Source organism: Thunnus maccoyii, chromosome 17 (genome assembly GCF_910596095.1).
Source record: "Thunnus maccoyii chromosome 17, fThuMac1.1, whole genome shotgun sequence".
NCBI classification, from domain to species: domain Eukaryota; kingdom Metazoa; phylum Chordata; class Actinopteri; order Scombriformes; family Scombridae; genus Thunnus; species Thunnus maccoyii.
Genome location: NC_056549.1, coordinates 6850996 through 6985062, shown reverse-complemented (window position 1 = coordinate 6985062; position 134067 = coordinate 6850996). Strand labels below are relative to the sequence as shown.

Genomic DNA, 134067 nt, shown 5'->3' with positions numbered 1-134067 from the left:
CACAAATACCCACTGAGCTGCTGCGTAGAGAAGACCCACGTACAGTCAGCGGCCAGGAAATTGCAGTCAATCAGAGCGTAGCTTTGGTGTTGATCCTAATGAGTATAGGACTGTCACGTTGGCAGCTTCTCCTGGCGGACTTCCACTTCTGTCAGCACCCAGTAAAGCAGACAGGAAGTTAGTCTCAGAGGCGGTGGTTAAGGAGTATTGGGAATAAGCACAAAACTGTTCCTCAGACTGTGGTTTATTGCCTGATGTCTCATTGGTTTAAAGCTTGATTGTCTTGATTAAAGGACGAGTTCACAGTTTTTCAAGTCAGATGCCCAAGTGAACATTGAAACATCATGTATTTCTTGTTGTAATCATTCCTCCTGTTCATACTGACCATTCGAAGATCCCTTCATAATGCACTTCCACCTACCTTTCTGTACTTCCACCACAGCTCAACAGGGAAACACTGTCCAAGGAAACACAAAGAGGGGATTGATGCTAAAAAGACTGTAAGGCCACGTTCAGACCAAATCTGGCAATTTGTGAAAAACAGTAGCCCTCCCATTTATTTTAATCGGGGCTGTGCCTTTATGTTGCAGGGGTGGGGACCACATAGGGCTCAGCAAAAAATCGCACTGTTGTTTCAAGACATACTTGAAAAATTGTGAACTATCCTTTAAGTGTTTTCAGATCCACATACAGCCTTAAATTACACTGACCAAACTCAAGGCTGTAAAATGTCTTGGATACAGTTTAGAAGAACTTTTAACATCTCCAGTTACACTTTAGAGATCTTTTAAGTGTTTGCATTGTCATACTTAATTTAGTTGGGTTGCAGATATTTCTTACAGCCGACGTTTTGAAATGCAAGTCTACAGTAGCGGCTTACAAGAATTGTCTAGTGTTGGGGAGGATTTTGCAGTCAGAAATGTTATTTAAATGCTTTTGCAATGTGAAGCTGCTGGAAATGACTCATGAAACCAAACAACTTTTGGGGGAGGAAGTTGCTTAATAAACTTAGCACAAAAAGTAAGGAAATTTGTGTTTGGTAGATTATTTCTTTGTTGTAACAATGCTTCTTGGCAATAAATCTTATACTGTTGGAAAGACTGTTTATTTCCCTTTTAAATGGTGCCACATTTGTAAGGAGCATGCATTTGTGAGATGCGCAGCAGAGCTGAGTATGTGGGTTGCACCCATGAAAAATATGCCAAATCTTCTCTGCCAATGCCAAACAGCTTATTCTGCCATTGACTCTTGTTTGGTGTTTGGTGGATTGGATGATTGAAGTTTGAGGAAACTTGCAATTCAACAATTTATTCATTTAACAAACAGGAGCCTCAGTAGTGTGTGGAAGAACCATAGACAGCCACAACGGCCTGGCACCTCCTCCTCATGCTGGTCACCAGCCTGACTGACTGACTTGCGACAAATGCTGGTTAAAGAATGGGATGCCATCTCACAGCAGTGTGTGACCAGGCTGGTGACTCAGCATGAGGAGGAGGTGCCAGCCTGTTGTGGCTCTGTATGGTTCTTCCACACGCTACGGAGGCTCCTGTTTGTTAAATGAATAAATTGTTAAATTGCCAATATGTCTTGTTCCTTCAAACTTCAATCATCCAATCCACTAAACACCAAACAAGAGTCGATGGCAGAATAAGCTGTTTGGCATTGGCAGAGAAGATTTGGCATATTTTTCATGGGCACAACCCACATACTCAGCTCTGCTGCTCATCCCATGAATGCATGCTCCTTACAAATGTGGCACCATTGAAAAGGAAAATAAACAGGCTTTCCAACGGTATAAGATTTATTGCCAAGAAGCATTGTTACAACAAAGAAATAATTTGCCAAACACAAATTTCCTTACTTTTCATGCTTAGTGTAGATATATGCTAGTAATATAAATTTGTCGCAAGAATAGTAAGATACCCCATTTTAATTAGCAGGGACATAACGATCAAACTTTTACTTTCTCAATACCTCAACTTCAACAATCTGCTGATACTGAGTACCAATCTGATACCAGTGGTCTCTTTTCCCCCCCAAATATAAAATCTGTATTCCTCACTGTGTCTAAGTAAAGGTGTATGGGTAACATGAGGTCAGGGATTGCTGTGGCTTTAAAACCAGACTTAGAGCCTCACTGTGACTGAATGAACTATTCCTACTGATATTTATGACATTCACAAAGAAACTCTCTTCACTGTCAATTGGTCACGTCGTAAGGTCGTCCACCGATCGAAGGGTCGGTGGTTCAATCCCCAGCTCCTCTTGTCTATAAAAACAGAGCTGAAAGAGAGTGAATATTGGACCTACACTCACCAGGTGGACAGAAATACAACTCCAAATGAATGATAATGTTGCTCCATAACTACTAGATGTGGACATTGGACGTGGAGGTTCAACATACAAGCTTAAAGGTTGATGATCTGTCAGTGTTGTGTTCACTGCTTGTTTCTGCTGAAAACTAGTGGACAAAAAATTAGTTATTGCTGAGCTAAAAGGTTCCTGAAAAGGTTCCTGCAGTGAAAAGGGGCTGTTAGTTATGCGATTAAATTTGTGTCATATTAAGTAAACGAAGTATCCCAAGAATCAAACGAAACAAATTTAATTCTAAGGGAATAAAATTAAATTGAACCCAAAAAATTAAATTGACCTCAATGGCAAAACTTACAATAAAACTAAGCCACAATTTTTCAGTTTCAGTTCTGACACACATTTCTCATGTGGGTGTTACAGGGCTGCAAAGTGCAACAAGTTGAAACTGAAAAATTCAGCAGCGAAATCAAATGTTTTACTCTTGTATACTTTTATTGTAAGTTTTTCCTTCAAGGTCATTTTCCAACTTATTTTCATTCACTTTCAATTAATTGATTGATTCTTGGGAGATTTTGTTCAACTATTATGGCACAAATATAATCCCTTCATTAGCTGGGATATTGGAAGAAAAAATACGATTCATCATCAGTTAGGTTTCAGATTCTCCAGCTCTGTCTATGGGACTTGCCAGCTATGATTAACTGTCCTCAAAAAAGTAACTGCAGAGATCTTGGAAAGCGGCCAAAGCAAAATGGCTGCAAAGTGGCAACAAACACGAGCAGTCAGTCTGCATACTCACAAAGGCTGTATGAAGCTAAAAGCACTATTAAATACTTTGGATAGCCTTTGTTTAATTCATTCAATGTTTAAAACATTTCCAGCCACTTTGAGTCTCTTGACTCACTGAAGAAGCCTCTTAGTATTCTGGCAGCGTCTGCAGCCACTGAGCAGGGCAACGCCGGCTCTTCTGATGAGCGTCTGAACGATGAAATCTGGGCTAAATCTCCAGCCTCCTCCACAGGTCATCCCCCCTGGACCGCAGCAGAGTGGAACGCAGCTGTGAGAGAAAAAAGAAACAGATTTCTGAAGTTCACATTGGGCTTTTTCTTTGCTTAATCTTCACCTCTGACCTGTGAGTCCATGGGAGTTCTGAGCAGTCGTCCTCTGGGGAGGCCACAGTTGATCGGTTTTAGCTTCAAAATCACTCTGCAGAGGTACACACATACTGTATCGATGCTCAATATTCTCTCCTGTGAAGTCCATTTAAATGATTTATGAAATTGTATTTGGTTGAGACAGGTCAGATCTTTATTATGTCTCATCTGGTGGTCCATGTAGCGACTAGATATGGGGCTATAGCACCACAGGATCGAACAGGATTTACAGTATTTCTCCATAGGAGATGTGGTGATTTGTGATTACCTGCTGGTCAATGATTATAATCCTGTCCCGCTCTGTATGTGGCTCATTTTTCACCCCCACCCCAGTAATAATTACAGCTGCAGTGACTGACTGTATTTCAGTGAACTCGTTGCTCCTGCTGTCATTTAAATCTAAAGTCACTGTCCTGGCTTCATACAAATCCACGCATTGGAGAAGCTGGAAGAAGATAATATTCAACAGTTTTTGCTTGGTATATGCTTGACTGTACAGTTTATGTGAACAACACAGCTTGTAACTTTGACTTTCTATCAAATAACCAGATATTTTCTGATACAGTTGCTTATCGTTTGTACTAATAATTCAACCAGGAGAGATTTATGTCCATCCAAGCCTAGAAGTGCTCCAACTGTGCCGTGATGGTGGAAGTATTCATATATTTTGATGAAACCAATCAGTTAAACAAACTCCAAACATGCCTTAAGGACATAGAGACCTGGATGACCTGCAACTTTCTACTACTGAAGTTATCATGCTTGGCCCCAAACACCTTATAAACACATTATCTAATGATATAGCTACTCGGGATGGCATTACCTAGGCCTCCAGCTCCACCGTAAGGAATCTGGGAGTTGTCTTTGATCAGGATATGTCATTTCACTCCCACATAAATCAAATTTCAAGGACTACCTTTTTTCACTTACGTAATATCGCAAAAATCAGGCACATCCTGTTACAAATAGATGCAGAAAAACTAGTCCACGCATTTGTTACTTCTAGGCTGGATTATTGCAACTCATGATTATCAGGCTGCCCTAACAAGACTCTAAAGACTCTCCAGCTTGTCCAGAATGCAGCTGCATGTGTACTGACTAAAACTAGAAAAAGAGATCACGTTTCTCCCATTTTAGCTTCGCTACATTGGCTTCCTTTACAATCTATAATTTAAAATCCTTCTCTTAACTTACAAAACCCTTAATGGTCAGGCACCATCATATCTTAAAGAGCTCATAGTACCGTATTATCCCACTAGAACGCTGCGCTCCCAGAATGCAGGCTTACTGGTGGCTCCTACAGTCTTTAAATGGGAGGCAGAGCCTTCAGTTATCAGGCTCCTCTCCTGTGGAACCATCTACCAGATTCGGTCTGGGGGGCAGACACCCTCTCTATGTTTAAGAGTAGGCTTAAAACTTTCCTTTTTGATAAAGCATATAGTTAGGGCCAACCAGGCTCACCTTGGATCAGCCCTTAGTTATGCTGCTATAGGCCTAGACTGCAAAGTCAAAGCTCAAACGATGGAAAACATGATGGAAATATGACATTCCTGTTTGTTTCATGTATTCATTTGAGGAACATTACAGTCTCCTCCATCGCTCCACACAGATCTGATGTTTTCATCTCTTCAGTGACATATAAGTCACATCCTTCATGGACATCATCATTTACTTCCTCCAAACTTGGTCACATGTTGTTCTTATTGATACACCAACTTTTCCGCTTCATCCAAGCGTAAAAGTACTTTCAGGTGGATGAAAACGCACCTTCATGCTTCTGCAGTCAGCTCTGGAACTGAGGCTCACAGAATCAGTGACATCTTTAAAATCCCCTCTCAAAAATTAAAAAAAAATCTCTTTATTTAATTGATAACACTCTGTTTTATTTCCAACATGTCTTATCTGTTTCATTACTGTTATCTTATATTTGGGGTATTTTATTCCATTTAATTTTGTTTTATTTTAATTGTCTGCTTTTGGTGCCTAATTGTTGAATATTTTAATCCTGGTTCAACCATGTAAAGCACTTTGTAACTTCATTTTGAAAAGAGCTGTATAAATTTGTATTATTTTAATGAGAAAATGAAAGAGACTTTTAATGCAGGAACCCTGAACACCTGAGATAACTCCACTCTTTCACATCTATATTAACCAGGACAAACAAGTCCAAAGTGAGCCAGTTTGAAAAATAAACTATCGTGCACTGATGTATTTAAAATACTTATGTTACTAATTGTGACACTTTATTATGAATACATCATCACATCATCAAGTCTAATTATGTCCATTAAGCTGGTTTAAATATCAGGTTGACCACAAAGTTCAAATAAAAACACAAGATGATAAAACAGGATAAAGATAAAGAAGTGGATCCAGAACTTTATCTGTATCTCTAGGATGCAAACACACAAACTTTGGTGTTTTTATGAGAAGGTTTGGTTTGCAAACAACGAGGCAAACTTTAGTTTTAATTGAATTCTACATTTGTTTCCAGCTTGCTGTAACTGAACATATTGCGTGTGACAGTCGATGACTCCACGGGTGTCTCTGTGTGTTTGGCTCCTAATTACACCTCGAACCCAGCAGTCAGACGGCTTACAGCACACTGTACAATACGCTTATGAATCATTGTTGAGTTAGCGAGGGGTAACCACAGCACTAATTAGTATTAGCTATTAGCATAGCTTCATCCTCCTCTGGTTTTTTTTGTTGTTGTTGTTTTTTACCCCTCTGTATGTTGAAGAAAAGTTTTCAGAGAATGCTCATGTCTTGTGAAAAAACAGCAGCATATGTTTTAAATATTTTCTAAAAAAAAGAATGAATACCCATCTAATTTTTGGAGTTTGTATTTTGATCATCAACTGAGCTTTTCCTGAAGCCTCGTCTGTCTGTGTGATTGGATGTCCTGAGGGCTTCTGTAGAGGTGGTGACACAGATTAAAAGTTTGAATAGTGGCACAGGCAGACCAAGAAATCTGGCGTCTCAGTTGCTTCTGTCTCTTCATGTAATCCCAGACTGACTGACTGAAGAGGGTTGTAATTATTAGTATTTAGTATCACATCCCCACAAGCATCAGCTCTCTACAGTATCTAAACACTCCAATAAGAGACGGACTCATCAAAACAGGTTGTGACTGAATAAATACTGGACCAAAGATGTTCTGAACACTCTGACACTGAAAAGAGATCTTTTTTTTTAAAATTAGGACAAAGTAATTTTGTTTTGGGCCTGTCATGGGCACAGAGAGGTTGCTAGGCAACCGGATAAACACATTGTCTGTTAGGAGACGATGTGTGTCACGCTTACAACTCCGCAGCATCAGACAAAGTGTCCCTGGCCATCCAGATGGATACAGAGGATAAAGATGCTGTGTGTTTTTCTATTTTTTTTTATCTGATCTCAGAGCTGTTATTTAAATGTTAGTGTAATATGGTAGAATATAGTCACATGACCTGTTCACACTGGATTAAAATCACCTGCTGAACTTTTGACGACTGTGCAGCACTTTCACACTTCGCGAGTGCTGTTTTTGACAACAACCACCACCAACGAGTCAATAGATGAGTCATTTTACCCAAAATGCCATTTAATTTGCACTCAGACTGCAATTTAAGCTTTCATCAATAGTCTCCACCGCAGTCTCCGTGATTCTAAACTCAGAAAAAGGAAAGAAAGAAGAATCCTAGCATGGAGGAAAAAAATAAAATACTAAACTATCAAGATGCTGATTCAGTTGGGTTTAATGTCATCAGATCACTGTTTCAGGGAATTATAGACATGTCAGAGTCAAATGAATAAGAATTAGCCGCACAGATGACCTCTGCAGTTATAATAAATCACAGGAGAACTACAACTACTTTCTCAATTAACCAATCAGTGAGCATAAAAGTCCCATCAGATGGGAATTGTTCACCAAACTTAGTAGAGGACTGTTACTTCTTTTCATGACTTCCAAGACTTTGCTCATATTAGTTCTTGGTTTTGACTGTGTTTACCTTCATCTTTTATTTATTATTAATACTTAATTTTTCTCTCTCTCTTAACGTCGTTTCTGCAGAGTTTGTTTACACATTCATCTGCTGAAGGAGGAAAGTTTCTCTGCACTCACCTTAAATCTCAGTTTAACACATGTAGCTACGAGCAGGATTTGTGAGATCACAATTATTTTGGAGCCAAAAGTGGTCCAGTGTGCTACTAAACAATGAGAAGTAGATTCAACTTTATTGGCACTGAACAAGTGCAAGTACTTAACAACGAGATGCAATTTGCATCTAACCAGAAGTGCAATTTAGGCATAAAGTGCAGTTTCACAGTAAAGAAGAAGAGTGCAGATTGAAGTAGTAGCTGTAAGCCTGTACAATATATGTATGAGTGTGATATATGTGATTTTTTTAACTACCACCAATGAAGAGTCTTATGTAATCACTTCCTTTTATAAAAAGCATACTGCAACAAACAACTATACTTCAGTGCTAATGTTGTAATTTATTTTCTGAATATGAGAACCACGCGCTCTATAAAAAAAAAGAAAATTCTGTACTTGAGTTTCATTTATAAGCCTTTATTAAATAAACTTTCACCACAACATTAGTACCAAATAAAATCAGTGAATAATGCCACTAAAATAAATTCATTAACATGAAAATATAGTTTCATTTCCAAAGTGCCCGTTTTTATGTTTGAGGTAGATTATGTCAATCTCTGCTGTCTGAACAACATCAGCATCAGTTCTTCTGACTAACTGAATACAACATACAACATATCCCGTCTGCATACACATAGATGCAGACGGGGGGTGGAGGGCGTGTGAGCAGGCTTTATTCCTTCTGTAGTCTACAATCAGTTCTTTGGTCTTGTTGATTGATTTTATAATGTTTAAGTGAAAACATTTATTTCCAACACAGTACAAAGATGTAAAATGACAAAGAAACATGAAAAAGCACCAGACATTCAACATAAAATCCAACCAATACAATTACAAAATCCCAAAACACATCACCTTAAATTTAAGAAAAAAGAAATAACAGAACAAGGACAGCTAAAGTAATAACGTCATTGCAGATTTCATTATAAATCTATGAGACTGTTCCATAAATAAGCCCTAACGTGACTTCTATAAGCCCGTCTCATCTTCAAAACCTAGATGTGTAGCGGGAGGCTGTTCACAACATGGCAGCAGTGTGAAAAAAGGAACTTCGGGCTAAATTATTCACTCGAGTCACTTGAACGCACACTGGTCCTGGTATTATAGTTATGCTGAGTATGATGCAGCTTCTGTTGTACTCTGAGCTGTACTGGCAGCGGTCCAACTCTTCTGAATTCATCACTACCAACATGAGTTTGAGGGGAAGCGTTTAATAAATACTGAATGATATCATTTTGCAACACTTGCAGTTTGTTCCTAAATTTAGCTGTCAAACCACTGTAGAACATGCAAAATGACACTTTATCAGTGATGAGAAGTTTTTGTTGAAGACTTCAACAGCGGTGTCGTCTAAGTTCTCTGTGCGTGAACCGAAGTCGCTTTCTAACAGCAGCAGCATAAATTAATATGGTGGAAACTGTTTTTTTTGACATCACTTTGTACACATTCAGTCTTCTCACTGACAAATTTGCTCCCCAGTGAGTCCTCGCAGTATCGGATCCCGACTGCCTGCAGTCCTTTGCCTTTATTGTTGTTTTGTCTCTGCACCAGTCCCACCAACACAAATCCCTCCACGTTCCTTGTACTCTGTAATTAAAGTGTTTCCGATTCAGAAGCTGCACTTCACCCATCCATCTCCGATAATTCTTTTCGAAGCCTATTTTAAGTGCAGGGTTATTAATCATGTCAGAGTTGAAGTACCTCTGGGTCTCTGGCATGCTGGGACATATTTCCTTTCATAATGAGACGACTGCTGTTCATATCGAGTCATCTCAAAACCACTTCGCACAAAGTTAACCATCTGGCTTTTGTTATCTTGACTGAAGGAAGATCAAATGAAAGTTTTTGCTGTGGCTCTTTTTTTATTTACGGAGAAAATTTGCAAATCAAAACCAATCTGGTGTTCAGGGAATGTTTACTTTTTCATCTCTGGCATCATTCTGTCATCTCTACAATTCTTTTTACTGTTGCTCCTTTTCTTGGAGAGAAATGATTTCTTATCCTCCTCCTCCTCCTTCTTCTCTTCCTGCTGTAACTTTCTGCTGTCATTTGCAGCCAACCTTCAAGGTTAGAAAAGTAGGCGTGCGAGCAGCAAATCAACTTGTTCGAAACTTCCAGACTATCTGGGACAAAATATGGGCGGGGAAATGAGTGAGTAATGTTCTCTCCTCCTCCTCCTCGTTCAAGTGTTCATCCAGGACATTTTCTCAACGTCTGTGTCGACTCTTAATTTCTCTCCCGAAACAGTTTCTCATTCCAGCCACACAAGCATCTCGCCGTAGGACAGACACCTTGACACTTGGAGAATGTGACTCTGAAGGCCACAATGTGCTTGAAATTAACTTATAGTTTAGTTTTTTTTTAGTTTTATTTATTTGCATGAATAACAAGATAAAAAACAATAATTAATAATTATTTTAAGGAGAAGGTAATACTGTAAAAGTTCTACTTTTAATGCTTTGATTTGTTACCTTGTGACACTTGTGGTAGGTTCTGTCTAATAACTATGAATGGCAATTAAAAACTATTACTTAATCTATTATTTCCTTTTTATTTATAGTGGCAAATACATGATAATATTACTTTATTATTACCACTTTATTATCAGAGTATTACCACAATATTACCTAGTTATTACGGAGCTGGAATGTAACGTGCTACCAAAAAAGGATTGTGCAGGTGAGATATAAAACCACCACCAAAAGGGCCAATAAAGGCATCTCAGCAAAAAAAGCCTAATAACATCTAAAACTGTAAAACTGTAAATCCATTTCTATCAGTAAGAGAAAGACAAAAATGAAATTGAAGGAAGTAACACAAGTGAATTTATAAACAAATGACAAAACTTGCTGCTTTTGCTGCTACTAATGTTTGTTTTCATTATGGAATAATCTCTGGGTTACTTTTTTTTAAAGAATTGATTAATAATTTATGCTGAAAATACTGGAAAAGTCATCTTCAGACATCAGACCAACAGTCCATAACTCACACAGTAATATAACCCAAAAATATTCTGTTTAGTTATATGAAACAGAGAAAATCAGCAAACTCTCACATTTGAGAAGCTGGAACCTGAGAACAGCCAATTTGCTTCAAGACAGAAATGAGAAGATTTGAATCACTTTCATGTCTGTATGTTAAATCAGCCGTAATCCTTACTTTTCATAATGACCTGTCAGTGTGTAATATGTTGGTTGTGGCTCATAGTGATGAATCTACAGAGAATTATCAGCAACTCTGTGGCTCCCCTGGGCTTTACGGAGCTTTATAGCGAGTTTCAGTTCGTTGTTTAGCTGTCTGGGTTCAGCTTTACTGTTTTGGTTCACTCTCAGCACTCTCATAGTGTTGTTTTCAGCTTCAGTGGAGCATTTAGCAGCTAAATAGCCAGATATTTCCCTCAGGAGTTGGTAGAGATAGTTCCCACTGCTTCCGGTCTTTATGCTAAGCTATGCTAAGCTAGGCTAACCATGTGCTGACTTCAGCTCCGTCCTTAACATAGAAACTTTATTTTCTGTTGACTTAAGATTAATCTGGCAATTGTTCAACAGGTATAGTACAGCACAGTTCAAAACTACTGTTACAAAGTGTTTTGCACACAACAAACAGTAAAAAATAGAAATACAAGAATAAAATCAAGAAGCAGACTTCAGTAAAAAATGTTCAAAGTGCTTTACCAGAACATAATATAAATGTCTGAGAAGTGCAGTGAATAAAACATAAAAAGATATCAAGCATAAAAACATGAAAATTAATCATAGGCTAACCGATAAAAATGAGTTTTAAGAAGAGATTTAAAGGAAGACAGTTGAGTAAGTCGAGTAAGTCAAAAGGCTCATTTGAGAATTAAAAATCATTTCTAATATACGTGACTGGATTTGCAGAAAACTCTCATCTTTTATCTCAAATAATGTTGCTTAAAGCATAATAACTTGTACGTGTTTCTGTAATGAGTTTTACTTTAATGCCGACATGATTGGAGTAACTAACTAACCGTCGGAAAACTGAAGAATGAAAACATGAAGACGTTTTCTGCTGAAAATCAAAAGAATTTAATAGTCTGCCGAAGTAACAGAAAGTACAACCTCAAAACGGGCCGAGAGGAGCAGAAAAGTTTGTTCTGTTGTCAGTTTGATCTCTGTCTCAGTTTATTACTATTTTTGTTTCTGCACTTTGTGTCCTATCAGAGCTCCCGTTGAGTCCTTCTGATTTATGCATCAAAAGCTTCTGTTATTTGCATTTTTATACGAATGACTTCTTCTAAAATGAGATAACAACTGCTTACGCTGGCAAATATATTGCTGGCATAAAAGTGAAACTTAATTTTTTTAACACTGTGCTTCTTTGTGTCTTTTGAGCACTATTACACACTGATGCTTCAGTATTAATAATCTAATGATGTCATATATCAGTCAGAGGGACAAAACCACTACTTTTACTGCAATACATCAAGCTCATAATACTTATTCTATATGTACTTTTACTTAAGTAGGATTTTTCATGCAGGACTTTTACTTGTAATGGAGTATTTTTACATCGATGTATTGGTACTTTTGCTTAAGTAAAAGATCTGAATACTTCTTTCACCACAGCTTTTGAAGTGTATTGATTGGTACACCTGTGGATGAAAAGTGCAAACCACCTGCACTTTTTATCATTTCTGACATCTTGTTTTGGAGTAAAACCCCTCCTGCTTTTTCCTCTCACCTCTCTGTTAGCTTTTCCTTCGATGAGGCCTCTCAATGACGTGTTCTTCTTCTGTTTTTGGAGGATTTCAGATGTGGATGTGATGACAGATTTAACTGAATCTGAGGTTTTGACACTCGGCAGTTCTGCCCTTCAGACAGATTGCGCCTCATCATCAGACCTCTTCCTCAGTGTGTTCACTGTGGGAGACTCATCGCTGGCAGAGGATTCACGACATGCACTGATGGCGGAGAAGGGATCATGACGCAAATCACAATGCGTAGGCGGTGGTGTGGCGGCGGGTAGAGAGTAGGGATGTGCAGAGGGCCCAGTATGTGTACTTGTATCTGTATTTGTTAAGGCAGCAAAATTATTTGTATTTGTATTCGATTAAAAGTGGAAAGAGGCTTAAAAATCCTGTATTTGTTTTTATTATGCTTTTAATTCTTAGAAAATTAAAGTGTCAGTAGCTCCAGGAGTGATGTCCAAATTAGGAAATGTGCGTCATGTAGCAGGTGGATGTGACTCCCTTCGTTGAGACCTGCTGATAGACGTAACAGTGGAGCAGAGGAGAGACACTGAGATAGAGATGTAACCGACCTGCATGCTGGTATATGACTTTTTTTTTTTCCTTCCTGAAAACAAATAATTTTAAAAATATTTGTGTGAAACAAATATTCGTAAGAAACCCACTATTTGTGCTTTGCCGAATAATGTATTTGTATTAAACAGTGAAAAACGTCAATCACTGTTTCCCAAAGGCCAAGAACCCAAAGATATTCCGTTTATTATCATAGAGGACTAAATAAACCAAAAAAATATTCACATTTAACAAGCTGGAACATGAGATTTTTAACATTTATTCTTAGAAATGACTCAAAATGATGAATCAATTATCAAAATAGATGATTCATTTTCTGTTGATTGATTTGCCGTCGCTGCTCTAATCTCATTAGTATCATCAGCCTCATTTAAAGCAGCAGCAGGCAGCTGTTTTTCATCAAACGAGATCTGATCAGGGTATCTGTGGGTCTTGGAAAGTCTTAAGAAGCAATTAATTCAGATTCTTTAAAAAAAAAAAATATTATAAAAAAATATTTTCTCCTGCCGGCTGTAGAGAGCATCAGTAGTTCCAAAATGTTTTGGATGTGTGTGTATCATTGTGTCTACAGTGGATTGTGCTGCAGGAAGCTGTTTAATCCTTTTTTTTGTGGAGTTTCAGTCAACTCCACCAAACTCAACTTCAGAAAACCAACAGTAAAATAACAGGAAGGAAGAACCTTTACAGAACGTAGATGTGCTCCAGTTTACTTATAGAAAGTCACATTAAAGTCATGGAAGTCAGCTCCTGTTCCCGCCCTGCTGAAGCATCCCTCATGAAGACACTGGTTTCCTCAGCAGCTCCTGGGAACGCCGCTGTCTGGGGGTGACCCTGACCTCTGACTCCCCCCGGCAGGAAGATGAGCGTTGTCCTCAGAGATCAGAGGAGCTGCATGGACGTAAATCGAGCGGAGGCCGGGCCGTTATCAGCAGGGTTCAGTGTAACCGGGCATGTCAGCTGCTTTCAGCTGCCGCCTGATCGCCTCATTAACATCAAGATCGATTAAAGGTCGAGGTGCTGAAGAGAAGTTTTCATTGATTAGTGAAGAGCAGAATGGAAGCTTCAAACTCAGACAGGCAGGCTTTTCATCCGAATGTTCAAAGACGAGGGATTTGAATCACAAAGTCAGCTCTCCTAGTCGTCACCAGCTCCTGTCAGAGCGCTCATGAGCAAGGCAGTGACCTTTGATTAGTCAATGGAAAACTAATCGGACAAATTTCTCTCGTTTTTCCATTTTATGTCATTGCCACTTGAAAATATGATTATTTTACAGTTGGTCAGACAAAATTAAGACTGCAAGTAGTGATTATTTTTATCATCAATTAATAAGCAATAGTAAAAGTAATAAATTACCACATTTGAGAAGGAAAAAGAACTGAGCATGTGCAGGAACTGTGTGGTCTGAACATTTCCACAACCAGGTACAGAGCTCTTAATTTTCTAACTTCATAACTAACAAAGTTGAAAAAATGTGGAAAAATATCAACTGTTTACAATAGGAAGTACATTCTTGCACATGCTCAGTGGCCTTACACAGAACTACTCTGCAGAGACTGAAAATGTGATTGCTGTTATTAGTCTTTGGAGCCGTTTCAAAAAACAAACTAACATCACGAAAATCATAATGAAGGAACATGTCACCCAGTGCACCAGTGTGGCTGATTGATGTATTTCTAATAGTTATTGGACAACAAAGGAGGTCTATGGCACAGAGGAATAAAATATATCAGACTTTGGATATACACACACAATACTTAGTTCATTGTTGGTTTGTATCCAAACATAAGATTATATAGAAAATAACCATTTTTTACTCCATACAAACAAAAAGTTGAAACACGTTCACAAAGATACTTCATCATTTTCACTATAAGATGAACTTTACAAATTGCAGCTTCAACAGAGAGAAGATGATGGATAAATCCATCAGGGAGCTCTGTCACCGTGTTGAGTATTAATGCAGGACAAACAGGATGAATGCATGTTTTATTGTACGCTGATACATTGTCACTCTCCAGATACACTCAGCCGCTCTCTGGAGAGCTGTTGTTATCCATCAGCTGAAATAAGAAAGAAAGGCTGAGAAAAGACTGCGTCACTCTGCTGTTAATCCATTTCTTTTATTCCCCCGGATCATCTGTCAAAATAACAAAACATTCCTTGTGACAACACACCAGCTCTGCCATTTCATTTTTCATATCAAACATAGAGTGAAATCTTACATACAGAGCAGGGGAAATGTGGCTTGTATTATTCTGCTCTGACGTGTTGTGTAGTGTGATAGATGCTGACACAGAGCAGGAAAGTGTGAATCCTCCATTTATTCATTTCATGTACTCTACTGCCCTCTATTGTCACAGAGACTCATGTTTTAATAGAATCTGGTGGGAAATAAACAGAAGCCAACAGCAAACTGCTGCTCAGTCTTCCCCGAGGCTGGTGAACTGCTTTGTCCACCAGCTGCTGTGGCAGATGTGGTGAGAGGAGCTGTGGTTAAATATTTAACAAAGATAAATATGATGGTTGACCTGTTGAGACAGTTTCAATATTTTACAATTGCTTTGGCTGAATTTTTACATAAAGCTGTAAAATTAATTTTGGCCTCAAAATGCCAAAGGAGAAATTCTCATTGTCCAGCTGTAATTAAACTGCTTTTTTTTCCTCTGCTACAGTAACATCTGCTCTGTAAATCACTTGTCCTGTGTTCTCCTTCTAGAAAAAATCAGAAACAAAAAGGGAGATATTTCTATTTTAAATTCTTTGGTTTCATGATGGCACCCCCTAGTTTTACAGTAAATCAGTGCAATACTGAGTCCCTATATCCATACAGAAAATCAAATCTTGAATAAAGAGATAATGTGTCATTCTATCATCGGCAGAGCAGACGGTCACACTGAGCCTGATTGCATCCTGCTACAAAAGAGCCACAGACTCTGAACAACCACTAGCATTAGCTTTCCTGCTAAAGTCTCCTTTTTATCTAACTTACAAACATGAACACACAGCTTGTCTTGTGTCTTAGCTTGTTGAACGAGCCGTCAAACAAACATTCACCAGGGAAAAGTGCACCGCTAATGTCAGTTAGCAGCTAGATAGCTAATTATCAGCTCAGCTGCAGCACATTAAACAGTATGTTAACATACCTGCAAATGTCACTTCGGAACCAGTAGATGCTGGTTTTGACGTTGCTCTTCAGATTGTTTTTGACTGTAAAGAAGGACGATTAAATGTCATTTCAGTCGGACCAGTTTAAACTCTAACAATGCAAAACATTTTATAAACTGATCATATGTTTTATATGTAAAATCGTAATATTAAAATGTTATTACAGCTGACATAAATGTAATTGAGTAAAAAGTACAACATTTCTCATAGAAGTAGAAGTATAAAGTAACATAAAATGGAAAAAAGTAATTGTAAAATATATGTACCTCAACTTTGTACTTAAGTACAATACTTGAGTAAATGTTCTTAGTTAGATTAATAAGATTACAGAAATGTCTGGAGAAAAAGTATAACTTGATATAACAGAAAAAAAAAATCTTCTTCTTTCCTCCCCTAGTAACCATCCTGCGACCCTTTTAGAGGCCCTAATCCCCAGGCTGGGAACCACTACTGTAATGGATCGGCAGTGGGCCATTTGTCACTTATTAGAATACATATTTATTGGGTCCAATGTGCTTAAATGTCTCAGTGCAAACTTCATTTCCTCAAACAAAACGCTGGTTGAGTAAATAAGTATTTGTACTTGTAACTCATGAAGAACATTACATTACCAAGCAGTGGTGGCTGGAATTCATTAACAGTTTAACTGCAGAAATAAAATGTTAAGATTATATTTATTAAAGTTTGACCTCAGAACATTTTGTTTTTGCTTCTTGGTGGTTGTTGGTGTTGATAAGCTTATCTGGGACATAATGTACTGACATTTTTTTCTATTTAATACTTATATAAACATCAACTGTATGTATGTTTCTTTATGTGTATATTTGCTTATCATTTTTGATACTGTAAGTTATTTTTAATATGGTGACATTTACAAATTTAGAATTAATCTCGCTTTCTTTATTTGATGTTTAATATTCTGTTATTTTCATAGATGTAGATTTATATTATGGATTCCTTTTCCTATTTGAATTATTTCTCATTTGCATTAGTCTTAAATTATCTGGACCGTTGACATTTGTACCATCTAATTATGAGCTTGTCAGTCATGTGTAAAGCACTTTGTGTTGATTGATTTCCTGCAGTCTGCTGCCCTCTAGTGAGACCAGACTCTCTGCAAAACTGCCTCACATGATTCATATTTTAACATGAAGGAGCAGGGCAGGAAATGACCACAAACCAGCAGCTAAATACAACTAAATCCTCCCTGAGGCTGATGTGTGTATCTGGTCTGCAGGCTTTAGTTTTTCCTCACTTGGAAATCAATTCAACATCAGTTCTTTTCATACTGTTATAAAATAATATCACTAAAGTTTAACACAGTTCAATTCCAACATATACTGTATGTGTGGTAAATATGCCATCAGTGTATTACTCAAAGACATTTCATCAAGTTTATTAATAATAAAAATAACATTATTTGTATAGTGTCTTTCATACATATACAATTTAAAGTGTTTCAAACTGGATTAAAAGTGTGAAGCTGAAAACAAGAATGAAAATAAATAAAAAATTAAATGTTTGACAACAAAACCATAAAACACATATAACAGCAAAACAAACAGGAAAAAATGTATAAATTGCAAAATATAAAAACTAAAGAGTTGATGAGGCACAATTACAACAAATTAGACTGGTTAGTACCAGTGGTGGCTGGTGACTCTAAAAATGTGGACAGGAGGAAAACCAACATGGAATCTTACAACAAACCGCATCAAACTATATTATTGTCCCCCACCAGATGAAATCGGAGGGGGGGGGGGGCAATTTTATATGCCAATAAAACAATTTGCTTTCAAAAACAAAAACCCCTGAGTGGTGAAAAGGCTGCTTCTTTAAATACATTTAGCATATAAATATTGTTTCTAAACAAAGAAGTGCTCATTTTAGCCATGGAGTGGTTCTGAATGTGTCATTTTACCAACAAAGTGAAATTCAAATTTATAGTATTGTTCTATTATGACAACAGATTTATGTTCTCATCAGAAGTAGACAACATATCACATGATTTACATGTGTTTCCTGTGTATTTTCTTAGCATACAGAAATATATGAAGTACCACAAAGCTTATAATCTGATACAGGTACAGATCAGTGCTGAATACTAGAAAGACTGAACACTAAAAACATTCACAGATCTAAAAGTGAAGGTTAAGTAACATTTGTGAATATCATCTACTGTATATCGTCCATTTCTGCAACATTTTGCTGTATTGAGATGAAAAGGAGTGTTGATGTCTTTGATAAGTTTCATGCTTTACTAAAAGCACACGCAGCCTCGTCCTTCACAGCAGTGATAGAGAAGCATTGATTTTAGAGATAAATCAAATTATATTCTATAACTAATGATCCACTAGAGCAGAGGTTCCTTAAAGGGTGTCTATTTTACCATTGAGTAATCTGAAAAACAGACATTTTATGGATATAGCACAAATGTATTGTTTCTTGTACAAAACTATGAGTACATGACATTCAAAAGTTATTCAGAACACAAATTATTAACAATAAAATAACAAACCCTGGGTTAGGTTAGGTTGTAGTTGGGATTAGAAGGGTTAGGTTTTATTTGGGATTAGGGGGGTTAGTTTTAGTTGTGATAAAAGAGGTTAGGTTTTATTTGGGATTAGGGGGTTAAATTTTAGTTTGGATTAGGGAGGCTAGGTTTTAGTTTGAATTAAGGAGTCAATTTTAGTTGGGATTAGAGGGGTTAGGTCTTAGTTTTGATTAGTGGGGTTAGGTTTTAGTATGAATTAGGGAGTTAGTTTTAGTTGGGATTATTTTAGCTTGGATTAGGTGGTTTGGGTTTTAGCTTGGATTAGGGATGTTAGGTTATAGTTGGGATTAGTAGGGTTATCTTTTAGTTTGAATTAGGGGCGTTGGGTTTTAGTTGGGATTAGTAGGGTTGGCGTTTAGTTTGAATTAGGGGGGTTGGGTTTAAATTGGGATTAGGGGGGTTAGGTTTTAGTAATGTGGGGGGAAACTGGAGAACCACACAACAGGCGGAGGAGCCACCGTGCTGACCTGGACGTTTCTGGACATTTTGACTGGTGAAACACAAGCGGAGCTGTATTCCAGTTACATGTGGCTCACTGACACATCTAACTGGAACACAGTCGCTGCTGTTATATGTCAAAAAAAAGGTCTGTTAGCTGCATTCATCCTGATCGCCCTAATCTCTGGTTGGGATTAGAGGGGTTAGGTTTTAGTCGGGAAGGAAGCAGGGTCTTCTGGATTCTCTGACCGTCACCACCCTCCACCTCACCTGACGTTTTCCAATTCTGGTTCTATAAATTATTCTTTCCTTTTCTAAAATGCTGTTTACATCTGACTTCCAGTTTTTAAATGAAGGTGGAGTATGTTTTAACCAGTTCCTCGTTATCTGTGTGATAGCCGCATTAGCTGCAATTCCGGTATAGACCTGAATATAATCCAGAGTCCAGATGTTCCTAAAATAATACATAATGCTTCAAGTCGCTGTTTAATTTGGAATATTTACATTACAGAGGTTGGTTGCCAGGACGTTTTTAGCGATGGGCAGAAAAATAAACTGGTGAATGATTTGCGTTATTTTCGCCACATCTTCTAAAGAATCTTTTGTTTTTTCCATTAGTACTCCCTCCAATACCTACAATTTGATGGCTTTAGAGATTTTGAGGTTTTCAATTTAACCAACAAGTTTTGTATGTATGAGCCGTTACGCACAGGTGACAGCTGTTTAACAGTCATTTTAAACCTCTTTTCAGCAGCTGAGATCATTTACATATAAGTGTGAGAAATTACAAACATATTTTTATATATTTTTTTATCATAAATTCCTCCCGCAGTAGGCGGCAGCACCCTCCGTTGTCTTGTTTAAAACAGGTCGGATGACATGAAAAATGTGTTATTTCTAATATTAAGTGCAATAGACAAGTAAAAACACATTAATAATACTCTTAAATATTTTACCAAAACGAAAAGGAGCTTTATTAATGACTAAAAGCAGCATTTAGTAGACACAGAAGTGATTTGTGTATCAGCGTATTTTCACGGATTCAGGGGGAGAATTGTCGATTTACTGTAGAGGAGAGAAAACTATAGAGCTACTCATGTGTGTGTTTAGATAAACTAATTATTTTATCAAATCCAGTAAAGCATTTTTCAATATTGGGGAGTCACCAAGTCAAGTCTCCTCAGCTTTTTACCTTCTAGACTCAAGTCAAGTCTCAGGTTTCCAGCTGAAGATCAGCTTTCTGTTATGATCCAGAAGAAAGAAGCGAGCAAAAAATGACCTACAGTCAGTAATAAGTAATCAGATCCACATTTATTGTATTTTCAAAACGGACTTAAGTTACTTGTTTGATGTGATGACGAAAATAAACCTCGATTGATCCTCTGTGTGTGAAACGTGGCGCACATAAATGCTTTTTGATCCATTTCAGCAAAGGAAGGCTGAAATAAAACACACTTATGGAGAAATAAGAAAAGATCCTATCAGATCCCCTGTGTCCACAAGATAAATTACATTTGTATAAACATGTAGATATTTTTTCTTTGCATGTTCTGTCATTCAAACCCCAAAACACACGCTGGCATGCGCGGCGCATGCGCACAGGTGGAGCGCAGACTTTGACAATTTGAGAACAGAGAATTTGATGACGTGGCCATTAGTCCAATGACATCACCTCTCTCTCTCTCCTGCGCGCTTTGATTGGCTTTGATGTTTGTTCTAGAGGATGCGCGCTTTGATCTCTGCTTTCATCTTAACTTAAAAAGGCACATCTAAGCCACAGAAACTTGGGTATTCAGGTGAAATCCGGTATAAAGTCACGTTTAGGCCTTCACAAGTGATTCTGAGACCACACTCGACGCATACAGTGAGGATCTTAACATTCCAGAGACCCTACAAACCGAAAGTTTCACACAAGTTTATTGAGCATCGTACAAAACACCAGAAAGAAGATGTCTGTGTCCACAATAAGCCCCTTTGGATCCCAGAACACGTTCATGGTAACGTCACAGGCTCTTCTTCCTGTAGTCAACAAATTTTTTGATCAGATATCGCCAGCGGAGTGGATCCTGTTGGCCGCAGGCATTAAACACCCGGCCACAGAGGCCACTCTTGTCAACATGCTTGTTGAAATTGTCCAAGCACTGTCAGCGGCAGTGCTGAGAGTTGTGGTGCCCATTTTTCAGGAGCACCTTTCAAACACCACGTCTCCAGTTGAACTGGAGACATACAATACTCACCTGGGAGACTCCCTCTCCCAGTGTTTCTCAACCGCTCTTGACGTCCCACAAGTGAGAAGTCAGAGCATCCTGGAACTCTCGACACTAATTGAAAAAGAAGTGTCTGAGAGGATCAGGTCTGTTTTATCCACCGCCGCCAACAGTACCTGCTGGCCATCAGAGCCGGCCGTGTACGTGCCACCCACCATGTCCAACAGCAGGAACCTTCATCGCATGGTGAGTCACGCTTTCACTTGTCTTAAAGGACTCTTACATAGGATGTGTTTGCGCCCAAAAGACATTGAGGTGGAGAGATGTCAATCCATTCAGAGTATCAACTCTGACATCAGCGTCCCCTCAGTGACCAAAGCAGTGAGTGACATCCTACAAAAATGGTCCAGTGATACAGTGAGCCACACAGAAGAGGCTGAAACTTCTCTCGTGCCACTCAGTGACTCTCTGGAGGCTCATGATGCAGCGTCTGAGATCGTCACAATGATCAGTGAAGACCTGCAGCATCCTGTCTTCGGAGATATTATTTGTTGCAGTGAGAGAAGCTCATCCAGACCTCGTTATAATATCAGACTCGCCCTCGATAAGGTGAGGGACTTTTTTGCCGGACAGGCCATACCACCAGAAGACGCCATACAAGTCCTGCATAAACACACCTTTTTTAAGATTGCCAGAAATCAGTTCCAGACCACAATGGAAGAACTGAAGAGTGCGTTTCAGTGCAATGACACAGACTTTGTCATAAGTCTGAAACAGGATTCAAGCAGGTCTCTGCTGAGAATCATGGAGGAAGTCGAGGAGGTGACCTTGCCTGGGGCTATTCCAGAGCCTCCCAGGCCTGAGTCTAGACCCGCCAGCAGGACTACAATGACCAGCTTCGGAGATCTGTCATCTCCTCCGTTAGACTTTGACACCATCAAGAATGATCTCGACGACTTGTTTGATAAATCAGACCTGCAAGGTGCAACATGTACCAGCAACAAACTAGAAAATGTCGCGCTGGCTGAAGAGATCAGGAAGTTTTCAAGAGAACTGACGGATAAAATGTACCATCACCTTATGAATGGCCAGATGTATCAGATCCCCATCCTGCCAATGGGAAGAAGTCTCTCTGACTCTGTCATCTCAGAGCGCACGTTCAAAATAGGCACCACTCGCCCCAACTTTTCTCCTGAAGTCCTGTATGCAATGACAGAGGACGCAGTAGGAAAGTTCTGTCAGCTGATGCTCCACTGGCTGGAGAAAGAGCCGTCAGTGAGAAGAAGTTACGATGAGAAAGTGTGCGGTGCGTTTGCTGAGATTGATGACCTGATAACAAGATCACTGACCCCAACAGAAGAAGACAACATCAGGCCAGACTCCCCTGAAGCCCCGACTTCACAAGAAGTGATCTTCGTCGGGCCAGAGTCCCCTGAAACCCCGACTTCACAAGAAGTGATCTTCGTCGGGCCAGAGTCCCCTGAAACCCCGACTTCACAAGAAGTGATCTTCGTCGGGCCAGAGTCCCCTGAAACCCCGACTTCACAAGAAGTGATCTTCGTCGGGCCAGAGTCCCCTGAAACCCCGACTTCACTAGAAGTGATCTTCGTCGGGCCAGAGTCCCCTGAAACCCCGACTTCACAAGAAGTGATCGTCGTTGAGCCAGAGTCCCCTGAAGCCAGCAAGACGCTGACTACAACACCCTCTACAACATATAAGGAATTAACTCCAAGTGACATTAGACAGCCAGACTTCTGCTTCAGCAATGACATCTGTGACCGCTTGAATGTCCGGCTACATGTAGATAGCCGGACTTTGGCCTCAAAAAAAGTACCTGAGCGAGAGCCAACATCCGATTTAGTCTGGGAAGAAACAAAGGGCTTTCGCCCAGGAACTTTGGCGTCTTCCTCCACTCTGGCGCCACTTTCCATTAAGTCCAGTAAAGGTCAATCATCATCAGGAAGAGACAAGCTGACAGCCTCGACAGTGGACAACTTTGTCTGTGCCCTGGTCATAAGGTTGATTGGGCGAATCCCTTGGAAAGTCAAGAAAGACATGAAAATTGATAGTATGAACGCCATCATCAACCGTGTCTCAGAAAGAGCACAAGCAGAGGGCATCACGATGCTTCCTTCTCTCTCAAAAGCCAAGGACGTCAAGAAGGTCAATAAAGCGGTTATAAAAGATCTTCTTCATCAGTATAAGACTCCAATACAGTTGTTGAAGGCGGCACTAGCAAAAGATGATCCAACTTTCACCAGTTCTGTTGTGAAATATCTAAACATCCATGTGAAAGCTTTGGTTGACCCTCCTCCGAAGAACTCCAAGGTGGCCACCTTCTTCAAAGCTGTGGGCAAAGCGTTAGCCAAGCCCTTCAGGCTGTGCTTTATGGACACCAGCGACGACTAAAACAAAATCCTAGCTAAAACAAAATCTAACTCCCCTAATCCCGACTAAAACCTAAAACCCCTAATCCCAACTAAAACCTACCTCCTCTAATCCCAGTTAAAACCTAACCCCTCTAATCCCAACCAAAGATTAGGGGGATCAGGATGAATGCAGCTAACAGACCTTTCTCACAGCGGGCATTTTGACATATAACAGCAGCGACCATGTTCCAGTTAGATGTGTCAGTGAGCCACATGTAACTGGAATACAGCTCCGCTTGTGTTTCACTTGTCAAAATGTCCGCTGTGAGAAATGTCAAGGGCTGCACATTGGCTCCTCCACCTGTTGCATGGGTTTTCCCCAGGTCTAATCCTAACTAAAACAAAACCTAACCCCAATAATCCCAACTAAAACCTAAACCTCCTAATCCAAACCAAAACCTAACCCTTCTAATCCCAACCAAAGATTAGGGGGATCAGGATGAATGCAGCTAACAGACCTTTCTCACAGCGGGCATTTTGACATATAACAGCAGCGACCATGTTCCAGTTAGATGTGTCAGTGAGCCACATGTAAAACCTAAACCCCCCAATCCAAACCAAAACCTAATCCCTTAATCCCAGTTTAAATCTAACCGCTCTCATCCTAACTAAAACTGAAACCTGGGTCTAATCTTAACCAAATCAAAATCCCAAGTAAAAAAAAAACCTAACCCCAATAATCCCAACCAAAGATTAGGGGAATCAGGATGAATGCAGCTAACAGACCTTTCTCACAGCGGGCAAAACCTAAACCTTCTAATCCCAACAAACATCTAACCCTTCTAATCCCAACTAAAACCAAAACCTCCAATCCAAAAATAAAACAAAACCTCAAAAACAAAAATAAAAAATCAAATCAAATGTTTGTTTAAATTGTTTATATTTGCTGTCAGACATGGACAAAATTATAAAAATTGAATTGAAAGGTAGATTCTGCAAAAAAAACAAAAAATGTTAGGGCATGTTTGCATAGTGTGTGTGTGTGAACAAATTTCATGTTATTCAATGATATTCTCTTGTGCACTGGTTCCCAACCTGAGGGTCCCGACTCCCACTAGGTGTCACCAAAGCTTCACAGGGGGTCCTGAGGCCCTCATGATTCTAAACGGTGTAATAAAATGTTTCTTTTTAAAACATGTATCTAAGCATTTAAGAGCTGATCACTAGATCACTAGATATGATAGGTTAATCCTGAATGGAGACTTGAACATTCATATCAGCAAAAAGAATGACTCAAAAACTGTGGAGCTTGTAAATCTACTGGACAGTTTTGAACTCACCCAACATGTAAATGAAGCCACTCATCACCATGATAACACTCTAGATTAAGTATTAACAAAAGGGTTAAATACTGATAATGTCTCTGTATTTGAACTACCTATTTCACTGTAATATATACAAAGAAGCCATGACTGCCTATGGCAAGAAAGGATTACTTTTCCAAGATTATTACAGAGAATGCTGGGAACTCTAGAATATTATTCTCCATTATTACACAGCTTTGTTTAATACTCGATTCTGATTGGTCAATTACGGCATTCTACAGTCTGTTATTTCTGAATAGCAGAGCGCTGCTATGAGTAACAGACTGTTGCTAAGGACACAGTTCTGTTAATAGTCTCTGGAGGACCACATCCAGTCATATCAATCTGCAGAAAGAAGTCCGGTAAAATAACCAACTACGGCTCATTTGCGACACCTTGTGGCAAAAAAACGTTAGAGATAATATCCGTGACAGCAGCCTGGTGAGCGCCTCTCTTAGTTGCACATCGCTGCACGCCAACTTAAGTAATAAGCGGTAGTGATAATAGTAATATTGTTGTATTTTATTTATTGATACAATGTACAGTGTTAAACATAAATGTTACCATTTGATGTACTGCACCAGAGTTAGTTTATAACCAATTTTCATCTACGGTCCCGTCGGCAGGTCACAATTAAAACATATAACAGCACAATAACAAACAGTACAAACCAAAGGTACACACAATAGTACATCACATGCAGAAACGTCATAATCTTAAGAAGGCTACATAGCTTTCATAGATATTTACATTGCTATGCACGCAGTTCCAACTGTAGAATCTAACGGCCTATTTTTTTAGCGGAAGCAATAAAATCATTTTTAAATCAATGAAATCATTTTTAAATCGATATTTTGTGTGAGATTATTGATTTCTTTAGTAAACAGCCATGTAATAAGCGGGATTATGTACAGCGAGCGGGTCATTATTGTGAAAAGAACCCCTTTACGGTGATGCAGGACCCCGGCGCAAAGCACAATAAAGACCATAATAATTATATTATTATGTAATATATTATTATATAATATATATAATGAATGTCACTATACATTATCCCTTACCTATTGACCAGCTACTCAACACCATCCCCCCGGAGTCCAGAGTCCAGATGTTCCTAAAATAATACATAATGGTTCAAGTCGCTGTTTAATTTGGAATATTTACATTACAGAGGTTGGTTGCCAGGACGTTTTAGCGATGGGCAGAAAAATAAACAGGTGAATGATTTGCGTTATTTTCGCCACATCTTGTGTCATAAAGAATCTTTTGTTTTTTCCATTAGTACTCCCTCCAATACCTAGAATTTGATGGCTTTAGAGATTTTGAGGTTTTCAATTTAACCAACAAGTTTTGTATGTATGAGCCGTTACGCACAGGTGACAGCTGTTTAACAGTCATTTTAAACCTCTTTTCAGCAGCTGAGATCATTTACATATAAGCGTGAGAAATTACAAACATATTTTTATATATTTTTTTATCATAAATTCTTCCCGCAATAGGCGGCAGCACCCTCCGTTGTCTTGTTTAAAACAGGTCGGATGACATGAAAAATGTGTTATTTCTAATATTAAGTGCAATAGACAAGTAAAAACACATTAATAATACTCTTAAATATTTTACCAAAACGAAAAGGAGCTTTATTAATGACTAAAAGCAGCATTTAGTAGACACAGAAGTGATTTGTGTATCAGCGTATTTTCACGGATTCAGGAGGAAAATTGTCGATTTACTGTAGAGGAGAGAAAACTATAGAGCTACTCATGTGTGTGTTTAGATAAACTAATTATTTTATAAAATCCAGTAAAGCATTTTTCAATATTCGGGAGTCACCAAGTCAAGTCTCCTCAGCTTTTTACCTTCTAGACTCAAGTCAAGTCTCAGGTTTCCAGCTGAAGATCAGCTCTCTGTTATGATCCAGAAGAAAGAAGCGAGCAAAAAAATGACCTACAGTCAGTAATAAGTAATCAGATCCACATTTATTGTATTTTCAAAACGGACTTACTTGTTTGATGTGATGACGAAAATAAACCTCGATTGATCCTCTGGGTGTGAAACGTGGCGCACATAAATGCTTTTTGATCCATTTCAGCAAAGGAAGGCTGAAATAAAACACACTTATGGAGAAATAAGAAAAGATCCTATCAGATCCCCTGTGTCCACAAGATAAATTACATTTGTATAAACATGTAGATATTTTTTCTTTGCATGTTCTGTCATTCAAACCCCAAAACACACGCTGGCATGCGCGGCGCATGCGCACAGGTGGAGCGCAGACTTTGACAATTTGAGAACAGAGAATTTGATGACGTGGCCATTAGTCCAATGACATCACCTCTCTCTCTCTCCTGCGCGCTTTGATTGGCTTTGATGTTTGTTCTAGAGGATGCGCGCTTTGATCTCTGCTTTCATCTTAACTTAAAAAGGCACATCTAAGCCACAGAAACTTGGGTATTCAGGTGAAATCCGGTATAAAGTCACGTTTAGGCCTTCACAAGTGATTCTGAGACCACACCCGACGCATACAGTGAGGATCTTAACATTCCAGAGACCCTACAAACCGAAAGCTTCACACAAGTTTATTGAGCATCGTACAAAACACCAGAAAGAAGATGTCTGTGTCCACAATAAGCCCCTTTGGATCCCAGAACACGTTCATGGTAACGTCACAGGCTCTTCTTCCTGTAGTCAACAAATTTTTTGATCAGATATCGCCAGCGGAGTGGATCCTGTTGGCCGCAGGCATTAAACACCCGGCCACTGAGGCCACTCTTGTCAACATGCTTGTTGAAATTGTCCAAGCACTGTCAGCGACAGTGCTGAGAGTTGTGGTGCCCGTTTTTCAGGAGCACCTTTCAAACACCACGTCTCCAGTTGAACTGGAGACATACAATACTCACCTGGGAGACTCCCTCTCCCAGTGTTTCTCAACCGCTCTTGACGTCCCACAAGTGAGAAGTCAGAGCATCCTGGAACTCTCGACACTAATTGAAAAAGAAGTGTCTGAGAGGATCAGGTCTGTTTTATCCACCGCCGCCAACAGCACCTGCTGGCCATCAGAGCCGGCCGTGTACGTGCCCCCCACCATGTCCAACAGCAGGAACCTTCATCGCATGGTGAGTCACGCTTTCACTTGTCTTAAAGGACTCTTACATAGGATGTGTTTGCGCCCAAAAGACATTGAGGTGGAGAGATGTCAATCCATTCAGAGTATCAACTCTGACATCAGTGTCCCCTCAGTGACCAAAGCAGTGAGTGACATCCTACAAAAATGGTCCAGTGATACAGTGAGCCACACAGAAGAGGCTGAAACTTCTCTCGTGCCACTCAGTGACTCTCTGGAGGCTCATGATGCAGCGTCTGAGATCGTCACAATGATCAGTGAAGACCTGCAGCATCCTGTCTTCGGAGATATTATTTGTTGCAGTGAGAGAAGCTCATCCAGACCTCGTTATAATATCAGACTCGCCCTCGATAAGGTGAGGGACTTTTTTGCCGGACAGGCCATACCGCCAGAAGACGCTATACAAGTCCTGCATAAACACACCTTTTTTAAGATTGCCAGAAATCAGTTCCAGACCATAATGGAAGAACTGAAGAGTGCGTTTCAGTGCAATGACACAGACTTTGTCATAAGTCTGAAACAGGATTCAAGCAGGTCTCTGCTGAGAATCATGGAGGAAGCCGAGGAGGTGACCTTGCCTGGGGCTATTCCAGAGCCTCCCAGGCCTGAGTCTAGACCCGCCAGCAGGACTACAATGACCAGCTTCGGAGATCTGTCATCTCCTCCGTTAGACTTTGACACCATCAAGAACGAAGTTGAGGACTTGTTTAATAAATCAGACCTGCAAGGTGCAACATGTACCAGCAACAAACTGGAAAACGCCGCGCTCGCTGAAGAGATCAGGAAGTTTTCAAGAGAACTGACGGATAAAATGTACCATCACCTTATGATAGGCCAGATGTATCAGATCCCCATCCTGCCAATGGGAAGAAGTCTCTCTGACTCTGTCATCTCAGAGCGCAGGTTCAAAGTAGGCACCACTCGCCCCAACTTTTCTCCTGAAGTCCTGTATGCAATGACAGAGGACGCAGTAGCAAAGTTCTGTCAGCTGATGCTCCACTGGCTGGAGAAAGAGCCGTCAGTGAGAAGAAGTTACGATGAGAAAGTGTGCGGTGCGTTTGCTGAGATCGATGACCTGATAACAAGATCACTGACCCCAACAGAAGAAGACAACATCAGGCCAGACTCCCCTGAAGCCCCGACTTCACAAGAAGTGATCTTCTTCGGGCCAGAGTCCCCTGAAACCCCGACTTCACAAGAAGTGATCTTCGTCGGGCCAGAGTCCCCTGAAACCCCGACTTCACAAGAAGTGATCTTCGTCGGGCCAGAGTCCCCTGAAACCCCGACTTCACTAGAAGTGATCTTCGTCGGGCCAGAGTCCCCTGAAACCCCGACTTCACAAGAAGTGATTGTCGTTGAGCCAGAGTCCCCTGAAGCCAGCAAGACGCTGACTACAACACCCTCTACAACATATAAGGAATTAACTCCAAGTGACATTAGACAGCCAGACTTCTGCTTCAGCAATGACATCTGTGACCGCTTGAATGTCCGGCTACATGTAGATAGCCGGACTTTGGCCTCAAAAAAAGTACCTGAGCGAGAGCCAACATCCGATTTAGTCTGGGAAGAAACAAAGGGCTTTCGCCCAGGAACTTTGGCGTCTTCCTCCACTCTGGCGCCACTTTCCATTAAGTCCAGTAAAGGTCAATCATCATCAGGAAGAGACAAGCTGACAGCCTCGACAGTGGACAACTTTGTCTGTGCCCTGGTCATAAGGTTGATTGGGCGAATCCCTTGGAAAGTCAAGAAAGACATGAAAATTGATAGTATGAACGCCATCATCAACCGTGTCTCAGAAAGAGCACAAGCAGAGGGCATCACGATGCTTCCTTCTCTCTCAAAAGCCAAGGACGTCAAGAAGGTCAATAAAGCGGTTATAAAAGATCTTCTTCATCAGTATAAGACTCCAATACAGTTGTTGAAGGCGGCACTAGCAAAAGATGATCCAACTTTCACCAGTTCTGTTGTGAAATATCTAAACATCCATGTGAAAGCTTTGGTTGACCCTCCTCCGAAGAACTCCAAGGTGGCCACCTTCTTCAAAGCTGTGGGCAAAGCGTTAGCCAAGCCCTTCAGGCTGTGCTTTATGGACACCAGCGACGACTAAAACAAAATCCTAGCTAAAACAAAATCTAACTCCCCTAATCCCGACTAAAACCTAAAACCCCTAATCCCAACTAAAACCTACCTCCTCTAATCCCAGTTAAAACCTAACCCCTCTAATCCCAACCAAAGATTAGGGGGATCAGGATGAATGCAGCTAACAGACCTTTCTCACAGCGGGCATTTTGACATATAACAGCAGCGACCATGTTCCAGTTAGATGTGTCAGTGAGCCACATGTAACTGGAATACAGCTCCGCTTGTGTTTCACTTGTCAAAATGTCCGCTGTGAGAAATGTCAAGGGCTGCACATTGGCTCCTCCACCTGCTGCATGGGTTTTCCCTAGGTCTAATCCTAACTAAAACAAAACCTAACCCCAATAATCCCAACTAAAACCTAAACCTCCTAATCCAAACCAAAACCTAACCCTTCTAATCCCAACCAAAGATTTGGGGGATCAGGATGAATGCAGCTAACAGACCTTTCTCACAGCGGGCATTTTGACCATATAACAGCAGCGACCATGTTCCAGTTAGATGTGTCAGTGAGCCACATGTAACTGGAATACAGCTCCGCTTGTGTTTCACTTGTCAAAATGTCTGCTGTGAGAAATGTCAAGGGCTGCACATTGGCTCCTCCACCTGTTGCATGGGTTTTCCCCAGGTCTAATCCTAACTAAAACAAAACCTAACCCCAATAATCCCAACTAAAACCTAAACCTCCTAATCCAAACCAAAACCTAACCCTTCTAATCCCAACCAAAGATTAGGGGGATCAGGATGAATGCAGCTAACACACCTTTCTCACAGCGGGCATTTTGACATATAACAGCAGCGACCATGTTCCAGTTAGATGTGTCAGTGAGCCACATGTAACTGGAATACAGCTCCGCTTGTGTTTCACTTGTCAAAATGTCCGCTGTGAGAAATGTCAAGGGCCGCACATTGGCTCCTCCACCTGTTGCATGGGTTTTCCCCAGGTCTAATCCTAACTAAAACAAAACCTAACCCCAATAATCCCAACTAAAACCTAAACCTCCTAATCCAAACCAAAACCTAACCCTTCTAATCCCAACCAAAGATTAGGGGGATCAGGATGAATGCAGCTAACAGACCTTTCTCACAGCGGGCATTTTGACATATAACAGCAGCGACCATGTTCCAGTTAGATGTGTCAGTGAGCCACATGTAAAACCTAAACCCCCTAATCCAAACCAAAACCTAATCCCTTAATCCCAGTTTAAATCTAACCGCTCTCATCCTAACTAAAACTGAAACCTGGGTCTAATCTTAACCAAAACAAAATCCCAAGTAAAAAAAAAACCTAACCCCAATAATCCCAACCAAAGATTAGGGGGATCAGGATGAATGCAGCTAACAGACCTTTCTCACAGCGGGGAAAACCTAAACCTTCTAATCCCAACAAACATCTAACCCTTCTAATCCCAACTAAAACCAAAACCTCCAATCCAAAAATAAAACAAAACCTCAAAAACAAAAATAAAAAATCAAATCAAATGTTTGTTTAAATTGTTTATATTTGCTGTCAGACATGGACAAAATTATAAAAATTGAATTGAAAGGTAGATTCTGCAAAAAAAAAAAAATGTTAGGGCATGTTTGCATAGTGTGTGTGTGTGTGAACAAATTTCATGTTATTCAATGATATTCTCTTGTGCACTGGTTCCCAACCTGAGGGTCCCGACTCCCACTAGGTGTCACCAAAGCTTCACAGGGGGTCCTGAGGCCCTCATGATTCTAAACGGTGTAATAAAATGTTTCTTTTTAAAACATATATCTAAGCATTTAAGAGCTGATCACTAGATCACTAGATATGATAGGTTAATCCTGAATGGAGACTTGAACATTCATATCAGCAAAAAGAATAACTCAAAAACTGTGGAGCTTGTAAATCTACTGGACAGTTTTGAACTCACCCAACATGTAAATGAAGTCACTCATCACCATGATAACACTCTAGATTAAGTATTAACAAAAGGGTTAAATACTGATAATGTCTCTGTATTTGAACTACCTATTTCACTGTAATATATACAAAGAGGCCATGACTGCCTATGGCAAGAAAGGATTACTTTTCCAAGATTATTACAGAGAATGCTGGGAACTCTAGAATATTATTCTCCATTATTACACAGCTTTGTTTAATACTCGATTCTGATTGGTCAATTACGGCATTCTACAGTCTGTTATTTCTGAATAGCAGAGCGCTGCTATGAGTAACAGACTGTTGCTAAGGACACAGTTCTGTTAATAGTCTCTGGAGGACCACATCCAGTCATATCAATCTGCAGAAAGAAGTCCGGTAAAATAACCAACTACGGCTCATTTGCGACACCTTGTGGCAAAAAAACGTTAGAGATAATATCCGTGACAGCAGCCTGGTGAGCGCCTCTCTTAGTTGCACATCGCTGCACGCCAACTTAAGTAATAAGCGGTAGTGATAATAGTAATATTGTTGTATTTTATTTATTGATACAATGTACAGTGTTAAACATAAATGTTACCATTTGATGTACTGCACCAGAGTTAGTTTATAACCAATTTTCATCTACGGTCCCGTCGGCAGGTCACAATTAAAACATATAACAGCACAATAACAAACAGTACAAACCAAAGGTACACACAATAGTACATCACATGCAGAAACGTCATAATCTTAAGAAGGCTACATAGCTTTCATAGATATTTACATTGCTATGCACGCAGTTCCAACTGTAGAATCTAACGGACTATTTTTTTAGCGGAAGCAATAAAATCATTTTTAAATCAATGAAATCATTTTTAAATCGATATTTTGTGTGAGATTATTGATTTCTTTAGTAAACAGCCATGTAATAAGCGGGATTATGTACAGCGAGCGGGTCATTATTGTGAAAAGAACCCCTTTACGGTGATGCAGGACCCCGGCGCAAAGCACAATAAAGACCATAATAATTATATTATTATGTAATATATTATTATATAATATATATAATGAATGTCACTATACATTATCCCTTACCTATTGACCAGCTACTCAACACCATCCCCCCGGAGTCCAGAGTCCAGATGTTCCTAAAATAATACATAATGGTTCAAGTCGCTGTTTAATTTGGAATATTTACATTACAGAGGTTGGTTGCCAGGACGTTTTAGCGATGGGCAGAAAAATAAACAGGTGAATGATTTGCGTTATTTTCGCCACATCTTGTGTCATAAAGAATCTTTTGTTTTTTCCATTAGTACTCCCTCCAATACCTAGAATTTGATGGCTTTAGAGATTTTGAGGTTTTCAATTTAACCAACAAGTTTTGTATGTATGAGCCGTTACGCACAGGTGACAGCTGTTTAACAGTCATTTTAAACCTCTTTTCAGCAGCTGAGATCATTTACATATAAGCGTGAGAAATTACAAACATATTTTTATATATTTTTTTATCATAAATTCTTCCCGCAATAGGCGGCAGCACCCTCCGTTGTCTTGTTTAAAACAGGTCGGATGGCATGAAAGAATGTGTTATTTCTAATATTAAGTGCAATAGACAAGTAAAAACACATTAATAATACTCTTAAATATTTTACCAAAACGAAAAGGAGCTTTATTAATGACTAAAAGCAGCATTTAGTAGACACAGAAGTGATTTGTGTATCAGCGTATTTTCACGGATTCAGGGGGAGAATTGTCGATTTACTGTAGAGGAGAGAAAACTATAGAGCTACTCATGTATGTGTTTAGATAAACTAATTATTTTATAAAATCCAGTAAAGCATTTTTCAATAGGAGTCACCAAGTCAAGTCTCCTCAGCTTTTTACCTTCTAGACTCAAGTCAAGTCTCAGGTTTCCAGATGAAGATCAGCTTTCTGTTATGATCCAGAAGAAAGAAGCGAGCAAAAAAAATGACCTACAGTCAGTAATAAGTAATCAGATCCACATTTATTGTATTTTCAAAACGGACTTAAGTTACCTGTTTGATGTGATGACGAAAATAAACCTCGATTGATCCTCTGTGTGTGAAACGTGGCGCACATAAATGCTTTTTGATCCATTTCAGCAAAGGAAGGCTGAAATAAAACACACTTATGGAGAAATAAGAAAAGATCCTATCAGATCCCCTGTGTCCACAAGATAAATTACATTTGTATAAACATGTAGATATTTTTTCTTTGCATGTTCTGTCATTCAAACCCCAAAACACACGCTGGCATGCGCGGCGCATGCGCACAGGTGGAGCGCAGACTGACAATTTGAGAACAGAGAATTTGATGACGTGGCCATTTGTCCAATGACATCACCTCTCTCTCTCTTCTGCGCGCTTTGATTGGCTTTGATGTTTGTTCTAGAAGATGCGCGCTTTGATCTCTGCTTTCATCTTAACTTAAAAAGGCACATCTAAGCCACAGAAACTTGGGTATTCAGGTGAAATCCGGTATAAAGTCACTTTTAGGCCTTGACAAGTGATTCTGAGACCACACCCGACGCATACAGTGAGGATCTTAACATTCCAGAGACCCTACAAACCGAAAGTTTCACACAAGTTTATTGAGCATCGTACAAAACACCAGAAAGAAGATGTCTGTGTCCACAATAAGCCCCTTTGGATCCCAGAACACGTTCATGGTAACGTCACAGGCTCTTCTTCCTGTAGTCAACAAATTTTTTGATCAGATATCGCCAGCGGAGTGGATCCTGTTGGCCGCAGGCATTAAACACCCGGCCACTGAGGCCACTCTTGTCAACATGCTTGTTGAAATTGTCCAAGCACTGTCAGCGACAGTGCTGAGAGTTGTGGTGCCCGTTTTTCAGGAGCACCTTTCAAACACCACGTCTCCAGTTGAACTGGAGACATACAATACTCACCTGGGAGACTCCCTCTCCCAGTGTTTCTCAACCGCTCTTGACGTCCCACAAGTGAGAAGTCAGAGCATCCTGGAACTCTCGACACTAATTGAAAAAGAAGTGTCTGAGAGGATCAGGTCTGTTTTATCCACCGCCGCCAACAGCACCTGCTGGCCATCAGAGCCGGCTGTGTACGTGCCCCCCACCATGTCCAACAGCAGGAACCTTCATCGCATGGTGAGTCACGCTTTCACTTGTCTTAAAGGACTCTTACATAGGATGTGTTTGCGCCCAAAAGACATTGAGGTGGAGAGATGTCAATCCATTCAGAGTATCAACTCTGACATCAGCGTCCCCTCAGTGACCAAAGCAGTGAGTGACATCCTAGAAAAATGGTCCAGTGATACAGTGAGCCACACAGAAGAGGCTGAAACTTCTCTCGTGCCACTCAGTGACTCTCTGGAGGCTCATGATGCAGCGTCTGAGATCGTCACAATGATCAGTGAAGACCTGCAGCATCCTGTCTTCGGAGATATTATTTGTTGCAGTGAGAGAAGCTCATCCAGACCTCGTTATAATATCAGACTTGCCCTCGATAAGGTGAGGGACTTTTTTGCCGGACAGGCCATACCACCAGAAGACGCCATACAAGTCCTGCATAAACACACCTTTTTTAAGATTGCCAGAAATCAGTTCCAGACCACAATGGAAGAACTGAAGAGTGCGTTTCAGTGCAATGACACAGACTTTGTCATAAGTCTGAAACAGGATTCAAGCAGGTCTCTGCTGAGAATCATGGAGGAAGCCGAGGAGGTGACCTTGCCTGGGGCTATTCCAGAGCCTCCCAGGCCTGAGTCTAGACCCGCCAGCAGGACTACAATGACCAGCTTCGGAGATCTGTCATCTCCTCCGTTAGACTTTGACACCATCAAGAATGATCTCGACGACTTGTTTGATAAATCAGACCTGCAAGGTGCAACATGTACCAGCAACAAACTAGAAAATGTCGCGCTGGCTGAAGAGATCAGGAAGTTTTCAAGAGAACTGACGGATAAAATGTACCATCACCTTATGAATGGCCAGATGTATCAGATCCCCATCCTGCCAATGGGAAGAAGTCTCTCTGACTCTGTCATCTCAGAGCGCAGGTTCAAAATAGGCACCACTCGCCCCAACTTTTCTCCTGAAGTCCTGTATGCAATGACAGAGGACGCAGTAGGAAAGTTCTGTCAGCTGATGCTCCACTGGCTGGAGAAAGAGCCGTCAGTGAGAAGAAGTTACGATGAGAAAGTGTGCGGTGCGTTTGCTGAGATCGATGACCTGATAACAAGATCACTGACCCCAACAGAAGAAGACAACATCAGGCCAGACTCCCCTGAAGCCCCGACTTCACAAGAAGTGATCTTCGTCGGGCCAGAGTCCCCTGAAACCCCGACTTCACAAGAAGTGATCTTCGTCGGGCCAGAGTCCCCTGAAACCCCGACTTCACAAGAAGTGATCTTCGTCGGGCCAGAGTCCCCTGAAACCCCGACTTCACAAGAAGTGATCTTCGTCGGGCCAGAGTCCCCTGAAACCCCGACTTCACTAGAAGTGATCTTCGTCGGGCCAGAGTCCCCTGAAACCCCGACTTCACAAGAAGTGATCGTCGTTGAGCCAGAGTCCCCTGAAGCCAGCAAGACGCTGACTACAACACCCTCTACAACATATAAGGAATTAACTCCAAGTGACATTAGACAGCCAGACTTCTGCTTCAGCAATGACATCTGTGACCGCTTGAATGTCCGGCTACATGTAGATAGCCGGACTTTGGCCTCAAAAAATGTACCTGAGCGAAAGCCAACATCCGATTTAGTCTGGGAAGAAACAAAGGGCTTTCGCCCAGGAACTTTGGCGTCTTCCTCCACTCTGGCGCCACTTTCCATTAAGTCCAGTAAAGGTCAATCATCATCAGGAAGAGACAAGCTGACAGCCTCGACAGTGGACAACTTTGTCTGTGCCCTGGTCATAAGGTTGATTGGGCGAATCCCTTGGAAAGTCAAGAAAGACATGAGAATTGATAGTATGAACGCCATCATCAACCGTGTCTCAGAAAGAGCACAAGCAGAGGGCATCATGATGCTTCCTTCTCTCTCAAAAGCCAAGGACGTCAAGAAGGTCAATAAAGCGGTTATAAAAGATCTTCTTCATCAGTATAAGACTCCAAAACAGTTGTTGAAGGCGGCACTAGCAAAAGATGATCCAACTTTCACCAGTTCTGTTGTGAAATATCTAAACATCCATGTGAAAGCTTTGGTTGACCCTCCTCCGAAGAACTCCAAGGTGGCCACCTTCTTCAAAGCTGTGGGCAAAGCGTTAGCCAAGCCCTTCAGGCTGTGCTTTATGGACACCAGCGACGACTAAAACAAAATCCTAGCTAAAACAAAATCTAACTCCCCTAATCCCGACTAAAACCTAAAACCCCTAATCCCAACTAAAACCTAACCTCTCTAATCCCAACTAAAACCTACCTCCTCTAATCCCAGTTAAAACCTAACCCCTCTAATCCCAACCAAAGATTAGGGGATCAGGATGAATGCAGCTAACAGACCTTTCTCACAGCGGGCATTTTGACATATAACAGCAGCGACCATGTTCCAGTTAGATGTGTCAGTGAGCCACATGTAACTGGAATACAGCTCCGCTTGTGTTTCACTTGTCAAAATGTCCGCTGTGAGAAATGTCAAGGGCTGCACATTGGCTCCTCCACCTGTTGCATGGGTTTTCCCCAGGTCTAATCCCAACTAAAACAAAACCTAACCCCAATAATCCCAACTAAAACCTAAACCTCCTAATCCAAACCAAAACCTAACCCTTCTAATCCCAACCAAAGATTAGGGGGATCAGGATGAATGCAGCTAACAGACCTTTCTCACAGCGGGCATTTTGACATATAACAGCAGCGACCATGTTCCAGTTAGATGTGTCAGTGAGCCACATGTAAAACCTAAACCCCCTAATCCAAACCAAAACCTAATCCCTTAATCCCAGTTTAAATCTAACCGCTCTCATCCTAACTAAAACTGAAACCTGGGTCTAATCTTAACCAAATCAAAATCCCAAGTAAAAAAAAAACCTAACCCCAATAATCCCAACCAAAGATTAGGGGGATCAGGATGAATGCAGCTAACAGACCTTTCTCACAGCGGGGAAAACCTAAACCTTCTAATCCCAACAAACATCTAACCCTTCTAATCCCAACTAAAACCAAAACCTCCAATCCAAAAATAAAACAAAACCTCAAAAACAAAAATAAAAAATCAAATCAAATGTTTGTTTAAATTGTTTATATTTGCTGTCAGACATGGACAAAATTATAAAAATTGAATTGAAAGGTAGATTCTGCAAAAAAAAAAAAATGTTAGGGCATGTTTGCATAGTGTGTGTGTGTGTGAACAAATTTCATGTTATTCAATGATATTCTCTTGTGCACTGGTTCCCAACCTGAGGGTCCCGACTCCCACTAGGTGTCACCAAAGCTTCACAGGGGGTCCTGAGGCCCTCATGATTCTAAACGGTGTAATAAAATGTTTCTTTTTAAAACATGTATCTAAGCATTTAAGAGCTGATCACTAGATCACTAGATATGATAGGTTAATCCTGAATGGAGACTTGAACATTCATATCAGCAAAAAGAATGACTCAAAAACTGTGGAGCTTGTAAATCTACTGGACAGTTTTGAACTCACCCAACATGTAAATGAAGCCACTCATCACCATGATAACACTCTAGATTAAGTATTAACAAAAGGGTTAAATACTGATAATGTCTCTGTATTTGAACTACCTATTTCACTGTAATGTATACAAAGAAGCCATGACTGCCTATGGCAAGAAAGGATTACTTTTCCAAGATTATTACAGAGAATGCTGGGAACTCTAGAATATTATTCTCCATTATTACACAGCTTTGTTTAATACTCGATTCTGATTGGTCAATTACGGCATTCTACAGTCTGTTATTTCTGAACAGCAGAGCGCTGCTATGAGTAACAGAACCGTTGCTAAGGACACAGTTCTGTTAATAGTCTCTGGAGGACCACATCCAGTCATATCAATCTGCAGAAAGAAGTCTGGTAATTTAACCAACTACAGCTCATTCGCGACACCTTGTGGCAAAAAAACGTTAGAGATAATATCTGTGACAGCAGCCTGGTGAGCCTTAGTTGCACATCACTGCACGCTAACTTAAGTAATAAGCGGTAGTGATAATAGTAATATTGTTGTATTTTATTTATTGATACAATGTACAGTGTTAAACATAAATGTTACCATTTGATGTACTGCACCAGAGTTAGTTTATAACCAATTTTCATCTACGGTCCCGTCGGCAGGTCACAATTAAAACATATAACAGCACAATAACAAACAGTACAAACCAAAGGTACACACAATAGTACATCACATGCAGAAACGTCATAATCTTAAGAAGGCTACATAGCTTTCATAGATATTTACATTGCTATGCACGCAGTTCCAACTGTAGAATCTAATGGACTATTTTTTTAGCTGAAGCAATAAAATCATTTTTAAATCAATTAAATCATTTTTAAATCAATATTTTGTGTGAGATTATTGATTTCTTTAGTAAACAGCCATGTAATAAGCGGGATTATGTACAGCGAGCGGGTCATTATTGTGAAAAGAACCTCTTTAGGGTGATGCAGGACACTGGCACGAAGCACAATAATGACCATATAATAATAATGAATGTCACTATGCATTATCCCTTACCTATTGACCAGCTACTCACAACACCAACAAAATAACATCAATTAGAGCCAGTATTGCTACTGATGTAAACACAGATGACCTTAGCAAATCCTGTAAAAATGATGTCACCATGGGAAAATTCACCTGTATTACTGCAAGACTGTCACTGAGTGTAACTCCTCTAACTCATGTATTGACCCTGTATCTACATTATTGTTTAAGTGTGTGTTCGACAGTGGTTCAAGTCATGTCTTGAACATTATAAACGCATCTCCTCAAACGGGCATCTTTCCAGATGCCTTCAAAACAGCTGTTGTTAACAATATCCTGGAGGATTTTCAGTCTGTTAGAACATACCACGGCACTGAAACTGCTCTTACTAAAATAATCAGTGACCTCAGACTAAACTCGGATGAAAGTAGGGTCTCAGTTCTTATCCTCTTAGACCTAAGTGCAGCGTTTGATACGACTGACCATGATATCCTAATCAATCGTCTGGAAAAGTGGGTTGGTCTTTCTGACCGTGCGTTAAACTGGTTCAAAACATACATCAAAGGGAAAAAGTTTTATGTCAGTCTTGGAGATCATGTGTCTGAGAAACATGACAACTGCATTGGGGTCCCATAAGGTAGCTGCCTTGGTCCATTATTATACTCATTATACATACTGCCACTTGGTTACATCATCAGAGAGCACAATGTATGTTTCCATAGTTACGCAGATGACACACAACTGTATATATCTACTGAACCAAATGATGCTGCAGCTATGAACTCCATTACTACCTGTCTTCTGGTAGTAAATAAATGGATGAGCAGTAATTTCTTAAAGTTAAATGAGGACAAAACTGAAATCCTACTAGTCGGCCCCAAAACCAAAAGAGAAATGCTCACTGGATTAAATCTGAGGTTACAGGTCTAGGTGTTATTTTAGACTCAGATCTAAGCGTCAGGTCCCACATTAGCAAGGTGATGAAAACATTAGTCCAATTTTAGCTGCTCTGCACTGGCTTCCTGTAATATTTAGAATTGACTTTAAGCCCATAATGGGCTAGGACTAAGCTACATTGCTAACTCCTTTGTTCACTATTCACCCTCAAGAACACTGCGACTTGCTGGTTTATTGGAGATTCCCAGCAACAGCCGAAAGAAAATCGGGGATGCAGCCTGTTAAAAAAATGTATTCGTAATAACCTTTAAAACAATAGAGACCGGAGCCGAAGTATCAAAGTTTAACAGAATTTATTTTCTTGTACAAGAAGGAGCGTTTCACAGTGCAACATTCAAGATGAGGTTACAAAGAAAAGGCTCCCAGTGGAGCGCTTACAACAAGGTTTTATACAATATGAGTGGGCGTTTCAGTTCTTCCTCTAATCTATTAAGTATAGACTTTATAGATAACGTCATGTCAGTTCTCCTGTCCAGGAGCCATATAGCCCGACTGTCCCCAGGATGACATGTCTCACCCTTTCTTCAACGAATTTTAATTTCTACATCTTCCTCTTTTACAAATATAATACTGAACTTCCTTTAACCTTAGCTGATAAATCTGCTGATGTTGCAGAGTTGCAGTACAAAACAGGAACAATTCATCATGATCTAGATAAAATAGTAACACTCGTACGCAGTGCAATCATAATTTTTATAACACAGCCTTTGTCAGTATACCCAAAACTGTTGAACACACACTAGATATCAGGGTAGCCAGCTTACTAAATATTTTTTCATATCTCTTCACCTTAACCTTTAACTAGCTTTTGTCTCAGTCTGCTTTACAGTTATGCATGTCTTTTATGTCTTTCTTGATGTGAAGCACTTGGTGCATGTAATTTCTTTTGTTGTAAAGCACTTTGAGTTGCAATTTGTTGTATGAAAGGTGCTATACAAATAAAGTTATTTTCTTCTGACCAATTCAGACACTTCAAGAGGAGAGGGAGCAACTCAAAGGAATGTGACTTCTCTCAAATTTACTTAAGAAAAGGGAGTGACAGGGAAATAGTTCACCCTGTCTGTGAGGTGAGTCAGTTCGCATTGTCTGTATCTGAAAAGAGAAACCAAGTCATTAATTCCAACTGTCAATTTTCTTCCTGTGGCTGGTGGAGAAAGGCACAGCGTTGTTCAGAGAACAAACAAAACCATTCAAGTCTTCATGATGACTACTAAAAGGCTGTAAGATATTGCTGAAACAAAATATTGGAAAGGGTTTAAAGTGAAAATTTTGCAGGTATGTTACATATGAATATTTTGTTACTGAAATCTCTCTACTAAAGGAAGGACTCTCTGTCCGTATGTCTGTATGTATGTCCTTGGCGAATCAATGCAGTGTCGAATTTGGTGCAATTCGGACATGCGATATGTTTAATATTAATATACTTTAAATAAGCCAACGATAAACAGAGCTTCAGGAATCTCCATGACTCCAGCATGTCAGGGACAGACCAGAGACACAAGTCAGAGAAAAGTGCTCCAAAAAGAGAAAAGTAGACGGCGAAAACAGAGCTTTTAATCAACAAAGCAAATGCACAGTATATATTCTCATGTATAAGTGCAAAATCACCTCACCAGTTTAAGACAGATTCCTCTGGCTTCCTCAGATTGTTGCTACAGAGACACTGATTCATACCATCAGCCGCCTTTCCATCCTCTTCATCAGTGTCTTAAAAAAGGGGGAACTAATCAGTCTCTGGTGTTTGTTGCGTCAGCCGGATTGTGTTGAACACCAGCAGCAGAGCGCCCACTCTGCACCCAAGGAGGGCAGAGATCAAAGCAGCCACAAGTGTCAGACTGTGGTACAACATCTGTATTCTTCTGGTAAGTAGGACACAGCTTCACTGCCAGACAAGCTGAACAACCGAGTGCAACGCCGTCAATACCTTCAACGAGAGGCCCTGTAAATGTGCAACGTTATCCTCATTTGTGCGATTCATCAGGTCGAGACCACAGATTATATAAAGATGGATGTAGCGAGGTGTGACATCCCCCACTGGTTTCCTTGGAGCCGGCTTGAGGCCAACACTGTAAAGCGATTTTGATAAAAGCATTACATAAATGCGGCCATTTACCATATTTATTTATTTGTTTAATTGTCTGGTTGCGTCCTTAAAAACAAGATGCATCTTAAGGTGCTTATCCTCAAATGAACCCCCTTTTTGGTTGAAAATTTTCTCTTCACCAGACAACCCTGCTTTTGGTTCCTCTCAACAAAACGTAGTTAAAAATGTACACAATAACTGAGCCCATGATCAAACCATATGCTGTATATAATGATGGGTGTAGCGAGGTATGACATCACCCGTTGGTTTCATCAGAGCCGGTTTGAAGCCCAGAGTTGCAGCTTATGGTCGGCACCATCTTTTCCATTTGGAGCCAGGACCAACACGCCTGGAAACACGCCCCGCTACCTCGGACCCAAGCTAATGCTAGCTAGGAAACACCGAGCAGTGCATACTTGGCCTACATTAGCTACTTTAGCTAAATTGTGCCAACAGGGCAGGTATTCTAATCAAGTAACATTAAACTTTGTGAAATATTGTGTGACAACATCCTGTGAGGGTCAAAGCAAGCTTTGATTTAGTGTGTGGGTACTCCTTGCATTGCACTTAAATTGATTTTGTACAACTATTCTGATTTATTCTAAATTGAGAAAATAAACAGTAGATTAATCAACAAATATAAATAGATACAGTCTTAGTTTCCTGCTTTGAGTTCATTAAACCAAGATGGACTGTCAGAAGTTATATTGGTCTAATATCTCTGTCAGTTTCCTGACAATAGAGCTGTTATCTAGACCTCCAGCAACCATAATCTCAAGAACATGTTGATTCTAAACAAAGAAACAGTCGACCAAATGTAGTCCACAAAGAAAGACAATAAAACCTCTGTAGAGTTAAAATGCCTATTTCTGTTATGGTCTTCGGCAGGATGGAGGGTACAGGTGAGGGTGACAGTTAGCGTGTGTCCAACTATGTTAGGGGAGTGAAATGGTAAATCTGTGGAGTGGAAAATGTTACTGTTGAAATATAAGAATATCTTTAGCATTCCTGTGCTGCAGTTCCATGTTTTCATTGAGCTACATTATATATCATGATACAATATATCTTTGATAAGCTGATATCAGCCTGTCCAATTTACAGGTTTGTACCTCAATTTTTTGCCTTTGTGCCCTCACCTCAGTTTGTGATTTTCATGCACCAGTACTACTCTGCACATACAACACCTATCACATGTCTGTCTGCTCTCTGTTCTGTTTTCTGCAGTTTCCCTGTCTGATAAAAGTTGTACCTGATCCAAACTAGGGCTCTACAGTAAAGACTGAAGGTTGGTGTGTCAGTCTGTAAACACTGTAAAAGCTCTCTGAGATAAACTTGAGATTTCAGGCTACATAAATAAACTTGACTTGTTATTGCACCAAACCTTACAGGTGTTATCATTGCGGTTTTACTCTGAAGCATGTGTTTTCGGCAAGGGGAGGGGGGGCTGGGTATCTGAGTCTGAAAGTCTGCGAAGTGTGTGGGAGTGTGTAACCTGATCGGGAAGTCTCCGGCAGCGTCGGTCATTTAAATGTCATGCAGATACAGCAGAAAGCAAAATACTGGTCAAACTGTGAGCTCTAGTCAGTAGTTGGTGCTCACACAACATCATGACTTTATGAATCTTACATCAGCTTGACACCACTTTACAATTTACGTTATCAATTTGATACTGAAATGCCGTATAGAAAATATGAGGTTTTGCTAGTATGTATTACTTCTGCAGGTAAATCAAACCCCACTCCTGAAACATCACCAACTCAAATGTAACATGACACCTTTTGTCCACTTTTCAGAAACAAGTAGTGAACACAACACTGACATATCATGAGCTTTTAAGTTAATATGTTGACCTTGAGTCGTGGTCCTGTTCACCTGGTGAATGTAAGTCCAATATTTACTCTCTTTTAGCTCTGTTTTTGCTCTCCATCAACTCCTGAGGGAAATATCTGGCTCTTTAGCTGCTAAATGCTCCACTATGTTCACCAGCTAGTCTACAGCTAACTGTGTCTGTTTGCCGTTTGGCGCTGAGCAGGTAGTGTACAGTAGGTTTTTAGAGCTTTTTCTTGAAAACAGCTGCCTGCTGCAGCCGAAAACGATGCTATGAGAGCGCTGAGAGTGAAGCAGAACAGTAAAGGTGCAGCCAGACAGCTAAACAATGAACTGAAACTCACTATAAAGCTCGAGAGTAGCTGCAGAGTTGCTGATAATTCTCTGTAGGTTCATCACTACGAGCCACAATCAACACATTACACACTGTCAGCTCATACAGTGGAGTTAATATTGATTACAGTCACTTTAAAGGTGTGGTTAAAAGTGACAGCCAGGATTTAGTACAACAATATGTCAGGGTGAACGCCTTATTTCATTGGAAATTATGTGATCATTGGAAAAAAGTAAATCTGTGCCAGATTTTCCCCCTCTTTTTCAACTTAGGTGAACTGTGCTGACCTGAGCTGAACTGAGCTATCATAGCTTATAAACTGTGTTACTAATTAATTTCCTCTCCTCAGTGATTGCAGGAGGTGTTACCATTTTTTTTTTAAATTATCACATTATTTTCTGCCTGTTTTTCAGTGCTTTGTGCAGCATCCCAATTGTGTGATTGATAGCAGAAAGTAGTGAACCTGTCATGGAATTTACACACTCAAATGAAATGGTGGAGGGTAAATATAGTACGCTGTGTAGTAAATAGGATTTGTAGATTTTGGGCACAGTCAGTAGGACTGTTTTATAGTTAGTTTCAGGAGTTGGAAAGCTTGGATTGCATACCTGGAATCCATAATAGTCAAAATGTTAGACTTTAAATGTGATGCAACGCTTTGGCTTCCTCTAAAGCACTTTTAATGTGAAAAGCATCCTGTGAATGTTAAAGGATGACGTTTTTGGGGAGTGGGGTAAAAGGTGTGACAGTGAAAGTGATATTATATTTTCCCAGAATACTTTGTGTAAACTTCAAGAGAACTTGCTTGGACTTGTTCCCTCCCATTGTTTGTTTTGGGAGTGGGAGAGAAGCAACATCTGGACTTTATGTTACGCCATCTAGATATTTTGATCTGCTGTGAATTAGAATGTTTTTACTTTCCTGCCAATTGACTTGCTTACATAGTTTGATATGAATAGATGTGCCCGACGGCAGAGCTGAGGGATGATAAAGATCAGGCAAGAAATAAAGGATCGTTCTGGTGTTTTTAGTTTTTGGCCTAGTGTTTACTAATTGTGTTTAATACAATGTGTGTAGGCTTCAGGTTTCCTTTCATTTTCAAGTTGAAAGCAGTCACAGTTTGGTTACTAAAGGTCTGTCTTCAATGAGGTGATGAGTAAAGTTGTAGCTCAGTAGTCAGTGCAGTCTTCTGTGATCTGAGAGACTCCAGTTCAAGACCCGCTGTAGGGACCGTCTTTGTAAGGTAGTTTATGCATGAACACTTATTGTAACACTTTAATTAAAAGTGTAATAAAAACAAAACAAAAAAAAACAGGATTTTTAAGCCTCTTTCCACTTTTATTCAAATACAAATACAAATAATTGTGCTGCCTCAACAAATACAGATACAGATAGAAATACTGGGCTCTCTGCACATCCCTAATACACAGATCAAATTGTTACGATAAACTGTAGATACAGGGTTAGAAATCCTGCAAAGCACATGATATATATGTAGTAGGCGGTCTATGTGTGTTTATTGATGATTGATGGACACAGTGTATGTACAGAATACAGTCTGCTTATATTTTGACAATAAGTGGATGTGATGTGCAAGCTTTTACACAAGGTGTATATTAAAGTGTAATATAGGGCTGCAACTATTGTCTGTAAAAAAGTTAAAGGTGATGTCTGTACATGTTTTGTTTTTTTAACTAACAGTCCAAAACCCAAAAATACATTTGGCATTTGGATTAAAAATGACTAAAATGTTTATTTGATTATCAAAAATCGAATCCAAATCCTCTATTGAATCTCTTATCGAATCTTCTTGTGTTACCTTTCAACATCAGCTGCAGAGAGCAAATTTCATCCCTCTTTCATTTTTTCCTCCTCCTCCTCTCTCTCTGTCTCTCTCTCTCTCTCTGTCTCTCTCTCTCTCTGTTTAAGATCCATTTGCTTTTTGCTTAATGGCATGGAAGTAAAAGAGAAGCATACACACTCTTCTCTGGTCTGAATACATGTAGGTTTTTAGAGCAGTGCTGTAAGGAATGTAAATTATGCATGACTGCATCTAATTAACAACAGGACAATTACATCTTTATTGGGACAAAAATATCACATTGTAAACAGATTCTGAGCCAAAATTGTGTGTTTTGCAGTTAGACATTTTTTTTTACTGTGTTGCCTTGTTATTCATTTTACTTCATATACATGGTTCTGTAAGGAAATGTTACAGAAAAGCTCTTTGATGCTTAGTGAGTAAAAATATGCATGATGTGGTAACAGCATACAGTAAAAAACAATTAACATCTTCAATCTTTCACATCTTTTATTCCTCTCTCTGTTTAGGTACTGCTTCCCTGCAGACTTCACTGTAGATTATCTCAGTTTTACTGGGAGTATTTTGTTTTGAAGGCACATAAACAAAGCGTCAAAGCTTTGGATCAGGAAACAAACGTCCTCCATCTCCAGATTGTCAGATTTGTGGTGTAAGGAGCTTTTCTGTTATTCTGTTTTTAACCATGTCTTTTTGTGTTGTTTTTATGTTTCTTTTAAATCTTGTCTCATTGTCTCTTTATGTCCTATGTTAAAGCACTTGGAATTCCTTTTTTCCTGAAAAGTGCTTTAGCCTACAAATATACTCGCCTCGCCTGAGGGAGATGCTTCAAAATCCTCCAGATACGCACAGCCTCCATCCAATGAGTGTCTGGTTGACAAGTGTGCGAATAAGTCAAAGGTAGGGGGAGACATCAGAGAAGAAAAGGCGTAGCTATAACAACGAAAATCCTCCCTGAAGCCTTCCTCCTCCTCCTCCTCCTTTTTTCCCAGCGGTGCCTCTTGACGCTCTCTGTCTCTGTCAGTCTGCCCGTTATGTAGTGTAAGCGGAGTGTAATTTAATCCTTAAGAAGACTGACAGAGAGCAGAAGGAGCAGAGAAAAGGAAAACAAGAAAGATTCCTGTGGGTCATGTAAGAAAAACAAGCACCTCCACCAGCCACTGTCCCCCGGTTTCGTCCTCCAGTGTTTTTGCGCGCAGCGGAGAGATGGGAGCGGTGCGCCCGGAGCGGAGCGCTCTGCCGCGGCTGTGCCTCCCCCTCCTCCTGCTGCTGCCGCTGGGCTTCCCCGTCTCCACCGCCTGGGACCTGGTTCTCCTCCACACCAACGACGTGCACGCCCGGGTGGAGGAGACCAGTAAGAACTCTGGGACGTGCGGCAAAAGCGGCGAATGTTTCGCCGGAGTTGCCCGGAGAGCCACGATGGTCAAGAGGATCCGCAACGCCGAGAAGAACGTGCTTCTGCTGGACGCCGGAGACCAGTTCCAGGGGACCGTCTGGTTCAACTTCTACAAGGGCGCCGAGGCTGCGCATTTTATGAACAAACTGCATTATGATGCCATGGTAGGAATGATTTATGATCTCATCTGAAACTAGAAGACAGTAGAAACATTTCTATCTGTCTGATGATCTGCATTGGAGAAGTATGTCAGGACATTCAGTCACTGGTGTGTAATACTGCAATTAAAGTGATGTGCATTATTAAACAGATAGATGAGCAGATACTTTGCATACACCGGTGATTAAATGTAATTAAGTATAGGGCTGTAACTAACGATTATTTTCATTATCGATTTATCTGACGATTATTTTCTCAATTGATTAGTTCCACCAGAAAATGGTAAAAAAAAAAAAAAAAAAAAAAAGTCAATCACTGTATCTCAAAGCCCAAAGTGACGTCTTTAAATGTCTTGTTTTGTACCGACCATCAGTCTATAACCCATAGAGGACTAAAGAAACCAGAAAATATTCACATTTGAGAATCTGGAATCAGAGACTTTGGACATTTTATCTTAAAAAATGACTCAAAATGGTTAATCGATTATCAAAATAGCTTGTAATTAACTTTCTATTGATTGACTAATTGATTAATCACTGCAGCTCCAAGTGCATTTACTCAAGTATTGTACTCGAGTACAATTTTGAGGTACTTGTACTTTACTTGAGTATTTCCATTTTCTGCTACTTGATACTTCTACTCTACAAGTTGGAGGAAATTATTGTTCTTTTCACTCCACTATATTTATCTGCCAACTTTTGTTCCTCTGCAGATTCAGATTATTAATAAAGAATAGAAACAACTGATAAGGTTTGATGTATCAATTAAGCTTGTAATTAGAACTAGCTTCACTTTTACCAGCTGCAGCATTAAGTGATGCTCACACGTGAGTAATTATAATTCAGCAATATGTATGATTCTGCTTCATAAGTATTTTTGGTACTTCAAGTATAATTTGATGCAAATACTTACGTACTTTTACTTATTTTGAATGCAGGACTTTTGCTTGTAACAGAGTATTTCTACTTTTACTTAAGTGAGTACAGTACTGCTTCCACAACTGATTTCCAATGGGAAATTACATTATTGATCTTCTCCATAACATGATGGAAATGGTATGATGAGTTTATAATGACTTTATTACTCTAAAACATGTTTTATTTCCAGTGGTGGAAGAAGTGTCCAGATCCCTTACTTACACTATTAAATCCATAAAGATATAAAAGAAAGGTTTGTGTTGATGAGGAATCAGACTCTAACTGAGAGGAAGGAAAGGAAAGGTGATTTATTGGTTTCAGTCTAAAGGCCTCAGTTAGTTTCAATTAGCTTAATAGCAGCAACTCAAAGAGAGAAACGTTTTAATGGATCAGCTGTCTGCTCTCTGTGCCTTCCAATCTTTGCACCAGAACTAGATAAATTAGTTCAGTCACATTTTATATTCTGATAGAGAACAAACTGTTTCCTGCTGATGTGTTTTACCCTGAAATGGGATGTTTTAATAAATGACCTCTGTACAGTGGCTGAGAGAGCTCAACGCACTGCAACTTTAACGCTTTGACATCACATTTAGAAAAAGTGGACAAAGAAAATCAGCCGAAAATGACAGTATGAGAGCATTAAGAGTGTACCAAAACAGTAAAGTTGCAGCCGGACAGCTAAACAATGAGCTGAAACTCACTACAAAGCTCCATAAAGCCGAGGGGAGCTGCAGAGTCGCTGATAATTCTCTGTAGGAATAACAGCTAAGAAGATGTGGTACATTTGCTATCTCATTAGGTTTAAGAGAAATATAAAGTTGTGTATCATCAGCATATACATGAACATTTCTAGTCCATATCTAAAAAATTACCTCACCATCATTGATGAATGGTCATCCTCAGCAAATCACACACACAGGCTTGTTCATCAGCTTTAACGCCCCCTAGAAACATCTGTTATGACTATGCTTTTTTATTTTCCTGTGTTTTCTGCATTTGCAACACATTTTTATGTGGCGTCAAATCCGTAAATGTGTTTCATAATTTGTTCTTCTTGCAGTTTCTTTTCTAAAGGCAACATATGTATTGTCAAAGTGGTGAAGATGTTTTCTTCATCTACTTGTATTTCCTCCTTTTTCATGTATTTTGAATGCATGTTGTGGTGATTTGAGCATTTCTTTGGTGAGTTGGTGATGTCTAGATTAAAAGTGGGCCAAATTTGATTTACAGGTGAAAGTTTTTGCAAAATCTGTTAGATTTAATCATTGTGTCATCAGCAACTATACTGTATTTTGAAGTGAAGTTAAACTGAGTTAAACTGCTCTTCTTTCTTCTTAAAAATGTTAAATTATTAATGTTTTAATGTGTATTTAGACCTGCAAATCACCAAATTAATGCTGACTGAGTAGTGTCTGCCTTTATTAGCTACACACGGAACCTTCGCAAAATTTCACTTGTTATTGGGTGTTATTGGTGGTGTTGCACCAGTATCTGCTGGTGCATCAGAGTATCATGTTTTGGGATTGGATTTACTGACTGAAAGAGCGGTTTCTGTCCCAATCAGGAACAAAGAGTTATTCTGTTGTGTTGTTTTTTTTCTGGTTGATTTTCAGAGCGTCAGCGGTTGACAGATGTTGGGGTCCCATCAACAAACTTTTTGTTCTCCTCTGCTCTACTTTTCATGCTTGAAAGAACTGCTGTCTGTTGGATCTCAGCGTCCATCTTCTTTCCAGAAACATTTTGGTAGTCGGACTGAATTAACATTCTTGTTCTTTAATGAGCTGTGGTACAGTTCTGTGGAAGAGGACAAAAGTCTGTGTGTGCAGATCAACAACCTGAACTAAAGGAGGAAATACTCAAAGATTTAAGTACGACTACCATGCTTATTGTTTGTGTGCCTTGCAGAACTAAAGTGATCCAATGGTGGCAGGTGATTATTTACCTGGGTGGGGCTACAGGCACTCAGGGCTTCTGCTTTCACAATAGCATTGTTGTCCTGTTTATTGCACCAAATTTTGACTCCAATTATAGAGGACTCTTACAATTATACTCAACAATTTAATCAAAAAAGCAAAGACAGTCCATCCAACAGCTGGTCTACTTAACTGGCTCTTCTCTCACCAATCGGAAAGATCCTCTAGAAAAAAAAAAAAGTGTATTTACCTTTAATACTGAATGTACATTCTTTTTTTTTTCAAAAACATAAAAAAAACTGTCTTGATTTGGTTATCATATTCTGCCTTTCTACTTAATGCTTGAAGGCTGACTGCTTCTGTGATTGTCACAGAAGCAATGCAAATATGTGTATATAAAAAGTGCCAACAGCCTACAGTGAAGCCTATCGTCTTGCTACTTACTGACCGTCATATTGTCACCATCTGCTGGACTGGACCAATGATACCGGATGTAAACAGGAAGAAGTTGAGGAAAGTCAGAGCTCAAACTAACACCTCTCCCTCATCTGGTGACACAAATATAAGACTGTCATACAGTATTTATTCCACTGAGTGGAATAAAGTGGCTAGAAGTCTCTCTGCTTCTCTAACAATAATCAACAATTAATTGTTGATAGCGTGAGAAATACAATGACAGACAGCTTCCCTGTGTGGGCTCTTGATTGGCTACTCAATCCCTTATGAATCCCATTGTTTTATTGGTTTTTACATCCAATAAAACAACCATATAAATTACTAAATAGATTAATTTGTGTGATCAGTTTAATACGGTAGAGTTTAATTTGTAGTATATCAAATGCTGTGAAAGTAAAAACTAGTTTATATGATCAAATATTTAATAATAATTTATGAAGTTTGCTGGCTCTGAGGTAAACTTTGTGGCTGGTGGGGTGTCACACATCCGCCCTCTATTGGCCGGTCGCCACTGAAATAATCCAGATTAGTCCAGTGTGTAAGATTTAGGGAGATCGATTGGCAGAAATGGTATATAATATTCATAAGTATATTTTAATTATTGTATAATCCCATGAAACTAAGAATCAATGTGTTTTCATTACCTTAGAATGAGCCCTTTATATCTGCATAGGAAGCAGGTCCCCCTCCACAGAGCCCGCCATGTTGCACCACCATGTTTCTACAGTAGCCCAGAATGGACAAACTAAACACTGACTCTAGAGAGGGCCTTTCACCTTTTTCGAAGCCACCGTAGGTTCTCCTACATGCTTGGGAGGGGGAAAGGTATTCAGTTGGTTGCAATCTGCAACCTCACTGCTAGATGCCACCCTAACCTGACACACTGGTCTTTTAAAAACCGGTCTGTCTAACCAGCAGACCAACCTGCTGTCAAGATATGTTGCTCCACTGCCTTATACCTCTACCCATTTTATAAATACAAATGAAACAATTTGAGTTGGGAAAATCACTTTGGTTGAACCGCTCATGACTCACATTCATCCTGTTCTTACTAGCAATTTAAAGATCCCTTCTTTAAGCTCTTTCAATGTAATGGTGGATGAGGGATCAAATCTACATCCCTCGATTTCTGCAAAAATGTATTTAAAACTTTATTTGAAGCTTTTCAGAGGCTTCAGTCATGTGCTGATAAAAACAGTAGATCAAATTACTTTTCATATTTCCAAACAAAATTCAAACTTCCCTCTTTAACACTTCATCGTTAACTATCAGAAACATCTAGAGGAACCAATCAATCCAAGTTCTTTATTTGACTTCTCTTTGTGCTTTTCAGGTTTTTGGGAATCACGAGTTTGACAACGGACTGGACGGACTCATGAAACCGTTCCTGCAGCAGATCCAGTGTCCGATTGTCAGTGCTAACATCAAAACAGACAAAGCTCTGGCCCCGACATTTGGCAAATATTATCAACCATATAAGATACTTAATGTTAGCAGTGAGAGGGTGGGCGTGGTAGGATACACATCACGGGAAACGCCTGCTCTGTCCAAGCCAGGTGAGGAGAAGTGGTTCGTTTTCTGTCACACATCATTTACAAGTTCATTTTCACTGTAAACATTACAGCGTATGAGATTATATATAATCTCTCTCTGTCAGTCTACATCAGTATAGTATACACTGTTTCTTCTCCACCTGTTAGGATGAGTTAAAAGGAATTTTTGGTATGTTGCAACAAAAAAACGTCTTCCAAAAGAAAATGTAGAAACTTCTTATCATCTTGCCAAAGGGGCTTATAGTAGTCAGGTCAAATAAAATCAAAACTGAGAATCTCCTGAGATGCCTGAGAATTTCAGGATGCTCTGTGGTTCATAAGAGATATGAAACATGAACAACATAACAAGGGTTCGACCATTAAAAGTCATAAAAGTTATAAGGAAAATCTTAAAATGAATTCTAAAACTCACCATGCAAAGATGCCAGAACAGGGGAGATGTGATCTGTTTTTCTGGAGTTTGTTAACATGCTATCTGCAGCATTTTGAACAAAGTGAGGGCATGCAGTTGACTCATGGCTTAGGCCGGACTAGAGAGAATAAGAGCCATTAAAGTGAGAGGATGTAACTTTATGGGCTGCTCTCTCAACATCTGCAACTACTTAAAATGATTTAATTGTAGCTTTTGTGTCAACTGAAGGAAGCATGATTGCACCATCCTCGGCTGTAAAATGATAGGTTTGAGTCTAATATAACCCCTGGAGTGCAAGAAAACTTCTGATGATTTACAACTGAGGTTGTTTCTGTCCCCCTGCTGAATCTAGGTCCAATATTCACACTCGTTTAGCTCTGTTTTTGCTCTCTACCAACTCCTGAGGGAAATATCTGGTTCTTTAGTTGCTAAATGTTCCACTATGTTCACCAGCTCGTCTACAGCTAACTGTGTCTGTTTGTCATTTGATTCTGATCAAGTAGCGTACAATGGGTTTTTAGAGCTTCTTCTCTGAAAACAGCTATAGATCAAAGAACTCCCGCACACTGTCTTCTGTGCTTGCAATTAGAGGAGATTTATTGGGAACAACATTTCAGTACACAGACATTCATAAGGTTATGTCCCATTAATAACGTGTACTAAAGTAAAATGGTGAGGTACTTGTACTTGAAGATTTGACACAATGGATTATATAAGAAGCTTTTAAAATGCAACACGTTGTTAAAGATGAAACCAGTGGTTTCCAACCTTTTTGGATTTTGACGTCTTACAAAAAGCAGTGTGTAGTCGGGGTCACATTTCACATGTCTATGAGTTGTTAACAGCTCCACCAAATAGTGATTTTTCCCTCTAAACTTCTCACATGCTTTCATTTCAATAAATGTTCAAATGATGCAATATTTCACCAAAAATCAAAGATTAGAGAAAAAGTCCAAAAACTGAAAACAGATTTGTGTATCAGAACTTTGTTTTTTCTTCTTTCCTCTCCCATTAATCATCTCATGACCCCTCAGATTTATGTGGTGACCCTTTGGAGGGGCCTGACCCCTAGATTGGGAACCACTGGACTAAACTAGTAAACTGTATATAAAGTAGTTGAAACTAGCTCCACCTCCAGCAGCTACAACAGTAACATGCTGCTCCAACACTGATGTTTCAGTATCAATAATCTAATGATATCATATATAATAATATATCAGTCAGAGGGACCAAACCACTACTTTTACTGCAATACTTAAACTACATCAAGCTACTAATACTCATATACTTTTACTTAAGTAGGATTTTTCATGCAGGACTTTTACTTGTAATGGAGTACTTTTACATTGCTGTATTGGTATTATTACTTAAGTAAAGGATTCTTCCACCACTGCTAGTTGTTGATGGGGGTGCTACCAGGTTTGACAGATATTTATACAAGTCTGTCCCTGTTGCTCTGCAGGACCACACCTGCAGTTCGAGGATGAGGTGAAAGCACTGCAGCTGGAGGTGGACAAACTGCAGACGCTGGGAGTCAATAAGATCATCGCTCTGGGTCACTCCGGCTTCACCGTCGACAAGGAGATCGCCAAGAAGGTGCGTGGTGTTGACGTCGTGATCGGCGGACACACCAACACTTTCCTCTATACAGGTGAGGAGGTGAATACAGCTGTCAATGCTACATCTGTCATATCTTGATTTGTAGCTCTAATGCATGTTTAAACTTTCCCTGTGCCCTTTAGGTTTAATTCAAGAGTAAGATGGAGCTCTGCTTAATCACAAACATGTAAACCTTTTAAGTTATTGTTTATTTTTATACCTTTTTGTTTATTGCAGTTCAAAACGAATGAATTTGCAGCAGCTGCTCTGAAAGGTTGTGCTGTTTGTGTTATATGGTGATAAATTGTGGTGATATCTAAACATTTTCAGCAGCAAAAACAGTTACTATTTAAAGAAATAATAACAAAATATCTAATGAGTTACAAGGATGATAAAATTGAGTTTGAGGATTTCTGGATCTAAGGAATGACAGGTGCAGTGAGCTACCCAGGAAGTTATGTAACCTTAGTGCTTTCCAACCTGCCATGTAGCACTGCCAGCAGCTGCCATTTTGTTTAGTTTAGAAAAGATCAGTTGGAGAAGTTTGGTTGGAGCCTGTGGCCACGAGACAATGTCCAGACTATGCCAGCTAAATTCGTAAACGCATCTTCTTCTCTCCATTTTGGCCGTACGTCCAGACAAAAATGGCGTTTTCAACCCCTGAAAACGGAGCTTTTCCAAAACGACCCCCAGAGTGTGTAAATGTGAAAACGCAGGCTTGGGGTTGTAACTTAGCTTTTTAGAAATGCTGTCATATCACTGACATAACAGATGGTGGCTGTTATTTGTTTTTCATTTGAAAGAAAGAGGATAAAAACACGACAATAACAACATAGCTGGTTTAGTGTTAAACGTAGCTATCTACCACCTGTCTCTCACTGAAACTGTCATAATCTATTCGCATTAAACTAAATGTCAAGAACCCGCAGTGGAAACAATACAGTATACTGTTTTTCATCTGCGCTGGTTTTCTGTGGCTGACTTGCTCGTCTGTCCTCCGCACATGCCCAGTAGGTGGAGAATGACTCGTTTTGACATTTTAATGTGGACGGAGGTATTTGAAGAAACAACCTGAAACTCCTGCTGTGGATACGTTTTTGCTTGAAAACTGCGTTACCAGCTTGATGCCCTGAAGGTATCTCCAGAATCCTCAAAGATTCTTTTAGCTGTCTGGATGAAGAAATATTTAATCTTCTGCAGAAGAAAGATAGTTGCGTAATCCAAACAAGGATGGTAGCCAGTTTGGATCATTTATCAGCTGCTCAGCTGCATTGGGTCCAGACTGCCGTCATGCTCTGTAGGACAGAAAATTATTGTCATGAATTGGAAATCCTCCTCTGCACCTCTGGCATCACTGTGATTCACTGAAATGAGCAAAACAAAATTGGTGACTTAGGATAAGCTCTCTTCCAGGTCACTCATTAGGGTGGATTGCTTTCTCAAGAAGTGGGGGAACTACTGTATCATGCATTAATTTTTGGACAGAATTCAGGTTTTTGGCTTTTCATGAGGTTGTGAAATTAACAAACACATTTACCCTCATTACATCAGGCATGTTTACATAAGTGTAACAGCAGTGTTGTTAATGGATGACTGTATTTCTGTGTAAAGATACAGTTAAATGCCCTTTACTTGAGTTCATGTTGCCTTGCTACCTTAAGTATTGTTTTGATGAGCCCTCTCTGTTCACTCTGTGATTGTGTTTTGTTTCTGTGCTTAATCAAAAAACCATAAAACTATAAATCTCAAAAAAAAAAACAAGTTGGTAGCCAGTAATTTACTTATAACAAGAACCAAAAATTTAAAACATTTTATTATCAGTTATGTTTGTCTACATTGATGTTACTTTCTATTATTCTATATTTTCATACTTAATAGAGCGTTAATATTTTTTTATGCTATACAAAAAGAGCGAGTACATATGTCTTCTCACTAGCTGAAGTGATTATATTAATGTTAATATTGGATTTTATTTAAATGCCAGCAATATTGGCTTTGCAGCCATTTTGTCAGCAGTTTGTTTGTTTGACTTGTGTAGTTCTGTTAGCCAAGCAGAGGATATCATAGCTGTCGGAAAGTCTCAATATCACTGACTTCTGACTTGACTGTACTTACAGTCTGAACAATATGACATAAATGCATCAAAAGTGCAGCTGAGGCTAAAGACTGACTCATATTGAGTCAAGTCTGACAAGCTAGGGCTGAGCCTGATCAGCTGAGTCTGAGATGTCCTGAAAACTCTTATAGGGGAGTATATTATGCTTTTTCTGGTATTCTGTTTTTATATACTGTTGATGTTGGATGTTAAACAGGGGCAAAGTTCTAAAACTTGAGGTGAATGTATGTAAAAATGTTTCCGGCAAGTCAAAAGCCAGGGCTTCAACCTGCCCCGATGCTTCGTTTTCAATGTTTTTTTCTACCTTGCTGACGAGCTGACTTAGACTTGTCGCACATGCCCATAAACGGCTGTCTGTTCCATAGCCTTGGTTGCTAAGGTTGTTGCTAATGTTTTTCCATGTGTCGTTTGCGTTGTCCACTCTCATATTTGGATTGTATTTCAGCTCGAGCATGTCTGGATGTATTTGAGAAGTCTCCATTTCAAGTAAAGAATGAGAAAAAGTAGTGAAATCCTACTATACTGTAGTTTTTTTCATGGTTTGTTGACGTAGCCTCTGGAGCCGGAGGAAGCGTCCTGAAGCTGACCAATCAGAACAGAGTGGGCTCAGCGGGAGGGAGGGCCTTAAAGAGACAGGAGCTAAAACTGCCTGTGTCAGACAGAGGCTGAACTGAGGGGCTGCATAAAGGACTGTAAATCATGCAAAGATATTAAAGTAAAGCCCAAGAATATAAATATAGGCCTGGATATTTGATAGATGTACAAATAGCAATAGCAATCCATCCAGTTATTCTGTTTTTTATAAACATTGCAGCCTGATGGGGGCGCTACTCTGGCTGTAGATTTTGAGTCTTGTTAGTAAGCCATTAACTTGCTTGACTTCATCTTCACATGTGTTTCTAAAATGTTACTCTTCTCCTTCTTCCATTTATTCTCCTGCAGCAGCGTCTAAGACTGTCCGTCTCTGTGAGCTGTGTTGTAGCTCCAGCATGAGAGGAAACTTTGAGTTGTCATACTGGTGGTTTACTGAAGGGTAAACATGCTGTCGACATGGAGTATGGCCTCCATAAATATCTCCGTACTGTCATGTATAAACAGCAGTGAACAGTCATTGGCTAGGCTGAGGAAGTGAGTTGTTGGTCTGGAAAAAAAAAAAAATTTCTGAGGCAAAGATCAGGCAGTGTGTAACAAGCGACACTTAGTCTATCTGGCCAGCGCTTAGTCATTATTTGGACGTTAGTGAGTAAGAATGTCTTGAAGCTGACAATAATGCATCCAAGACTTCTTGTGAAGTCCACATTTGTGTTGTGTGACTCAGTTAAACCCACTGACAGAGGAAAAAAAAAACATTAATGTGACTGACAGGTTTGTTTAAAAGCTTATATCTATGTTTACTATGTGCTGCCATGTTTGCCAGTAATTAGAGTTAGAAAAGCAAAATTAGGGCAGAGCAACCAAAATAACAGACCAACAGTTTGTCTACACAGAAAGCATTTCAGCAGCTTTTTTCAGTCAATTATTTAAAGGGCGTCTGAAAGAGCAGATTTATTTCTATGTAAATCAATACCTAGGTGCTTTACGAAGCACATAACTGCAGCATGAAGTATATTTTTTACACTTCAAGACTATTTTTTTCCATTTTACACACAGAACTACAGTGATTGTGTGTTGAGCTCTGAGCGCTGCCGCAAATAGCTGATGATCCACAGATGGTGTGAACTATTCTTTTCACGTGACACAGATTTTTCTCTCCTCCCGGCTGCACTCAGAGTTTGGTCAGTTTAACCTTTGATGGTGTTGTCAGTGAGCATTCAATGGGCAACCAGTGAGATAACAGCTGTGTAGGATGTAACCTGAGAGCGACCCATGAAATGGTTGATTAATGCATACAGATTAATTCCAGGGAACAAATTCATCGTATGTGTGCATATATTATGATTTTCGGCGCCCTTTTAATTAATATCAGGGTATAAATTGGCTTTTTGTAAGCAAGAGTGATCAAATATTTTACCTGATAGCGGCCAGACTCCACAACCTTCATCAGAGCTGCTTCACATAACAATACTCTGAACTGAAACGCTTAGGTCATCAGTAGCAAAGCAATCAACAACAATTATGATAACCCTTTTAGTCACATGAGTTAAAATGCTGAACTTTCTCTGGTACCAGCTTTTTAAATTTGTGTTTGAAGATGTTATCGCAACCCTTTCCTTGTTAACGATTTTTCCTGTCCACACTTTTTTGTTTCAGGACCTCATCCTTCTAATGAAGTCCCTGCAGGTCCTTATCCATTCATGGTGACCTCAGAGGATGGGCGGAAGGTTCCTGTTGTGCAGGCCTATGCCTTTGGAAAATATCTGGGTCGTCTGGACGTAACATTCGATGAAGCTGGAAAAGTACTGCGTGCTGAAGGCAACCCCATCCTGCTGAACAGCAGCATCCCGCAGGGTAAAAATCTCCAAGTCCCAGTGTAATGTTTGTTAGGTTTTTGACCTGTTCTTGTTGGACTGTTCATCTGTCTTTTTCCTCTATTGTTGCAAGGAGAAAAGTTTTTCTGAAAGTCTCTTGCACTGTGACGAGCAGAGCAGCAGTTTTACGATTAGACTCTGACACAGACAGTCAACATTTCTCAAAGAGCTTCCGTACAAAGTCAAGAGGTTGTGATACGTAGCACAACAAGCTAGCCAAGCTGTAAACAGAACTATGTTCCAAAACATGCTCATTGGTGTCTGTCTTACACAGAACTACTCTCTGGAGACTGAAAATGTGAACACTGTTAGTAGTCTCTGGGGCCGTTTCTAAACAACATGTCCCCAGTGCAGGTATGTGGTTCACTGACGTATTTTTAATAGTTTTTGAACAACAACGGAGGTCTAAAGCACAGAGGTTGATGAGGTTGATTTTAGTCTTTTTATGGGATTTCTTCACAATGAGAATTACAGAAATTCTGGCCAAGACCACACAGACTTACACAAACACTACAAGCGAATGTTTAGTTTAGTTAATAAAAGCAGCATGTCAGCAGAGTGTAAAAATACGTCTCAAATATGTTTACCACAGCAGAAGTATAAAAAGAGGTAGCACTGATGACCACAATATGTCCAGTCAGACAGAGCGCTTTTTGCAAGTTGCAAAACACCAAGCGCACCACACACTGCACGTACAAATGCAAGGCAACCACTGAATCACCTGTCTTTAGCCGAACTGTTGGTATTGGTGTGAAGCAAACGCACTCCACGCCTGTTGTTTTATGTTCAGATCACGGTTACTACGGTTGGTAAAGACACATAGTTCCAGGTATCTAGCAACAGCCACCACTAGTTTGTCCTCCATGACTGTTATCTCCACTTGTTGTTGTCACCCCTCAATTTATCCGATTGGACGATGGCAAAAAATGTTAATGTCGTCGGGCGCTTTTCCACTCTGAGTTGAAGTCTTTTAATTCGAGGCATTCCTGCAAATACGTGAGGGGCATAGAGTGGAAAAATGCGAGGTGCTCAGCAACGCAAAAGCAGCAAGTAAAAAGCTTCACTCTCATTGAAAACAATTAACAATCAGGGCCTTAAAGATCTGGTATTGTGGCCTGTTTTGACTCATTTTTATAAATACTGAGTCTATTTTAAACACATGTGACATTTTATTCAGCAAAAGTTGTTTAGATTTCTCTCAATCCATCTCTCCTTGCAGCCCATATGGGTTAAAAGCAGGTAGACAAGGCAGAACGTTTAAAGCAGACTGAGTGAATTATTACCTCAACTCTGCCTAAAACTGAATAATGTCCCATCCAGATCCAGATATTCTTGCTGAAGTGGAGGAATGGAAAAAAAAAATGGGAGACTACTCAGCTCAGGTGGTGGGAAAGACTCTGGTCTTTCTGAATGGGAGCACTGAGGAGTGTCGCTTTCGTGAATGCAACCTGGGAAACCTCATCTGTGATGCCATGGTAAGTCTTTAAAAGAGTACTCCACAGATTTAGCATTGCACTCCTATAACACTGTCGGACGCATGATGGACAGTTATTAAAAAAAACATCAAAACTGAATCAGCAGAATCGGGGATATCGTCTTTTTTTATTCCACACATTCTTCCTTGTCAAAACCTGGCGCCTACATTACCCACAAGGCAACTAATGCGACTAATCGTTGCAGCTCTAATTAATCCACACAAATACAGAAGAAAAATGTAAGAAATACAGCTATAATACAGTCTATTTACATTTAAAGTGACTTTATCACCTGTTTTTTGTGCCTTTTTCATTGAAAGTATGTGTATGTATGCCTGTAAAAAACTGGTGATATTCACAATAATTCAGTTTTAAAATTCCAAAAAATATTGTGTGACTGTGTGAAAGTCCCACATCAGAGCTTTCAGCTTGTTTTCTCACCTTGTCTCTACATGATATAATAATAAAGTTATATTACTATAAATAATAAATGCTCATCGATGACTAGACACTTCAGAGGGTTTTAAACCATCAAACTCACTCAAGGTGGTAAATATCTTGAAGCAAATAATGATTCAAATAGTGTACAATGAATACTTCATCAGTAGCAGGTAGTACATTGAATATCGACATAGAATAAAAACATGTACGTCTCCATTCTTCAGCTTGACAACACCATTGGATTCAAAGACGGGCTCCAGTGGAACCACGTCAGTGCCTGCATCTTCAACGGAGGAGGCGTCCGTTCATCTATTGATGAACATACCAGGAACGGTGTGTCACAGATTTCATTGGAAGTAAAATGAAGCCAGGGTTTTATTGTGTTTTACAATCAGGGCCTGAAAATGCCAGGAAAAACATGACATCATTTTGGTTGGAAAAAGTAAATTACTGTTGATTCTCTAAACGTTTCCACAATGTGACACTACACTCAGAGATCTATCAACATAGTTTTCTGCTAAACTAAAACACCACCAAGCACAAAAAAACCCCCCTAGTTTTATTGTAAGAAAACTTAATAAAAACAGTGTTGATTTGTCGTCTGTAGGTTCGATCACCATGGAGGACCTTATCGCCGTTTTACCCTTCGGAGGAACGTTCGACCTGGTGGTGCTGAAGGGCTCCACGCTGCGGAAAGCTTTCGAACACTCAGTGAGACGATACGGCCAAAGCACCGGAGAGTTCCTACAAGTGTCCGGTATCAGTGTTTTTACATTTCCATCTGTTGATATTATCTTTCGGATATTAGGACGCTTAAAACACTTATACTTTCTGTATCAATTACATTTCTTCATCCATGTGTGGATGATGTAAAAATACCTGACAAATTTAAAAGAAAAGAAATCAGTATATGCCTGGTGCTTGTTTTGATTTGTGTGTTATTTTTCTGCAGCAACAGCGCTACCTACATTGTTTGTTTTTTTTCATTGGGCATGAATTTTACGCAATATCAGGATGGGCGTGTGTGGAAAATTTAAAATGCCCAAATAAAAACAAATCAAACAATGAAATAAAGGCGGGGCAAGTTTATTTGTATAGCACATTTCAACAACAAGGCAATTCAAAGCGCTTTACATAGAGCATAAAAGGCATCAAAACAGAATATAAAAGCAAGTAAAAAGACATATAAAAACAATTAAAAAGTGTTAAATTTGGAAATAAAAAGAAGCCAAAAGGGAATAAGACAGATAAAACAAGAGAATAAAAGTAACAGTGCAGTGTAAAATATTAACCCTTAATGTGGTTTAATAAAAGGCAAACAGAAAAGTCTTCAGCTGAACTGAGAGTTGCAGCAGACCTGCAGTTTTCTGGGAGTTTGTTCCAGATATGTGGAACATAAAAACTGAAAGCTGCTTCACCATGTTTAGTTTTTAGTCTGGAGACAGAAAGCAGACCTGATCCAGATGACCTGAGAGACGGTTCATACCGTAGCAGCAGATCAGAAATGTATTTTGGTCCTAAACTATTCAGTGCTTTATAAACCAACAGCAGTATTTTAAAATAAATTATTTGACAGACAGTAAAGATCTGAGAACTGGAGTGATATGATCCACTTTCTTGGTCTTGGTGAGGATTCGAGCAGCAGCGTTATCAATCAGCTGCAGCTGTCTGATCGATTTTTTAGGGAGAGCTGTGAAGACAGCGGTACAGTTGTCGAGTCTACTGAAGATAAATGCAGTTTTTCCAAATCCTGCTGAGACATAAGTCCATTAATTCTTGATATATTCTTCAGGGCATAGTAGGCTGACTTTGTAATTGTCTTAATGTGGCTGTTGAAATTCAGGTCTGAGTCCGTGACTACACCAAGATTTCTGGCTTGATTTGTAGTTTTTAACATTATCGATTGAAGCTGAGTGCTGACTTTTAACCGTTCTTCCTTGGCTCCAAAAACAATTACTCTAGTTTTGTCTTTGTTTAAAGTGAAATACTATTTTTTTTATAAATGCGTTTACTGTCATAAGAGTGAAAAACATGTTAAATTACAATTATTTAGCTTTTTTTGTTTAATAACTACATTATTTTTTTTCATTGTGACATGAATTTTACATGAAAAAAAGGTAGCATCTGCACACTTACTCCAATTGAATTGCATGTATTAGGAGCTTCTTCTTTTTCGAGATTGGAGACACATGGTCCATGCCAAAATGAAAAAAATCCATCTCACAATGAAAAACAAATCATTTACTTGTAAAAGACAAAAAGCTAAATACAATTGTCCTCATGACATATATTCTTCATTTAATTATGACACAGTAAATGCAAGTTAATAACCATGACACCAGACCACAGAGCAGGTTGGCTTTAAAGGCAATTGAGTGATTGTTTGGTGTATAAAGTATTACAAAATGTTGAATTTTTTTTTTATCATCATCATTGTCATTTCTCGTTATTCCCTGAAGCCCAAGTTAACATATTCAGATGACTTATTTTATCTGATCAACAGTCAAAAACCCAAAGATGTTGAGTTTACTATATTGGAAAACTTAAAAAAAAACAGCAAATATTCACATTTGAGAAGCTGCTATCAGAGAATCTCAGGTATTTTTACTTAAAAAAATGTACTTAAACTATTGATCAGTTATCATAATTGTTGCCAATTAATTTGCTGTCAATTAATCACCCAATCATCTCAGCTCCAAAGTGCTACCATGTATAGTCGGGATTAAATTTTTGCCCTGGGGCCCCAATAATCCGGCAATGATGAGAACAATATGTTTTAAGAACTTGTCCTAAAATAAATAGTAAAAAAATTGGAAAATTTTATTTAAAATTTTTGATTTAATCTGGTCAAAGAATTGAACAAGACTGACCCCACGTTTGGTGCCAACTTTTGGTAACTGACAGTTAACAAACACATCTCAGTTGGCATCCGAAGATCAGTCGGTACAGACAAATGGACCACAGACATAAATATACCTACCGACAGATATTAATCGGCAAAGCATATACAGTAACACATTTTCCAAAACCCATCTAATATAAAGTCCCTCATAGAACCCACATTACTACCCACAAACTTTACTACATGGGCTTTAGCCAAAGTAACACATGTTCATATTGTCCAACCTCAACAAATGGCTATGACCACACACCCAAAACTTCTGGCTTGGTGATGTGTCTACATTATAGACACCCAAACAACTCAAACCATCCATATTAATATCACTAACCATTGCCAAAAAGACCATATTACTGAACTGGAAAGACAGAACCAAGGTATCCATAAACCCACCGACTCAATCTACTAACAGACCATTCAAATCTAGAAAAACTTACCACATCTTTGAAAAACATTAAGTCCTATGAAAACCCTTTCTGCAGTACCTTCAACACTGATTCCTCTTTCCACATATGGCCCCCCAATATAAGTGTAAGTTTTACTATTCTTCTCTCTTTTCTTTATAATACACCTACAAGAAAATACAATGTGCAGTTTGTCCCATCAACCCGGTTTCTCTGGTTTTGTCTGTCTTGTCCCATCATGTCTGGTCTGTTTTGTTGTGTCTTGTTTGCCATCCTTTATATGTTACTACCTATATACAAAGAATGCTGTGGGTTTGTTTTTACGTTACTGTGTTACTGTTGCTCTGTTGAACTGTACCTCCTATTGTGTAATTCTGTATTCAAAAATACCAAGAAAACAAAAAAAGTATTGAGGTTTGATCCTCAGCCATGTGTCAGGATGAGTCAGACTGATGATCTTTTCCGTGTCCTCCAACAGGGTTTCAGGTAGAGTTTGACCTGTCCAAACCTCCGGACCATCGTGTAAAGACTCTCAACATCCTCTGCACAAATTGCCGCGTTCCTCACTACGAGCCTGTTCAGGATCAATTGCTTTATAAAGTGGTGCTGCCGTCCTTCATGGTGAGCGGAGGAGATGGATTCTCCATGATAAAAGAAGAGATGCTCAAACATAACAGCGGTGAGGCTTCTGGCTGTTTTAGAGGGTTTTGTTTTTAAGCTGATTGTTGTACTTCACTTGACATTTAGAATAAAGATGTACCTTTTTTTTTCTTAATTTCACTTGTTTTATATTTCCTTACAGGGGATTTGGACATTTCAACTGTGTCAAACTACATCAAACAAAGGAAGCAAGTTTATCCGTATGTTGAAGGACGCATTAAGATCTACAACTCAGCCTCTGGACTTTGGGGACAAACCACTCCACTGGTTTTACTGGTTTCACTGGGGCTGCTCTGGACTTTGTGGGGGAGCAATTAAAAGTTGAAATCACCCAGAAACAGGAGAGGACAGAAAAACAGGTTTTATAAACTGCGTGTGAACTTGGACAAAATAATCCTACAGAGCTGAAAACCTGTTTTGAAATTTATTGCAATCCTATCTTAACATCCTTTTAAACCATAAAAGAAGCTCTATTATACAAATTCTCTGAAACAATGTGGTTGGGAGTGTCTTTAAACTCCATTTGGACAAAAACTACAGCTGAATGTTTGAGCTAACAGCGTCCGAGAAGCTGCAGTTCCTCTAACGACCACTAGATTGCAGCTCCAAGAACACTCAGACTGTTTTGCGTTTGGCAGGAAATCCACAAATTTCTATCTAGAAACACGAAATAAAGATCTTTATACAAAAAACTGAGGTGTTGTGGTTTTACGACTTCTTGCGATATCGATAGGTAAGTATTGTGACTTCAAGAAAAGTATGGTGTGTTTGTGCTCTTTTCCCATATTTGGATTTTCTGGCTCCAGTAAGTTAATTCAAAGCTTCAGAGAGTCAATTCATAATAGTTAGAGCAACTAACAATTCTTTTAGTTATTGATTAATCTGCCAATTATTTTTTCAATTAATTGATTCATCATTTTGTTTATAAAACATGTCAAAAAACAGTGAAAATGTGCGTCATAATGTCTTAGAGCCAAAGGTGATGTCTGCAAATGTCTTTGTTGTGTTGTGTGTGTGATCAAGAGTGCAAAATCCGAAGATATTTAGTTTACTAACATGTATGACACATAAAAGTTCAAATCAAATCCTCTGATGGGCGACGCTGCAACCACCAAATGTTTGGCATTTTTTTCCTCTTAAAAATTGATTTAAAGATTTGATTATCAAAACAACTGCTGATCTACTGATTTAGGCTACTAATCGTTGTAGCTCTAATTCAGAAACATAAGGAGGTCACAATTAGAGAGGATTTCCCTGTAGGGATCAATCAAGAATCACGTGTAACCCTTTCACCTTTCATTTGTACTGAGTCACATGAAAAATAAGCTCTTGAATGCACAGGAATGACGATGAAAAGGCCATTTACAACAGCTTTAGGGTGCTTATGATTTGGCTAATAACAGACCCTAAAGGCTAACTGGCTAAACAACCAAATATAAGTTTGAATTTCAGTGTTTTAACAAAGTGTTTTGCATAAAATAAATAAACTGGGTCCACTAAAATGTTTATGCACAATATGTGAGAGTCTCTGTAGCATGTACATTGGACCTAAGTACCCAGGCTGCCTAGCTAGCTAGTTAGCTAGCTTATTCTACAGTTACTTACCATTAATGAACTAAACTTCTAGCTTCGTATGTTCCTGAGACTACAGTTTTTCATGAGTCTAGCACTGCTTTCTTTTCACTTTACATGTACGTTATGGGACGTGGAGGGAGATGTGCAGGCATTTTGCGCCAAAAACCGCCCTCCTTCTCAGCGTCATAACTCCGTCAAATCTGAGCAACAAACGTATTTTTAGATTCAGTGCAACTTACACTTTCTGACGATATCGTCGTCTCTGATGTGCATCAGAAATAAACCTCCATTAGTCTGCTTAGAAATCATAGAAAAAAGACGCACCTTAAAACTCCAGACTTTCTCTGAGAATCATCACATTTTTCATAGGTGCACTGCAAACAGGAGCTGCTAATAGCTAATTGTGCAATTTAACCGAAAATGTAAGCGAATGTAAGCTAACTGCTAGATCTGATTGGCTTCCCTGCACCATCATTGGCTGAAACATTAACAAAGTAATTACTACTGGTTAAACTTGAGAATATTTACCTTTTAGAGAAAGAAATTGAACTCTACTAACTAAACCTACACACCAGAATACTTCATTATACAGCAAATAAAAGGAGAAAAGGTCTTTATAAATGTATATAAAGCAGATGTAAACAAAATAAAATAGCAATCACAAATACATGGTCTTGAATTACACATTGTTAGTGTCAGTATAAAATATCTACTTCCAGTTTATTGTCCTCTAATTGTGGCTGAATATCAACTGAAACTGCTGACTCTCTGCTTTCTGTAACATCCACTATGGCCAACTGTTTTAAAACTGCAGCTTCTCTGTAAAACTCTCAGTGCCAAGTGAAACAAGGCCTCCTCTATGTGAGGGATCTCCCAAACAACGCTCACTGCCTGTTAATGCTCAGGAACTCCTTATTACTCGCTTTACTGAGTGCCAACACAGCTGGCACCAGCACACAGGAATGTGCTGCCAAACACACCAGAACAGCCACATTAAGTTTTAGTGGAAACTATTCTCCTGCTTTCATTCACGGAGTTCTGACAAGAGGTCACGGACTTGGCAGCTGTCGTACAGGGGGAAAAAAGTCGTGTTCAGGACAGTCAGAGTTTCATTTTTAACTTATTGTTTCACATTCAGTTTTACAGTGAAAACAGCTTCTTGTCCTGTGTTTAAACAGTTTAGAGTTAACTTTCAACCTCAGAGAAAAGATGGCAGAAGCTTTTTTTTTTTTTTAAATCACTTTAAAGGGTAAGGTCACTCAAAATACAAAAAGTGGTATCTTATTTCCAGTCAGATAGTTTGGGTTTTATGAGGTGCATGCAAATTTGTTCGTGGTGATGAGAGCATAAAAAAAAAAAAAACATTTAAAAAATAAAAGCAGCAGCATCTTGAAGTAAGTTAGAAAATGTTTTTTGGAATTTGGGTGAACTTAGTATCGTAAATCTGTCGTGAACGGTACAAATGCCTTGGACGTTGCTTCAATTGTTGGAACATTAAAAGTTATTGTCGTTATCAGACAAACTGTATCAGATACTCCTCACAGTTTGTAAGTAGAGAGCTTTTTATCAGCATGACTGGTTATTTTTATTTTGAACAACATCAGACATCAGCTGGACTGTTTCTTTGTTGAGAAAATTCTCTCTTTATAATTAAAACCAATGAAACCAGAAATAAATTTTCCCCATGTGATTCTTCTTTAAACTGACTCCATTACAACTGGCATGTTTTGAGTACTGTGCAAAACCAAAAGTGTCGACGTGACTATTCTTGTGAGTCACTCTGGAAATTTGTCTCCACGTAGAACCCAAAGGCAGTTTTTCCAAGTGCAAAAAAAGGCTCTGTAAAAAATAAACGCTTTATATGGTCACATTTTGCAGTGGTGGAAAGTGACTAAGTACAGTTATTCAAGTATTGTACATAAGTACAATTTTGAGGTTTTTGTACTTTACTTGAGTATTTCCATGTGATGCTACTTTATACTTCCACTCCACTACATTTCAGAGGGAAATACTGTACTTTCTACTCTACTACATTTATTTAACAGCTTTAGTTACTTTTCAGATGAAGATTTGACACAATGGATAATATAACAAGCTTTGAAAATACAACACATTGTTAAAGATGAAACCAGTGGTTTCCAACCTTTTTGGCTTTTGACGTCTTGCAAAAAGCAGTGTGTAGTCGGGGTCACATTTCAGATGTCTATGAGTTGTTAACAGCTCCACCAAATAGTGATTTTTCCTTCTAAACTTCTCACATGCTTTCATTTCAATAAATGTTCAAATGATCCAATATTTCACCAAAAATCAAAGATTAGAGAAAAATTCCAAACACTGAAAACAGATTTGTGTATCAGAACTTTGTTTTTTCCTCTTTCCTCTCCCATTAATCATCTCACGAACCCTCAGATTTATCTGCTGACCCTTTGGAGGGGACTGACCCCTAAGTTGGGAAACAATGGACTAAACTAACTGTACATAAAGTAGTTGAAACTAGCTCCACCTCCAGCAGCTACAACAGTAACATGCTGCTCTAACACTGATGCTTCAGTAATAGTAATCTAATGATGTCATATATAATAATATATCAGTCAGAGGGGCCAAATCACTACTTTTACTGCAATACTTTAACTGCATCAAGCTCATAATACTTATGTACTCGAAGTGACTTTCTGTGTAAGTTCATATTTTACATTACAAGACAATTGGAAACCTTGACTTTAAATAAGTGGATCTGGAAAGACTGAAACATTTCGGTTTTCGTATTACCAGCTGATGAAGTTTAAGTAACAGTATCTGCCACAGATGGTAGTTATGTAGTAGAAGTGGCAATATAAAAACAGACTTTTTTCAACTTAATTTAGAAAAAACAAAATACTGAAAGTAGCACGATGATAGAAGCTGACCTGTGTTCACTCTCTGATGTGTTCAAAGCCTTAAAATTGTTCTCAGTTCATGCAAAAGTATATTTAAAGCTGAGTTAGACAAGTCGAGAAGATATCTTTCAAATTTGCAGTCTGGAGTAATAAGCGATGTCACTTGAGGCGATCAGATTTATACCACTTTTTTCACATATGCAGTAGTACTCCCCGACACATTGGAAACAGCTGTCAAGTTAATCTTTAAGCTGATTCTGGCAAGAAACCTATATGACGACGAAATGTATCCGGAACTCCTTGACAGCTGAACGGTTACTGTGCATGTCGCATATCTGCACCGTCCCTGGTTTGATTCCTGCCAAGGACATTTTGTACCGTGTCATAACCTTCTTTGTCCCCTTTTTTTCTTTTCTGTCTGTCACTTCACTGTCTACTGTCCAAAAAAGTCAGATAATGTCTGAAGAATTTTGTTGGGAAAAAAAATTATTTTAAGTTTGGAAGAAACCCAGTCAGTTTGAGTTATTCAGGCTTTTGTGCTTTGGACAGAAGGAGAGATTATTTGAAATGAACTTTTTAATAAAAATGTTCATGCAGGCGCCTTGAAAAGTTTGAAAATTTGTCCTTTAAGTTTGAGTTCCTGTCGAGATGTTTTAAGACATACAAAAATTCTCTGCTGTGAATAATAATTTTTTTGTCTAACATGGTCACAAAAAAGTAAAATTAATTTGTTAAATTCTTGAAATTACATCTCCTCCTCTGTCCTTTGACAGAACAGGTCCTATTTGATGACTTTCAGTAATCGTTTTGGGATTTTTACAAAGTAACAAATGTAAATATAATCATCGGTATTGAAAGAAAAGACGACAGATGGCGTTAACTGCAGTGACATCAATAAATATAGATCTTTTTATTAGTGCATTAATATACATTGGAATGATGAGCTGATCCCAGAGGTTTTGGAAATCGTTGAGTATTGCACTTCCATCATCCGGGACGTGTGAGATGTGAATACAGTGTTTGGTAAAACATCCTCCGGTTCACATGACAACCGCCTCCTTCGCTCCCTGCTGAGGAGGAAGCATCAACGTCAAACATCTGCTTCATATTTAACTTGTTAGTTCACAATCAAATTAAGCATTTCAGAAAATAAACTCTCTGGTCTTTTTTTAGGAATTACACATTTTCCAGAGCTCCAGTTTAAGTGTTTTTTTATTAGGGTTAAGTTTTAATAGCTGCTCCCATTTTGGATAAACTTTGTAGCTGCAAAGTAGCCACTTATTGAACCTCCGAGAGCTAAGTATTTGTTTTTGTGGAAAGATAAACACAATGAAGAACCCAGAACTTATCATTCTAAGATTCTTCGTAAAGTAGAGGTGGTGGTAGGTGTATTTTTGGTGTATTTTGGACGGAGCCAGGCTAGCTGTTTCCCCCTGCTTCCAGTCTTTATGCTAAGCTACGCTAACGTACTTGATAACAGACATCAGATTGATATCGATCTTCTCATCTGTCACTTGACATTTCTGCTCACCAAGTATTTGGTGCGTTTTCTGTTCACTTCTGTTGAAGCCTGTCTGACAGGCAAATTCAAACATGCATTTCCTGTTCTGGTGCAACCTCCAGCTGTTTCCATCAGGTTTGCTGGTCAGAGTTCATCTTTGTTCGATTTTAACCCTGCAGATGTGCTCGATCAGCCAATAAACGCACTGCTGCGCTGTCTGGAAGGGGAGAGGTTATTGTACTATCAGACTACGTGGCTCTTAAACACTGCTTACAGTTTGAAATCACTCTGGTCGATATTTTATTACCCACATCACATCCTTTTTTAGGGCAGAGTGCGGGGGAAACTCAGGTGAACAGAAACATCATGTGACCGTAGCTTAACTCTCGGAAAGAAAGCAAATAAGCATTTTCACAAAACTATTTCTTTAAAAAGGCTTTTAATTACTGCATCTAATCCTCTGCGAGGCCTACAGAGTGTCGATGTCCTGTTACATCATGGGATGTTACACAATCTGTACTGGTTTCATAAACAGCTGACATCAGAGTAGAGCTCTGGACTCATGAGGGATGAACCGAGTCGTATTTCACCGACATCTGCGCCGAATCTTAATATGCAGATGCAAAGTCAACCCGCACAAACTCAGTGACCTGTTTTGAACCCAATTTGTACAAACTTTCAATTTAACGATGCAACGATTGGTCGAAAATTAATTGGTTGGTCTATGAAATGTCAGAAAACGGTGAAAAAATGTTGATAAGTTTCCCAAAGCCTTAAGACTGAAGGAACCAGAGAATATTCACATTTGAGAAGCTGGAATCAGAGAATTTGGAAATTTGTTTCTTAAAAAAATGACTTGAAACTATTAATTGTCCAAATATTAACGATTAATTTAATAGATCTAAAAATAAGGTATTTGATGATGACTCCAGGATATTGTGATGGGCATTCTCAGTTTTTTTGTTTTTTTTGTTTTATTGATCACATGATTAATATGCATAGCAACTGATGGTTTGGGGGATTTATATATATATATATAATCTGATTTTATTCATTTGCTATTAAATTTTAAAATTAGCAAACACACAGACATTTCTACACTCACACTCACCCAGAAACTAAACAAACTGTGAACTCTAAAACATCAGGCTGGATCTTTATTTATCTCAACTGAAGAGGGTAAAAAGCCTCATTTCTCCCTGTTTTATATAGTCTTTAATATAAAATCATGTTTTAGTGACAACTTGATGTTACTGAGTCTAAACATTCTCTCTGTTTCACGTTAAAAACATTTTCCTTCCCTTTTCTGGGAAGAATTAGGATGAATTAATGCTGACATGATGAATCTGTAAAGACATCGCGGCGGTCTTGTCTTGTGCCTTGTTTCGTCCACTCTTTCCATTTACGTATTCACAGAGAATATTTCTAAACATGGTGCAGCCAGCTGTGTCTCTTCCTGTATTATTTCTTTATATTCTCCGCCGTCACTTGTTTACCTTGCTGAGTTCAGGAAACAGCTCCTGCACGGCGATGTCCAGCAGGACGTACGTCATCTGAGGAGACACAACAGCAGAATGTAAATTCACTTGAGTTACTTGAGTCGGATACCTCGATGCCTCATAGTGAGAGAGCTTCACTATGGTTTGAATTCATATTATTTAATGATACTGATGTAAATATTTACACATTTAAACGTCATTGAAATCCATTAACCATCAAGTGCAACAGAAAACTCAAATACAAACTGGAACAGATGGTTTAAAATATTTACTTTTAATACATTAGTAGTTCATAATTATTTATTTTGCCAGAGATCATAATTTTACTTATTTAATTATTATTATTATAAGAGAAATTCAACAAATATCCTGGTGTATCACATAACACAGGAAGAAAGGTCTTGGAAGTCATGAGGATGTGTGCTGAAAACAGGAAAACTGAGCCAGTGAAGAAGAACTATCATCATAAACTGACCCTCAGTAACGAGACACTTAATGCAACATTTTAAACAGGTGGAGTTGAGGACAAACATTGCAGGAGAGTTGCTGAATTCATCCATAATAAAACCAACATATGAAAGTGAATCAGTTGTGTTCTCAGTTTTCTTGCTGTAATCATTCGTCCTGTTCATACTGACCATTAGAAGATCCCTTCATAATGCACTAACAATGTAAGTGATGGAGGACAAAACCCACAGTCCACGAAAATGTATTTAAAAGTTTATCTGAAGCTAATATGAAGCTTCAGTCGTCCAAATGAGTCAAATCAAGTAGATATCTTTCAACCTTACAGTCTTTTTAGTGCCATAGGTCCTCTTTTGGTTACCATACTTCCACCACAGCTCAACAGGGAAACACTGTCCGAGGAAACACAAAGAGGGAATTTGATGCTAAAAAGACTGTAAATGTGTCAGATATCCACTTGATATGACTAACTCAGACTGCTGAAGCCTCATATAAGCTTCACATCAACTTTTAAATGACTGTGTGGACACACTGTGGATTTTGGTCCCCGTCAATTACATTGAAAGCATATTTGAAGGATCTTTTAACAGCCAGTATGAACAGGAGGAATGATTACAGCGAGGAAAAACCTCTTTCACTGTTCATATGGACTTGGAAAATTGTGAACTTCTCCTTTAACATTGTAATGTTTATCTTTCGCCTGTTGTTGGCTGCTCACATGACCCTGTGATTAGATGTTTCTTACCTAAACACACATTGGAGTCGTGGTTAACTTCTACCTAGAAGTGTTTATGTCCACAGACTTGTACCTTTGACTTTTGATCAAGGTCAAGTTCACACATATTTGTACCTTCGACTCCTGTTTACATTAAAATTGTACTTAGACACAGTAACTGGTTAAATCTACTGTTATTTTCCACCACTGTGTATATGTGTGTACTTGCTCTCATGGTTCAAAGTTTTATTGTTTACCTGCTTGTTGAGGAGAGGCTGCTGGAAACAATCAAAGAGGAGCCGGATGCCTTCGTATTTTGACTCCTCACCGATGCATTTTCCAGCAAAGTCTAAAATCAAACACACGCACATGCACTAAATTTATTGAACTTTTGAAACAATTCATCTCTCGTTGGGTTTGACCTGTCTTAAGAATTGGTGAAGCACATTTAGCTTTCACATTCCTGAGAATAACAATGAGAATCAGTGTTGTTATTATTGACCTGATGTTGTGTACATTTCTGCCCACCATTAAACCTAAAGATGTTCTTTTCACTGATGCTGGGATGTTTTTTGTGTAATCATTCTCTCTCCTGTTTGTCTCCTTACATACACCCTTCTGTCACTGTTATAAATCTCAGACCTAAACAGGAACCCTCCTGAGAAGTGGTTTAGAAACTACTACTCTGAGGCCACTTCAAGCCAGCAATCTTTTCCAGTCTTTAGCAAATTCTGTATCTGTGAATAAGTTGCTTTTCTATTTCTCAGGGAACTGAGCTTGATTTATTGATCTTCTGATGATGTGGTCCGCCTGATCGTGCTTTTGGATACAACTGATCCAGTTTCTGAGAAGCGTTTTAGAGTTTCATGCACTTACATGAAAATATCAGAGATTTTCAATGTGGTCTCAGAGTTTTGGACCTTGTTGTATATATGCTCCATTATCTCCATTTGAAACTCTACCTTTTATATTTCCATGGTTACGCTCCACGCTGCAGGGAGTTCAATCTTACATTCCTGTGCTATTTTGCTGATAAAGAAAAGTCCAAAGGGCTGAAGAATGGAACAGTATTTCTACCATAACAATAACATGAAAATGTCTTCAAACTGACCTGGTAAATAGTTCATCATCTCCTCAAACGTCTGCTTGGCTCTGATCTGTTTGTCCTCTGTGGTTCGCTCCTCGCTGTTCTCACAGAACACGGCGTCTGAAGGAATTAACAACATAAAGAGAACTACATTCAACTTTCATATATCAACAATTGTCTTCCCTTTTTTTTCTGTCTCTGTCACTCAAAGAGAAGAACATGATTGCAGGCACATGGCTGGAGACGCTGTTGCCAAGGTGAAAATCTTAACATTTTTTTGTTTATAAAACACATTGTCCACTATTTCGTCTGCAAACTTTTATGAGACGTCCACATAAAGTGAAGAAGAGAAAACTAACTTCTATTAAACATACTGTATCTAGAGGGTTATTGGGCGTCCTGTAGTATGTTAGCGTGAGAGGTGAGTGAAAACTGTATAATGAACATTTTGTTCCGTCCTTTCCTTTAAAACAACTGATAAAGAAGATAATGTTCCTGTTTTTATTCATTCTTACAGTTTTTTTACTTCCTAACCTATTGTTACATCCAGTCGTATCAGAAAAGCTGGACAAATAGCCCTTTCGAAGCCAAGAACTCACCGTCATAAAAGCAGCCTGATTTTTTATTTTCATTTAGAAAAAGGTTTTTAGAGTCTTTAAGAAAATGCCGCAGTAAAAGTTTTCGCTCACATGAACAGAAGTGTTTTATCAGAGAATTATAACATAATAGTTGTAATAGTGGAAAAAAAAAACTCAACTCAGCTTTAATAAACTGAAATGACATTAATCTTGTTAATCACTTAGATAAGATGAGGGGCGGATTTAACGGATTATAGATGAACTTTTCCAGGGTGGGAAGTGTCAGAATGGTACAAAGTGTCCTTTATTATCACAACCCACCAAAAACAACTTCTACCCACCCACTTAGATGAAAAGTAAAATACTTAATAAGTTACTTAAGACTTTTATGATTACACTGTGTACCTGTGTTACTCTTTTACACAAATCATGATGAATTGTTCCTGTTTTGTACTGCAACATCAGCAGACTCATCAGCTCAGGTTAAAGGAAGTTCAGCACTATACTTGTAAAAAGGAAGATAGAGACATAAATAAATTGTAGGAGACAGGGCGAGGCATGTCATCTGGGGGTCAGTTATGCAGGGTGGCTCCTGGACAGGAGCACTTAAAACAGTCATGATGTTATCTATAGTCTATACTTAACAGATTAGGGGAAGAACTGAAACGCCCACTTATATTGTTTAAAACCTTGTTGTAAGCTCATCTTGTGTGGTGCATTGTGAAACGCTCCTTCTTGTACAAGAAAATAAATTCTGTTAAACTTTGATACTTCGGCTACGGTCACGTTGGGTCTATAAGAGTAAAAACACACACACACACGTTTTCCTACCTCGAAGCTGGGTGATAAGAGAGACCATGCGGTGCTCCTGGAGGATCTGCTCCAGTTTGGACTGCATGTACTGGTCCATGTAGGCTTCAAAAGTGTTCTTGAACAGGATTCTCCCTGCAGCCAGGACGTGATGCAGCCAGTCTGGTACATGGAACACAACTCGACCTGTGAGTCAATATTGGAAATTTCCATAAGAAACAATCCAACAGCTGCATATCATTAAACATTTTTGTTATTATTTTATTATTTCATTTAGATGAAATCTTCCTACTCAAGTTCACAGTACACAGTAGTTTTAGTACTACTTTATTTCATTATCATTATTACCTTATTTTTTTTTAGTCTTCTATGTTGACAGTACTCAGTAAAAGACAGTACTCTCCTTCACCCCGAGACAACTGTTGAGCTTGTCGACCACCACTTACCGACATACATCATGTAGTCATACATGCCGCCGACGCTGATCATCTCCATGAAGCAGTTGTGGTTGTATCTCTTCTCCAAACTCTCTGACAGGTTGGCATTGTTCTTGAACAGGTCGTTGAAGAGCTGCAGGTTTCATAAAGTGAATTATCACCGACGGTCATGAATATTACAATCACATAATACAAGAAGTAAATGATACAACTTCCTGTCACGTAGCTTTTAGGTGGTTAAAATCATCCCATCCTAAACTCTTGACAGTATATTCTAGCTTGTTCCAGCTTGTCATTCTTACTATATGATGTTTACACTGGGAGACTCTATTGTATTGATGGCTGCATCATTGCATCCAAATACCTCTTGAGGAACTCAGGGACTAAATCTGCATTTTTACCGGAGAAACTAGAGACTGAATTTTAACCCTGATCCAGAGGAGGTTTTACTTTCCAAAGGTACGGGAACTTTAGGGGCGGGGTTTGCGGGGCTGTCCATTGCTTATTGGAGGAACACTGACACCTCAGCTGCTTTAACTTGTGTACCGCTTCATTCCTAAAACAGGGAAGTACTCTAGTGTCGATTTTAGGACAAGGAGAGGACATTTCACATTGTTTGTTAACGTTAAAAATAAAGTTAGGCTTTGTTATCAACCTTCTGACTCGAGAGCACGAGCAAGAGAGTGACTGAGAAATAAAACTTTATTTCCTGATTGTTTCATGACCTTACGTTCTGAAGCAGAAATAAATAAGTCTCCTTTTCCCTCCTCTATATTTATCCATGTTATTCATTCACTCATTAACTCCAATATCACAGTCATTAACAGTAAATATGTGGTTATTAGTTCGGCTATTTTGAGTTCCTGAGATTAGTTTTTCTGGGAGTTCCTGGAACCTTTCAGTCGAAATGGGGTTTTTGGCAATTTTGGGACCTTTACTAGAACTATAAAAGAATATAAGATAAAATTCTGTGGGTTTGAACAGAGTTTTGCTGACAATCTTTATTTTTGTTGTTGTCAACACTTTCCTCCTTCCCTTCTCTGTCTGGGGCTCCCAGCTCCGAGCCCATTTGTTCCTACTGAAGACATAAATCTGTAAAAAACTGCTCACAAATGTATAGTTCCATTTTTAAAAACAGGAGGGAATAATGTATTTGTTGGGGACTATTTTCAGCGCTGAATCCACATTTGGTTATCTAGTGAGTATTTCCAGCAGCAGGGCGGTGGTTCTGGGACTGACTCAAAATAAACAAGGTTTATCATATGACCATACATATTTCTTCCTTCCTGAGGCCTGAGGAAATTCAAATCTCCACAGACTGACAGGAAAACACCATTCAAGTTCCTTTTGATAAAGTGTTGAAGTTTTCCCCCTTCGGGTTTGGGAGGTCTAGGATTCATGAGCAGTGGTGCTAAAGGACGAAAAGAGTAAACATCCTGCTCTGATTTCATCAAGAGAGGGATGTTTAGTTTGTGTTGAACAGAGCTTGATTTTTGTACCTTCTTGTTGTTCTCGGTGGAGGGGCTGAGGATGGTCAGCTCAGGTCGGCTGGGTTTGGGTTTGGGCGACTCGCAGGAGTTGAAGAAGGACTGGATGAAAGGCTCGAGGTTCTGTCCTTTCTGGAAAACAGACATCGGCAGGTTTCACGGTTATTTGATATCATCGGCATCATGTTAAACCAGCCACAGTTCTGATGGACGAATCTGTCTCAGATGTGAACGACATTCCTGATAGGGTTAAATACAGGGAATTGAGATCGCAGTATTTCCTGTGAAATCTCGCCAAAATTTGCTCCTTTCCTGGGAGAAATACCTGAAGGAACCCACAATAATTGGCATATATGTTTGCATACTGAAGACTAAAAGAAAACCTCATCCTAACCTCATTAACCCTACCACCTATCAAAAAGAGCCATTTTCCAACCTTAAAACGCTGTTATGATGGTAATATAACTGGATAAACTTCTCAACTTGCAGCTTACAAACCAGATGTTTGGTTAAATATTGTTCCCACAGTTGCAAAATGTTTTGGGTGCAAGACAACTGCCTGTCTCACAGTCTCATGCCACCCAAACAAACCTCACACCAAATAAGAGAAAGTCACTCTTGATAAAAATATAATTATATAAGTAATACAGCCATGCAAGTGGCTCCGTGAGGCACAGCAGTGCTTTGAGCTGTGAACATACTAACATGCTCATGTTTAGCAGATATAATGTTTACCATGTTAGCTTAACGTGATAGCATACTGACAACAACAAACACAAGAAGTAGTAGGTGCAAGAGAGCACCTACAGGAAAAGACTAAGCCACAATTTTTATGAAAAATTCTCTATCTGAGTAAAACTTGTCACTTTGGATTAAGTACGGGTGTTACAATTTTCCTGCAAACCAAAGTATTGGACATGGAAGAAATTCTGACCTTGGTCGTCAACAATCAGTTTAATTCATCCCGAGAGAGACATGAAAGTCTGTAAAGAATTTTGAGCCAATCCATTCCCGTAGAAGGATTGCTGATTATTTCTCTTGAACTCGGGTCCTCTGAATGAAAGGAAGTCTGCATCCTCACTCTTTCTCCTATCCTGCACATTGTGTTATACTAACTAACTCTAAAAAACAACTACTTCAATCCAAAACAAGCAGAAGTTTTCCTGTGTGGAACCAGAGGGAGGTATCAGTATCAAGCTCTGGACATTATATTACAAATCCCAGAGTCCGCACTTGTGGACGACACAAAACCACCCAAAACTAGCAGACCACCAGCTGTTCAGGAGAAATGTACAAAAACAAAACTCTGCTAGGGAGGTGTACATGCAAATTTAAATAAAAGCATTTTAAAAATAGCAACATTATTAATCCTCACTACAGCAGGATTTCAGCTCACCTCCTTTATCAGCTTCCCCGGAACAGACTTGAAAATCTTCCCTGTAAAACAAAGACCCAGTTTATTCTTTATTCTTCATGTGGACCCTCCCCCCCCCCGTCCCATCAGCTTCCACAAAGTGGTCGCTAGTCTTCCTGGGGTCTGCACATCATGAGCAATAAAATAAACAATTTAAAATCAAAATTGATCAATAAAACAAGAAAAAGCTAAACAAACCACAATAACCTAAAGTAACATCTATGTAATATTCACTACAAGATGACCAGTGCTGAATAGAGGTTTATTATATTTATGAAAGAAGCATGGTGTATTATTCCAAATGACATTCTTCTTTAATAAAAAGAAGTTTAAAAATCCACTGAGTGGTAAATCTTCTCTGGGAGGGGCGAGGAAAAGGTGAAAGTCCTGGATCGATATGATCCGCATAATGTGTGAACGTACCCAGGTTGACGTCAGGCAGCATCCTGTCCAGGAACTGAGACTCCATGCTGTGAGGAGACAGGAAGTCTGCCAGCAGCTGACTGTTACTGAGCTCTGGATGCTGCAGGAGTCTCTGCACACAAACACACATCAGGAGCTTAACACATTTATAGTTTACGTGTTTGACTGCTGATCTTCTCTGGAATAGAAACTTAAATGTCTTAGTTTTCAAAATGATAATGCAAAGTATAAAAATATAAAGAGTGTGTACATCTTGTGCCTAATATGTACAGAATATAGACTGTGTAATGACAACAAACTTCCCACAAATCATGACACAACTCCTATTTGTGAGGAGAACCTTCACTACAAACCATGAGACCTTTTGTCTTATTTAATCATGAAATGTTCATGAACTGCCCAACATTTTGTTGTTTTTAAATGTGCTGAATAAGTAACCAGAGCTAACAACTAACTTGTTTTACTGACCTCTAATGCCGATGCAGAAATACATATAACCCAATTTATTCAAACCCAATTTATTGTGAAATACTTAATTTGCTTCCTTGAACACATAAAAACTTCCTGGCTTTCTTTCAAAAATTCACTCAGGACAGTGCCAAAAACAATAAGAACAGGAACAATGAGGGAAAAATTACTTACATTTTGACCTGAAGATCATCTTATCTGATTTAATTTTGTGGCTTGGAGTAAATATGCAGGCATTACTACATATTTCACTGATGCTGCTTTTTTTTTGCACCTACGTGATGTGTGTATAATTGCAAACTACCACAGATACACCTATTACTATCCAGGGAGAATACCTGTAAATATTCCTCAAATTCCTCCCTTTTTGACGCGAGGAATTCATAATTCTTTGGTCCGATTATTCTTTTGGATGGAAGCTGTGCATCTGCAAATGTGCCTGGAAAAAAAATATGAATTAAAAACAATGAATATGTAGTTCAGAATCAAGGTGACTCAATGAAATCATATAAGAAAATAACACAAACAAAATGCCCAACAACTACGATTGCTTTCATTTCATTAAATTTGGTTAAAGCACATTGTTACCATGGAACTCAGTTAGTTTGGATTCTAGTACGTAGAACTCCAGATATCTTCTGAAGACCGACCACTTCTCAGTTTCATGACCAACTGCAAGATGAGAAGAGCAAAAAAGGTAAATCATAAGATGATCAAGTGCTAATGGGAAGCTGTTAATTGATCCAGAAGATAAACAGCTGCAGCTTTTCATGTTGAGAAATAGTTTATTGACGTGAACGTTGTGCAGCATGTTTACCTTCCTTCCTGTCGTTGCGTTCCACGTCGATGCAGAAGACGGGGATCTTCTCCCTCTTGACCTCGTCGTCGTAGAAGTCAATGAAAGGGATGGTGATGCTCCAGGCCGACAGGTTCCTCAGGATGCCCGGGGTGCTGGCCGGCTCAGCGGGGGAGTCGTCCTCCATCACGACGGTCGCCTCCTCCACCTGAAGGGACGCGAAGAACCAAACATGATGCTGAACGAGTGATAATGTGAAAATTCACTTTTTAAACATGATGTTATTTGTATTTCCTTTTTATGTATCATAAATAAAAGAAAGCCCAACACACCTCCTCGCTTTGTTTTGTGTTTAATGTACATGTAGAATTCATATCACAATGAAAAACAATTAATTCAGTTATGATTTGTTTTCCTTCAGGCATTTAAAATCTTCCATAAAAAACTGACTCGACATGTAATATTATCGTGTCTTGAGCTGCAGGATTGAACGTTTATACACACATGATGAAGACACACTCACCACATCTTCGTCGATGTCGTTCATGGCGCTGGGTGGCAGCATGGCGCCCTCCATGGTCGTGCTTCTGAACACACCTTTGATTTTACTCCCGATTCTGCTGATCCCGAACGTCTCGCCTCGTTTTGATGAGTTTCTGGGGTGAGCAGAGAAATTACACCAGTACATGAAGATGTAGGAGTTTAGTTGTGTGTTTAATAACCTATAAATCGCTGCTTCTCTCTCTTTTTTAGTCTTAATTGCTCTGAAATAATCCTCTTGACCTTTATTTCTTTTTCCTGGTATATCATGCTCTAGTTAGGAGTTATCAAGACTCTTTCTTACCCTAAAATCTTAGGAAACAGGAGTGAGGAGTCATATTCATCTATCAGGTTTGTACAAGTGATTTTTTCCGAACATCTCTGTATGATGCATCAGTCGTGCAGCAGACATGCAGTAAACACAAGGATGACTCTTTTCATCCACCAGCAACAGCAGCATTTAGTTCTTGAACACTAATATCTAATGTTAAACAAAGCGGTTTAACTTTGAAAATAGGAAAACAACCTTCAAACAACGATTAGGCGTCTGGCAAAGTGCCGGCAAGATCTGACAAAGTCAAACAGGTTTTGTAGTTATAACCTTTCTGTCTCCACACAGCAAAGAAACTTCTGCTGTTTTAAAAAGGTCAATAAGTCAGTTACTATGGCTGAGAGGGTGACTGATCAATTCAAAAGATTCAATGATTACTCTACCACGTGCTGAGACATTCACCTCTAAAACTTTCTCAAAAGACCCTTTTGGAACAAAAAGTCAGACTTTAAAAAGGCTTCACCCAGAATGATCTGGAATACTTAATTACTGTCCTTATTTCAGCAAAGAAAACTTTTAAAGGGAACTCCGATGATTTTACACATCAAGTGTGTTTACAGGTTGTTAAAAGTAGTATAAAGCTTTTTGTGTCTCCAGAGGGAGCTGTGTGAAATCAGATAAACTGTCTCGAGTGACGTCACTTCCATGTCTGCTGCACAACTGATGCATCATACAAATATGTTTTGAAAAATTCACTTGTCATTCTTACAAACCTGATAGATGGATACGCCTCCTCACTCCTGTTTCCTAAGATTTCAGAGTGGGCTGTTAACATTCATATGATTAGAAAATCTCCTCTAAAGAAATAAATCTGGTAGAAGGGATTATTTGAAAGCAGTTAAGTGTAAATAGAGATAAGCGTAAGGAGATAAGGTTGTTGATTTTGCAATAATTTGATGAAGTATCCAACAAGGCTAAATAAGTGGAGTCCTCCATGTTAGAGATGATAACAAGTGTTTTTTGTACACAACGTGGTGATCTGCAAAAGATGTTTTTTAAACAGTGTGTGGGTCTCATCTGCTGCTACGAAATTTACTCATAAAGTCTGTCACCAAACCTGAAAGGACACAACAAAGGCGCAACAGTGCTTGGACATTTTATTCATATATTATCAATAAATATTAGCATCTATTTCATCATTTATTAGGGAATTGTGCTGCCTATATGTGTAAGCATATAGATTGACAAAATTTATGTTGGGTCAAACATTTACACCTTTTGAATGGACGAATGAATGGATGAAGACATCTTCACAAAACAATAAACATTCTTTGCAAAGCCGCTTTCGTAACATCAAGACCTCACTGACCTTGACTGTCAACTACTGAGCAATTAGTAAAGAACAGAGTACAGTGACTCAACATGATGCTGCAAGACTTGTCAGCGCCAGTCTGTGGTTAAAAGGCCAAAAAAAAAAAAAAAAAAAAAAGCCAATCACAGCCAAAAACCTGAGCAGGAGAAGATCTTTCATTGCTGTAAATTCGACTATATTTAATACACTTCTAGCCGTCTTATTCAACAGATCTGTTGTCTCAAATATGACATTGACGTCATAGTGCAAGCATCAGCGTAACTGCAGCATTTGTTTGATTCACAGTGAGGCATACTGTATCTGCATGCATCATACTGGATATCTTGCAGGCAGCAGACTGTGCAGACAGGTAACATGCTGAAGATCTACTTACCTGTTTTCTTCCATACTGAAGCTATTTCTGGAATAAGATGCACAAGCAACTAATGATGACAGTTTGGACAAAGGCTTAAGAGGGATGTGACCAAAACATAGGGTAACTAATATCATATGAATAAAATCTATTTAACTAACTATTATTGTGAAATGAACCTCACTGTTCAAATACTTGCGTTGTTGATCACATCATGTACATTAATACTATCAGTAAAAATGTGTTGTTTTTTTTTCCAGGTCTTTTCATCAGCATCATTGTCACATTTATGTTTTTCCTCTCTTGATTTTTTATTACTGTATGCAAACTACATGAGTAAAGTAAAATATAAAAGTAAAAAATCTTATGTATATGAAAATCCATAACACACACACACACCTGTTGATCCTGCTGTTCCTTGCTGGAGACTCAGCTCCCCTCAGCAGGTGTCTGAAGTACTGAACACACAAAGAGGACAAACTGTCAGTGTACAAAACCTCCGCCAGGCCAAAAAATATTGTTTTAAACACCAAAAATAACACCAAATATCATTTATCATCATTTATTCAGAAATCAATAGCGTTTGGGAGCCTCTGAGCAGCGCTGTGTTTTGAAACATGAGTCAACGTTTGTGTTGTTGCCTGGGAAACTGCAGGTAAATAACTCCTTTTAAGGAATAGCTCAGTACCAGCGAGTGAGTGGTTAAGCGAGAGAGAGCGACCGTCAGAAAAGTGACTGTGAATGTGAGCAGAATAGAGGAAAAGGTTCGCAGTAAGGCCGTATTTAGACCATATCAGGCAGTGCGGCGTTCAGCTGCAGGGTCGAGCGGAGGTGTTGGGTGTGTTTATTTGTCTTCTGGAACGAAACCGCTGTGAAATAATCAGAAAATAATGTTTTTTGATCTGATTCACCGGCGTTCTCGCTACCAACGCTCCCTCTCTTCATTCGCTCTCTAGCTCGCTCGACCACTGCTGGTCTCTCCCTCACTCTCTCTGTCTCGCTGCTGCTCTCTCTCTCTTTCTCTCGTCTTTTTTACAGTACAGACTACAGTGCGTCAGTTAATAAATGTTGCAGCTTGCAGTTAGCAACAATAGGTTAGCCTAACCTGACGACGCTAAACAGAGAAATAGAGAACGGAGAAATGTGTGGCTGCTAATCACACACACACACACACACACACACACACACACACACACACACACACACACACACACACACACACACACACACACACACACGCCAGGCCAAACCACTCAACCTAGGGGAAACACTGATGATTAATCTACAACTTTAGGTCAGCTCTTGTGTGCCCAGTCCATTAATGGTAGCAGATGTGAAAGCATCTGTGAACTGCCTGGCAATGAAACGGCATCATTTCCTGGCAGAGTTTAAGAGTGGAGGGGAGAGGAGTGAAGTGGAAAAGAAAATGGGCCAAAGATTGGATAAACTGACCTTGTTTATCTGGACATTTGAGAATACCTGCTTACTCAGCACCTTCATTTCTACTCTCAGTCATGTGTAAAAGTATATATTTAAAGAGAAATATTAAGTGATCTGCATATGCATGAATAACTCAGTTTTTTTAAAGTCTTACTTCATCGCTGTGACAGAACATCGGGGTGAAGACACTCTCCAGCAGAGACAGGACGTGTTCATACGCCTCGAACAGGCAGCGCATCGTTTGCAGCTTCACCACTCCAGTGTACGGCCCTTTAGCAACTGAGAGGAAAGACCAGTGAGACGTTAAACTGGTATCTGTGTTCACTTTGCGTTTCTGTTTAGAAGGTTTCAAGTGGAGAGGAAAAGACAGAAAAAGAACCACACGAGTTTGTACACAGATATCTCTACATTCTAAATAGTTTAAAGAGATACTTGAATCAGCATTAACAGCAGAGTGTATTTAGTAATTAGTTTAGTAGGTTTAACCTCTGACAACAGCCAGCATCACTCATGGCTGTAGTGCAACTCTTAGTCAGTTAATCTTGACTATTAATTAAAAAGTTGAATTATCATTTTTGGTCTTTTATCTTTTTTTAAATCAAAAATGTCAAAAATGTACTCGTTGCAGCTTCTCAAATGTGACAGTTTGAAGCTTTTATGTGTCATAGTGAACTTAATATGTTTGGATTTTTCTAAGACGTCACCATTGGCTCTAAGAAATTATTTTTCACTATATTCTGACATATTACAGACAAAGATTGATGGAAAAAATCAAGGAAATAATCGGCTAAATAAATAAATTAATTAATTAAGTTAGTTGCAGCCCTAGTGTGGTCAGAAGTGTACTTTATTGCATCTGTGACCACACCTGACAATGATGTCACTGTGTCCTGGAATACACCTGTGCATCACTGCAACAAGGTGAGAAGTTCAACCACTGGAGGTCAGTAATAACAAGAATCTCTTTGACTATCCTGTTAGTCAAATAACAACGTTATCTAAAGTACGTTTTCTTTTAATTTTCCCCTTAATTTTAATTCTGGATAAAACTATCTTACATACTTTAAAGCCTAAAAGAGGGAAGACCGGCACTGTAATGAAGCATGTACTCTAGTGTCTTACTGTTCTTTATCTCCTCCACGATGAACGGGTCGAAGCTGATCTTGTCAATGCTTTCGTCCAGGCAGTAGGTCTCGTAGATGTGCAGCACCTCGCCGTGCAGACGCTGCAGCTCAGAGTCACTCAGCTCCGGACTCAGGATCTTATCGTTAAACTCCTCTGTAGCACAACATGGATTAAAAAAAAAAAAAGTTTCACATGATCAGACTGACACGGAAGTCATGAAGAAGGGCTCTGACGTATTTTTGTCACAGGGTCACAAGTGGTTGCAAATGAACACATATAAGATATTTTTGTCTTTCACAATGGTCACCGTATCAGATTAGGCAAACATGATTGGGTTTTGGGAATTGTATACTTTGGTAAATGAAGATACAATGATATGTTTTTCTATCAGGTGGTTTCACAATCACTATAACTGAAATCAATAAAAACAGTCAATACAGTCCTGTCATCCTATTGGTCAACGTCAAGGAAAACATCATTGTCAGGAAAGGCAGGAAAATATAAAAAATTCTGACATGCTAGACTTTTCGTCAGGGTGTCATGGGGTATCCTAGACACCACATTGCTGTTCTCAATTATGTCACACTACAAGGGGTAAAGACATCCATTCATCATTCCCAACATTCATATTCAGACCGCTGGGACGCTGGAAATTTGTCTGCAATGACAAAATTGTGTCAAAATCTGGCTGAATTAGTGTAGTCTAATTCTGGCATAATGATTACTGCTGAATACATAAACTCAATGAAAATAGAAGTTATTCCCATATTTATGTTTCATGGGTTAGGTCTTAAACATACAGTATTCCTCTACTAAAGCACTCTTGCACGCCAAACAAGTTTCCAATAACTAAAAGGGCCTGTTCCCCTAAACAGGCACAGGAGTGTTTGTTTCTAAGCCAAGATTAAATATTCTGCAGTCTTTCTCTGAGCCAAACATGTAAGTAAGTTATTTTTACTTCTCTCTGAGGAGAGCAGTACTGTTTTTAAGAAAACCCATTCAAAAGCTTAATATTACGCACATTAACAATCGTAAGAATGTATATCTGACTGCCAGTGTGTGAGTAACATTTCATGTTATTCACAATTGCATTGTTGGAGATATGACTGCTGAAGTGCTCAGTTTTAACCTGTAGAGCTCTGACGGCCCCTGTTTGCAAATGAGCTGAATCTTTCCCTGAAGTTCTGTCAAAATCCGATCAGAGGTTTGAATGATATACGTGATAAATGAAGGGCTGTAACTAAGATTAATCTCAATTAATCTGTTGATTATTTTCAAGATTAATCAATGAGTCATTTGATCTATAGAATGTCAGAAAATGTTGAAAAATGTCGATCACTGCTTCCCAAAGCTCAAGATGATGTCTCCAAGTGTTTCGTTTTGTCTCCACCAACAGTCCACAATCAGACATCACTGAGCATGTGCAGGAGTACAAAGTCAAGAGGTTGTGATATGCAGCACAACAAGTTAGTGAAGCTGTAAATGGAACCGTGTTCCCGAACATGTTCAGTGGCGTCTGCCGTACATAGTACTACTCTCCAGAGACTGAAAATGTGATCACTGTCAAGTTGATAAGATTACTGATTAAGAACTGGACTGAGTATGGATGAGATAAAGATAAAATCCTAACGATACCTGGCCCCTACAGCTGGTTATTGGCTTCACTCTGACTACAGGGGGATGAAAAAATTATAGTTCAAATCCCTTCACCATGAGCCTTGTTGTACCGATGTTATTTTGTGATCATTTTTTTTTTTTTAAATGGCGCACAGCGCAATCACTCACAAAAATGTGAAGGATTACTTCAGGCCATAGCACTTACGTCATCAGCGAGCTTATTTGTTTCGCTTTTCGTCTTGCTAATGTCTGATTGTACTGTGAAAAACTACAACCTAGTTCAAAATATGTGAATATGCATACATTTTCTTGGGGGAGGACCCACAAACCCCCCGACCAAATGACTCCCCCACCAGAAACAGAGGGAAAACCCTGGCTGTTATTAGAGAGGTCTACAGCACAGTAGAGGTCTACAGCACAGAGGAATAAGATATATCAGGCTTTGGATACACACACAATACTTGTTAGTAGATCAGTTCATTATTGGTTTGGATCCAAACATGAGATTTGTTGACAATAAGAAAAATATAGAAAATTGAAGCAAATAGGATTATTCTTTAAGTGATTATTAAAATGTAGTGTTGATGATAAATGTTCCCTCAATCAATTTATTGTTTCATCCAACCTGGGAGTGAGGAACCCAACTGGGGTCCAAACATTAATTGTGAGATGATTAACAGGATAGTAAAGCAGAAAGAAATATATTTGAAACACAAAATTATGTTTTTCAAACTTTACTCTCATGTTTTCTTATTTTCTCTTACTAAATTGTTTTTATCTGTTTAAGCCTGTAGAGAAAATTACTTTTCGGTTGAACTGGGGTCACAAGTAGACAAAGGTTGGCAATCACTGGTTTAATCAACTGATTGTTTCAGCATGGATTTTGGATGATTGCTAGCTGATGAGCAATCATACGTTAAATGTGTAGCAGTGTTTGTATTGGGCGGTTGTTCTTACCCACGGTGAGGCAGAACTGCAGCACGTGCACGGCTCCTTCCTGCTTCAAGAAGTTCATGAATCGAAAGAGGAGATCCTGCTGCTCTCTGATCTCCTTAAGCTCCAACTTCAGTACCTGTGTCACCAGAGGAAAAAAATTAATTCCGGCATGTTTCCAAAGTACTTAGTGGTTCCAATCTATTTATATAATATTTTCCTGACTTCTCACAGGAATCAGTCAATAAGGTCACGTTCTTTCTCACAGTGAGATACCTACAGACGGCTTTTTGTTGCTGAAGTCGGCGTATTTCTGTAAAAATGGAACCAGGGCAGACGGAGGCTCTGTGGCTGGTTCTGGCTGGAGACACAGGTGGGATTTAAATGAGAACATGACTGCATTCAGGTTTCAGTTAATTCAACTAAATTCATATCATTTTACCATCTTGTTTAATGTATCTGAACAGTTTTGTTCCAAGAAAAAAAACCTCCACTATCCACAATTAGATTTTTAAAAAATGACATGATTTAGTGACTAATTATCCTTAGATATCTCTTACGTGCGCACTAATCTGGATAGAACTGGTTTCAGGTGTAATGTGCAGCTTTTTTAAATGGAATAAAATGCAAACTGCTCTCAAACTAGTGCCTTGGAGATTTTAAAACTTTACTATCTGATGTTTTTTACGACTCTGGTAACTGTTTTTATTCATTTGTTTGTGTGGTTGTCTGAGAGGTGATAGAGATCTCAAACTCAATGAGACTACCAAGTTAAATAAAGTTCAAATAAATAAAATAAACACATAATTTACCGGAGTGTCATCGACAAATATGAGCACCATGAGGTTCACAGTATCCTGAAAAAGAGAGACAGTATTAACTTTAGGTTCTAATTTAGTTGCATTTAAATGTTGTAAAACTTAAAAATCAATTTAACAGGCTGAGAGATTTATCTATATAACTCATCTCAGGTTCAAGTATTTTTTATGTCATGTTATGCTGTTATTTTATCACAACATCCTATCTAAGTCTAAACCAAACACATACAGAATATTGTAGCATTATTAATTATCATTTCATTCTCTACTTACAGGGTCGGCCATGAAGTCCATAGTTGGTAGGAGGACAGACCCAGCCATCACCTCTCGCAGCAGCAGAGCCAGAGACCTGAACAAAGACAACACCAACACAACTTTTACTATATGATCATTTGGTTTGATTACATCCATAACAATGTGGGGATTTAACAGCCACTCAGGCCTTTGTGTCTGCCTACCTGCAGTCTGTTGCTTTGGGAGGCATGACGAAAGAAAATAGCATCTCAGTCAGCTTCCTCAGGTAGAGCAGCTCGTCTTTACGGCTGCGTAGAGCGATGTGAAGGTCGGCACCGTATTCGTCCAGAGCTGCCTGCTGTAGACCCTCCACATTCTTCACTAAAAACACACATAAAACATCAGAACACAGAGGACGTTTATGTGTAGCTAAAACCATGATGCAGGATCCCAGTCAATCAAAATCAAATTGATCTAAACTATTTTGATAATCAATTAATACTTTGTTTTATAGACCAATCATTAATTGATTAATAAAGAAAATAATTGGCAGATTAACTGAGAAATTAAGAAATGTGTTTGCTTGCTGAATTGCTAACAGTTAAGTTTGACATTAAAAATAAAATAAATATACAATAAATACATCATTACGATGTAAAGCCAGTGATTTACAGAATATTAGGATGTGTTCTGCTAATTGCTACTCACCTTTTCCTCGAGCTTTTGCAATAATCTCAATGTGCTTCATTGTAGCTTTCATCACATTGTCTGCAAACACAGCGGGGATATCAACCTGCCGAAAAGAAACAATAAACACAGCTCATTTTGGGGGATTAAAAGACACAAAAATTAAGCATACAATTTTGGCACGTGTCTGTAAGATCATGGCCAAATGTATTTTTTCGCATGAAACTGGCACTGAATGTCTGAATCTCTACAATCTGCTTTAGCTATCTGCTTCTTCTACAGGCAGGGCCATCTGCAGGAGACACAGATGAATAATCAAGTATAATTCAGCAATATATAGAGGCACGAGAAGTCCTGACGTCTAGTGATGCAACAACCTGCATTTAACTTTTGATCCTCTATGTAAATCGGACACTGAGAAGCATAAAAAACAGGATTGCTGCAGGAAAGTAAAATCTTTTATAAGTGAGCAACAAGCTAAACTTTGAGGTAAAGTTTCTCTTTCGACTGAGGAGTGTCTAAGCGTCACCTTCTGAGCTCGGCGGACGAGCACTGATGCAAAGAAGCGAAAGGTCATCCTGAGTTCATCCACACATGAATCGTCATCTGTGATGTCCCTGAAATCCAGAGGAGGAAGTTCAAAACAAGTCTGTCTGTAAGCATTAGCTTTCTTAAGATAATACAACACGTTTGGATTCATCCTCACCTGTACCAGGGGTACACAAAGTTCTCCAGAACTAACTCAAACACCTACAGATCAGGGACAGCAACAGAGAATACATCAGAAATAAGTCAGCCTGTAAACATAATTTATGACTTGATGGATGACATTTATATACATTTACGGTTAAATTAAGATTGTACAGAAACAGATGATTACCTAATTTTAACTGTAAGTACATGTCAGAAGATAAATAGATTGTGTGTACACAGTTACAGGTACCTCTGCTACTGAAGCATCTACTTTTGAGTTAACCTTCAGGTCCAACCATGGCTGATAGTTTTCGAGGAGCAGCGTTGGCCTGAAAAGAGTCAAAGATTTGTGCATAATATCAGCGCAGGCTTCCTGAATGCTTCTCAGCTCACCACAATTGAAATAAAAACAGCGATCATAAACAGCACAAGTATGAAAATTCACTTGGTGACAGCTGTACATGCTGTACAATTTATCAGGAATCTTGTCATTGTCATATTTTGCTTAAATGGTGAGATTGGACTTAACATAATCCCATTGTTGGATTATAAATTTTTGTTTTGTAACTGTCTTTTCCCTATTTGCAGCTCATATGGTATGCTTATGTTTTTCCTTGTCTTGGAGGGTTATGGCTGGGTCAGAAGCTAGTGATGTTAGGTGTGATATGTGTCTATAATAGAGCTGTTTTGATCATCTATTTATTACTCAAGTCATTTTTTTGACCAGAAAATTCCAAAAATCTGATGGCTGCAGGTTCTTAAATGTGAGAATTTGCTGTTTTTCTGTTTGTTTCTTTGATAGTAAATTGATTGTTTTGTTTTAATCGACCAACAGCCCAAAATCCAGACTTTTTTTGACGTCACCTTGGGCTCTAGGAAATCAAGATTTAATTAGGTGTGAGGAAAGTGCCAGGAACCTATTGTTTTTGAAGGGATCTGTATTGATTGGGCTCAGGTTCTAATGATCTCTCTGTGTCTCCAGAGTCTCCACCAAATTTTGATGTGGCTGGTAATTTGCGTCTGGTTCCAAGGTTTTGTGAAGGAGATCCTGACAACTTCTTCTCGCTGTTTGAACATGTAGCTGACAGTAGAGGGTGGTCTAACTCTGTGCGTACATTGCTATTGCGATGCGTCTTAACTGGTAAGGTTCAAGAAGCTTACACTTCCCTTCCTGTGAGTAACAGCCAGAGTTACACTGCAGTAAAAGCTGCTGTGTTAAAAGTGTATGAGCTGGTGCCAGAAGCCTGCAGGCAGAAATTTAGATTATGGGAAAGGTCAAGTAACCAGACACATATGGATTTTGCCAGGGAGTCAATAACTCACTTTAATTGGTGGTGTACAGCTCTGGAAGTTGAAACATTTGCTGATTTATGCAGTGCGATGGTTTTGGAGCAGTTCTAAAATTCTCTGTCTAGTAATGTTGCAACCTGTATTAATAAATGTAAAGTCAAAACTGCTGCTGAGGCCGCTGCTCTTGCGGACGAGCATGTCCTGACACATAAGCTTGATTTTGAGTCTCATGCCTGTGATGCTGGGGACTGGGTTAAGGTGTGACTTGGTGAGTGGTTGGAGGACAGGGCTGGTGGGTCAGAACGGGTTTAAGGAGGAAAGTCTGATGCTGACGTGTAATTATTGTAAGGAAAGGGGACACTGGAAAGCTGAATGTCCCGCCATAAGAGCTAAGATGAAGCGTTTCGGTGATGTGCGTGTTAAACCTACCACGCTAGCAGCATCTATTCAAACTGTGCCAGGTTCTGCTTAGCCATGTGGTCTGGTAAATGCTAATGCAGGTAGCCAGGCTAAGATTTCAGATTACCTTCAGAGAGTTCTGTGAAGGTGCCAGTGAAGACCTTGAGGGACACTGGTTACTTAGATTCAATTGTTTTGGGCTCAGTTCTGCTGTTCTCTAAGGAAACTAATACCAGTGCTTCTGTTTTGGTTCGTGGTATGGGTCTGCAAGTGTTTTCAGTTTCACTGCATAAGTTAATGCTGGACTGTGAGTAAGTGAAGGGTGAGGTTCAGATGGGTATGTGCCCCGCGCTGCCGATTGACAGTATAGCTGTCATTCTGGGGAATGGTCTGGCTGGTAGTCATGTCTGGGCAATTGTTCTTCCACCTCCTTTTTCAGAACAGCCTGCTTGTTTGCAGCCTTGTTCTGAGTTGTCTACGGCTCCTTCCGGTTTACAGACCACAAGCAGAGCTGGTACAATATGAACATCTGGGTAAGCCTGTAAGCCTGGTGAGAAAAAGTGCTGGTATGACCGTAAGTCTGAGCATCACAGTTTTGCTCCAGTCTAAAGTGCCTACTACTGGTTAAGGTAGAGCCTTTTGTGTTTGAGGGTCACGTTCCAAGTCGTGCGCCGGTGTACCGAGAGAACTTTGTTTAGACTTAACCATTTTGTTTTTTGCCTTTTCTTGTTTCCAACTCACTGGTCCCCACTTTCCTCCTCTGGTTTTCCCTGTAAACTCTTAAATTTGCTGCAGAGTAGCCTTGTTAGAGAGACCAAGGAGGGAAGTAACACTTTTTTTTTTCTTTGGAAGGAAATTCAGTTCATGTCTAAAATTCCTTACAAGTTGTTTGAAGTGTTAAATAAATTTACTTTCGTACTATTGAATGCTTGTGTGACTTCCCTTTTTTTTGCCACAGTCTAGCCAGGCTGAGACCAATGTGTTACTATTTTTTATTTGTTTTGTGGTTGGTGGAGAGAAGCTGTGGCGCCTCACTCTGAACTGAAAACTGAATACGTGACAATGCATGCACATTAGATTTCCAACATGCATGTATTGTCACGTAATTGCCAGTGATCTGCGCAGGACTAGTTCTTCTCAAACAAGCTCTAATTTCAGGAAGTCACACTATACAACACACTCTGCAAAGCTCTGAGAGACTCGGAGAGAAACAGAGGAAGCAAAGCAATAATCTCTATAAACATTAATACTGTATTTGTTTGAAGATTTCTTCACCTTGTCATTTTCCACTAAGTGAAGACTTACTTTATCTTTGATTTGTATAATCTTATTAAGTACAAATCTTTCTTTTCAATTTTTCAGACTGCCAGGATGTTGCATCCATTGATCTTACTTCTACTACAGTCATGGGAAGGTAATTTCAATGAGACATATAATATTAAATTATAAAAAAATGACCATTAATTCAACGAGAAAGGCTGGGTTAGAGTCTACAGTTAAGCAGCTCTGAGGCTTCACACCACCAAGTGAGGTTTCCAGTGTGAATTCAGTTGAAATTTACAACATCTTAAAAGGTAACAGCGAGATTATAGATCAAAAATATTTTTTGTGCACTTACCAACTGATAAAAAATGAAAATACACAGAGTTGGTATTAAAGGAGGAGTATTAAAGAACAAGCAGTTGTCCTCCTACTGCCTGCATCAGTTAGTAAAGATCAAATTTACATGTTTGCCTGTTCTCGACTAATTGAATATTCCACTGTTCAGTAGCTTTAACTTGTGTAATTTTAAAATTCCACCTGAATAAGTGGTACATGAATACACAACTTTTTCCCAGAACTCGAGAACAGCTCAACAGAGATTTAACATTTAAAAATTAAAGGAAAAAATGTTTTGTAATGACAGGGTGAAAGGGCCTCTTCAGATTACTATAAAATCTCAGACTCAGTCAATCTTACAATCGGAACACCATGAGAGAGACGAGAGTTCATTCCCACGCTCACTTTCAAACCTCATTTGTTTTCTATTTCTGTCCATCTGCAGCTGCTGAGATAGAATGTCATACTGGTTGTGGTTAAAAAGGCGCAGGAAGGTTAAAGAGTGAGAAACAGCTTACTGAAAGTCACCTTGCGGTCACCTTATGACTGTCCTCAGTGTCTGCATATACAGTATAGTGGCTGAGGACTTTTTTATTCCTTATTCAATGATGACATATTTATTAGTTTTTTGGATTCACAGAAGTTCAGGATGATTCACCTCACAGATGGTCAGTCTTTCAGAGCTTTATTTTTCCATCACACCATTATTTATTAAGGCCTGAGCACCGAGTAGTGCGAAGGAATGCAAGGAATTACTGTTTTTTGTCCAAATTAATCACAACTTTTGAAACTTTGCACATGCGTCAGAAGTGGTGAACATTTATATGTTTTATGGGTCTTTGACATGGGTGTGGCAAAATGGCTCAATAACGCCCCCTGTGTAATTTCAAAATTGAATCCTCCACATTTAGGTTTCACCTAGATGTACCAAATTTGGTAGGCAAATGTATCATATCCAGACTTACAAAGAGCCTCTTGAAGCCATACCTTAAGGCCAACAGGAAGTCAGCTATTTTGAATCAACTTTGCAATTTTTTTTTTTTTTTTTTTGCAAAGTGAAGCCATTGACGGGCATTGTACTTTAACAAACTCTTCCTAAAGATCTAAGATCCGCTCTAACGATCTTTGCGATGTTACATTGCAAAGCTTTTTAGTTTTCATGGAACGCCCTTGTCCTGGCGTGCCGGTCAATTTTGCGCAAAATATGTTTTGGGCATTAAACAGGAAGTTGTTATAACTCCCGTCCAAGCCTGAACACATCTACATGTCAATATTGAGTCATAGTCATAGCGCCACCTACTGACAACAGTAAGTCAGCCTTATGTGACAAACATTATCCAATTTACATTAAATGTACATGGTGTGGTCTACACATGATGTAGAGCAAAATGCCGTATAATTAGTAGGTGTTCTCTAGTGCCACATGGTGGACACAGGAAGTGATAGTTATCACCCGCATGCAATGCCCAATATTCATGAAAATGTATATCCATGTCAGCTGCCCTCTGGTAAATGTATCGCTGCAATAATAATTCACTTATGTAGTATTGCCTACATGCAACAGGAAGTGAGGCCTAAACATAGTTCATCAAATGTATACACAGTTTCTAATAAGTCATATCCAGCAACACATACTGCACACCAGAAATAATATTTTGCCCATTTACACAGTGTTTGATAATCCTAAAAGTTCAGAGCCTTGTCAACAGACCTCCAATATCAATACCACGGCTGCCGATCAACGCTGCTTGCAACTTTAATTTCACACTGATTTCTGATGGTTTATAGACAAAACAATTAATTGATTTGTAAAAGCAGAATAAGTGAAATACCTAGGTGTGTTGTTTTATCATTGATTCCACTCTGCCTTTAAACCATACTGTGCTCCATAGAGAGAGACCTTTGTTTATTCTTTGAGGGGTCTTAGGGAGCTATCTTGTGTCCAAAAAAGGTAGTGTGCTGGACTTTAGCTCAGAAAAACATGTCAAAAGCTATGTTTGGTTTGGGGCTCCCTGGTTTCCAATGTTTTGAGGAGGTTAAACTCCATATATGTAACATGCACGAGGTAAATGCGTGATCAGGTCATGTAACATCTCAAGGCCTTATGCCAATAGGTCGAACGTATTAAAGATAATATACGTTGACCAATCACAGATCACTTCTCTGTTCCTTCAGATACTATAATAAATTAGGTTTTCTCTTTGTTCACTGGGACAAACTGATGCCAACATTTATGTGTGTGTGTTCTGTCTCCTTATTGTACAATAATAATTTTTAACCTTCAACACAGCAGTGTTTTGTGCATTATTTCATTTGTGTGTTTAGTGTTTTCAGACAATTTCCACAACAGATTAATCAAGAAAATAATAGCCAGATGAATCAATAATGAAAATATATTGGTTGCAGCCCTAGTCTGTAATGTCCCACTCCCATTTTGGGAAAGCTCCTCAGAATCTATGGTACACCTAACAGGTGAAATTTCCCTTTTCAAACCATCAATGCACTCTGGGAAGGTAGTAAGACAGGGGGTCTCCCATTGCAGGAAGTAGTCCATTTGTGAGTTCACAACTCTGTGCAGAAATCAGCATGTTTTGGTTCAGGTGTGATATATCTCTACATTTATAAAATAAACCCAAAGTACAATTAAAAACTACACTACCTGAGAGAAAATAGTGAGGGAGCGAGAGAGAAGAGACTAGGGTTGTAACTAACGATTATTTTTATTATGAATTAATCTGTTGATTATTTTCTCGATTAATTGATTAGTTGTCTGGTCTATAAATGTCAGAAAATGTTTCCCAAAGCCCAAGATAACGTCCTCAAATGCCTTTTTTCCTGAACAACAGTCCACAACCCAAAGATATTCAGTTTAGTGTCATAGAAGACTAAAGAAACCAGAAAATATTCACATTTAAGAAGCTGGAAACAGAGAATTTAGGTATTTTTTCTTAAAAAATTACTCAAAACTATGAACCAATTCTCAAGTAATAATAGTTTGTGATTAATTTTCTGTCGATCAGCTAACTGATTAATCAACTAATCTTTGCAGCTCTAGAAGTGAAGTGAAACAGAAACTGTAACAACTTCACATGGTCTGTTTTTCATCATTTCTTACTTTTCTTATTTTCGAAAACCTCAGTACTTCAGAAGATAAGTGAAACAATAGTGAGGAAGTGAGAAGCGAGAATAAAAGCCAACCTAAACAGAAACGAAACATAATACGCAGTGTGTGTTTTACTGTGGTTAGTGACAATAAATACAGGTAAAACTTTCAACAACGCTCAGGCAGTCAGTTATAGTTAGTCATTCATATTGTAACTTGTGTAATGTTTGAAGACATTCACTTTTTACGCTCGCCTCTCTCTCCCTTTCACTATTTTCTCTCTCAGGTAGTGAGACTTTAAATTTGATTTTGTGAGGATAAACAGGAGGAGAGAGGTTGTGTCCAAATCATGCATGAAATGTGCACAGAGAAATTGATGTAGCTGAGTGTACACTGATGGGGTGACTGGTGGATAAAGGTGTCTGTCAGATGTAGTGCTGCTCAACAATCTGCACTAGCTGGCACAAATGTAACTTGTCTTCACAAAAGTTCAAAATCAGCCGAATGAAAACAGAGTTTAATCGTATTTGTTTTAGAGCTGCAACTAAAATTCTGCCCATTATCTTCATGATTGATCAATGTCATAAAATAGCAGAAAATAGTGAAAAAGGCCAACTATTTCCTGAAGCCTGACGATGATGTTATCAAATTGCTTGTTTTTCTTTTCCATCTGTCCAGAACACTACGATATTCAGTTTGTTATCAAACAAGACAAAGAAAACAGCAAATGCTCAGTGGAAATTTGTCATTTTGCGATGAAAAATTCCTTAAATCGATTGAATAATTATGAAAATAGTTGCTCATCATTTTTCTGTTGATCATCTATCAATTCATCAACTAATTATTTCAGCTTTAGTTTGGTAACCAAGGATATTTTGATGAGGAAATAAGTAAAAACAACAATACAAAGCAATGGTCTAAACACATCTGCCTCATCTACTTCATAAATAGTAACATACAAATATATCTCTTTTAAAATGCCAATAAAATGAGTAAGACATGTTTCCTTAAGTTATAAAGCACTGTGAAATAAAAACTCTCATCAGTTGGAATAGATTGAAAAACAACATGAAAATGGAACAACAATTACATGCATTTGTTATACAGTATAACTCCCTTTTCTCTAAGTAACACATTAAATGTTTAGAGATGTTGTGAACGTACCGGTGGCGTTTGCATTTGACCTTCCCACACACAGCACAGCTGTTGCCCAGAGGAAACAGCTCCTGCTCCTGCCGCTGTTGGAGGGGGGAAAAAAAAACAGAATGGCAGACTATAAATCATAAGCAGGTATTGAAACCACGCTCCTCCACATTATGAGTCACATATAGATGAAACTAAGCTATAAAACATGCAAATAGGCCTCCTACACTCCTCTACTACATGTGTCAGATGTCTGACTCACTTTGTTCCTTGGCTTTATGGTGAAAAAGATATTAGGGAGAAGAGACTCAGGTCCAAGATTGCAATAGAAGGTGATGACACCCGCCAGGAAAGACCAGAAGATCATCAGGATGTGGATATACCTGGAGGGACATTATTATTACAGCATTAAAACTCAACCCATGTAAATGAACTGAAATCATTGCTCAAATTAATCTGGAGCTCCTCCTTGTGTTCACTACATATGTACTGCAATTTACTGCAATATTGGAGAGCTATATATCTCTTTTAAAAGATAAACACTTTTGTCAAGACATGCATAGTTTGCTGTGTATGAAAGTTAAGTGTCCAAAACACCGGACAGAAAGAGTGAAAAATACTCAGAAGAGTTCACTTTTAAGTGCTTTAGTATTCAAATATTTAAACTTGATAAGTTAGAAAAAGAGGTATTAATCACTTTGTCTATAAAACCTGAGCGAAAAATGCCTGCTATGATTCATTTGTGTCCAAAATGATGTCTTCAAATGTCTTGTTTTGTCCAATCAACACTCCAACATTCACAGATATTGAATTTACTATCATGTATGACACATAAAAGCTTCAAATCCTCTCATTTGAGGAGCAGCAACCAGCAAATGTTTGGCATTTTACCTTAAAAGTGACTAGAACAAATATTCGATTATCATAATATTGGAAAATTAATTTCCTAACACTCATCAGTTTATCCACAAAACCTTTAGAGATGCAACAATCGACAGAAAATTAATCACCAATTATTTTGATAATAATCAATCATTTTGAGTCATTTTTTTAAGAAGAAAATTTCCAAATTCACTGACTGCAGCTTCTTAAATGTGAATATTTTCTGGTTTATTTAGTCCTCTACGACAGTGAGCTGAATCTTTGGGTTGTGGACTGTTGGTCGGGACAAAACAAGATATTTGAGGACGTCATCTTGGGGATTTGGGAAACAGTGACCAATATTTTTCACCATAATATTATAATTTATAGACCAAACAATTATCGATTAATCCAGAAAATAATCAACAGGTTAAACGTTAATGAAATAATTGTTAGTTGCAGCTCTAGATTCAATACTGGAATTAACTTACATCATCACTGTGAATCAATTAAGTTTAAAGAGCAGTGTGCAGATGGGTAGCGTACAAATGACACACTGTAGCCTGTACTGTACATTTACTGCCAGATTGACAGCTTACTTCTAACATTTTTCGCTGCTCCGCTCACATTCATGTCACTTTTCGGCAGCTCACGATCGCTCAAGCACACACTCGCTATGCACACACATTACGCACTGTCCTATTCCTTAATTATTCCTTATTTTTCCCTCCAAACTTCTCACATAGTTTCATTTCAATACATGTTCAAACGATCCAATATTCCACCAAAAATAAAAGATATCTGGTGACCCTTTGGAGGGGCCCAACCCCTAGGTTGGGAACCACTTGACTAAACTAGCTAACTGTATATAAAGTAGTTGAAACTAGCTCCACCTCCAGCAGCTACAACAGTAACATGCTGCTCTAACACTGATGCTTCACGTACAAAGCTCTGCACGGACTGGCATCAGACTATCTTTCTGAACTCCTCACCCCCTATTCTACCACCAGACCCCTTGGATCTGCTGACCAATCACTGCTCATCATTCCATGCTCCCACTTAAAATCCAGAGGTGATCGGGCATTTTCCATTGTTGGCCTTAAACTGTGAAACAACAACTGTTTTCTTCAGGCTATTAACAGTCATCACAAAGACATGGATGGTTACACTCTGTTTTATTTTGTTTATCTATTTTCTCTATATTAATCATCTGTTCTCAATGCAATGCTGTTGTGTTTTTTAGGATTTAAATCCCATTTTTTCCTTATTAAATGCTACACTTTTATTAATTTCCCCCTTAATCCTTATAACTGTGGCAGTGTTTTCATTTGATTGTCTTTCTCAGTCTCTGTAAAGCACTTTGGTTTGTTGTTTTTAAACGTGGTCTATAAATAAATTGACTTGACTTCAGAATCAATAATCTAATGATGTCATATATAATAATATATCAGTCAGAGGGACCAAACCACTACTTTTACTGCAATACTTAAACTACATCAAGCTCATAATACATGTACTTTTACTTAAATAGGATATGTCATACAGGACTTTTACTTGTTAAGAAGTATCTTTACATTGCTGTATTGGTATTTTTACTTAAGTAAAGGATCTGAATACTTGTTCCACCACTCAGCTGAAACAGATAAACAGCTCTGCTCAGATAAGGTAAAACAGTAGCAGGTCAGACTCGTCCAGACATCACATGACCGACAGTGTTCAACGGTTAATCTGACTCCCCGTAGCTCTGGGAGTAATAGTAAAATACACTTTATGGGGTTTTTTTTACCTGTTGAGCAGCACAGTCATCGAGATCATAGACAGCAGCAGGAAGCAGAAGACTGGATATTGACGTCCAGCTTCTCTCAGGACGTCAATCTTCAGTCCCCGCTTCAAATTCTCTAAAACGCCTGCCATCCTCCCAGCGGACCTGTTGACAGGAACTTGACAACGAAAAAATCCCATGACAAGTTAAATAAATGAATATATGAATGTTTAGTTTAGTTTTAACGAATGACACCACACAATACCGAAGTTAACCGTTTAAAAATGACTTTGCAACACAGCTAGCCCGAGTCGCTTTAGCTAGTTTTTGAAAGCAGCCGTTAACGTTTCTACTTACAGCGACAACACTATAAAAGCGCTTCTTCATATAATTAAAGGCATTTTATCCACAAGTATAATCTTCGTCTGAGAGCCAGACCTGCCCTTCAAAATTCTGGTTACTTTCTTTACATTTCCAAAGTTTTTTACTTCATGTTTTCCCGTTTTTAAAGTCCCGACAGACTTCCCTGACAGATCGATGGTTTTTTTTAATCCGACCCGCAGGTTGCCAGATCTGTTAAAGAAGTAATCGCACTTTTTGTTTTTAAAAAGCCACAAAACAGATATTTTTTTCTTCTTCAAATCTAATTTAATGGGATTATATGGCATGCAATAATACATTAATTAAATAAAGTCATGACCACCAGTTATTCTGAATGGGGAAGATGAATTAACTCTCCTCTAGGGCTGCAACTAACGATTATTTTCATTATCTGCATTAATGTGTTGATTATTTTATCAATTGATCGATTAGTTGTTTGGTCCATAACATGTCAGAAAATGGTGAAAAATGTGAATTACGGTTCCCCAAAGCCCAAGACGCAATTTAAAATGTCTTGTCTGTCCTGATTTACAGTCCACAACCCAAAGATATTCAGTTTCATTTGCTTTTATTATGGGCATTTTAAAAAGATACTGTATTTTTTTAAAACTTAAAATATGACATATATATGTATAAAAACGTAAAACTCAAGAATGTTCTTACATTTCATGAGGAGATGAATATTATTTTTATTTATTTATATAATTTATTTTTTCAATTAATTGCTTAGTCTGTCAGGAAACAGTGAAAAGTGAGTATCAAAATTTCCCAGAGCCCACACACAAATTGTTCAAATATTGTTCAGTTTACTATAATTAAAGACAAAGAAAAGCAGCAAAGCAGCTCACATTATTAGAAGATGAAACCAGAGAATGTTTGACATCAAAAGCGGGTTAAACTCAGCAGACATGGCAACCCATAATCGAAACTACGCCACTTCCGTTGGGACGATCCCCTGTTTTTGTACATTTTTCGGCGCGTCAGTTTGGAGTTGAGTTCGTGTAAAATATTCATTGAAGTGGTCTTTTTACTCTTAAAAAATATTAAAGCTTAATGTTTTATTTATTCGTTTGTTTAGTGGTTTGTAGACGTGTGTGTGTGAGCAGTGTGAGCGGGTTTCTCTTCCCGTTAAAGGGACAGTTCTTAATTAAAGACTAGAAAATGACCTTCACCACTGACATATTTAGATGTTATTTCCACCACTGGAGCATGTAAATAATAATTCATACTATAAGGATGGCCACTTCTTACTAATGCTGAATTTATACTGAAATTAGATATTTCTAGAGCTGCAACAATTAGAATTTTTTAAATCTGCAACTATTTTGATAATCAAATAATCATTTTAGTCATTTTTTATGCTATTTATCTTATAAGTGATTGTTAAATGATAGTAAACTGAGTATCTTCGATTTTGGACTGTTGGTCGAATAAAACAAGACCAGTGGTGGAAAGTAACTAAGTACATTTACTCAAGTATTGTACTTAAGAACAATTTTGAGGTTTTTGTACTTTACTTGAGTATTTCCATTTGATGCTACCTTATTCTTCCACTCCACTACATTTCAGAGGGAAATATTGTACTTTCTACTCCACTACATTATTTATTTGACAGCTTTGGTTACTTTTCAGATGAAGATTTGACACAATGGATAATATAACAAGCTTTGAAAATACAACACATTGTAAAAGATGAAACCAGTGGTTTCCAACCTTTTTGGCTTTTGAAGTCTTACAAAAAGCAGTGTGTAGTCGGGGTCACATTTCACATGTCTATGAGTTGTTAACAGCTCCACCAAATAGTGATTTTTCCCTCTAAACTCCTCACAGTTTCATTTCAATAAATGTTCAAATGATCCAATATTTCACCAAAAATCAAAGATTAGAGAAAAAGTCCAAAAATTGAAAACAGATTTGTGTATCAGAACTTTGTTTTTTCTTCTTTCCTCTCCCATTAATCATCTCACGACCCTTCAGATTTATCTGCTGACCCTTTGGAGGGGCCCGACCCCTAGGTTGGGAACCACTGGACTAAACTAACTAACTGTATATAAAGTAGTGTAAACTAGCTCCACCTCCAGCAGCTACAACAGTAACATGCTGCTCTAACACTGATGCTTCACTATTAATAATCTAATGATGTCATATATAATAATATATCAGTCAGAGGGACCAAACCACTACTTTTACTGCAATACTTTAACTACATCAAGCTCATAATACTTATGTACTTTTACTTAAATAGGATTTTTCATGCGGGACTTTCACTTGTAATGGAGTATTTTTACATTTCTGTATTGGTACTTTTACTGAAGGATCTGAATACTTCTTCCACCACTGAAGACGTGAAGATGTCACCTTAAATTCTACAAAATCATAATGTGCATTTTTCTCTATTTTCTGACATTTTAATGACAAATAACTTGATTAATCGAGAAGATAAATCACCACATTAATCAATAATGAAAATAATTGTTACAGCTCTAGATGTTTCATGCAAGTTAGGCTACTTTGGTCTCATTTGACACTGGGTGTATGCAGTTTTAAGAAAATCATTTTATTACCATATACTGATTAAGAAATAGCACTAAATATTAGAAAAGTGCACAAGTAAATATTTTCTATGTCCATCTGTACTGTGGCACGTTAAGTCCACGATCCAAATTACACATATTTACAAGAAATTACACTGGAGACAAAATAAAAACACACAGCCACAGTCAAAGTCAATAACTTTATTAGAAAAATAGGTTTAACTCACCTCACTGTACAGTATAAAACAATTCATTTGCAAGAATGCAAACACACTTGTTAGCAAAAAAAACAAAACAAAAAAACAAACAAAAAAACATTCTTGACCCTTAAAAATTGGTAATCCAACAGAGTCAATACTAAAAAGAAAAAAAAATAATAATCTGGCTCTTTTTCACAAAGTGGATAAAAAGAGAAAGAACAAGAAACAAGAAAGCTAGACATGTGTCTGATTCAAAACATCTTGTTTTGTGGTGGCAAATGTCACAAAAAAAAGGCGAGACTCCTAAACACACTACTGATGTTTAAAAATGTCAGGAGAAATCCAGCCTCAGGTACAGTAGCACCAATTAAAAAAAAAAAAAAAACACACAAAACAAAAGAAAAACACAAAAACCTGTGATGTTAAATGCATTCCAAAAGTTACTGTGATAAAAGTGTTGTGATTTACAATTTTTTGGTGCACTCACTTTTAACTTAATTTGTATGTTCTGTGAGTTCCTACAATTCCCAAAATGCCTTCCAACAGGCTCTAAAAAAAAAAAAAAAAAACACACCATAATTCCTGTAATTCCCATGAAAAGACCCAAACCAACAATGTATTTATCTACTAACAAATATTATTATTGATATATCTTATTCGTCTGTGGCGTAGACCTCTGTTGCGGTCCAAAAACTATTAAAAACATGTCAGTTAGCCACACACACACACACACACATATACACTGTAAATCAGGGGTCAAATTAGGCTCAATTATGGGCCATTCTTTAAGGATTCTTCATTGGAGGGCCAATGGAAACAAAAGCCTTGTTTATTTGTAACTGTTCAGTGTGTTGTTGCCTTAAAAAACATAAATAAATAAACATTTCTGTTCAACTATGACCTATTAAAAATAAATCTGTTAGGGTCAAATAGGCTAAAGCTGTGGAATTAAAACAGTATTGGAATTCATGCATTAAAATTTCTGGGAGGTTTATTACATTATGTAATTTCTGCACCGTACACGGTTCAAATAACACGGTGCGACCACGGTTTTACTGCCGACACTCTTGTGAGGACAGTATAGAAGTAACATTGATTAGTATTTACATGAGCTTGTGTTTTGTTACCTACAGTAGTTTTGTGAAGAATTTTGATGCCAATTTTTAAAAGTCAAAACGGACACATACATTGTTGGTTTTGCTCTTTTCATGGTATTTGTGGACAATAATAAAAACAATAAAACAGCAGCCTTTTCCTTTACGTTTTCTGTTTTTTTTTTTTGTTTTACATACGAGGTGATTTTTTAAAATTAGATTTTTTATTTCCAAAAAAAAAAAAAAAGCACAAAGGGAAAGTCAATCTCAGGTAAAGTTGTGATTTTTTTTTTAGTTTTCTGCACATACATTGTATAGCCCCATGTAGGTAAATTATACACCCAATAAAACAAAATGTGCCCATAAAAGCCTATGACTTTCCCCAAAGTTCAAATGTTTTAGGATGGATTTACTCCTTCTTAACATGTTGATTTCCAGTCTAATGTGTACACTGATAGTGAAAAGACATGAATTTACACCAGTTTACTCTATTTAAAAAAAAAAAAAAAAGTGTCACAACCACATACTGTATATGGCATGATAATCCAACTACAATGACATAATGTGAAAATGTATAACCATGCTTTTTGCGATGCAAACTGTTTCCATGCCGTGTTTAATTAACTTCAACTTCTCAGGACCTGGAGATGAATTCATCTTTACTCTTCCAGATCTGATCTGAGTCTACATATAAAAAAAAAAAAAAGGCATCTTCACTGGATGTCAGCGGTCATTCTCGTTTACGCACAAAAAAAAAAGGAGATGTTTGTGCAGAGCAGATAGCCAGCCTGAGACATCACTTAGAAAACATCCTTACATGGATGGGTACAAATAAAATAAAAAACAAAAAAACAACAACATTAAGACAAGTTACCCCCCATCATGGAAGACAAAGAATGACCTTGGCTCCTCTGTAGAGGGCGCCGTTTCCAGGCATTTAAGATTTCACAAAGAAAAAAAAATAACAATTATAAAACAATTTCCTCAACTAATGTACAGTCCGTCAACTACATCATCACTCAGTTCGTTTAGAAAGACAGCGAGGCTTGTTCAGCCTCATTTCAGGAGGTCCAGCTAACATGTCTACAGTAGCTGCGGCCTACGTCAAGTCTCAACTGAGAACTAAAAAGTCAGCAAGTGCTCTGTTGTTGTTGTTGTTGTTGTTGTTGCCTGTGCATATCTCTGAGGTTGGGGGGGTGGGGGGGGGGTTTAGGGGGGGAGGAAGGGGGTCGAACCCTGCCTCAGTTTCCTCAAGTACAAAACGGGACAGAGCAGGCGAGTCCTCGAAACTGAGGTAGTTAACGAACCCTTGGTGGCATTAGTTCGTAGAGAACCATTTTCCTGGAACGCCCGACTTTAAACGCCGGGTATCACACCTCAACTCTATATGTGATAATCATCGATTATCACGTCTAGTCCGTCGTAAAGACGCGGTTTAAGAACTCAAGTTACACTAAACCACTCCAAACTTTAAAAAAAAGTGCAAAGACTTTTCCAGAAAGATGTCCACCATGAACTCTTACTCAGCAAGTCTCAAATGGCATAATCTGGGGTGGGGGATGAAGGGGGGGGGGAGGGGCTTATAATTTAAATGTCAAAAAAAAAAAAAAAAGAGAAGAAAATGACAAAAAAAATAATAAAAGCAAGCTCAAGTTTTGCTGTTCTGATTATCTTCGAACATGGCAGTTTCAGGAGATCTGCTCCTCAAAAGGCTGGAATACCATTGGACCACTGAGTCAGTTGACCTTACCATTCCATCCACTGGCAGCCTGCAGTGTGAGACGCCAAACGCTGGTCAGTCTTCATAGCGACACGTCAGGACCGGCCTCGACCCCTTTTCCCTGCTAGTCAGGTAACAAAAGGAAGCAATTAGAGAATGGAAAACAGGATCGTATTACATCTACACACACACACACATATCTCTACTGTTCTGTGTCCCTCACGCACAAACCCCAGTCACTGCAGAAGAACAGGTAAAACATGAATTTGCATACATTAAGAGACAAAGCATTCTCACAGACTTGCACGCCCTCGGATTGAACATGCACATGTCAATGCCTTAAAAGACGACGACAAGCACAGAGTCGGGGGGGCCTGGTTGGGGGAATCCTAAAAAAACGGAAAAGTTTCATTTGAGGTGCGGCAGGTGAAAAAACGTGGACACGCTCAAGACGGGCAGAAGAGGAGAGGAAGGAGGGGGGGGAGGGCAGGGGTGGGGGTTAAAAGCAGCCATAACATCTATAAAAGCAAAACTGAACAAAAAAAAAAAAGAAAAAAAACACTACAAGCGAGTCATGCATGGCAGTTATCTCCCACAACAGCACAATATCAAACCTCTAGATAAACATGCAAGATTAGTATCCAGGCCTTCAACAGCTAGGTAGATCCTTCTGGGACAAGGAAAAGCTTGACTTTGAAAATTAATAAATCAAATTGTGCTTTTACTCCCCCCACCAGTAACAAAAGGGACTTTAAATGACAGACTTGTAGGGGGCGGGGCTTACTCTTTTTTTTTTTTTTTTTGCTGCATCGACAGTGAATTTAGGACACCAATTTGTGAAACATTTATGTTTTTGGACATGAGAGGAACTCATAAGGATGAAGTATGTCACTACACATACAGAGCACTTGAAAGATGCCAACTATAGAAGTAGGTGATTTGGAATTTGATGGCATGCAAGGTGACACTGTAGTAGCATGTGGCCAACATTGGCAAACCTTTTAATCCATTTTCTTCCACAAGGAGCCTTAAAATTTGAAGGCAATTTGAAGAGAGAATTTGCCGAAACATGAATTTGCAACACAATTTGAAGTTTTGTACACGTGTGCGTGTATGTTTATTAAAGCAGACAAACAGCAAAGAATACAAGCCAAAATGTAAAGCCAAAAAATAGGACTACGATGGTCCTTTTTTTTCTCTTTTCAATAACAAGACACGCATTACTTTGTGACAATACAAATTGTATTTTCATTTGTTTTAAATACATGTTTAGGAGACATATGCTTTGTTGCTGTTAGCTACTTAAAACATGGAAACCAGAATTTCTAAAAACATACATAAAGCTATAGCCAAATAGACAGCTCGAGCACATAATTGCATCTAAAAAATTTTTCAAACTTTGTTATGGAAAATCTTATGACCATCTTTTAAAAAAAAAACAAAAACAAAAGAAAAAATAAAACCAGTTCGCCAGAAACAGGTGGGAGTGTGACTACTCTTTGAGTCCAAGCGGATTATTAAAATATGTACAAAAAGATATCTTGCCAGATGTCACCAATTTTGAGGAAAAAAATGCAGGCAACCGTATGGGATTGAGGGCCAATCAGATCAAGTCTCTAAATAAAAAGACAAAAACAAAAACAAACACGTATTTTGTTATCAAAGCCCTACTGGTTTACTTCCACTGTTGCCCAAAAGAATCCTGATAAAATTCCTGGTTGTCAGATTTGTAACCGGAATAGTTACCAGAATGATCACCACCTTGGAGCGGTTGCTGAGCAATGGGTTGAGAGCCCCAGTTCTGATTATTGGTCTGGCGACGCTTGGAATCTGGCTGGTTGTACCCATCAGCTTTGCGCTTTCCTCCTACATTTCCACCGCGGCCACCCCGCGCACCACGTACCCCTCCTCGCCCTCTCGGCTGCACGCCTCCTCTTGCGCCCCGCCCGCCACGGCCTGGTCCGGGACCGCCACGCTGGGAGAAGTTGGCCCTGCCTCTGGGTGCCCCGGCGCCGCCACGTCCCCTGGCTGGAGAGGATCCGCCCCTTGCGCCCCTGTTGCCACCCCGCCCTCGGCCTGGGGCCTGGAAGTCATCGTACCCATAATAGGGGTCGTCGTAGCCGCCGCGGTAGTTGTGATAGTCATAGCCGTAGTAATCATAGTAGTCCTCATAGCCGTAGTAGTCTGGGGGGTAAGAATAGCCGCCCCGGTTGCCACCTCTGCCCCGGCCTCTGACAGGAGGAGGCATGTGGGGAGGGGGAGGGTAGTAGTAATAGTCATCATACCTGATAAGAGCGGAAGAAGGCAAAGAATAAGGAGAGCGAATAGAGCCGGATTGGCCTATAATTAAAAAAAACTCATTGTGTCATTAAGACGACCTGCCAAAACATTTCTTACATTTGTGTTTTGGCTGCTTGTCTCTGGGCTTTGCGCTCCTTCCTTTTCTGATCTGGTGGCTTGGCGAAAACAATCTCAATCGGCTCTCCCTCCAGCTCCTTCCCATTCATTTCTTCTAATGCCTGACAAACACAGCCGTCCAAAACATTTGTTAAACAGTTCTGCAATGTATTTTCGATTTCAAGCTGAGACACGCGAGTGCATGATCACTACAATAAAAAAAAAAAAAGGTTTTCACCGACAACGTGATATACAAAGCTGCAGAGAAATCCATACCTTTACAGCACCGTCCCTCTCTTCAAAGTGAATGAAAGCGTAGTCTTTGAGTTTCTTCACTCGCTCCAGTTTTCCAAACTCACTAAAACTCTTCTCAAGGATTTCCTCGGTGACACCGTTCGCGAGGTTTCGCACAAATAAAACCTTCACCTGCAAAATGAGCAGAAAGAAGGTCAGATCTCGTGTCACCTCCTCCTCCTCCTACAAACCCATTTTATGTGCCAGAATTGATTTTTAGAGTGAATACAAGGCCAGTTCTCCAGAGGTACAATACATTTTTCCACTTCAAAAGCCAAAACAGCCCGTTATCTGTGTGACATTTTAAGATTTTCATGTAATTGACACAGTTTACCAAGTGGCATTACAAGATACAAAGATTTCAATTAGGGCTAAACAAGTTATTTTGTATCATTTCAATGAGTATTGATCTTACAAACATTTACACTTTAATGACATTAAATGTTAAAATGCCAAAGTGCAGCAAACAAATTAGCTCCTCAAAAATGTCGAGACTAAAAATCCAAATCAAGAACGATCACGTCCCTTCATTGTTCTCCATCACATAACTCTCGACTGACTGATTACCTTGGCCATGACCTCTGGGTCGGGGTCTTCGATGGGATCAGCCCACTCCACTGTCACCACGTTGCCCCAAACCTTCACCTTGCCGCTCATTAGCCGGCGGCGGGCCTGAGCAGCTGTTTTATGGTCTTCATACTCCAGGAAGCAAAAGCCTCGGTTCTTCTTTTTATCGTCTGGTTGGTGGTAAAGTATGACATCGCTGAGGCCCTCTGTAAGTAGACAGAAAAAAAGATTTTATAGTATTAAGTAAACACGTTTCAGTGCTTGAGATTAGAATGAGTCCAAAACTGCAGCAGCTGTGCATTACAAAGTATATAAAAAACAAAATAAGAACATTTTACCTGTGACTTTAGCAAACTCTTCAACAATCTGCTCCTTTGTTTTACTCTTGGGGATAGAGCCAACGAAAAGCCTGTTGTTGGCGACAGATATACACACCCCGATGTGCTTGCCTGGGCGAATCTCATGATTATTACACTGTAAAAAATAAAACGACGTGTCAAGCGCATAAAGAAGTATGTCACTACACAAACATTTTAATCTGCATGCTGGTAAAAAAATTTACTCATTCTAATCCTTTTCCGAACTACTTTGTCAGTGGAGCACACAAGGAACTTCTGCACACAGAAGTTACTTGGCTGCTGAACAAAAACTACTGTCCTGGGCTGGATTCCAACTTCAGTTTCCTCGAAGAGAAGACTGTTTCGATACACAATGCATTCCTGATAAACTTACCAGTTTTACAGCCTCCTGGGCCGCCTCTTTAGTGCAGAACGTGACGAAGGCGTAACCCCTGTTCAGGCCGCTCAGTGGGTCCATCATTAGCCTGAGGTCCCAGATAGGACCGGCCTTCTCAAAGAGAGGAACCAGCTCGTCTTCGAACAAGTCACGAGGAATCTTCCCAACAAATATCTAGGAGAAAAGGAACGACATTTACAGATACACATAACCCGTTTGCACACTCGACTACCTACAGACGTGCTACGCATCTGGGGAAATTGAGGGAAAATCTGACAATACAAGACAATAAAAGTAATTCTATAAGAACAACATTCATAATGATTTCATCTTAGTGAATTTTCCCACTTAAAATTAAGGGGAAATCACAACGGCTACAGGCGTTTTCCCCATTTGACATCTTCAACCAATACAGAATCAGCATCTCTTTTCCTATACACTAAAAGATAATTAACGGAAGAAGCTGTTCAGAGAGAAACAAACTATGTACAAACTTATGCAGGCCACACATTCATGGTAAAACATTTTTACAAGCCTATCAAAGTAACTTCACTGTCTGAATTTATACGCAAAATATTTCTGATTACGTCCAAGTCTGGTGGTCTGCCAATATTATGCAATACATAGAAATCCTATTGAGTATCAGGGTAAGTAAAAAAAAAAAGTCTGACTAAAACATTACCATCAATTGGAGTTGATAAGAGATTTTTCTAAGGGATCAACATGACCAGATGAAAGACGTGTGAGAGACCGTTTTAGCTCAGTTTCTTTCCCTGACTGACAGTTTTTCCTGTTGTGTTGAGAGTAAATCAAAGTGTACCTCTGTTCCAACGGTAGGCTGGGCACCAGAGTACACTGACTCAGGTGGGGGACCGCCATACTTTCGCTGGCCTGTTGTAACATCAAGTGTGTAGTTAGTTCTGTCCAGGAGTTCTTTGATTTTGGCCTCATCTGGTCCTTTAGTGGAATCTGAAACTTTAGTCCCTTGTTTCTCCCTCTGCCGGTAAGTCTTCATAACTCCACAGAGAAAGGCACTTTTGTTCTGGAAGAGAGAAGAAACGTGTCACAAACTAATATATTCATCTACTCTTAACAACAACAACAACAACAGCACAAATAAAACTCACTTTTTGGGGGGGTGACAGTAAGCAAATACAAATTGACCACGACACAACATTTTAACAAAGACCTCTTTGTCTTTCACATTATTAACCTACATCTAAAAAAGGCAGCGTGTTTCGAACTTACTTGCACGTGCGACAGATCGCTCTCTTTGAATTGGACGAGCACTTGCAGGGCTCCCTCCTCATTGAATTCTTTCAAAGCTTCAATAGCCCTTTCGTCTAGGTCGCTATGTGCTACCAGGCCTGATGAACAGGAAAACTAATGTCAATATGGTGTTTAAAAAAATAAAAATAAATAAATAAATTAAAAAAAGACAGACATAATCATCTCAGCAGGCCAACTGTGGGAAAGAGACATGTGACTCATGCAGCTATGAAGCAGTTGAACAGCAGAGGCTTAATAATAATTGATTTGTACCGGAAGAAGCCAAGCAAAATGACAGCTGAGGGCACAAAGCCCTGCTTACGTCCAAGTTTCATTACTATGCATGCTACTCTTTTACAGCCCCAAACAGTGCCCAGTTTCAATGCAATCCATCTCCCTAAAGACTTGCAACAGAAATCAACTGGCACAATTGATACTTTCAAAATAATCAAAAGGACAGTGCCTCTCAAACATTTTAAGACAGGCTGTAAAAACTATATTTCAAGACATCATCCAGACCATGTTAAACATTCACATCCATAATTCACTTATATTTCAAATAACTATCGTTTTAACGCTCTTGATAACATCCAATTGGCTCCCTCTGAAACAGTACAATTCACCTGCTGCAGCCAGACAGCTGCTCTATTGTTTCTGCTTATGCCACAGTACCAGCTGGCTTCAATCTACCTTCCTTGAGCCCATTATGGTTACACCCATTCATTCACCCATTCAATCCAGTTTATATACTTATCAGCATGACACTATCGCTTAGTCACAGACCTGAAGCAATTGTTTAATGTGCAATAAAAAGGCGGTAGTTTTGAGAGTGGTCGCTGCAAGGAAAGTTGTCTCATGATTTCATCTAAAAACGAGGGGTTTGAACATTAAGTCATGGTAGAGCTCATGACAATAAACAAAAGGCACGCTAAATAAGCAGTTAGAGGAATTCTCTTTTAGTTGCTTTTCTGCCTAAACCCTCCGTCATCCTGCTGCTCGAATGATTAGTTTAACAACTTTTAACTAGACCCTCATGCGCAAGTATTAGCTGATTATACTCAAGAGAAACCAATAATGAGTGAATAGTATGCACATTTCATTTCCTACGTCACCATTATTTTTATTAGCCATTTATCTGTTGATTGTTTTCTTCTCCTTTCTTGATCATCTGTTCAATAACATGCCAGAACATTGCGAATGATGCACATTTTCCTAAAGCCCTAGCTGTCATCTTGAAATAACTTGTTTTGTCTGACTAATAGACATGCATTCTCTCATCACATAATAATGATAACAACAACAAACAGTCCTCACAAATCAAGAAACTAGAAACATGGTCGCGTGTTTAGCATTTGTGTAAAAATGAAACTGAAATGATTAATCAGTTACCAAAACAGTTGCCATTGATCTTTGTCAACTGCCTACTTGATTGATTGTTCTCGTTTCATCTCTAATCAATACTGGATAGAATAAAAGACAGACTGTTGTGGCATTGTGCATTTACGTAGAAAATCCATGTGACCACAGAGAACAATCTGAATAAATGAGAATGAAAGCAGATAGATAGGGTAGAAGATGAGAGACCGGTCATGTGTTTCTATGAGTTAGTGCCTTTCTCAAAAGCAGTTTAAAAAGGCAATAACACATCAGCATAACACAAACTGAGGCGAAACGTCTGCTTACCTGCTACGTAAAGTTCATCCAGCTTCTCGGCGACTTTCTGCGGTAAACCAGCCTCCAGTAAAGCCTGGAAGTGCTCCGAGTGGGTCACCGCTGCGGTCGTGTCCATCGGTTCCTCCGTACCGTTCCCGTTTACATGATCTGTGGCCATGTCTCCAGACATCTATGCAGATGAGAAATTGTCAGGAGTATTACCAACAACACCGCTGCAGTTTCTAATAGACACTAGAGACAACAAATTAAGAGTGCGGTTTGGCGCCATCATTCAAGACTGGACACCCGTTTGCAGACTGTAACGCAGAATGAATGCTACACACGCACACAAGAAACTGAAACACTTGAATGGCGCGTTTAACGGACAGTAACGGCTGACACGCATATTAAACAGGACTACAATCCACGCTAGGCAGTCGCTAGATTTAATAAATAAATAAATAATACTGTGGGACTGAAGCTCGCTGGTTTCCATGCATATCCACCACGCCTCTGTTAGCTCGTGTTAGCTCGCGTCTCCGGCTCGTGCAGATTACAGGCCATGGTGTTCGTCGCGCGCGTGGAGAAGCAAAGCGTATAATAATAACGTTAACGTAATAAATTATGCAATAAATCCTCTCCGGTAGTTCATCTTTCAAGTCTGGAGCACATTAGGCACGTTTAACCGGCCATCAATCAATGCGGGCCTGTTTTTCAAAATGCCGGGTAGCCATGTACCTTAAACGAGCTGCTATGTTGCTGCCATCCAACATTGTTGTGCATCGAGCACTAACTCTCCACTAAAACACAGCGCACTGCACTGACATAACGGTCACCTCGGTGTGTACATACCATGCGAATCTAAACTCGGGTGCACGATGCTCCTCCGCCGTGTTGAAGGTGCTTAAAATAAAGGAAAATATTCACGCCGGTGCCTTCAGGTTGGTTTCTTTACTCCCGGTGAAACAAAATGGCGTCAACGTAACGTCGCGAGCTCTGCTTCTGGCCTGAGTGTGCGGGGTTTCTTAAACTGCCTCCCACGGGCTGCTCAGTTTTCATACATCCGGCTAACTCAGTGGTTCCCAACCTGGGGGCCGGGACCTCAACAACGGTCGAGACGAGATGTTTGGACAGGATAGGAGAAAGAAAAACATATTTTGGACGAACAGAATTTTCATTTTTTAACTTTCCTCTAATTTTTGCTCTACTCCATGTGGATTAATCTATTTTACCTCCTCAAGCCTCCCAAAGTTATTAAAATAAAACAAAATAAATCCTCTTTCTAGAGCTGCAAGGTTAGTTAGCTAATTAATTCATCAATCGACAGAAAATTAATAAGCAACTATTTTGATAGTTGAATAATCGTTTCAATAATTTTATATGCAAAAATGAAAAAATAAGCCAGTTTCAGCTTCTCAAATGTGATGATTTACTGCTTTTCTTTGTCGCACATGATGATAAACTGGATATCTTTGGGTTTTGAACTATTAGTAAGACAAAATTAGGCCTAGTCATTTGAAGATGTAACTTTGGACTATGGGGAATTTTAACAGTTATTTTTTAACTATTTTTTGACATTTTGTGGTCAAAACAATTAACCTATGAATCAAGGCAAGGTAGGCTTTTAGGCTTAATTTAAGAGGTCACAGGCCACAAAGGTTGGGAACCACTGGGCTAACTGACACTGACCCACTGACTGACTTTATACAGCTTTTATCAATGTTATCGTTTAACATTGACTTTCTCACCACATTAAAGCTTGACATATCTCATACTCTCACTGCAAATACTTTGTGTGGTTTAACAGCTTTAACCCACTGCTGCTATATCCAGTGGTGGAAGAAGTATTCTGATCCTTTACTTCACTGTTATTATCTTCTGCATTTAAGAGTTTTTATATCCCTTTCTCTTTTATTGATTTATTTTCTCTCAACTTTATTGCCAACAGTCAGACTTAAAAAACATTAACAAAACAAACCAAAGTATTAAGAACAAAAAGAGGAAACAAAGTGCCAGGGAATTCAATTATGACCATACAGTATATGTGCACTGAAGGCTTCAAGTTTCCACATCACACTTGTGTAAATTGAATATTGGACCAGGATTGGCTTTTAAACTACTTATGATGTCACAAATCATGCTTGAAGGCCCACCCCTTAAAATCAAATTTTCAATGAGCACGGAGAAACTTTCCACTTTCAGCAGATGAATGTGAAAACAGCCGTCTAGTGTGAAACTCTGCACATACATCATTCAGTGAAGCTTAAACATCCAACTGTAGGAACAAGAAGCAAAACATATTTTTGAGTAAAGGGAGACTTAGAAAAAAACAACAGAAGAACAAATTGTAGGAATGTTTACTTGCTGTTAGGTTCCTTCCTTTATATACATCAGAAAAGTAGACGAAACTTCATAAAACTTTACTTGGTTGTTATTAGTCCTTGCGATTAGATTTAAATTACATTTTAAATTACATATTGGTACGTTCAGGGTCTGTTCATTGGTAAAATTGCACATATTTCCGCAGTTGGTTTGCAGGTTCCCTCTCGCTTTTGTTTTGATTTTTACCCCGGAAATGTCGTCACAATAAGGGGCGGGGCATAACGTCACTATTAAACGCTCGCGTTGCTATTGGCTGAGCGCGACATTTCAAATTATGTAGGAACAACTGCAGTTCGGAGGTAAGAAACAAACCCGACGATCCCGGTTGGTTATCCGGCGAAATGCTTTGTAAAGTTTGATACATAAGCTGATAGGAAACAACACAAAAGTTAACTTATTATTTGTGATTTCAAAGGACTATTGTCAATCTCAGGAGAAATGGACGTCGCAACGTATTTACAGTAAGTCAATATTAATGGGTGCTAGCTTCCTTCTAGCGGTTCAGTTTAGCGGTACAAACATGAATGTGTAACTTATCTGAATTATAAGTATTTTTATAAAAGCTATACGTGCTAAACATGACGCTGTCTTACTTTAATGTGTGTATATTTATCCTTTTAGGTGTTTTCAAAGCAGTTTGAGCTCATACACAGGAGACGACCCTCTGGATCAATGGATCAAGTGAGTAACGTCACTTTGACTGCTTCAAGTTAGCCTTACCTGATGTTTTTATTTTAAAATCCTACTTATATAAAAGCACATAAGTAGTAGCAGCAGCAACAAGTAAATTAAAGTATTGCAGTAAAATAATTGGTTCCCTCTGAATGATGTATTGTTATTATATGACATTATTAGATTATTAATACCGAAGCATGAGTGACTAAACAGTTAGCTAGTTTAGTCCAGTGGTTCTCAACCTAGGGGTCGAGCCCCTCCAAATGGTCACCAGATAAATCTGAGGGGTCGTGAAAGTTATGATATAAAAATATGTTTTCAGTTTTTGGACTGTTTCTCTAATCTTTTGATTTTTGGTGTCACGTGACAGTACTTTGCGCAGCCCTACGTCACACTGTGTTGTGTTTCCACTTATTTTTTATTTCTTTGTTAATCCGTACCCTATACAGTTCTACGTGTCCTTGTTTTGTGCAGGTCATTGCACTTGAATAACACATGCACGATCAACAGCTGAGAGATCTGAAAGCACACCTTACTGTTCACTGTCCTAGGTTTGTGGAGTATATGGAGCAAAGATTACCTGCAGACTGTGGCAGCGGCATGTCGCAGGTGTTTGACAGTCTTGTGGAGAAATTTTTGGACGTTGAGCGATACGCAAATGACATCAGATACGTGAACCACTGCATCAAATGTGTAAGTCTGACTAAAACATCACATTATTACTCTGCATTCACGCTTGTCGGTAATATTACTTCTCAACTGTCCGTATTGTGGTTCAGGCTGTGGATCTGTGTCAGGCTGTAGCGCTCAAGGATTATCTGTATGATGTTATGATGTAAATAAAGATAAATAATGAATTCTATACATTCAGACATAGCAACTGTGGCAGTTTTGTCACTGTGGCTACATCACTGCTGTAGGAATACAGAAGAAACACTGTTAAACATGCTTTCGGTCACACAACCAGAATTGATTTTACACTGCAAATACCTTACATGAGTACTTATGGGTTTTAACTCTGCTTTACAGGCTAGTTATTATTCCGAGCCCATCGCACTGTATAATTACATCTTCAGTAAAGGCGTCGGCACCAGGACCGCAGCCCTCTACGTGGCCTGGGCGCAGCAGTTTGAACAGAAAGGACTAAATGATCAGGCTGATGTAGTGTACCAGAAAGCACTGGAAAACCAAGCCCAGCCAGCCGAGACCGTGCACCATGAATACAGGTAACAACATAGACTTACATGTAGATACACCTTTTAAACAAGAAACAAACTCTTTATTAAAACAAAGTTGCCAGTTATATATAAAAAACTGTTTCAAGTGTCCGAGAAACAAATGGAAGACGTTACTGTCTTATGTACACTTACTATTTACTAGGTGTTACACAGTTGTTTGAGTGTGTACTATACACTGTAATAGAACTGAAACTGTTAGTCGATTAGTTAATTGACAGAAAAACAATTGGCAACTACTTTGATAACAGATTAACTGTTGTAAATTTTCAAGGAAAGTGCAAAATATTCTACTGATTCAGCTTCAAAATTGTGCAGATATACTGCTCGTCTTTTGTCTTATGCAATAAGTGAACTGAATATCTTTGGCTTTTACTATATTCTGACATTTTATAGACCAAGAGTAATCAATAATGAAAATAATCATTAGTTACTCTCACTATGATTAAACAAAAACGATAATCTGATCTGCAGGCAGTTTCAAACGAGAACCAGAAGCCAGACAGCAGCAACAGGTAAGAGTTCATTCAACTTTGAATTGATTTAAAGCAGTGTTTCATCCCTGCCCTGCATGTTTTTAGATGTTTCCCTGCTCCAAAACACCTGATTCAAGTGAACGGATCATTATCAGGCTTCTGCAGAGCTTGATTTGAAATGATTTGATTGATTTGAATCAGTATGTTGGAAGAGGGAAACATCTAAAACATGCAGGGCAGAGACGCCCCAGGACCAAGATTGGAAAAACACTGATATATCATGTCAGATTCTAATTGTTTCACTTATTTATTTGTGAAGCAGGAGGTCGAAACCCTTTGCAGGACTCCCAGTTAACCAATCAGATGTCATCCCATAGAGAGCCCGCTGCTCAGAGCAAGGTTTGTGTGTGTGTGAGAGATATTTCCATAACAATATTTGAATAACTCTATTCTTGCTTTCTAAACCAACACATACACATTGTCCTCTGTTACAGGCGTCTGTGGATTGTGTGTCCAAATCACCTACATACACCATAATGTAAGTGTTTCAACTTTTTGTCGTTTTAACTTGTTTTCTGTGAGGAGGGTTTATGCTCCGGTGTCAGGGGGGATCGCAGAGGTCTCCTACAAGTTTCTAATGCTTTAGTTCAGACAGTATGGAGCAAAACAGGCTCGATCTTACAGTTACAGCAGATAAATTTAGTATTTTGTGAGGGTTTAAACCACAATCTATAGCACTGTAATGTTTTAAAATTGGGATGACAGGGAAGTATGAATCAACTCCCTGCCAAAAATTTGCAAATGAGAAGATCACATCAACACAACAGCAATCACTACGTGTAGCTCTATTTCTAAAAAATGAGCCACAAACATTCTTTTATTTAAAGTACATATAAAATATGAGCCTTGGTATTGTGATTTCATGCTATTACATCATTCATAACAGTATTGAGTTGCATCCTCCTGTGATCAGCTGATTATGCCGGTGACATCGGTTCAGTATTCGAGCTTTATGCTGTGTTCATGCCGAAATTAAATCATATATATACAAAAAAATTATAGGCTTTATGGCTTATTTTAATTTGCTTAATTGATTCTAATAATATATAGGCCTCGTAATGAGGCTGATATTTACCGTCAACAGCGACGGTTTCCTAGCGAACATGAACGTAGGATGTTATTTCACCAGTATGTAACAGTGGTTCGTATACTTAAAAAGCTATTAAAACTTTATTACCTTTTTTTTTGAATGTGTAAGATGCTTGGTAGCCAAAGGCCTGAGTGCGTCACAAAAGAATGACGCACGTTTGCTCTTTTATTACGATTAAAAATGAACACTATAAATATAAACGTCCGTAAGTGTTTTTAAAGCTCGTGAGTTGTCAGTAGATGGCGCACTTACCAACAAAGATAAGATGCTTTAAAGTATATTTTCGCATTTTTTTTCAAGCCAAAGCCATTAAATGTTTGATATTACTTAATTACTCACTATTAAAACTTGCATAACTTTATAATGTATTTTTAAAAGTATTAGTGTTAGTACTGTGAGAACTGTATTGTGCTTTGGAATGAAACGTGTCCACCTATCATATCGTTTAATCCATTTTTCTCCTCCACAGAGTCTCCCGCTCCGAGACTTCAGGGGCAACTTCCTCCAGTCAAGGCTTCAGCGTTCAGACCGTGTCGGCGTACATGACAGAAGAACTCGTGTGCGAAGGATCCGAATTATGCTTCGAGGAGGTCCGAGCGGAAAAGTACTTCTATAAGCTCAGAGAGAAGCAGGAACGGGAGAAGAGAGAAATCAGTAAGCCGATGGTTTTATAAATTCAATCGTAGTGGGAAAATAAGATAATTAAGGGGAAAAAAAGTTAATGAAGACTCACATGATGTCATAACATCTGGTTTTTGTTTTGCTTACAGCGGAGAAGAGACTAAGGGAGCAGGAGGAGGGCATCCTGAGCATTAAATGTAGGTTGGAGGAAATTAATCAGAATCTCGCAGCCTGTGGAGATTTAAGCAGCCAGCCTTCATCACAGAGGGTGAGATAAACCACTACAAATTAAATCCTGTGTTACACTACAATTACTGTCAAGTTACACTCCAAACACAACATCTATGTGGGAGTAAACATATGTGCGGGGTGTTTCATACAGTTAGGAGGGGGATTTTGTTAATGAGGCTGCAGCGATTTGGTTTGAATTGCATCAGGTGCTTGTAGACCCTGATATACCTGCTCACATTTCTATTTATACATTTGAAACAGGGCTGCAACTAACTGTTATTTTCATTATCCATTAATCTCTTTAAGTGTCATCAAATGCCTGTTTTTTTTTATTCAACCAGCTGTCCAAAATCCAAACATTGAATTTATTGTCAGACAAAACCAAGAACAGCAGCTGGAACTGGGAAACAGTTGGGATTTTCTACTTTTTAAAAACCAACTTAAACAATTTATCAAAATAGTTGCTGTTCTTTTCCCGTTGGTGGACAAATCTAGAGCTGCAACGATTCATCGACTAGTCGATCGACAAAAAATAAATTGGCAACTGTTTTGCCAATTAAATAATAATTCTTTAAGCAAAACCTGCAAAAAAAAAACTGTTTGCAGCTTCTCAAATGTGAGTATTTCAAGCTTCTCTATGTCCTACATGATCATAAACTGATGATCTTTAGACATTAGATGATGTCACCATGAGCTCTAAGAAATTTGTCAATTAATCAGGTTCTCAATTCATCTTCATGTCTATGAAATGTCTTAAAATGACTAAGGATTGCAGCTTTAATTGAAATATAACATTGAAAAAAGGGACGTAAAGTACTTTAGTGGGTCACTTTCAGTTGTTGAACCATATGGAAACAGCAGAACTTACATGAAACCACATCATTGTTTTCCACAGCTCTCTGCAGTAGAAACAGCTGCTAGTCTGAACCCTCATCCTACCCAGCAACCCTTCGGACGTCCTGGACCTTCAAACTATCCGAGCAGCAGGCACTCTCTCGGCTTGAGGTTACACACGGAGCCGACCTTCATTCAAAGGGCCAGCGCCGTCCCCGAACTTGTTCAACAGCACAGCCACACCAGGACACCGGACATAAACACTCTGAGCTCAGAGGTATCTTATCATCCCTCGGCGCTGTCTGACAGGAGCCTTCATTCGCCCAAAACAACCTCAGCGTCAACAGATCAAGCGTCCGTCATCCAGGCCTCATCAGCTCAGCTGCCTGTGAGCTTCGAGCAGATGAACCTGTCGCTCCACAGACCGGCTGGTATCTCCGCCGCGAACGCCGACGTTCCCTTCCAGGACGATCGACTTCAGCGCAGCAGCTTGGAGAACCGTCAACCCCAGGAGCACATCACCCCGCATCAGTGAGTCACTACATCTGAAGAAGCAGAAAAAGACAATACAGGAAATTTTAAATTCCTTACTCATCCATTTTATTTCCCCTCCAGGGATGTGAGTCTTCCAGCAGAGCCTGAGGAGAAACTTGATGGTGAGTAAACCTGTCGTTCACCTCTAAACTCTCTTTAATTGTAACTTTTTGTTTTCAAACCTCGTCTTTGTGTCTCTCTCAGTGTCACACGGAGGTACGGCCAACGTGTCTCACATCACTCCTAACAATTCACTGGGGTTTGTTCAGGCCACACCGTCAAGGGTGCTACCGTCACCCACTGTCAACACACGGGAAGCACTGGGTGAGCAGAAAGTGAAAAAATAGCGGTGAAGGATCTTTTTTACACTGTAGGGATGAGGATTTACAATCCCTGTTTATTCTCCACAACATTGCTTTTTTTTCTCACTTACAGTAGTTAAAAGTTCACCTGCAGACTGTTTATGGCACCTTGTAGCTCCACTATATCCTTCAGATTATTGTTGATATCTTGAACTGTGGTATTCACTTTATAATTCAGTAGATTTAAATATATCAAACCTCTCCAAAAATTTGATATTGACGATCAAGGTATAGACAGTCTCTGGGTCTGTCTAATACTAGTGATATAATGCATTTACTCAAGACATTTTGAGGTATTTCTATTCTATTCTACTTTATACTTCCACTCCACTACATTTCAGAGGGAAATATTGTACTTTTTATTGCACTATATTTATGATGGCTATAGTTACAAGCTACTTTTCAGAGGATTTGTGTTCTTGAGGATTTGAACACTTCAATAAAAAATACCTACATCTTTTGGTTTGTCTCCTAAGCTGACATATTTATGGATAAAAGGTTATTCATTTTTATCTAAAAGGAAAAAATTGCAACAAGAAAAGTGGAAAACAATGGAATGGACAAGTAATATAATAATATATGAAATTTGTAAAAAAGATATTGACAGAAATATGCACAAAAACACACTTGATACACATGTACCCTGATACGGCTTCAGTTTGTCCTACTATGCCTCACTAGTCCAGTTTCTGGTCGCGATTCACCAAGTTATGTTCCTACACAGTGAATAACATTGAGTCTCGTATCACCCAGGTGTGATCATGGACATGTTCCAGGCCCCGACTCTTACAGAAGACTTGTTCAACAACACGTCAGTGCTCCACACCGCTGAGGAGTTTGATGCTGGATCTCCAAGAAACGGTAAATAAGCTGTAAACAGGGGTGGATATTTATGATATTTATTAAATCTAATTGGTATGTGGAGACTTAGTGGCTTCAGACCACGATAAGAGGTCAAGAATGTTTTCCCGCCAAAAAGATTAATTTTGTTATTTCTCCACCAAAGAAAAAAAAGTTTATTTCTGTAGATGAAATTTATAGTTTGTTTACTAAAATGTTTTGCTGCTGTTTTCTGCCAGTTAACCAAATTCTTCTGGGTTTTTGTTTTTTTTATGATGTGAAGGAGGCGCCTCCTCGTTCACCAAACCTCCCACCACAACCCCGTTCACTATCTTCCAGGACAACAGTGACAAAGAAAACTGCAGGTAAATATGTATTCCAGGCCATCAGACAGCTAGAAACACATATTTCCATCCACGTTTTCAACTTGTGCATTAAAGAAAACCTGAGTCAAAACCTCGAGGGGGGGGAGTCAAAATATCACAAAAAGTGTCTGGATGAAAAGAAACTTCAAATAGACTTTGTGAATAAATAATGACGCACGTTTGTCTGTCTTATCCTGTTCAGTGCTGCTGCTCCTGCTGCGGCGGAGAAGCGTAAACCAATCAGAGCTCTGGCTGAAATCCCGCTGTCTAAACCAGACAAACCTAACGTGAGTATGAACAAAACCCGACATCACTTCATGGATGATGCTTTGATTTGAAAAGCAGCCTTATGAAGAACGTTATTTGTCCTACTGGGCGATAGATAGAAGAACTTTATATGAAAACAGAAGAAGAAACTTCTCTCCTCTCTTCACTTTAAGAATCTCCCAGTTAAACTTTCATTCAGATCAATATTTGAATCTGATCAGCTTCATAGTCGTGAATCAGGTGCTTCAGTAGCTGATGAAATACAACTGAATGTGTCAGATACATTTCATCTACATCAGGGCTGCAACTACTGATTTATTTTCATTATCAATTAATCTGCTGCAGCCTGTTGCACCAACTGTGTGTAAATTCAAACTTGGTGTGATTTATGTATTAATAAATGTAAATCATAACATGTCACATAACTCACTGATGGTAAAACTGCAGTTTTTCTGCCACACATCATCATTTTCTCACTAATTGATCCCATTTCACAACACAGTAATCCAGTAGAGACCTAATTTATTGATATATTTAAATGTCGATCTAGCTTACTAACAATATGCTATGATGCCAACTTACACATAGCTGGTACAACTCAGAGCTGATTATTTTCTTTATTAATCGTCTATAAAATGTCAGAAAATATTGAAAAATTACTGTTACAATTTGCCGAAGTCAAAAGTGACATCTTCAAATGTCTAATTTTGTCTGCCCCAAAGGTCCAAAACCCAAAGATATTCAGTTTACCATCATGTATGACGGAATTGAAAACTATCAAAACAGTTGCCATTTAATTTTCTGCTGATTGACTAATCGTTGCAGCTCCATGTTCATGTATGATGCTGCTCGGCTCATTTTCAGGTTGTGAACATTTAAAAACTGTCGAGTTTCTGCTTCTCAGGCAACAAAATCTGATTAGAAATCTTGTCGAGTTGTTGTTGTTTTTAGCCTTTTAGTTACTGCAGACGATGAAAGGTAAACCTGATGAGATCGGATTTGAGTTTGACAAAATGCGTTCGAACCCCCGTGCCTACAGGAGACTCCTTCATATCTGATGCCGGACGAGAGCACCATGTGGGGAGCTCGCTACAACTCCCTCAACTCGCTGGCTGCTTGTCCCAACAGCACCACAGACTTCGCCATGTTGGCCCAGTTTGTTTCCACTCCGTTCACACACAAAACTCCTTCCAGCAGCAACTTTTACCAGGATCAAGGTAAAGAACTTTGACTCACACACTCTAACTATTTTCAACATGTGTTTTTTTTCTGTGTCTGGAAAGTCATTAATTCAAGAATGATTTCCTTTTTTCTCTCCAGAGAACAACTGCGATAGCGGAGACGCTGATGATGACGCCTTTATCAGACGTCAAACCAAGAAACTCAGGTAACTAATCTGTCTTTACTCACTTCTCAGCCTCTTTACTCCAGCGTGGCTTGTTTTAGTTTATTATTGTGTTTTGTGAGTGAAGCACTTTGTAATTTTGTTTGGAAAAGTTAAATTATTTTGGCGGGGAACATCCTGGGTCCAAGTTCCTGGATGTTTAGAGTCTTAAATGTGTGGATTTGCCCCTTTTTCTCTGTTTTTATATTGTTGTAAATTGAACATCTTTGGGTTTTGGACAGTTTCTAGGGAATTGTGATGAGCATTTTTCACTAAATTGAATATATTTGTAGGTCTCCTACTCGATATAAAGGCCACGCAAAGTATAGATACAATGATGTAATTGATTAGTTGTTTGGTCTATAAAATGTCGGTCACTGTTTCCCAAAGCCCATGATGACGTCCTCAAATGTCTTGTTCTGTCTCAACCAACAGACCACAAACCAAAGATATTCAGTTTACTGTCAGAGGACTAAAGATATCAGAAAATATTCACATTTAACAAGCTGGAATCAGAGAATTTGGACGCGTTTTCATTTAAAAAAAATACTCAAAACAATCATCTGTTTGTTTCATTCTCATATGTCTCCATCGCCTCACGCAGCCCCATCATGGAGTACAGTCCTCCTGATGAGACGGGCGTCAGTCAGCTCGTCCCCTCAACAGCGACACAAGGCACCATCGTGGGTGAAGGGCTCGCCGCAGCTCAACACTGCTTGACCACCTCCTCCATCACCATGGCGCAGCCTCCTCCTCCAGCTGTTCTGTCCTTCAGAGACCAGACACTCTGTCCCACCAACTCGTCCATCGCCAGGACAACAGGACCCGGCTGGGAAGTGTACACGAGCCCTGAGCAGCCTCCTAAACCGGCCTCTCTGACCTCGCATAACCCTGAGAGTTCAGTCAGACCCAGTAGTGAACCTTTTACAATCATGGAAGATTTAGATAAACCCACCAGCCCAGAACGTGCCCGCAAACCAGCCTATGATGTTCCCATGAGCCCAGAGTGCGCTCCCAAACCAGACTGGCTGATTGTCAGAAGCCCTGAGGTCAGAGGCGAGCTGGACTTGGACGCCTTCCTGAGTCCATGCAGGCTCAAGAAAGCAGACACCGTCCCCACCGAGAGCCTGGACATCCCCATGAGTCCGCAGCAGCAGCAGCCGCAGCTCTGTGCCGATGTGCCCATGAGCCCGGTACAGCCACAGTTCAGCACTGTGGACGAACCCATGATGAGTCCAGGCAGAGGCCTGAGTCTCCGCGCTGACGTTTCCATGAACCCAACAACACCCAGGGCAGCCAGGACGGGAAGCACCCAGCAGGTGTCCGACCCCTGGGACAATGCACTGATCTCTAATCTGCTGTCAACACTGTCCCCGCCTCTCACCTCTCACCCTCACTGCATCACCTGGCAGTGCAGCATACCCAACATCACCCCCAAGATGACCATCAGCATGGGTAAGGAGGAGAGCTGTTAGTTAGGGACCGAGCCCAAAAGGCAGAGCCTAAGGGCGAGGACCCTATTGTTTTTCATGTGTTTCTTTCTTTCTTTATTATTACGCCACTTAAACCCTAAATTTGACCCCTTAAACATACTCAAAAACTGACCAAATTTGGCATGCACATCAAGTCTGGTTAAAAAAAAATTGATAAAATGTAAAAATTAACCCCTAAAGTGCTAAAATGTGCTCACTAGCGCCACCTATGCAACTAAAATGGCCACCATGGTCCGTAGGAATGTCGTAGAGAGATCAAACCAAAACTCAATTATTTGTCCCATCAAGACCTACGAATCATACGCTGACACCCCTGACCTAAATCTAACAGGAAGTCTCACTTTCAAAATAAGACTTTGCCCCAACTTTGGACTCCGAACAAACGCTATCTCCTCCGATGGCGTTAATGGTATCAGCTTCAAACTTTAATACATGACTTATGACACTGTGCTGAAAAAAAGTTGTAAAACTTTGTAATAACTCGAATGGTTTGGATTTTATAAGCCCTCAAAGTTGTAGTGCCACATCACACCTTACAATGTAAAACAATGGGGAGGCAATCTATGGGCATGAACTTTGTGTCAAACAGAGGCTTCTGATGTCTAAACTATAAGTCTGACCACTTTCAAACCTGTATCAATGGATTCGCAACAAAGTTTCCTACAAAAATATGATTTTTAATGTAAGATTTGGCCAAAGTCATGGGATTTATGAAGATATTTCACAAGAAGCGTACTCTAAAATCCTCCTCTCCAACTGCTCCTGGTGATGTCACTCCCTCAGTGCTGTGAAACATTCCGCAATACACACTCATTATAAAATCACAGGAGGAGCAAGAAAAGACTTTAAAACTCACACTCTAATATCTCAAAAACAATAAAAGATAGAAAACACATGTAAATTCAAGATTTGTAGGTCAAAGTCTCGTGATTCATTTAAAGTTCAAATGAAGTTTGTATCTTAAACTATGTGGAAACAGTAAATGTTCAAAAAGGTGTGGGTTAGATCACACTCTCCATTCAAATATATGAGTATTTTTCTGTGTCCAGCTGCAGTTACTTATTGTCTCTACACACCTGACAGTACACATGTCAATCAAACTTTCAAAATAAAAGCACACCACACTTGTAAGAAATATCCCTCACGGGCCAGAGTGCGAGGTCCTGACCAACGCTGCTTACAGCTTTAATTTTATTCATTATTTTCTCAAAGAAATATTTCAGCAGTTTGGGAAATGTGCTTATTTGCCTTCTTAGATGAGATCGATACCGCTCATGTTTTGTGTCGGATGTCGGATGTGTGTTGATTTGAAGACGTTCGGCTTCTTACAGGAAAGGCGTCCCTGCGAGTAGACTGCGTCCTCGGAGAAGGTGCTTTCGCCACCGTTTACCAGGCGACTGACCCCATGACATCAGAGAAGATGGTTTTGAAGGTAAGACGGCGGCGATTGTAGATAAAGACTCTGTGACATCAGCTCTCTGTACGTGAATACAGTATCTCCATTAGTCAGTCACACAGCGTTCCCCTTCATAAACCATAGACATAATGTAATCAAGCAGCAGATTGTATCTCTAAAGGTTTATTCATGTTCTGGCAGACAGTAAACATCTGTGAGATCATAAAAATAACATAATAATGAAGGTACAGTATGGCCCACTGCTAGATAACAGCTAAAATAACAGGTTTGTAACATACAGCGTCCTACGTTCAAAGACGGGTATAAAAAAGACCTTACTGTCCTTTTGGAAGGGCTAAGACACCCAGATCTTCAAGATGAGATGTCTAAGAGAAGTCTGTTACAAAAAGAGGATCTGTGTTAAAATGCATCTGCAGCTAAGTTGGAAAGATTTATGATTCTTGTTGAATTTTAATAAAAACAGAACTGTATTTCCTTTGTATTAAATATTATTCTCTGTAACATAAAATGCTTCATAGATATTATTTTCTCAAGTGCTGTAAGTCTAAATTTTATAAGCTTAAAAGCAGACAGGTGTTAAGTGTCTGGTTCCAACATGTTCAGTGAGCTTTTTGTTGTTTCTCTTGTATCAAACGCAGGTTCAGAAACCAGCGAATCCCTGGGAGTTCTACATCAACACTCAGCTGGACGCCCGGCTGCAGCCCGGCATCCGTCACCTCTACAGCAGCACCCACTCCGCTCACTTCTTCAACAACGGCAGCGTGCTGCTCGGCAAGCTGCACAACTACGGCACTCTGCTGGTGCGGTTCGCAGTGATAATTTATCACCTCAGAGACTCTCTGATGTGTTCCTGCATGTGTTGCAATAACATGAAACAAATATAGAGGGTTGTCTATAGCTTTTGACTAAAAAAACGTTTCTGTGGCTCCTCTTTCAGAACGCAGTGAACATCTATAAAACCCTGAGCGATAAGGTGATGCCTCAGCCTCTGGTCATGTACTTCACCATCTGTATTCTGCACATGGTGGAGCAGCTGCACAGCATCCGAATCATCCACGCTGACGTCAAACCTGACAACTTTATGCTGGGAGAGAGGTAACCTTTCAACAAACAACATATTACAGTAAAATTCCCCATTTTAAACCACATAGTTTGTTGAAACTTGGTGGTTGCAACCTGAACTAGTAACATTACTTTAAGCTACACTGCCTTCACAGTGGAGTGTTTTGCTCCGTCAGCGCAAGGTTTTTAACGAACATTACAACAAAAATGATTCTATTTCTTTACCCACACCTATGACTAATGAAACAAATTAGTCACTGACTATTTTGATAATTGTAAGTCAACAAAAAAAGTCAAAGATTTGCTGGTTCCAACATCTCCAAGTGAGGATTTGCTGCTTTTCTGTGTTTTTCATTATCACTGTAAATGACATAAAAACTTTATATCTTTGAGTTTTGAACTGTCGGTTGGACAAAACAAGCAAATTAAAGATGTCACATTAGGCTCTAGGAAGTTGTGACAGGCATTTAATGGTTTTCTGACATTTAATAGACTAATGTAATTGAGATATTCCATGATAATGAAAAAGATAGTTGCAGCCTTACTGTCCAAGCAGCAACATTTTATCCAACTATGGACGTCCTCCATGTCTTAAAATGTCCTTGTAACTCCTTGAAAATACGAAACAACAGTCATTAAGTATAGAAGTTTTCGCTGCTGTTTAATTGTTACCACAAAGTGTAATCTCTACAGAGTAATAACCGGTTTTCCCTTTTAAAATCACTAAGCAGAGGTGGTTAAAATCAGAAGTCTTTTGAATGTTTTCCACGCTCTCTGCCTTCAGTCTACAGATAAAAACAGTCGGCTGGACATGACGACAGAAACGATCCGCTGGAACAAATCATCATCTTCACTGTTGTTGTGTTTCAGGTTCTTGGAGAACAATTGCTTCGATTCGGAGAGCGTGGACCACGGCCTCGTCCTGATCGACCTCGGACAGAGCATCGACATGGAGCTCTTCCCAGAAGGCACCGCTTTCACCGCCAAGTGTTTGACGTCAGGCTTCCAATGTACCGAGATGCTCAGCGGGAAACCGTGGAACTATCAGGTGAGGACACACAGCATGAATGGAAACTCCTGTAATTATATAATACAGTACTATAATCTTATGTATTTGACACTTCCATGTAATTGTATGTATCATCACGTGTCCTCTGTCTTGTGCGGCCTAGACGGACTACTTTGGAATCGCAGGGACGGTCTACTGCATGCTGTTTGGGACGTACATGGAGGTCGTTAACGAAGACGGCGTGTGGAAGACAAACGGTGTATTTAGAAGGTAATCCCAAAGACTTTCTCAAGCTTAAAGTGTCATGTAATGTAATTTATTTATATATATATATAGAGAGAGAGAGACAGAGTGAGGGGGGTTGGTATAACATGACAGGGAGTGATGTGGAAAAATGCAGCAGACTTCTGCTCCAAGTTCAAAGTATTTACCACCAAAATAGCCTATGATTATATATAGCAGTTATTCAGCTTTTTTTGCAAAATCATCATTCAACGCCTGATATGTTATTCCTCTATGCTGTAGACCTCCGTTGTTGTCCAAAAACTATTAAAACCTCTTGACTATGAACTACATTGTACACTATTGTGCAAAAGGCTAAACCACTTTAGATGTTTAGATTCTTATCCGTAATGCAACACCATCAGGGAGGCGTCTGATTGGTCCCAAATGTATTCTGCAGCATGACAATGATGCAGCATGACAATGACGCTTAAATCCACATAAGAACTGTGGCAACTTCTCAAAGATGCAGGAACAACCGACCTGCCAAGTACCTGAAAAACTGTGCAGGACTCCTTGTTCTTCTTGCTGTTTGGGGGTCATTGTCATGCTGCAGAATACATTTGGGACCAATCAGACACCTCCCTGATGGTGTTGCATAATGGATAAGAATCTAAACATCTGAAGTGGTTAAGCCTTTTGCACAATAGTGTACAATGTAGTACAAAGTCAAGAGGTTTGCATAGTTTTTGGACAACAATATATCAGGCTTTGGATACACACATAATACTTGTTAGATCAGTCCATTGTTGGTTTGGCTCACCCTTAGCCTTACCTTTTAATCTGAATCAACATGTCTGCAAAACAGGTTCAACAAAAACTGAACTTTATAACCTTCATGAAGATTTATTGCGGGACTGTTGTATTAGACTCACTGTCACTTTTTCAAACCACATGAGTCTTAAGGCTGGAGCAAAATAAAGAATCAAAATGAGATCAGGAACAGAAGATTAGACTTTCAAATGATGCAGCTGTGCTCTCTTCGGCCAGATGTGTGAACAACCTCTAACAGCCAGGATCTTGTGTCTCTCTTTTTCCGTCTCTGTTGCACAGAAACCCCCACAGCGACTTGTGGCTAGAGTTCTTCCACACGATGCTGAACGTACCGGACTGCGGTTCTCTGCCGAGCCTGCAGAGCCTCCGCTGCAAACTGACGTCCGTCCTGCAGCAGAACTACAGCAGCAAGCTGCCGACGCTGAAGAGGCGCCTGGTGGTGCTGCTGCTGGAGAGTCGCAAGGCATCTCGCAGATGACGACACCAACACTGACAGATCTCACTTTTCTTATCTTTCTCCTCTCCTCTTCACTCCCTTATCCTTCTTTTAATCTTATTCAAACAGAGAATAAAATGTGTGTTGCTTTGTAGATTATTTGTTTAGTGCGGTTAGATTTATTGAATCTAGTCCGCACAGATATTAGTTATTATTATTTGATTCAACAGTTTCCATTTCTTCTGAATTTGTTTAGTTGTGATTTGATGTATTCAGAAATTTTTCGTAAGCATGTTTTCTGTACAAAAAGAGCTCATGTTTGCATGTTTTTAAATTGAGTTTTATATTTGTGCTTTCCATAAAAAGGAAACTGAACAGATTATTTTGCCATTTTCTTTTTTTTCTTCTCACACACATACAGACACATATACATACACATATACAGTACCAGTCAAAAGTTTGGACACACTTTATCATTCAAGGCACTGGGAACCAAACTTTTGACTGGTGCTGCATAGTATTAAATATGTGTTCTCAGCCAGTAAGTAACATGAAATGGTCGTACAAAAATGTCAGATAATTTGAAAGAATTCAGAAAAATATGTCTCCATTACATCATTTGTCCCATTCAGTGTATATGTTCATCACAATTATTTAATAACCACATGTACAGTGCAAAAACAAAGCAATAATGTGTAGGATTTGAAATCTTCTGACTTTGGTGCCATCTGGTGGCTTATCACAAATGATACAGTGACAGACAGTTGTATCAGAATATATCTGACATTGATTCCTCATTTACATTTTACGACATCGCCAGTTTAATGCATGTTGGGTGGATTAGAGCTAAATGCTAACATCAGCATGCTAACATATTCACAATGGAGAAATAAAAACTTTGACCTGCTGCTGGTGCTAGAGGAAACTTCATTGGGATTCATCCTCTGTGGACCTTCAATGTCTGCACAAAATTTCGTCACAATCCACCCAATAGTTGTCAAGACCTGTCGCTAAAAGCAGGAATTATCAAACTGCTGGTGGTACTAGAGGAAATGTCATGTATTTGCCTATATAACTTTCCCAAAACAGAACTTGTATTGTTTGGGTTTTTTGTGGCAACACTATAAAGCATTAAAGGACAACCGATTTATATAAATTGGTTTATATAAATCCATCTAAGAAGCATTAGAGGCCAGCAGGTGTAAATGCATCCATCTGACACATACTTAGTCACATACTTACTCCATATTGTAATTCATTATCTGTTTATGCACCAAGAGGAGTTGGTTTAGTTGTTGACAAATGCATTAACAGTTACGTTATAAAGCGTCAATGCTTATTA

General features: G+C 39.1%; 5 protein-coding genes and 1 long non-coding RNA gene across 17 annotated transcripts; 3 read left to right on the top strand and 3 right to left on the bottom strand.

Annotated features, from left to right (window-relative positions):
* The first annotated feature begins 21001 nt into the window (after positions 1-21001).
* Positions 21002-37454, top strand: LOC121882773. Its single transcript, XM_042391215.1, has 2 exons — positions 21002-22906; positions 36453-37454. Exons 1-2 carry the CDS (start codon positions 21002-21004, stop codon positions 37452-37454), a joined length of 2907 nt encoding a protein of 968 aa, XP_042247149.1.
* Positions 24552-25085, bottom strand: LOC121882389. Its single transcript, XR_006092079.1, has 2 exons — positions 24969-25085; positions 24552-24789 (listed from the first exon to the last, which is right to left on the bottom strand). It is a non-coding gene; the product is annotated as an uncharacterized LOC121882389 (long non-coding RNA).
* A 5031-nt stretch (positions 37455-42485) lies between the features above and the next one.
* nt5e (5'-nucleotidase, ecto (CD73)) lies at positions 42486-66735 on the top strand. 3 transcript variants are annotated; one of them, XM_042390618.1, is made up of 10 exons: positions 47044-47466; positions 47571-48374; positions 52989-53211; positions 55083-55271; positions 59586-59783; positions 61124-61278; positions 61944-62052; positions 62327-62476; positions 65501-65701; positions 65825-66735. In XM_042390618.1, exons 2-10 carry the CDS (start codon positions 48021-48023, stop codon positions 65998-66000), a joined length of 1755 nt encoding a protein of 584 aa, XP_042246552.1. In that variant the 5' UTR covers positions 47044-47466; positions 47571-48020; the 3' UTR covers positions 66001-66735. The 3 variants fall into 3 exon arrangements, with proteins under 3 accessions (XP_042246553.1, XP_042246552.1, XP_042246551.1); XM_042390619.1 differs by lacking the exons at positions 47044-47466; positions 47571-48374 and adding an exon at positions 42486-42613; XM_042390617.1 differs by lacking the exon at positions 47044-47466 and having other exon boundaries at positions 47480-48374.
* A 4279-nt stretch (positions 66736-71014) lies between these two features.
* Positions 71015-102615, bottom strand: LOC121882398 (sorting nexin-14-like). 3 transcript variants are annotated; one of them, XM_042390637.1, is made up of 30 exons: positions 102410-102615; positions 102077-102230; positions 99692-99812; positions 99451-99524; positions 92146-92224; positions 91909-91952; positions 91732-91819; positions 91224-91308; positions 90740-90896; positions 90555-90630; positions 90276-90320; positions 89744-89824; positions 89488-89602; positions 86911-87066; positions 85943-86067; positions 84748-84806; positions 84370-84396; positions 82337-82469; positions 81835-82021; positions 81606-81689; positions 81356-81456; positions 80550-80661; positions 80109-80149; positions 78725-78844; positions 77235-77358; positions 76810-76974; positions 75425-75520; positions 74571-74662; positions 73131-73187; positions 71015-71203 (listed from the first exon to the last, which is right to left on the bottom strand). In XM_042390637.1, exons 2-30 carry the CDS (start codon positions 102202-102204, stop codon positions 71174-71176), a joined length of 2802 nt encoding a protein of 933 aa, XP_042246571.1. In that variant the 5' UTR covers positions 102205-102230; positions 102410-102615; the 3' UTR covers positions 71015-71173. The 3 variants fall into 3 exon arrangements, with proteins under 3 accessions (XP_042246571.1, XP_042246572.1, XP_042246573.1); XM_042390638.1 differs by having other exon boundaries at positions 71015-71200; XM_042390639.1 differs by lacking the exon at positions 84370-84396.
* A 4143-nt stretch (positions 102616-106758) lies between these two features.
* On the bottom strand, positions 106759-116162 carry LOC121882496 (synaptotagmin binding, cytoplasmic RNA interacting protein). 5 transcript variants are annotated; one of them, XR_006092098.1, is made up of 12 exons: positions 115749-116162; positions 114927-115086; positions 113223-113341; positions 112795-113016; positions 111972-112148; positions 111578-111713; positions 111240-111445; positions 110655-110804; positions 110379-110500; positions 109728-110266; positions 108012-108105; positions 106759-106945 (listed from the first exon to the last, which is right to left on the bottom strand). XR_006092098.1 is itself a non-coding variant. In XM_042390793.1 (11 exons), the coding sequence occupies exons 1-11, from the start codon at positions 115749-115751 to the stop codon at positions 108077-108079; spliced, it is 1863 nt and encodes a 620-aa protein (XP_042246727.1). In that variant the 5' UTR covers positions 115752-116162; the 3' UTR covers positions 106759-108076. The 5 variants fall into 5 exon arrangements, 4 of the variants coding, with proteins under 4 accessions (XP_042246727.1, XP_042246728.1, XP_042246729.1 ...); XM_042390793.1 differs by having other exon boundaries at positions 106759-108105; XM_042390794.1 differs by having other exon boundaries at positions 106759-108102.
* A 1036-nt stretch (positions 116163-117198) lies between these two features.
* On the top strand, positions 117199-133104 carry bub1 (BUB1 mitotic checkpoint serine/threonine kinase). 4 transcript variants are annotated; one of them, XM_042391173.1, is made up of 25 exons: positions 117199-117577; positions 117694-117739; positions 117900-117959; positions 118505-118646; positions 118983-119179; positions 119663-119703; positions 119984-120063; positions 120159-120202; positions 121284-121468; positions 121585-121703; positions 122562-123031; positions 123116-123156; positions 123239-123358; positions 124150-124257; positions 124520-124601; positions 124804-124888; positions 125908-126085; positions 126189-126255; positions 126857-127707; positions 129077-129177; positions 129801-129962; positions 130100-130257; positions 131095-131272; positions 131397-131503; positions 132569-133104. In XM_042391173.1, exons 2-25 carry the CDS (start codon positions 117717-117719, stop codon positions 132765-132767), a joined length of 3798 nt encoding a protein of 1265 aa, XP_042247107.1. In that variant the 5' UTR covers positions 117199-117577; positions 117694-117716; the 3' UTR covers positions 132768-133104. The 4 variants fall into 4 exon arrangements, with proteins under 4 accessions (XP_042247107.1, XP_042247108.1, XP_042247106.1 ...); XM_042391174.1 differs by lacking the exon at positions 117199-117577 and having other exon boundaries at positions 117584-117739; positions 119987-120063; XM_042391172.1 differs by lacking the exon at positions 117199-117577 and having other exon boundaries at positions 117584-117739.
* The last annotated feature ends 963 nt before the right edge of the window (positions 133105-134067 follow it).

Bases quoted from the DNA above. Each gene is read 5' to 3' on its own strand.
- nt5e (XM_042390618.1), top strand. From the start codon at position 48,021: ATGGGAGCGGTGCGCCCGGAGCGGAGCGCTCTGCCGCGGCTGTGCCTC. The intron at 55,272-59,585 runs GTGAGGAGGTGA...TTTTTGTTTCAG, and splicing joins CAACACTTTCCTCTATACAG to GACCTCATCCTTCTAATGAA. The intron at 62,477-65,500 runs GTATCAGTGTTT...GTCCTCCAACAG, and splicing joins AGAGTTCCTACAAGTGTCCG to GGTTTCAGGTAGAGTTTGAC.
- LOC121882773 (XM_042391215.1), top strand. From the start codon at position 21,002: ATGTCTGTGTCCACAATAAGCCCCTTTGGATCCCAGAACACGTTCATG. The intron at 22,907-36,452 runs GTGATCGTCGTT...ACTTCACAAGAA, and splicing joins AAACCCCGACTTCACAAGAA to GTGATCTTCGTCGGGCCAGA.
- LOC121882496 (XM_042390791.1), bottom strand. The intron at 111,446-111,577 runs GTAAAATGTTCT...GTCTACTTACAG, and splicing joins AGAGTTTGCTAAAGTCACAG to AGGGCCTCAGCGATGTCATA. The intron at 110,267-110,378 runs GTAAGAAATGTT...CGCTCTTATCAG, and splicing joins CAAGCAGCCAAAACACAAAT to GTATGATGACTATTACTACT.
- LOC121882398 (XM_042390637.1), bottom strand. From the start codon at position 102,204: ATGGCAGGCGTTTTAGAGAATTTGAAGCGGGGACTGAAGATTGACGTC. The intron at 77,359-78,724 runs GTACAAAAATCA...TGAAACCTGCAG, and splicing joins CCACCGAGAACAACAAGAAG to CTCTTCAACGACCTGTTCAA. The intron at 71,204-73,130 runs GTAAACAAGTGA...CTTCCTCCTCAG, and splicing joins TGTTTCCTGAACTCAGCAAG to CAGGGAGCGAAGGAGGCGGT.
- bub1 (XM_042391173.1), top strand. From the start codon at position 117,717: ATGGACGTCGCAACGTATTTACA. The intron at 117,740-117,899 runs GTAAGTCAATAT...TTATCCTTTTAG, and splicing joins GACGTCGCAACGTATTTACA to GTGTTTTCAAAGCAGTTTGA. The intron at 121,704-122,561 runs GTGAGATAAACC...TGTTTTCCACAG, and splicing joins GCCAGCCTTCATCACAGAGG to CTCTCTGCAGTAGAAACAGC.